We start from the raw sequence: 144,179 nt of genomic DNA, 5'->3' as shown, positions 1-144,179 counted from the left end.
AATAGTATCAGATCTACAATAACAGCTACAATATTGGATGGGCAGCACAGTAACCCATTCAACAGTGGGAATGTCTAGAGAAATCAAGTGGGCACAACTAAGCCCTATCTTTCTTATATTCCTGCATTTCTTAGCTAAGTTCATACCCAAAGCCTTATAGTTTCCTATAACCAACCAAGGGGACAGATAACTGACCACAGCTCATAGGTAGGTGGCTTTGGCAGGATGCAAATAAAGGAGCTATGAGTGGGGTGGGGGTGGGGGTTACTGCCAGGCTATAGATATTCAGAGATATCCATAACGGCAGAAATGGCCACTCCTTCTAGTAAACAATTTGTTTGGGAGATTTTACCTGAGTTAAGGGTATACCTGGGGCCATTAGTGGTGGCAAATGACTTGCTGTCATTTGTGACATGGGTGAGAATCTCAAAGAAACAGAGCTAGTCATGTAGAGGTAGATGGGCCTGTGATACAGGACACATCTCACAGAATAGGTCTTTGTGTCAAATCAAGGTCCCTGGTGCAAGTCCAGCACTAAACAACCAGGTGACGGAATGTCCTCCTAGCTAGTCTGTCTTCCCAGATGCTTCAGGATGCACACGGCAGAGAGGAGATGCAGCAGGGAGAAAGAAAGGGCACGAGCGTGACACTATCTGCACAAATGCCATCTCATCTCACCAAGCCCAGCCTGGCAACTGCTGTGTTCAGTGGCTGGCTTTCTTGGCAGAGACTAACATGGAGTCCTCTGTAGAACACACAGCTCTTAAGATGGCCAAGCAGTGGTAGACTTTTTTACCTTGAGTGCCCTCTGTCCAGAGGAATCTGTGATCATTCTAACCTACTGACACTCTTGGGTATGAATTTGCCTTTCCAGCTGCAGTGCCTCTGTCAGCAGTGCCCCCAACTTAAATGTCCCAACAAGTTTTCACAGGCTGTTTGAGGACAATTAGCGCCAAGAGTTGGGATCCAGATGGCAGGACAGGTTCCACTCTCCCACTTGGGGAGGCCAATCCTGAAATACTCTTATGTTTCTTCAGTTGGCCAAGCAATGTGATGTTCTGTTTAAATTCTGTACCGAGCAGCTCAATAAAGTACCGTGATCATCTTTTTCTCCTTTAGAGTCTCTCACTCTTCCACCTGTAGCGCTTGCATTTCCTAAAATGAAGCCCTGCCTCATACTCCTTTCTTGGGTTTTGTCTTTTGAGCAAATTGTGACTAAGATACTGTCCCACCTATGCATATTTTTTTAAAAAAACAAACAAACATGGTGTTCTTCTGTGAATTGAAAAGTCCATATGTTATAATGGGCATTATCTACTCACACTGGCCCTGACATACAGTAGATACTGTGTGGACTTTGGAAGGATTCTAATTATGACTGTCATGCCCACCACACTGGTCTTGGGAAGGGCTGTACAGGCAGTACCCTCCACAGTAGTGAGAGCTTTTCCCTCACCAAACAGGCCATGCTGGCAACAACTGCTTCTCCACATGGGAAAGGGTGCTTGTTCTCACTGGAAAAAAGGAGACCCTCAGTTCACTATGCCCTAGAGACACTTGTGCTCAAGGAAGGCACTTTTGTTTTCTTCTCTAGGAAATCATCCTTCTAGCTTACAAAAGATTCCACACCCATCCACATGCATGCCTCTGCTACCCTGTTCTCAATGTCCCCATATTTTGTTCAAAGAGTTTTCCCAGTTTAGAACCAGAGCACAGCTCAGTATATAGTTCAGTCTATGGTTCATAGCTGGTAAGAAAAGCATACACTTTTAAGTTGAGACAAGTCTTGGAAATTATTTACAGCTAGGAAAACCTTCCCATGTGACAGATAAGGAAACCGAGTCTAGAACCTCTTCCAGATCTCTTCCTCTTTTATGAAGCTAGGATCTATCTATGAACTATCTGGCAAGGCCTATGAACTGTTGTCATTGCCTAAATCAGGGTTTTTTTAAAACTTCTCTACTCAAAACGCCTTTTTCTTTGAGAAAGTTTTACAAGACTCCAAGTACCCAGGTACATAAGATAGGTACACAAACCAAACATTACTGACAAAAGCATAATGAAATTTTATAACAGTTCATTGCTGTGCATATAAATTTACTGGTAGGAAACAAGAAAATTCGCATAATAATGAGATGGTTTTGATCATTTATTTTCTACAAAAGAATTAAATCTTGGCTGAACGTTTGAAACTGAAGGACATAGAGTCTCTTTGATGACTTTAAAAGTCGATCAACATTTCGACTTTGTAATTGTCAACACTGAGAACACCACTTTGCATAAATACATTAGCTACAAAATGGCAGAATTATATTTGGAACAACTCCAGGAGTTTTTGAAAATTCTGTCACAATCCCAAGTCAAAATTCAGTTAACACCTTTCTGTGAAACCCTGGTCAACAACTCAGTTAGTCTTGAAATCAAGCATGCAATACATTCTAGTGCAATACATTCTAAAGATACATTAATTTTATCTTTACATAAAAAATGAGATCAGGAAGATATTAAAAGTCTATGTGTTCTATAATTAAACAATCATGCTTCTAGAGGAACAGAAAACTTTGTATATACAGGAATAAAACAGAGTTCATAGGACATCTCTAATCTGTGGTGTGGGAGGTCCTTCTATCTCTTTGTTGCTTTTATTGGTTAATGAATAAAGAACTGCTTTGAGCCTATAGCAGGACAGAACTTAGCTAGGCTGGGAAAACTCAGCTGTATGCTGGGAGAAAAAAAGGGCAGAGTCAGAGAGACACCATGGAGCTACCACCAGAGTCAGATATGTCAAAACTTTGCCCGTAAGCCACTGCCATGTGGTGATACACAGATTCATAGAAATGGGTTAAATTAATATGTAAATGTTAACACTAATAAGAAGCTAGAGCTAATGTGCCAAACAGTGATTTAATTAATACAGTTTTTGTGTGATTATTTCGGGTCTAAGCTAGCAAGGTGGCTGGGAACCAACAAGCTCTCTTTTTCAACAAATTGGCGCCAACATGGTGGACTAAATCCATGTAAAACCTAAGGGTTGAAAAGGAAATCTAGACATTAAAAAACAAGTTTAGTCACTTTTTTTTTTTTCCAAATGGGATTTGCTTGGCGCGGCATGCTGTGGCTCCTTTAAGAGAGGTCTTACTGATTCAGTGGTAGCAGCTATGCCGTTTTGAGACTGCAGTTTTCTGGCTCTGGGCTGTGCTACTATCATGAACTCTGACTCTTTTGGAAAATGGAGAATTTGGATGGGGTTTGTAATCAGCATGATGTGGCTTGCTTGGTAGCAATGTGGGCCTGGAAGTGGGGTGGTATGTGTGGCTCAGAGGTGCAAGCAGCTCCACCATGCTGGACTGGGTGGGCAAGCAGAAAGTACCATATATACCATAGTAATGGTGCAGCTTAAGTTTTAGACTGGGCAGGCAAGCAGGAAGTACCGTATATACCACAGTAATGCCACAGCCTAAGTTTTAAGAAGTGCTTACCATTTTAAAAAGTGTTCCTGGACACTAAAAAGTTACAGATATGCAATAAAGACAATTCCAGATGAATCATAATGTTGACTAAATCTATGTAGGCTTGGAAGAGAGAAGAAAAAGAATATAGAGAGTCATAAAATAAAGTTAATGCTTTAAAAAAGGATAAAGTCTTTAAAGAGACAGAGTACAGATAGTCATAGATTAAAGGAAGTAAAGAAAAATAAACCAACAATCAGCTCTCTTCATGGTGGGCATGACATTGTGTGTGACATCATGTGCAGTACAGAATGCACGTGTTGCATGCACAGAATTAAGGCTGCAGTGAAGCCATGCTGTGCAATGCAAGGTCATGGTGCACTTAATTTTGCACTAATCTTTTTCATTGCATGTCAGAAATATTTTACTCTTGCCAATTTTTTTTTTGTTGTTGTTGTTGCTCACAAGGTAAGAATCTGGGCCCTTTACTAAAAGCAGCTGTAGGAGATGAAAAAGTGAGAAGTGGAAGCACCAACCAACGCTGCGCAAATTAAAAACACACACTTTGTACAATGCATGATGTTTCTGGCGGGATTTCATAGAAATATTGGGCAACATCCTTTGAGCGATTGCTAGGCACCTGCACAATTAGGGAAGGTGGTTGTATTCTTATTGCTTCAATGTGCATTGAGTATTGGGTCAGAAAACAAAGGGAGAATGAAAAGGAGTAAAATAAAAGGAGATTTGTTGAATGGGCATTCGATTGTTGTGTTTTCAACAAGCTTGTGGACATTACTCTGGGGCCTTTGACTCATTGGCGACATATCTTTCTGCGTGTTCTGTTGTTTGTGATAGCTGATCATATTTCACTCGAAGATGAAAGGCAAAACTAACAAAAACACTCCAGTTATCAAGCCTCTGGCTATAAGGAAGCTAAGCAGAGATGTAGGTAAGCTAGTTTCCAAGAAATGGTATAAAGAGCACAAGGGATTGGTTGCAGCTCAAGCTCTAGAGTATTCTTGGGCTCCCATCTGTTCTCTCTCACTGGTCTCTACATGGTCTGATGGCTTCTCTCCTTATCCCGACCAGATGACTGCCCCTGATGCTACACAGATTAGCTAAGAAACGTGATGTGCCTGCCACCTACACTTAAGGAGGGAGCCTGCCCCCGTGCTTTCCTCCGGTTCACAGTAGGTAACTGAGCTGAGCCATGTTTCTCCCATGACTCTTCACATTTTGTAAGCACAGCTAACCTGTGTCCCCAATGTCCTATAACATATGTCTTCATTCTATTAGTTTCATTCCACATAAGACAGGGAAGATCCAATACATTGGCTCCTATATGCAGGTATGGTCCCCAGGATGAACACTTCTGGCTGGAAATGGCAGGAAGGTGGCTCTGAAGGAAGTGAGCTTTGCAATAGGGATGACATTTCCACATCACCTGGGCTGTGGGAAGGGTGTTTTGTGAGGGACTGGCTTTATACCTTAATCAATTTGAGGCCATGATTCGATCCCTCATCTTCAAAGGAACATGGGAATGAGGGAATTCCTTCATGCAATACTAGATAGTGACTAACAACATGTTAGTGTCTGCATTCTTTGATTAGAATCCCAAAAGCTGCTTATCAGCTCTGAGATTGATGCAAATGTTTTAATGTCTCTGGGCCTCTGTTGTGTCGTGTAGGACTGGGGACAAGAATAACTAACCTTTTTTTCTTCGTGATTGCCACCCACCAAGCTCAGATCAAAACCACAGAACCCTCACCAGGATTCTGTGAGGGGGACATTGTTATTGGCCCCACTTTGCAGATGAGAAAACAAAGTGGCACAGTTGGGTATGGCAGACACAGCATCAAATCTAATCAGCTCGTCCCATTATCTGTGTCCTTAGTTTTGTTGGAGAGTAGGCAGCGCCAACTTCTTCACAGGGTTACTTCATTTAGTTGCAAATGAGTCAGTCGCCCAGAGCTAAAAGTGAGCAGTGCTACCACCCCCAGGTCATTACCTGCTGTCATTATTACTGCAATGAGGACACTGAAGGGGCAGAGGACTTGGGGTACAGAAGAAACAGCGGGAAATGGCAAGGGAGGTGGGGTTGAATCTCTTTCCCCCTCTTCCTCATGAACAGTGGGGATGATGTTATTGGTGCCCAAAGGTACACAGTTTTGCCTCCGATAAAATTTCACAAAGAAGTTGTGTGCTCAGTCCAAAGACCAGGAGAGCTATGATCTCCAGGCTCTGGAGCTGAGAATGCAGCAGGAAAGCCTCATCACTCAGCTCAGGTCCCTCTGACAGGCGCTTCCTTCTTGTTTCAGTTTCCTGACGGATAGACACCCCCTTTCTCTCTGGGGGAATGACCCAGTGTTCTGCTCCCCTCGTTGGCTGCTCAGCCTCCTATCCGGCCCATGTCCTATCATTCTCCATCCCTGACTTTGACTGTTCACCCACATTGCCTTGCCAGCTGGCTTCCAAAGGAGTGGGGGCTGACAGGAAGCACCAGCAGGAAATGAGAAGATAAGAAGGAAAGGTCAAGGTACTTCTTCCTGCTTTACTGGTGTCTGACCATGGCTATGACCCTTCATTGCTGAGGAAGCCATCTGGGTTGCTCAACAGTCCCTCTAGTGCTGGAACTGTGTTTTCTAGGTTTGTCCCCTTAGTCTGGGGACTATGTCTAGCATCTAAGTGCCTTATCCCCTCTTTTGGCTCCCTGTCCCTTCTCATAGCATGACACCCATGTTTTTCACTGTCCTCGAGAGTGAACCCAGAGCCTGAGTGTAGTGTATTCAGGAATCAGTCACTTACCAGATCTCATTAAGTTGCTCAGGCTGGCCTTGAACTCACTCTGTAGCAAATTTTTGGACTTGTAATCCTTCTCCTTCAGCTCCTGAATAGTTGACATTACAGCCCTGTGCCACGGAGCAAGGATATACGCCTTGTCTCAATTCGCACATTTCATTTCCACCATCTGAACAATTCAGATCCCTGCCAGGGCCTTGGCTGATGTCTATGCATGGGGGAGTCCCTTTACCCATGAGGCCCAGATGCAGATCTGCATTTTCCCCACTATTTATCGTGACAAAAGTAATGTGCTTGAAAATGCTGAGTAACATAGTATCAACGTCTATTAACATTAAGATCAGTAGGGATCAATACATAATATTTGACTATGTGATAGCTCCTTATTTTAAAGGGATCACATTGCATTCCCTGTTGTTTCTTTCAGTGTGTGTGTGTGTGTGTGTGTGTGTGTGTGTGTGTGTGTGTTTGTAGGAGAGGATGGACATATATATGTTTGTGTACACATACCTATACATACATAGAACCCAGAGGAGGGTATTGAGAATTCTCTCCATTACTCTCTGCCTTGTTCCTCTGAGGCAGTCTTTTCCTGAACCACACATGTTTTTGGCTTTTTGTTTTTGTTTGTCTTTTTTTGTTTTTCTGTTTTTGCTAGACTGGCAGCCAGCAAGTCCCTGTGGTCTACCTGTCTCCTCACGTCAATGCTGGGGTTGCCGACATGCTTAGGAGCACACCTGGCTTCCAGTTCTCATGCTTGCTCAACAAGCACTCTTAATCGCTGAGCCATTTCTCCAACACCAGTGTCTCCTATTGTTTGTAGCCTTAAATATATTGAGAATAATATTCTTCATTGATATATTTCTAAATCAATGAATTAATCTCTAGCAACTCTAAAAAGGGATTTTTTAATGACTGCATTGCTCTCCAGCAGGGCCTGCACTACTCCTCTACTAAGGAACATTTACATAGGCTCCTTCTTCTTGTTCAAAACACTTCTTCATTTAACATCATTACACAATATGAAGTACTTGAAAATGTGGCATAAGGGACTCAGGATGATGTCATCCATATGCTTCTGGAGCAGAGTCACTCCTCTTAAGAAATGGTCATCTTTGCTTCCCACCAAAGCGGTGAGGCTCAAGTGAAACCCCATGAGTTCTTTATAAACAGCAAAGGTAGGGCATATCTTTATTAGAAATTGCTGACTCTTCCACAAGTGTCCAACGCGAGGAGTTGGAGTCTTCCTTTGAGATGTTTATATAAGTATTTCTCTTTGGAAGAACCAAACTTTGTAAGTGAGGAAAGCAGAGTAAACCACCAGCTAGCTATCCGTTACATCTCCCCATCCCTTCTAAAGGACAATGGCCAATGCTCAAGAGATATGAGTCCTCGAAGGATGGTTACCCCAACTCCTGGAGCTGATTAGTCATAATGACGGCTCTCTCTTCCTTTCTTGATAGTCTTCTAGAAAGAGCACTTTAGATAACTCTGCTTGATTTAAAAAAAAAAAAGGAGCAGTCGTTTAGGTTTGTTTTTTTTTTTTTTAATGGGAACTTTTATGTCAAGCACAGAGTGCCACGCTGACATCCCAAATGAAAACCATCCCATCACCCAGGAGGCGCTCCATTTTGGATGAATTCTTGATTCACCTTCTATGAGTCTGAGTTCATGGATTTTTTTTTTCTCTGCTATTGCTAAAGCAATACTATTAACATGTCAGAAGAGCTTCCTGGAGCAAGAGTCTTAAGAGTGTTTTCAGTTCTTAATGAAAGGCACCAGACGTGATTCCAAACTCTGACTTGAATCACACTTAATGCTATCTGTTAACTTGTGTGAAAAGAAACAGCAGCTCCGGTGTGCTAAAGTGGCTGTACTCTACAAGGAAAAGAATGTTCCAGGGCATGATATTCTATCAGGTTGATTATTTTCTGTTGCAGTTCAGGTTTTACACACACACACACACACACACACACACACACACACACACACACAAAATCAATCAAGGGGACAAAACCCCTACTTTAAAATGTCAAGATAGAGTTTGACTTTAAATCCCCATGAATGAAGAAAAATGCACAGAGCTTCCTCTTGGACTCTTTTCAGCTACTCGATCATTTCTCCCTTCTCAGTGAAGACAGAAAGGGGAAGCAGGGCATGCATGACGTCTCAGTGCCAGATGTAGCTGGCTTTCCTATTACAGGACTTGCTTTCTGTCCGAGGCAAGCAGGCACCTGCTACCTAGCAGGACAAGCCTGACCAGTGGTGCTGGCCAGGGAACGAGTTGGGGGCCTTGCAGAGAGATACCGAGATTGCACTTGTTTCTTCCCTGCCTAATTTTGTCCCTATAGATGTTTCACTGTTTCCGTGCACTTATTCATTTCTATCAGCACCACTACCTCATTTTTTTTTCAGTTGTGTATTCAACCAAAGAAAATGAATAGGAAAAACAATTATGATAGTGAAGAAAAAATAGATTCAAAACTGCCCTATGTGAGACCCTTGGGAGTCCCTGATTCATTTTCATTTTCATCATTTGGTTCTGAGCTTGGCCTGTTTCAGTGAATGTGTGAATAAGCCTGGTCATGGGCTGGGTTTGCTTACAGCTCCAGAAAAAAAAAAAAATGAACCAGCCTAAGTGTCATTGGTACTGTGATGGGTTCAAAGAAGCGCAACTCCATGAGCAAGTGTTCTCAGCACATAGTTGTGGCCTTTTATCACACAGAAATTCCTGAAACAGTAGGTTCTGGTAGATTTTTAAGAACAATCAGTTAACCCGATTCTTCAGGCCCAATTATCCATGTCACTCTTGGGCTTTCTTGGATTCGTATTTGTCTACACATCCCACATGTTTGAAATTCCAGCTCCTAAAAATATAATCAACTAACAAATAATCACACACATACAAAAAAAATAGGATCCTCAAGGGGTTCAGTTGAAAAAAATAGGTGCCAACAAAACTGTGGTAAAACTAGTTGTAAAAATTCAAAATTAGGGGAATTGTAATACTTTGGGGAAGACTAGCAAAGGCTACATATAGGAGCAGAGATGTAAGCTGAGCCTTAGGTTAGAAGACTGGATGGACAAGAGGATGGAAGGCATGACATTTGCAGAATACAAGTTGTCAGAGGTGAGGCAATAAGTCTGAACAGGTAGATGGAGGTGACAGAGTCTAACCGCAAAGGGATGTTCACGGGAGAGCAGTGGCAAACGCTGGATCTGGGGGTTAGACAATAGTTAGTCCAATGAAGAAAAGCATCAGGACCGAGGCTATGCTCACCCTGTGGGTCCTAGAAAGTCACTGGATATCTGGGAGCAAGAGTAGCATTGTGCAAGATGTCTTTGAAGATGATTAATGTGACACCAAGAGCCCACACGGGCACAAGGAGGTTTTTTCTAGTCCTGCCACAAGGTCTTACAGAGGCCACAGCATCTTGAAGAAGGCTGTGATGATGAGGGGGGAGGAGTGGGTGACCACTGCCAGGCAGACTTGATTAAATTCTGGTCATTTCCTAGGGACCCTTTAAGAAATGCTTAGTGGGTAAAGCATTTTCTCTTCCTCCAAGGACTGCCCCCATTGCCCTTGACAGCTGGATAATCTGTGCTTCCCTGGGAAGTCATGGGTATCCCACAACTTAATGTTGATGAAAATTCCTGAAGAGCAATATGGAACAGTGGGCACTGTTTGAGAAAGTAACCCCTCAGGCCACTGCCAAAGACACATGGCCTTCAATATGAAGAAACAACAAAGAGTGCTTGGAGCTTTGAAGGGAGCCTTGGACAAGAAACTACCATCTCTATTTCTTTGTCTTTAAGAAGATGTAGCCATTTGGACTGCGGTTGATTGCTCTGACACCAAGAAAAGGAAGTTTGTTTGGATTAAGTATCGTTTTTCTGCTCCCCTAATTACCTAGATTGTTCAGGGTCGTTGTCCCGTCCACATCTGGACTGGAGGAATGACTCATCTGAGAGACAGCCCCAAACAGAAGTTTCTGTTCTCTGCAGGAGCTCTCTCCTCAGACTGCCTGTTAAACAGGGATTGAGCAAAGCAGCTGAACCGTTGTGCAAATTTCCACCATCTGAGAGTCTCAGAGTCACTGGGCCAGACCACAAGGACCTCAGGTGTCCTCCAAGAGGAACCCTGTTTCTAAGAATGTTCTTTTTTTGACTTCCCCATTGCCTTCCATGACAGGCATCAGCGGGGTGACAATTAGGTGTGGTGGGTGGGCATTTCTGTGGGCTGACAGCCTATTTTAACTTCCAACTGTGGGAGTGAGCTTTAACTCTGTGCTAAAATTAGGGGAATCCAGCAACTCCTGTGGTTATTCCAATCAGCTCCCACTTATTGAGTAGCAGCAGCAGAGTTAAGTAATAATACGGTAACCTTGCCAAGACACAAATGAAATGCAGAGTGATGCCCAGTTGGATCTGAAGTGACTTCCATGATCTAAGTGGAGAGCCAAACCAACAAAAGGGCTGCCGGCCCTCTGGGGGCAGGGGAACCAGGGGCATGGAACGGAGTCCCTGGCAGCCCCTCTAATGCCAGGGAATAAACGAAGGGGGCAGAGACTGATTGGTCTGGAAATTTAGACTTCACTAAAGAAATGCCAATAGCCCCGGTGGTGTGGAAGGCTTGTTTTAATCTGCCAGAGCAGCCCACCCCAGAGCCGGGGCATCCAATACAAACTTGGCCCCTTCTGCTGGAGCCTGCAGGGTCATAATGGATGTAATAACCACCCAGGTGTGCAGCTTCCATGGCCGCACTGTGAAGGATGCTGTTCTGACTGACTCCACTGTGAGAGGAAGATTTTCTCAACTGGGAGAGCCAGCAGGTGGGATGCCAGCTACCAGTTCAGACGAGGCCATCCTCGTCAGCAGATGACAAAAAGAAGGAAGCTGTTCTAGACGCTGCGAAAGGAGGTTCCATGAGGGATGCACAGAAGGCCAGTGGGTCAGCAACCCCTCCGTCTTCCCTGATGGGTGGGAGTTAGAGTCAGGAAGAATGAGGCGCCCGGAGACTGAGACGGCAAAGGCTGTGGGTAACGATGGGTGCATCACACAAGCTTTTGGATTGTGCAGGGTTTTTCTTCTCGCCTCCTTTCTTCTACCTATTGGCTGTTTCCCTCTAGATGATTACGCCGAGCTGAGTTCAAATCTAGCCTATACTAAAGGGGCACGGTTGACATACAGAGAATCAGCATAGGCTCCCAGGCAGCTCTCATAGAGGTCTACCCAACTCATGCTCCATCCTCGAGTCTATCTGTGAACTGGAAAAGGAGCAAGGGAGAAAGAAAAATAAAATCTATCCCTGGCACTAATATGTCTCATGGTGTCAACTCTGGCTGCCCTTACACGGGAGCTTTTTAAAAACCCAGTGCTAGACCCTGCCCTCGAGAGTTAAATGTAACTGGTGTCGTGAGGAGCTGAGGCATCTGGGCCTTCAAATCTGTGCCATGTGATGCCAGTAAGCATCAGGGCTGGCACGTGCTGGCACAGCCTCTCCTGCTAAGCTCAGGTAAGGGGCCGCCACTAAAGGTCTGAGCAGAGCAGCTCGGGCAAGAAGCCAGCATGCCTAAGGTCACCTGACTGGTGCATTCTCCTTTTCCAGGAGCTCATGAGCTCACCAACTGGAAATCTACCTTGACCTTGGAAACTCAGGTCCAGTGCACTGTGTAGTCAAGCAGCTCACAGCAAGACACAGCCTGCAGCTCCAAATTTACCCGATTTTGAACTGATTTTGCTGCTCTCTTCTTACTTGGTGTTTTAGAAAAAAGGCAGAAAGAGAATTTCTGTTGTTCAAAAATTTAAAAACGTGAGCAGCAGCTGTATTATTAGGTAGTAGATTGACCCTGTGACGCTGCTGACAGTCAGTATGGCCCTAAAGCCCAAAGGTGGGGTCCAGCAATTCAGGGTTATCTCCTCTGCCCCTCCAAACTCCCCTCCTAGTTGCCACTCTCTATAGACTACCAACAGCGTTTGTTCTCTCTACGAAGGAGCTAGGCCTTAATATGTTACTGTGGGACTTGTTTAAACAGTCACCTTCACCACTTCATCCTGAAACTGAGACTATACAGAAAAAAATAAGCAGCTTTTGTGCCGTGAATGCACATCCCCATTTGATAAATGTTTATTGAAAGCCTGTTGCATGCTATGTACTCACAGGTTCCAGATTTGATGATGGGCAATGGGGACCGTAGTTCTTTTCTCTCAGAAGCACTGAGGAAATAGTAAATGAAGCAAATGCATTCTAGTCAGAGTGTTTTAGGGGTGTGTGTGTGTCAGAGTGCTTTAGGTGTGTGTGTGTGTGTGTGTGTGTGTGTCTGTGTGTGTCTGTGTGTGTATTACGGTTGTTAGCATGACAGGAGAGAGGATCATCCAACAACAGCTATCTGCAAATTGGAGAATCTGAGAACCCAGAAGCTCTTCAGTCCAAGAAACTGGAAGCTTCAGAACATGGGGACCAGTGATGCAGTCTCAGTCTTAGACCTGAGGGCCTGAAACTCCCTGCAGAGATGTTTAGATGTATCTGCATCGAAAGGCTGAAAAAGTGAGAGCTGGATGTCCGTGCATGATGGTCGCAGTGATTGATGGATTCACTTGAGAGGAATGGAGCTTGCACACACTTCCCGGCTTCCCCTTATTCTGCTTTCTTCCACCCAGCCCCAGCCTATTTGATGACACTGCTCCCCTCCAGCATAGGACTTCCCCTCCATTGCTGTCCTGTTCTATGTGTCGATTGTCTCTGGAATTACCTTAGTAGATGCACCCAGAAACGTGCACTGCTATTCTTGAAGGAATCTCTCAAGCCAATCAAGTTGGAAATCAGAATCATCCAGCATACATGCCAAGTCACAACTGTCTGTCTGTGGCACTCAGGGGAGGTGTGCAGTGGCTTGAAAGTCTGATATAGGACTTGGCCTTCTCTGAATGTCATAGAGGTGTGGTAATAGGAGCGGCGGAGCTGTGTCCTGCCACTTGGCTAGCTTTACCCAAAATAATTACACAGAAACTGTATTCTTTTAAACACTGCTTGGCCCATTAGCTCTAGCCCTTACTGGCTAATTCTGATATCCTGATCAACCCATTTCTAATAAACTGTGTAGCACCGGTCTTACCAGGAAAGATTCAGCATGTCTGACCTGGCAGCTTGCTTCATTGCGTGCGTCTGCCCGGGAGAGGGAAGCATGGCCTCTCTCTGAGGCGTCTGCCCCCGAGAGGAGAGCTGTCGAGTCTGAGCTCACTTCCTCTTCCTCCCAGCATTCTGTTCTGTTTACTCCACCCACCTATGTTTTAACCTATGAGAGCCAAGCAGTTTCTCTATTATAATTAACCAATGACCTTCCTCCATCAAGGAAGCAAGGTTTAATGGGAGATGGGAAGGGCAAGAAAGCATCACCAAAATTGTTTGGATCAGGAGAGTCATACAAATGGGCAAAGCCCTTGGCATAGATACCATGAAGAAACAGGGAGCACTATGCAGGAGGAACTGAAGGAAGAACTCTTAGGCGGGACCAAGAGCTAGTAGAGTGGACAGAGGAAACAGTAGAGGCCTTGTGAAAATGCATTATGGCCCTTAGCATAGGAGAGAGCCATCAAGCGCTGTGTTTTTAACTGAGTGGGAATTTTAAATGTCAGGAATAGATTCCAGCAGAGGTTCCCTGCTGTGAACAATGAACACCACTATTCTACTTTTTGGGCTATGAAACTCAGAAAGCCCAAGTTGAAGATGGAAAAGCCCCTTGAACTATCCCAAGGCCTCTAATGTTTCATTCATTTTATCTGCCCATCCTACAACTATTCCTGGGAGCCCACTATATTCTGGGTGCTGGACTAGACGAAGCTTGTACCCGGGCAAAGAGGGCAGAGGAAGGCCAGCAAACACGCTGCAGATAGCCTGCAGAGCTACTGATACCCACAGTGCCTCCCGGCACCCACCCCTTGTCAAGCTCACATCAGTTGGAGGGAAGTTGAGGAGCACAGAAAGAGACAGTGATGCGTAAAACAAAGACCTTGTTCTTGTGGCTGCCAGCCTGAAAAGAAGAGCTAGGTGACCCATAACAAATAAACATAGATACACAAGTCACATTATTACAAATGATGTAGGGGAAAAAAGGAAATACGTAGTGAGAAGGAGCCTGGTATTTTATAGACAGGAACGTGTCTGAATAAGTGACATTTGAGCAGAAAGCACAGCAGGAAGCTATATGGAAGAACAGCTTCCAAGAAGCAGGTATGGCAAGTGGAAAGTGTCGGGGTGGAAACACGCTTGGCATGTTGTGGAACACAGGCAGGGTAGCTGCAGGGGGAGTCGTCAGGGGTTAGGCAGTCAGGTGAGCTTACCTCGTGAGAGTGGAGCGCGTGATGCCTGAAAATGAGGTCACAGTGTAGGTCACGGTGAAGAGCTAGGATTTCATGCTGCGCTAGGAAAGCCAGCTTCAGCACCAAAGCCTCGTCATACAGGATGGCTCCAGCTCCGTGCCGAGAGAGAAGAGACTGCGCCGAGAGAACTCTTCCGTGCGGAGAAGAGAGAGGAGACTGTGCAAGAACAGGACTCTGGAGGGGTCGTGCAGAGCACTCTTTATGAGGAGTGACCTCAGTGAGGCCTTAAATGGTTAGAAATAGCAACCAGACAGATTCGTGCAAGAGGTCACCTCCTGGCAGAGAAAATCATGCTGAAGTAGTGCTAAGCAAAACATACTTCCAGAAAAGAGGGGGTGGAACACGGTGTGAGAGGGAGGAAGGAATGGGTGGGGGACCAACCGGGAAAGAGGAAGTGAATAGGGGCCAGTCTATAGGCTGCTGGAGGCCAGAGGCAAGCATCTTGGAGATTCTTGTAGCTGCACCGGGTAGATTGGGTGGGGTTGCATTATGGAGCCGTGGCACGACACTTGCTTTGGTGAGTTTTACTCTGGTTGCAGTGTTGGGGACAGTGATAGAGCATGAGGACAGTGAGGCCATAGGAAGCCCCTGCAGTGGCTGAAATCCAAGAGGACAGTAGCCTGGCTGGAATAGATCCAGGACCTATTTGATGACAACTGGCTAATCTGCATGTAGGGGTGAGAAAAACAAGAGTAAGGGATCAAGGATCTTCCTACCTCTATTTCTGTTGTTAATTCATTAGTTGAGGGGGTTGGTTGAAAACTGGGCGTAACTGGGCAGCTGTCTTGCTGGAGAAGTGTGGAGGAATGCCTTAGCTCAGCCCTGAGTGATGGGCCACAGGTGGGGGAAATCATGCAGCTCTGGGGGCAAAGAAAGAAAGAGAAGCCTCGGGCCTCCCTGAGAAACAACATCACAGCCACCCTCCTTAGACGACTTCTTTTCAAAAGGTATTGTTTGTTTGTTGTTTGTTTCAAGACAGGGTCTCACTGTTATAGCTCTGGCTGTCCTGGAACTCTCTGTAGACCAGGCTTGCCTTGAACTCACAGGCATCGGCCTGCCTCTGCCTTCTAAGTGCTGGGATTAAAGGCCATGCGTCCCCATGTCCAGCTTTCAAACGACTTCTTTATTTTTTTAATGTTTATTTTAATTTACTTATATGTCTGTGTGTGAGTAAGTGCACATGCATGCAGCTGCCTGGGAGGCCAGAAGAGGGCCTTAGAGCCCCTGGAGCTGGAGTTACCGATGGCTGTGAGCTGCATGTTACAGGTTCTGGGATCCAAACTCAGGCCTTCTGGAAGAGCAGTAAATGACCCTTAGCCACGAAGCCATGTCTCCAGTCCCTACTTCTCAATCATTACACACTTAAATCTACCCATGTATCTACAATCACATACCTATGATTTCAGAGTTCATTTAATGCCCACAGCCTCCACAACAATCAGGGTGCAGGTCAGCTCCATTGGCTAACACCCCCATGTGACATTGGTGGGACCTCCTCGCAGTTACTCCAACTTTATCTTCATGAGACATCAACATAAATCCAATCACATAGCTACAGAATCCTTTGAGACAGGATTCTTTCACTGGGGATGCATTTCCAATGCCTCTGAGAGTCATCCAAATTGTTGCTTTTAATCACCGAGTAAATATTCCACTGAACGAATGTTCCACAGTTTGTTAATTCATTCACCCATTGAAGGACACCTGGGTTGTTTCTAGGTCTGAGCAATTATGAAGTGAGCCACTAAAAATATTTGTGTAGAGGCTTTTGTAAACAGCATCAATTTTCATTTCTCTGGAATATAATCTGGTGACTGGCATTACTGAATTATGTGATCGGAAATGTTTCACTTCATCAGTGACTGCCAGGCTTTTCCAGAGTGGCTGTTCTATGCTGCATCCCCACCTGCAATGGATAAGAGTTCCCTTTGTCCTGCGTCTCTGCCAGCGTTTAGTTTTGTTGACATTTTCCTTATGTTTAAGCCAGTTTTTAAAATGTGGACAATCAACCATAATTTTATAATTTAATTAAAAAAGTTCTTGGGTTCTCTGCCCTGGGCAGCAAGCAGAAAACAGGACATGACCAACAGGAGAAGACCCTGCATGTCTGCCTGGGGTTCTCCATCCTAGGTGGCAAGGGGGAAAACAAGGGTTTGCTGGAAACATTAACGCACTTGGTAGTCAAGCCCTCTTATGCTGAGCAAATACATGGTGGGAGGGAGGGAGGGGGAGAGAAAGAGAGAGAGAGAGAGAGAGAGAGAGAGAGAGAGAGAGAGAGTCATATCCTGTGGAGATAGGCAGATCTGAAGAGATGAGGAGCAGGATGAAGCTTGTCACCGGGACCATAGCGATGTTCAAACCTGGGCTGCTGCCAAGGGCCATGTCTGGGCCCATGGCCCTCTGCAGCTGTGATCTGTATTGATGTCCATGGCTCCTGTTACTACCAAAGGCTGAGAGAACAGGGCTTCACTGAATTGAAGCAGCCCCTCACTGACTGCAGCACTAGGGAGAACTGGCCCTACTCCTTATTGGCTGCCACACTCTAGAGAACAGGTCAGAGCTGACCCTTTTGGCAGGGGCACTAGCTAGCTGGTCTGGTCCCACCTTCCTTGTCTGCCACACGGAGGCATGGGCAAGAGAAAATGCCCTCCCCCTCCCCACCATTTGGCGCCTGCAGCAGGTTGATCGAACTGAGCCAGCCCCACCCCACCCCCACCAACTGCAGCATTTGGGAGAGTGAGTGGGTCCTGCACCTCACCTAGACAGCACCATAGAGATGTCCCTTTGACAGGGAGATGGGAGGGGTGGGAGAGTGAGGGGGACACAGATGAGCAGGCACCCCCAGATCGTGAGCATGTGAGATCTGGCCCAGCCGCTTATCTGTCATATGGCTGCATGGGTGAGGGAAAGAGATCCCTGCCCCTCACCCCCAACCCCTTCCTGCCTGTGGCGGGTTGGAGAGCTGGCCCTGAGGTCATGAGAGCAAGAGAGCCGGCCTTGCCTCTCACCAGCAGCAGTCCTGGTGGTGTAGATGTGTGTGAGCCAGCCCCACGGGCCTGAGAGCAGAAGAACTGGCCACCTCTTGCTGCTTACTGTATAGGGTGAGCTAGTCAGGGGCAGTGCTGGAGAGCTCACCCTGGGGGTGAGGATGAGGGAGAGTTGGCAGGATGAGCAACCCATCAACCACCCAGGCTCAGAGCCAGGGCTATGAGATGGCCCCCTCCTAGCCTCCACCTCACCTAGGATCTGCTGAGGCCTGTGAAGGGGCCAGTCCTGTAGACCCAAAGCTGCAAGATCTCTATGACACAGGACAGCAGAATATCCAAGAGACGTCCCAGGGAGGGACTTCTACACTATTGATAGTGTAGAAACCAGAGACATCAAACCGGACCAAAGGCCCTTTGCAAAGAACACCTGAGAGCAAAGATGTGTGGACTAAAGGGTAAAATGTGCGATTCTCTGCGTCGCACTACGGCTTCCACGATGACATTTTTCTCTTTTTTAATTTTTGTATGGGCAGGAGGCATTGCAAGGGCAGAGCAATGTGATGTGAAGGGAAGGGGAGATGAGTGGGCTCAAGATGCATGGTATGAAATCCACAAAGAATCAATTTTAAAAAGTTAAATTAGAAAAAAGTTCCTATAAGTGGAATCACACAGGATTTGGTTTTCTGGGATTGACTGAGTCGCTCAGTATGATGTCCTCCAGGTTCAGATATGGTATCAGCAAGGCAGAATTTTCTCTTTTTTCGGGGATAAGTAGAACTTTCTTCTTTTTCAGGGATAAGTAATACTCCAGTGTGTGTGTGTGTGTGTGTGTGTGTGTGTGTGTTTTACATTTAGCCATCTAAAGGACATTTGGGTTGTTTCTGTGCCTCGGTCACTGGGAATGCGCTGCAGTATAGCTTTAAGTTTCTAGTTTCAATTGTTTTGAAGATCCAGAACTGGAATTGCTATCATAGGCTAGTTCTATGTTTAAGTTTTGAAAATCTCTACATTGCTTTCCATAGTAGACACCCTATTTTACAATCGTTTCTCCATATTCTCTCCAACGTGAGTTACCTTCTGTGTGGTAAACACTATCTCAACAGATGTGGTGCTATCTCATTGTGGGCTTTAAAAATATATCTTTTAAAAAATCTTTTATTTGTACTGTACATCAGTAGAAATTTTGTGGAAATAAAGTGTTAAATAGTAGCAATTACATGTCTTCTGATTTCTTTCTAAAATATATTTTTAATTGAAGTAGAATTAAATCAGTTTCTCCCCTCCCATTCCTCCCCCAGGCCCTCCCATGTCCCCTCTCAAGTTGACAGCCCCTTTTTGCTTTGATTGTTATCGTCATATACACATATATGCCTATATATGTATGTGTATGTACAAATATGTGAATACAACCCACTGAGTCTATTTTCTTGTTTGTGTGTATTGATTTCATGGTGGTTTTGAATTGCATTTTCATAATGGTTATAATCTTGAGTATCTTTTCATAGCTAGGGGTCATTTGTGTGTCTTATTTTGAGAAATGTCTACTCTAGCTCATTGAGCATTTTAAAAATAAGCTATTTGATTGTTGCTTATGTTTGTTTAGCTGCTGGATTGTGGGGATTCCTTATCATATAGGCAGGTAGAAAATATTTTCTCCCACTCTGTAGGTTGTTTTTTAGCTCTCTTATTATATAGAAGGCCTTTAATATGATGTAATCATACATGTCTGTATTTGTTTTCGTTGCTTGTTCCATTGTTGTAACTAATGTTATAACTTTTCTCTCTTTTATTTCAAAAATTTTATCCTTTCAGGTCTTGCATTTAAGAATTTTGATCCGATGTGCATTGGTTTTGGGGGGGGGGGGAATATAATATGATAGTCCTCGTTTTGTATGTAGAAACCCAGGATCATACACCATGACCAAGTGGGACTCACCTTTTGGGTGCAAGGATGAGTCAACAAAGATAAAGCGACATGAGAAATATGTTAACAGAATAAGGACGAAATCACACTACCATTTCAGTAGATGTCAAAAGGCAACTGACAAAAATTCAACACCATTTTGTGTCTAAAAATAGTAACATGGTAGATATAAAAGAAATTTACCTCTTAAAACAAAGGCCAAATATGGAAATTCATAACTAACATCCTACTCACCGGTGACAAACCAGAGCTTTTCTTCCATGCTGAAGACCTAAGCCAGTATACCCAGGCTTTCTACTGCTTTTATTCCACCTAAAACTGGAAGTCCTACAAAAAGCAGTTAGTCAGAAGAAAGAAACAAAGGACATCCACAGAGTAATGGAAAAACTAAAATTACCTCTCCAGATGATACAATCTTATGTGTAGAATCCCCTAACGATGCTACTAAGATAACAAATAGTTATTTCAGGGAAGCTGAGGGATATAAAAACAACATACAAAATTCAGTTCTATTTCTGTACACTAACTATCCAGAAAGAAGCACAATAAGCTACCCTCTTACAGTAACACCAAAAGAAATAAAATACTTAGAAATAAACGTAACCAAGGAAATAGAAGTCCTGTGCACTAGAAGCCACACATGCTGATGACAGAGAGCAAAGGGCACACAAGCAAAAGAAGAGCATTTCCCACTCATTAGTAGAAGCCTAATGTTAAAGTGCCCACGCCACACAAAGCTGTCTATAGGCCAGGCACAGTGACCTTTTCCTATAGTCCTGGACTTAGCAGGCTGAAGCAAGAGAATCACTGCTGTGGGATAATGCTCCTGTACACTGTAAAGATTTGTCACTCCTATTAGTTTAATAAAATGCTGATTGACCAGTAGCCAGGCAGGAAGTATAAACAGAGCAACCAGACTAAGAATTCTGGGAAGAAAAAAAGGGCAGAGAGATGTAAAGGAGTCAAGATGAGAATGCCTTACTGTGAAAAGGTACCAAGCCACATGGCTAAACATAGACAAGCATTATGGGTTGAATTGTAAGAGCTAGTTAAAAATAAGCCTGAGCTAATGGGCCAACCAGTTTATAATTAATATAAGCCTCTGTGTGTTTCCTTGGTACTGAATCCCTGTGGGAACAGGCAAGACAAAAAGTTCCATCTACAGATCACTGCAAATCTGAGGCCAGTTTTGGCTACAGAATGATTTTCAACCATCCTGGGCTATAGTATTACTTTTTTAATTATTTGTTTTTTTTTAAACCGTCTTTTCTCATTTTACATACTAATCCCAGTTTCCACTTCCTCCCCTCCTCCTGCTCCCTCCACCTTCTACCCCCTACTACACTCCATCCATTCCTCAGAGAGGATAAGGCTTCCCATGGGAAGTCACCAAAGTCTAGCACATTGCTTTGAAGCAGGACCAAGGCCCTCCCAACTATATCTAGGCTGAGCAAGGTATCCCTTCAAAGAGAATGGGTTTAAGAAACTCAGTACAAGCAGTAGGAGTAAATCCTGGTCTCACTGCCAGTGGCCCCAAAGACTGCCCCAGCCATACAACTGTCACCCACATTCAGAGGGATTTGTTTGGTCCTATGCTGGTTCCCCTGTCAGGCCAATTAGCTCAGGTCAGCTGTTTCAGTGGGTAGCCCCATCATGGTCTTGACCCATTTGCTTATATTATCACTCCTCTCTCTCTGACTGGACTTTGGGAGTTCAGCCCAGTTCTCCGCTGTGGGTCTCTGTATCTGCTTCCATCAGTTGCTGATGAAGGTTCTATGATGACATTTAAGATAGTTGTCAATCTGACTACAGGGCAAGGCCAGTTGAGGCACCCTCTCCAATATTGCTTAGGGTCTCAGCTGGGTTCATCTTTATGGATTCCTGGGAATTTCTCTAGTGCCAGGTTTCTTGCTAGTCCCATAATGGCTCCCTCAATCAAGATATCTCTTTTCTTGTTTTTCCACTCTGTCCTTCCCCCATCTCAGCCATCCCGCTAGACCAACTACCGACTCCTGATGAATGAGATTAGGTACTTTTTCATTCTGCGGGGGAAACTTGCTGAACTTAGTCTTGGAGCATCAGGTGCAAATGTGGTGGTGAAGGTCTACAGAGGGCGTCACAAGCCCTCCTCCTCCAGGCTAGACTGAGAAACCCGGTTTTGGGTAGCAAGAAAGCAAGCTTTCCCAGTCTCTACGACCCTGCACGCACACCATGTTTCCTCCCACCTGGCTAACTGGTTCCAAGTTTCTGGCACTTTGCAGAGACTTCAAGGTCAGCTGAAGCTGAGCATCCTCCGCAATCGGCGTGGAGTGCAGTACCGATTCTGCTGTGAGTCAGAGGGAAAGCACCAGCAGATGGCTTCCTGCAGGCTCTGTGGAGACACAAATGAGAGGCAAAACCCGACAACACTAAATGAGAACACCATCTTTCTCCCACACGCCTGAACCGGAGAAGCCTTGTGCTACTACATGGGCTGTGCTCTTAAAATCTATTTCAGAATTAAAGTCAACATGGAAATGGAGAGGGTGGGTGGCTCCCACTGAATGGCCTTTGTGCAGGAGGCTGGTTATCTCACCCGCTGTGTTACACAATAAAAGGGGATCAGATAAACACAGGCATACCCTCTGCCTCCATTGATAATGTAAATCATTCCTTGTTTCATTTGTCTTTCCTTCAGGCTGGATACAAAAGGCATAGAAATGAACAATTCATGCCTAAACACAGGAGAGGTTGAGAGCTGCTGAATGTCAGGTGTTTATTCTGGGTCATCATTAAGCTCTTGAGTGGTTTTGCTTATAAACAGCCTCTATTCTGTTGGTGGGAGCGGGAGAGACAGTGGTTTTACCATGTGGAGACAGCTCTTTTAAAGACACATTGCAACTTTTCTGCCGTGCACACTGAGTTAGATGGATAATTCTTTGTACAAGCTATGAAGAGTTGTCTCCTGAGCAGCGTGGAGCATAATGCACTAGAGAAACAATGCGTTTTCTCTCCACTTTGTGGAAATGCCATTTTTCATTATCCCCTGAATGGGACCCTTCTGGAGATTGAGATGAGAACAGAGATGCCCCCTCCTGCAGATGGCCAGGCATGTCCTGACAAACACACAGCAAAGACCTCCATGGGAGCCTAGGGAGACCTCCCCCGGCAGCTTCCCCACAAGGAAGCTGGCAGCATCTTTTCAACCCATCCATTTCTGCCGCCCTCTGTTCTCTGCTGAGGGTTTTGTGGGCTGTTGCTGTTTCTCCCTCTGAGTCCGACCATGGCCCCGCTAAAGAAAAAGTGCCAAAGCAAACAGAACGAGAGCCTTGGGGACCCAGTAATGGGTACAGAGCGTGAGTGTGGTAATCATTCTTCCGATTGTGCTCAGATATGTTTTCTATTTGCTTTCGCAGAGAATGCACATTTTCCCCCTGGATCGCAAATAATCGGAACCAGGGTGAAATCGTTACAAAGTGGCCTTCAAACACCATGTCTCCCCTGGAACTGAATGACTGATCAGACATTTAAATATGGAAACCGGGAATTCGGGGTGAATTTCAGTGTTTCAATTGTTGTTGCTTTAATGCTCAGAGCTGTTTAATCTTTGCTTTCTTAGTCTCTCCCTCTCTCTCTGTCTCTGTCTCTCTCTCTCTCTCATGGTAAAACCACTGTGTCTTTCTGTCTATCTCTCTCTCATCTTTCCTCCCTCTTTTTTTTCCTCTCTTTCAAAAATAATTCTTCAGTGCTTCCCCCACCCCCGATTTTCTTTCCATTTCAATGAACCGGTTCTAGGATTTGGTACTTTGGACCGAATCTGGGGCTTTGAGTAACACCCCTAGCTCCATAATTTAGTATGGTCCACAAAGCCAAATATAAAGAAATCATTTCTACTTAATTTCTGACAGATGGGGCAAGGAAAGGAAAGACGGTCTTAATTGCCAAGGTCCCAAGTGTCTGTCTCTATCCTCTCTTTGGATCATGAGTCTTGAGGTAACCAACACCTCACATGTCCCCAATATTGATTAGCTGAGCATCATCTCTGAAGTCAATCACAAGGAAAAGAAAGCTCTATGTTAGATGTGGGATGATTGCTTCCGCTTTTCATCGCCATCCCATCCAAAAGATGGGTGGAAAGACCAACTGGGACATAAAGCTGGACGTCCTCCACCATAGCGGCAAGGCCCTCATCTGGCAATGCCCCTGTCTCAGCAATCAAGCAAATCAAGCAAAGGAATCCTACCATTGGGCTCCAGGTCCCAGGCTAATGGCAAGTGCTGGGTTTTCGTTTAGTTACTTAGGGATCAAAGGGAAATTATTCAATCAAAAAGAACTTAAAGGGGACTTCTGTGCTCACATGTACGTTAATCAAAAACACGTGTTCAACTACAGCTCACTTGACCGGCCTCTTCATCCAGCCCTTCCACTTTTCACACACATTTGTGATTAAATCAGGATTTTCCCCATCCCAACACACTCTCTCTCCTTTAAGCTGACTGCGACTTTGCAAGGGTGACATGACAGGTGGTTGCTAAGGAACTGAAGACAGTGTCACTGTTCAGCATCGTGATGAGGAACAGGAAATACTTCTCAACACATTGAGTAGGGGTCTATATAAGTGTGCTGGAACAACGGGCATCATGGAAGAAGGCAGCCCAGCGTGTTTCTCTCTGAAATGTGGGTTAGCAGTCACGACTTCTGCAAAAGCTGCTCCGGAGAAGCCTTCAGCTGCCTCTTCCTCCCCAGCACGCCTAGCCTGCATTTGAACTTTTTCACTCCAGGGCTGTGTGCCTTCACACTGTCCTGTCAGAGAGCTGTGACACTCTGGCCTGAGTCACATCCTCCCGTGAAGAATCAAGTACAAACTTTGCAAAGTCTCTAACAGTCTAGGTGTTCAGCAGAGGAGACTGGAACATGAAATTCCTCCCACTGGGAGCACACCCACACCGCGGCTTCTCTGAAATCTATTTATCTTAGTCACGACCTCTGAGCATGAATAGAAGAAGGTGGTGAATGTTCCCTGTAGCCCATGTGCCTGGGAACAGTTGGAATTTATACAGTTACAATTGCCAGGGAGAGGTGAGGTGGTTTTACAGGATGTATGTGTGTATATGTAGATATACATATATATAATGTGTGTATATATGTATAAATACACATATACATATTAATTGTCTGAGAATCTGAACATTTAAAATATGTCCTATTTTGCTCTGTTACAGAAGACCTCCGCTTCTCAGTTTAGCGCCCCTGTTATTCATATTGCTGATTTTGTGATTGCGAGACTAGGGAAATGGGAAAATCTACCAGCAGATGATCCCACAAATGAATGGTACACACACAATGATAGATAAGTGTATGCCATGAATGAAGAGGAAATGGATACGAACAGAAGAGAGAGCGGTGAGCCTTTGAAAACTGAAGATAAGAGTTTAATTACTTATATAGAAAGATACAGGAGGATGTGAGCTGAATTTGATGGAAAGGAAATAAACTTCTTGTCAAATCCCTAGGTGCCAGGCCAACACTTTGCCTGAACTCGGTCTGTTTCTGCTGTGGTGTGTTCAGAGTAATGCGTGTTTATTCTGCCTAATTGAGGAGGCCAGACTCTAATGAGCTTTCTGAGCACTCCGAGGAAGAATGCTGCATAAAAAAAGGAAAGCCAAAGGGTCCGTGGAAATGAGAGAGAGAGAGAGAGAGAGAGAGAGAGAGAGAGAGAGAGAGAGAGAGGGAATATGTTCCGGGAACATGGGGTTTTAGAGGGTCGGCAGAAATCCAAACGATACAGGTTTTATAAAGAGGAGATGCAGCTAAAAGACACTCCTCATCTAAGTTAGAACTAACCTACAAACCTAGAGTCCACCTCTCAGTTGCCCACAAATGATAAAGGCTTGTACGGACAAGCAAACATGCCTCTTTGTGTATGCCGTGTGGAATTCCCTTTATGGTTGGTTCTTAATTTTTGCTTTTGTTTTGATACGAGGTCTCGCTGCGATCTTGAACCCTTGATACTCCTGCCTCAGTATGCCAGGTGCTATGATTACAGATGTACACCACTACAGACAGCTACCTCAGATTTCTCTGTGAGCTCCTTGCGATCATTTTCCTCAACCATCCTGAAAATGTAAAGCCTATACTCGAACCCAGTCTAAAAATGAGACTCTTGAAAATCAGAAATACCCAATCAAAACTGTGTAACCAAGGTCAAAGGTTTTTACTAATGCCAGTATCTTTTTGGTTTAAAGTAATGAGGTTTAGGAGCATCAACTCACACCGGGCCCACTCAACCCAGGGCTCTGCCAAGATGCCCAGAGACTGAAAGGGGAAATAAGGAACAGGATCTGTCCTGGGGCTTTTGGGCATGAGAGTAAACAGATGGTATAACAATGGTCATCAGAGCAGCTTCGGCCAAACCTGAGACAGAAGAAGAACCCGAGTGGTCAGAGGAGGAGGAGAAGGATGGGGACATCCATGGGCAGGAGGAGGAAAGGCGAGGCGGCTGAGTCCCGTGGATGACTAGGAATATTCTGGTTGCCTGATTTCTACAAGTTATCATCTGGAGCTGGAGACGTCATTTGCAAGATGTCTTCTATACGTGGTTGCCTCTACCTGATCGCTCTTTCTTTTCTTCTCTTCCTCCCTGCCTTCTTCCCTCCTTCTCTTTTATCCTCACCTCTCTCTCTCCCCCTCTCCCTTTTCTCTCTTCTCCTCTCTGCTCTTTCTCATCCAGTCCGCCATGTCTCAGGTTTCTCATAGCATGACAACTTGGTGGGACCCTACAAATTTTTATTTTTACAAGACAGCTTAGTTTTTCAGGACAGTGTTCCCAGAGGCACAAGCAAAAGGTGCAAGGTTTCCTATGACCTTAGCAAAGCCAAATGTCACTTCATCTGCATCCAAACATTCCAACAGGTCACAAGGGTCAGCCCGTGTTCCAGGGAACCGGAGTTAGACTTATTTCCTCAATGCAAACAACAGCAAATTGTGTGTGCTTTCAGGTGTAATCTACCACAGTAAAAAAGAACACAGTAGAAGGACTCAGTGAGATGTCAGAGGAGAGAGAAAAGGTGATCATAAGAAGAAGCATGGCCTTTGACGGGAAGACAGAAAGACTGAACTCATCGGGGTTTTGCTCTAAGGCTGTGAAACAGTCTTATTAGGAAAAGGCAAGTGTCATAATCTTGCAGAGTTCCCAGGCAGTGGACTATGCAGAGGAGGGACACTGTCATTCCCATCAGAAGCTCCCTGACAGGACACTCTGCTGTCAAGGCAAACTGGTTGTAAAGGATATAAGCTCATTCAGGCCATTGTCATTAAAAAAAAAAAAAAAAAAGACTACAATAGGCAGGCATGAGAGTATCCTTAGCCATAATGAGCTGGCTTCATGGGAGTCTGACATGCTTGGCACTGCAAACCCAGAGCCAGGGCTGCCCTCAGATCCTGACCGGCGTCTTCCATCACTTTTCCCACTTTGATCTCGTGCCTGCCCTTTTGCACAAGTGAACTATCTTCACTGACTCATCAGAACACACACGTCTGAGAACTTCAGGCCAGTATGGCCTCGGATTACTACATAGCTGATACGCTTTCCATTCCAAGAGGACTGGGTGCTGGGAGGGGACATCTAACTGGATTAGACCTATCTCTGGACTGGTTTCCTCGGAGTCAAGTGCCCGTTCTTGGCGTAGTCGAGGATGTCCAAGAGGCGGGCTTAGATGTTCAGAGAAAAGTAACCTAGAAGCGTCACCTGGCTCCTCCCGCCATCACTGAGAGAATGTAGGTGGGAATTCATTGGCTAGAAAAGGCATGGGCTGGATAAGGAGAGAGCATGTGGAAAACATGCCAGCCTGGCTCTGGAGACTCAGATAAGCAGAACAGTTTGCTTCCCAAGCTATCCTTCACTCAGATCCCAAACGCTTCCCTGATCCAGCCAGGTCCATTTCCCATTGAATTTGTCCTGGCAGCTTTGATGTATGAAGCAGTAAAGTAAGGCCCAGGAATGGACAGTATCGGAGAAGACCCTTTCTTATCTGGCTCCCACAGAGCCTTATAATGCTTATAATAGTATTGGAGCCTCCTGGCCCTCTCTTTCTACACTGTCCTCCAGCATGGAGTTCTAGGACCGTGTCATAAGGGAAAGACAGATGGCGTGAGTGTAAGTGCTTTCATATTTCCAATGAAAATTACTAATCCCAAAAGTGAGCAAGAAAACAAATCCTCGTCAGAGAAAAGTATTGATACTGTTAATTAGCGGTTCCTACTGTCACAGGGAAAAAAATGTAAATCAGACTTTTCCTTGTTCCTAATTAGCACACACAAAGCAGGGTAAATTTTGAAATTAATGAGAGCTCTTTCAGCGCCAGAGAAAGGCGCTGCCTTTTTTGATGGAGTATATTAAAAATTATCATTTTCCTGATCGTCAAGCTTAGCTCCACAATAACTTTGGATTATAGCATTCCTTCAGAAATGCTGTCTGCTCAAAATGCTTCAAAGAGCAGCAGGGAATGGAATTCTGCTTGGGTAGGAGAAACGTAGCCCAACAGTCAAAATCAATTTGTTCCTGTGATTGACACCAGGGACTGTGTGTCAGGCAGGCTCTTTTATACCATCTGGGCTCTGATTGTGATCAATAGGTATTTGTGATATGCCCAGGAAATGTGCTGTTTGATGACTTTTACATGGGAGGGGAGACGCAAATGTCTCAACCCAGAGGCCCCTGATGTGGCTCTAGAAGCCGGTTGATGAATTATTAGAATATAGAGTTTGCACTGATAAACTTTTGAACTTTCATTGAACTTGTAGATTAAGAATAGGCAGTTTTTCCAAGAGGAGAATTCATCAGACAACCAACAATTTTTCTTTCACATATTTAAGCGAGATGTTCGATCTGGTAAGGAAATAATAGTAATTTATGTCTTTGATAATTGAGAAGGATTATAGTTCTATATGCAGAAAAAGCAACCATCATCCAGGCCCTGTGAGTCACAAACCCATTAAAGAAGAAGCCTCCAGCTTAAAAGCAGATGAAACCTCTGGATCTGTAGGGCGGGTGTTTTCCAAGAGGGAGTTAAGAGAAGGGAAAGAAATCCCCAGGCTCTTGTAATATTAGGGCTCTATGTCTGCCTTCCTTCCAAACCAGCATAATGACAGTTATCAGATTCAGCTTGATTCCCTACACAGAAAGAAAAGCATGCATGATCAGGCTCACTTCTCTACAAGCGTGTTTCTCTTGCAGATCTCTCCAAGTCCACACACACATAGGACGACACCGACCCTTGTGGAGAGGCAGCTTTCCCAACGGCAGCAATGAAGCTGCCTCCACACAATCTGCAGCGATCCATCATTCCATGAACATCCCTTGTCCTTTAATATTTAAAAGCGGCCTAGAGGAGATTAAATGTTAAGCAGGAAGATTGCTGACCACCTGGAAACACGTTGGGTACAATCAACTTGCTACAAGAAATCATTGTACTGCTGAAACAATGTTGACCGAGATCAGGTTCCTGAGAGAGAGGAATTACTAATTTCGCGGCCCTGACACTGAATAGGTTGTATTAAAAATATATGCTGGCCTGTGGTTCTTTGACTTAGTTGGCACAATACACCAGAGACATCTACTAGGTGCTGGGCACTCTACCACTCTGTTGCCCTTATTAGCAATAATAAAGCCTTCTTTATTATCAAGGTCTCCTCACTGGAATGCTTTGCTTCCTTGGAATTCGATTTCAACCCATTCCACTACTGTTCTAAAGCACACACTGTAGATATTCAGAGATGAGGACACCGTCTTACCATTCGTTAATAGCTGGGATTATAGTAGCCCAAATGTTACCAGCTAAGGCAGGTTTAGAATCATGTTATGCTCTGTGCCTCTACTTCCTACAGCTTCTCTGCTGGCCACACCAGTATGTTGTCTGTCTTCCTGTCTTCCCTGACTTGGATCCCTCAAGATTTCTGTTTCTGAATCACATGGCTTCCACAACCGCTCATGACATTGGCCATCCCCTAGTGTCCAGTTTTAGCAATCAGTGATAATCACCCTTTCTGATTTTATAAAAATGAAGAGAGAGAAGTTAGCTGGCCAGCTACTGGATGGATTACTCCTAGGGTTGCTTTCCCAGCCATGGAGCAATCCTCTACAGCCAAAAGGACAAAGTCAAAGGGTTATAATAAAGTTGCCATCTAGAATGGGAAATTTGGTCATAAGGGATTAGTGGTCAGTCTGAGGGTTCCCTGGTCCGTGGGATGACTGGGAAAGGTCCCATGGAAATGAACATAAGATGATCACATGAATGGATGGGCAGCCGTGAAGGATACAGGAAAAGGATGGAGGATGTTTGCACTTTGGATAGTGGAGCAGTACTTCTCAAACACTGAACACATGGGAATCATCTAGGGCCCTTGTTAAAGTATAGACTCTAACAAATATGGTCCAGGGGGACCCTGAGGTTCTGCACTGCAGACGCTGCAGGTGTGTCAGAACATACTTTGAGTCGTAGGGCTCTACCCAAGAGTATGACAAAGCCCTGAGTGCCTAGCTAAGAAGGCAACACTTACTCCACCTCAGTGAGCAATGTTAGGTTTGGAGATGGTAGGCCAGCAGCGGTGATAAAAGACAGCTGAGCTGGAGATGTTTCATGGGGTAAATCCGAGGAGAACTGCAAGACCACCTACTTAGCAATTATACAGGCCAGGAGGCTGGTTAGGACTTCTTCAGGAAAGACGCCATGAAAGGGGAAATGAAAGGACACATGAGACAGGTAGCCAGTGAATGCACCCTTCCCTCATCCGTGCCCAGTTTTGCTGTAGTTGACAACAAGAAAATTCTTCCTTGGGCATCATCTGGTGACATCTTTGTATGTCCTTCTGAGGGTGTCTGCTTTTCATTTCAAATCACATCTAAAGATATATCCTCTCTTTTACCTCTAACCCTTAATTTCATTCTCTCTGCCTAACTGCATTTACTATTGTGTGCAACTTGCCGCGTGAGTTAACTATATTATAACCATGTAACTGTGTTATTTCACTATTATTTCATTGTGTACCAGTAACCAAATTCAGTAACTATATTTGTTCTGCCGAGGAGTTTTGTAGGAAGCGTATCTGAAGGGCACTAGGCAATGAAGTAAAGTCTATTACTGCCTTCCCACCATCAGGAAAATGATCTGTTTGTTTGCAGTTCACTGGAGTACACAGCAAAGAAATTGAAAGAGGGCTTAGGGAGCGTCTGAGTGAAGTCCAGATATGGAGATGGATGGGTACTCTAAATACTATGCTGTGGTTCAAGACCTAAAAAATATATATATGGCAACGACAATATGCGGCAGAGAGGTTTCCAGATAATCTATGGGCAATGGGAAATAGATAATGCAGACAGACCTTATATTAGAATGCAGAAGCCCTATTATTAACCAGTTTACACAGTCCCGACTAGCCATTTAAGCTAAACCCAAGACAAGCTTGGTGTTAAATAAAAATCCCCACTGAAATTTTCTTAAGACTAAAGGCTTCATAATATCCTGAGATTGTAGTATAAATGTAGAATTCTATGCTTACCTATCGGATTGTTCGTGCCATTTTCAGATCAGACTCTTGAGGGCCCCTGCACAGCAAATCACTTTTATACCAAGCAGGACTCTAAGTCCAACCCTTTTCTATGTAATTGGATGAGATTCTGTGCACACAAGTGTTTCTACAGGTCAAAACTGAATCGTTGTTGCTGAGGAAAGCAAACTAACAAACCAAGCAAAATACAGTAACAGTTTGCTTGTAAATAAGAAAAGGGAGAAAGGAGGAAAGAAAAGGGAACTGTCCAGCCCTAGGGAGTAGAGCTGGTTTGATTATGGGAAAACATAATCAGAATTGGAACACAATGGGGGAAACATTCCCGGAGGGAATTTAGATTAAGATGCACATTTTGGCCTCTTCCTAGAAGTGCCAACCTCCCAAGCCCACAGGTCATTTTGCTTGACAATGTCACATTGATTCACATTCCACAATGGGCTCAACTTTAGAATCTTAATGGGCTGGCTGGAATTAGCTGTATCTATGAAGACGAGGCCATCTTAAGCGAACTTCCCTTTGGAGAGACTTCCTGATTGGTTGAAGCTAACTGCAAGGCGCCTTCTTATTCTGGTGAACGAAACATAGCAATAACTTAGCATTTTATGCAAATACACAGATATATAATTTACACATAAACACGTTTAGTTATATCCTAGAACGTATATAGATAAATACACACACACACACACACACACACACACACACACGTGTGCAGTTTACAAGTGAGTGTGAAAGTAAGCATGCAGCAAACGCATCTTTGTGAGACACTGGGAAGCTGATTTAGAACACGGATCCCAGGAAAGGGTGCAACGGGGAGATGAGAGATGCTGTGTTCAGCACATGTGATTATAATGGGTCAATCGCATTGCTCCCAGAAGTAAAGAGACAACCAGGTCACTAAGCAGCTCCAAGGGAGAAAGAGAGGACTTCAGAGCAATTATGGAAACTCGTGTGACAGGGACAGACACGGAGATACTACCACCAAACTGCTGCGGATCCTCTTCCTACTCTGTGTTGAAGCTCAGGATCCTGGACCCTTTCCTGGAAGTCTTAACAACGGCAGTATGTGAGTAGAACAAAACAGGATAGCGGGGCACGCAGGCCACCTCTGCTTATTTCAGGGTTTTTCTTTCAATGCAGTCTACAAGGAACTCCCTAAGGCCCCCTGCTGTCCATGCCTCTTTTCCCAGACCTATCACACCAAAGAACCATTTCCAACCTAAGTGGCACTGTTCTCCCAAGAGTTGACGTAAGCTAGGTACGTGGTCACTCAGCTATGAAGAGGCTACCTTGGGAAGAACCCCAGTTTAGGCAGGAAGGTCCGGGCTGCGAGAAGTTAGGGACACCATGAACATGGCTGTGACAGAAAGGTGTAACTGCAAGGGCAGCCAGCTCACCCAAAGCCGGCACAGACCAGAGCCTGACCATCAAGCAGAGCGCTCCCCCGCAAAGAGACAATGCTGTCCAGATGCGGAGGAAGCTGCGGACTGCTTTGCTTGCCCTCCATCCTAGGCGCTTTCAGGAGTTCACCCCAACCATGCTTCAGACTCTGAGAGATGAGATGCAAAGCCCCTCTTCCCTTGTTGTAGACGGAGTCATCAGAGTCAGGTAAGCTGGCACAAGCCTTCCCTATGGGGTCCAGGTGAGTGGGGTAAGAGGCAAAAGGTCTTTACTGTCTAGCCTAGAGTGGCTAGGTGCTAATCTCTGCAGTGAACAGCTGGGGACAGTGTTCTCAGTCCCATCAGAGACTGGAACCTGGAAATGTCTGAGTCGTCCAGCCTTCCCCAGATGTGTGTCAACCAGCACACATCTGGTCCTTCATCCCCTCTTGCTTCGAGGAGCTGTCATCTGCTTGGTAGAGGAGCAGCCTACCACTGAGAACTGGACAGTTTTTTTTTTTTAAAAAAACACTCTTCCATTAAGTGACAAAACTATTTTCAGTGATGATCTCGTAACAATCAGTAATTGTTCTTCTCGTGACTCTCTCGTTAGTTTTAAAAGAATAAATTTCAATTTTAAAACATTAATCAGATTTGATCACTTTTGTGTATGAATGACTAAACTTAAACACCAATTGAGATTCCCAGCGGTTGTGTTGAAAGCCAAGATCAAGTCAGGCTGCCTAGGTTTTCCTTTGCCATCTTGATGCCATCACCCAGTGTCAGTTGTCCAAACCCAGGCTAAGCTGATACTGCAGTGACTGGCGACACAACCTGAGCCTGAAGCCGGCCCAAACCATCTCATGCTGCTCTTCTTTAGTGGTACTTCTCTTAATTAACATCCATGCAGATACAGTATTCATTAAAAGATAAGTAATAAAATAAAACATGCTAAATATATATATATATATATAAACATCCACATATGTATGTATGAATATATAATTAAAATTCAACAGTCACCCCCAGCAATTGTTTAGCACATGGACCAACAAAAGATTTGAGGAGAGGATTATTTTATCACTGTTGTTATTTAGAATTGCTGGCCTGGGGATAATAAAAAGTCAACTGACTTACAGTCAATTTTATTATTGGTTTTAAATCCCTTACAGATGACACTGGCCCACACAATGTGCACCAGCAGGGACAGTTCCCACTGCCCAGTCCCTTAGGTCACAGGGCCTAGGTGAGCATGTAGGGCAGCTCCAGAGAGAGGGCTCTCTGGGGGAAGAAGGGCCCTGAGACATCAGGAGTTATGGCCAGGCACCCCTAGCATATGATAGGCACAGCCTGTATCCTAGTGATGCTCTAGATTTCAAAATGCTGCTGAAACACAAAGAGCCCCTCAACCATGCCCTGAACTTCTGAAGCCTGGTGTCAAAGTCTCATACTGGGGAGACTCATGTGCCCCGTGAAAAAGAAATGTGCCTTTCAGAGCAATCCCAAATCGTTTCATGTCATGAGAGCACCCACAAATAACTGACTCCAATGCTGCTTTCCATCCTCTGCCTGCTCGGCCCCCACCTGAAGGAGAACTTGCCTCTCTCATACCCAGTGCTGACCACCCTGAGGGATGGTCATTCCTCTTTAAGGGCAGAGGCTAGGATTGTGTCCTGCCTGCTTCAAGGTCCCAGAGAGAGGGGTCTGAGGAAGGTTATTTCCCTAGGTCTGAGGAGAGTCCATGTTGTCCTTTTTCCTGCTGATGAGGGTCTTCTAACATAAAGGTCCAGAGTCACATGGGGGAGCTAAAAACACAAGGCACTTTGAACACTGGATCCCACAACCTCATGGGAATCCTGCAGAGGATACCACCCTGTTAAAGGAGAAAGTGGGCTGCATGGCAGTCCTCTTGTCTGGCACTGTCTAGGAGGATGCCCCAGTATCTCAGCCCACAGGGACAGGGGATTGTCCGGCCCTCACACAGGACCAAAAATGTCTAACACAAGGCTTGGGACTAGGAATCTAGGAGTAGAGCACCGCCCCTCAATTCAGTTCTTTACTGTCAAGTGGCCTTAAATCAAAAGACTGAGGTCCTCCATGGCTGCAGGGCACAGCCTAGTATCCAAAGAAATGTAACAATGACCCTTTGTTAAATGGGTCCTTGTCCCAGAAAAGGGAATGACTTCTGACATTCTTCTTTAGACAGCAGCCCAGTGTGGAGATGTCACTTGGGTGTTTTCAGTAGAGAAATCTTCCAGACCCAGTTGGCTCAGTTTTGCTACTGGTGGGACCCAGGGTGACGTCACACTGCAATGATACGTATGAGCATTGCCCTCTCTTCCCATCAGCAGGCTCATACGCCAGGGCTGTGAGGTGCCAAGCGTGCCTGGCTCCCTTGGATCCTGACACAGCTAACCGTATTCATACCCAAGCCTGAGAGGTATAATTAACTTTTCTTTAATTGTCCCCACCCTCGGCTGTCCCATATACAGGGAACAAATATATTACATGAAATGGAATGTGTGTGTTGGGGGCTGTAAGAAGTTTCTTCTCTCTCTTACCCAGGATCCAGGTAAGACTCAGAAGTTCTCTTCCCACCAGAAAGGCTGAGGACATCACTCCATCTAGACACAAAAGCAGATTGATGTCCCATGGTCAGGCAAGATGGCGCTAGCAGCTGAAACTTGGGTCATGAGATACTGGCTCATGGAGAACCGGACTTCCTCATCAAACTATCAGAGACCAGACCCCCAGACAGTGAGGAGGGTACTCAAGCAGGTCCTCAAAGACTTTCCAGAGACAGACACAGGCTAGACTTTGGATCTCCATCCCCTAATTCCTGCTACTTTCCTGATCTTGATTCTGGAACTTTCTGTCAATTTGGCAAGCTCCTGCTAGCCCCTAGTACACTCCCTTCTGGCTGAATCAACTGAATCTTTTGTTTGACACCAAGAGGTTTCACCTGGTGCTAGAAAGGATCCATCCAGGAAATAAAGTACCCAAAATCCACAGAAAAAAATTAATATATCAACACATTATCACAGGATTAATTAAAATCATGAACACAGAACCAGAGGGGTGGCACACGCCTGGCATCTCAATGCCTGGGAGATGGAGGCAGGGGGATTGGGAGTTCAATGTCTAGGCCACACAGCAAGTTCGGGGCTAGCCTTGGTTTTTTGAGACCCTGTCTAAAAAAGAAAGAAAACATTAAAAAAAAAAAAAAAACACCAGGGGGTGGAAGGCATGAGGAATGAGAAACAGAACTCATGTCAAAAAATAGTATAGCTAATTGGACTCTGATTCATTTGCTTGGAAAAGTGAGCAACTCTTCAGAATAAAGGGCGCAAAGGTAGTAGGAGCGGCTTGCACAGGAGATAGAGTGAAAACAAGACCCAAAAGTGCGTGTGCAAGACAGAAAGACGAGTTCTCAGGAGCTAGAGCTGCTTTTGCTCAGGGTTCCGTTGCCAGCCCCTGCAACAGTAGGCATTGAGCTAACTTTTCAAGAATGAATGAATGAAATATTTGTACAGGAGTGGGGGAAATGCCATCAACTGCTATTAGCAACTATGATAGATCTGTTAGATCTTTTTTTTTTTTTTTAGAAGTTGCTTTCTTTTCCCTGTTTCCAGATTTTTTTTTCCATCATGTGCTTTCGTTTTCCTGAAAAGGGGGTGGGGGTGGGGGAAGAGGAATAATGTTTTCCTTAGCTCACACCACTGAGAGGTGACCCAGCTTCCCCTAATATTTATGTGCCCTCTCTAGATACCTGAGATGCAACGGAGCAGGGTGATAAGGCCAAAAGTAACAAATGTTCCCTTTGCCAAGTGGAAATGCTTGAGGAGGCAATCCATTAAGAAGCCTGGCTCTGCCTCCAGCAAACATCGTCTTCCTGTGGGCAGTGAGAGCGAGTGACCTTCATAGCCCACAGCCGGACCCTGGAAAGAGAGAGGCAGTCTGGAGAGCGATAAGGTGTCACCAGGTGCCCAAGCCAAGCTAAAGTCCTCTCTGCCCTCCTCCTTTCCCCTCTGGCTGTCATCACCCTGCCCCCTCACCTGTCACCAGTCAGTGCATAAAGAGGAATCTAAACAATGGCAGATTTACTAACCAGAGGGAGTTCAAAGGGGTTGCCTGCCATCAGATTGGCATGCGGCAGAGGCTGCTACCAACTCAGCCAGTGGGATCCAGTTCCATTCCAGAATGACTAAGCAGGGAAGAGGAAGAGTCAGCAGGCTGTGGAAGCCAGGAGGTAGGCCTCAGGCAGTCCTGAGCTCTCTCAGCAGAGGAGAGGGGAGGATCGAATCAGCCAGGTGATCTGAGAGGAATTGCAGAACGCAACAAAAATCACCAAGGAGAACCAGCTGCACACCTGCCAGGGCCATCTCCAGACCATCACTGCACTCTAGACTGACTGATATTCTCAACCTCTCTCCCTCCCCTCTCCTTCTCTCTCCCCTCCCCCGACACACACACACACACACACACACACACACACACACGCACGCACGCACGCACACACACACACACGTCTTTTATGATGTGGGAATTTTACAAAGGAAAATGTTGTGCACACACAGGGCACCATCCTGAAGGCCCCAATTCACTAATTCTGTCCCTTTGCTTCTGTGCAGCTTCCACCTCCCCTTATCCTGCCAAAACATGCCCTGTCCACCAGCCCCTGAAGGGCACATCCTGTGACATGTTTTCTTCCGTGTGATGACAGACCATCATGCTTAGCATTTATACACCGTGATCCGTCAGCTCAGCGCAGTCCCTCTAAGCGCTGTCCTCGTCTCCAAGCTCAGAAGGCGCTCCTTCTCCTGAGTTCTAGCTCCCCGCTCTGGAGGCTTCCTCCTCCAAGATGCTGCAGTGTAGGCACCAGATGTCTATGTCTGATTCTATGGCCCCTCCTCTGAGCAGCCAGGACCCTAGGCCTTCGTCAGCACTTAGTATGTAGCTGCTTCTTGAAGCTACTGCTTGGAGGTACCAAAGGCTTTTTGTCTAATAATATAAATTAAATTAATTCCCTTTATTAAATTCTCTTAAAACAATAACTACGATCAGCCACTTATCTAAATAATGTTTACACAACCAAATGACCTTCTCTTGTAGCATTAGTTGGTTGGGTTTTTTTTAATTTTGGTTAGTTGTATTGTATTCAATTTAAATCAAATTCACTTTTATGCTTTAATTTTATCATCATTAAATATATGGATACTTATGTGATGGTTGTATAATATATGCTATAATTATATAAATGTATATGTGTGTATTATAGAGTTTTCTTCATTGGACTCCTACTGATACAGGAGAAACACTCATGAAAAAAATGTGTCAAGTTGAACTTTTTAACAGAGACAAGTCTCTGGAGGCTTTGATGGAAGTCCACCTCTTCCTTGCCTGAGGTGGGAGGAGAGCTTTTCATTGGTCATGTTCAAATGATCTTTCTCAAGAAACTGTGGTCAAGACCTAATTAGAAGTTACCACCCACTAAGTTACTACAGTTGATGTGGGATGTCCTTCTGTATATGTGTTGTTTTTATTGGTTAATGAATGAAGCTGCCTTGGCCTATGGCAGGGCACAATATAGTCAGGCTGGAAGAGATATAGAGAGAGTAGGCAGAGTCAAAGAGACTTCATGTAGCTGCCAAAGGAGACAGATGCTGCTGGAACCTTTCCGGTAAGCCACAGCCTCCTGGTGATACAGATTAATAAAAATGGGTTCATTCAAGGTGTAAGAGCTAGCTAGAAATATGACTGAGTCACTGGCCAAACAGTGTTACAATTTAAAAAAAAACTGGATGGCTGGGAAGTAAATGAGCAGTCTCTGTTTATAACCAGTCATTGTCATTTTTCAATTAGATCGGAGAGATTTCTGTAAGGTACAGTTGAGCAGTACAAGAACTCTTGCCAAAATGGCGAGAGTTTCCCGAAGAAAGGATAAGGAGAAAGTTCTGAAGAAGGAGGTCTGCTCAAGGAAAACAAGGCCCAATTGGAGAAGGGATTGCCATAGAGCAACACACAGAAGGAGCAAGCAATCTAACTGTTCATAAAGACCAAAGCGAGGCCATTGCACTTGAAGCCGGGAGGGGAAGCCTATTAAAATCACAGGTGGTTGCAATAACCACATATACATTTGGTGCTGAATTTCTAATCCCCATCTCCTTACTTTGGGAGCAATTAGTCTCGGGTGAAAAATTGCACTTGCAGCTAATTGCACCTGCAATTACCTACTTCCGGGTGCAATTAGCCACTTGAACCTAATTCTGAGTGTGCAAGTGTTTAATTGCCTATGTGAGGAGGTGATTCCAGACACAGTTAGTTGTGCCCCCAGTCTTTGCACCTGCAACTAATTGTGACGAATAAAACAAGGCCTCATGCAAGTCAGGTTGGAGGCACATATGGTGACCCCATTTGAGAATCCAAGAGTTGGATTGGCTGGGATGATAGAGGAACAAGTGTGGTAAGAGAAACAAAGGGGCAGATGATTAGAAACAGCCATTGTTCTTCAGATGTGTGGTGGTGTTATACTATTTCCTTCCTACAGTCGTGTTCCTCCCAGACTGTGGAGCATCAGGTCAGCTGATCATAGGCGGTACCCCGCTTTGACCAACACAAACATTTGCAAAGATAGTGGTAACTCTTTTGCTAACCTTGAAAAACATTTATAAGCACTGGTAAGAACTACATTCCAGCCACTTCCCAATGGGGGGTGGGGGTAACCCCAGTGAGGTTGTTGAAAACACTTAGGTGACAGGTATGTATGCGTGGCACACTCCTGCTGCTTACTAACCCATAACTTGAAAACGGAAATTATTAGACAAGGTTCCTGCCTTAAGTTCCATATCAATTCTATAAAGAATTGTTGAATATCTACAATCTGCTTGGTACGGCAAAGTGTTCATGGGCTCATTGGGAAAATCTGTTTATTCTGTCTTTCTACAAATATCTATTTATCAAGCCCTCTTGGAACTCACATTCAAGTGAGGAACACAGATGTTAGATAACTATTTACACAATTAATGTCCTCATTACAGGGATTGTGAGAGCGCATGATTAAGGTCTACCCTGGGCTGAGAGTTTGGGTTAGGATTCTCCAAAGAATTGGTGCTTGAACTCTTACTTAAAATATGACTAGAAAGAGGGATAGGGGAAGAGGTCTCCAGACAGAGGGTATGAAGACACAGAGGCTCTGGGGTAGGAAGAAACACACCAGCCTTGAAAATGGAAAAACAAGTCAAGATAGTTGGAGTACATACAGTAAGGGGGAAAGGGAATGAAGCTTTTTCCATGAGTAGGAAGAGGTTTTCTTCCCTTCTTTGTTCCTTCCTCCCTTCTTTCCTTCTTTCCTTTCTTCATTCCTTCATGTCTTTTTTCATCCTTCTCTCATCCAATACATCTTGACTGTAGCTTCCCCTCCCTCCACTCCTCCAAGACCCTCACCTCCTCCTCCCTCAGATCCACTCCCCTATCTCCCCACGCCAGAAAAGAACAGGCCTCCCAGGCACAGCAGCCAAACACAAAACCACAATATAAAATAAGATCAGGCACAAAAGCTCTTGTAAAGGCTGAGCGAGAGAGAACCCAGTAGAAAGAAAGGGTCCCAAGAGCAAATGAAAGAATCAGAGACACCCCTACTCCCACTGGCAGGTAAATCATCAAACCAACAATAAATATGCAGAAGACCTAGTGAGGACCCATGCAGGCTCTGGCTTCTTGACTGCCACTTCAGTCTCTGTGAGCACTCATGAAACCCGCTTAATTGATTCTACAGGCTGAGATCTCCCAGGATCCTCTAGCCCCCTGGCTCCCCCAGTTCCTCCTCCTCTTCTGTGGGGCTCCCTTTGCTCCAAGAGAGAGACTTGATGGAGACCTCCTAACTGAGTTCTTTCTTCCCCTAATGTTTGGCTGTGGGTCTCTGCATTCACTCCCATCAATTATAGAAGGAAGCCTCTCGGATGATGACTGGGCTAGGCACCAATCTGTGAGTATAGCAGAAGATCATTAGTAATCATTTCATTGATTTTGGGTTTTTTCTTTTTTGATGAATCATGTTTGGTTCTGCCCTAGGTATCTCCAGCCTCCCATTCCTGGTCATCCAGGCAGTGTAGGGCACAGATTCACTTTCCTGGTGTGGGCCTCAAATTAGATCAGTTGTTCATTGGCCACTCCCACAAGCCCTGAGCCACCATTGCCCCCAGCACATCTCACAGGTAGGACAGACTGTAGGTTGAAGGTTTTGTGGCTGAGTTGGTAGACAAGTCTCACCACTAGAAGCTTTGCCTTATGACAGAAAATGGCTGACTCAGGCTCCATACCCTCCATTACTAGAAGTCCTCACTAGGGTCACCCTCATGTATGCCAAGGAATTTCCAAACACTATGTTCCCATATGACTCCCTAAATGTCCACAGTTATAGTCACCTCTCCCTGTATTCTCTCCCTCCATCCTTTTCCACCCCACCCGTTCCCTCCTAGTCCCATCCCCTCCTCTCTCCCAGTCCACATACAAAGTCTGTTTTATTTCCCCTCCCAGGGAGATTCATGCTCCCCGCTTGAGCCCTCCTTATTTCTTAGCCTCTCTGGGTCTGTGTATTATAGCATGATCATCCTTTACTTAAAGCTAATACCCACTAATAAGGGAGTACATACCATATTTGTCTTTCTGGGTCTGAGTTACCTTACCCATGACTTTTTCCTAGTTCCATCCATTTTGTCTGCAAGTTTCATAGTGTCATTTTCTTAAACATCTGGGTAATACTCCACATTTTCTTTACACAGTCTTTGGTTGAGGTTTTCAAAAGTTCACAAAACTCAGTGAAGGACCAACGGCAGTCCACTCAAATGAAGTGTATTGTGTGGTCCATCAGCCACAGCTAAATAGAAATCTCAGCGGGAGGTATTGTTTCTCTTTTCCTCTAATCTTACTAAACACCCCCAGCATCCTGAAACAGCCAGAAAAATGAGGCGGAGAACCAAGTTGCAAATCAAACTCTGCCCTAAAGTAAACAACTGTGAACTTCAGCTTAGGTTCTTTCTATACATTTAGTTTGGGCAAAACTTTTAATACTTGAAAATAAATATTGTCATCAAATTGATACTGTCACAACTGTTACAAGTAACCCAGAAAGCTCTTGGATCTTCATGATATAACTGTTGAGGATGGAAGTAGGAATCCACCTAAGTGTATGCACTAAATTGGAGAAACACCATCTCTCCTTGGCTGCACACCCCTGAGCTGGCCCATGAAGGCAGCCATGGGCATAGAGTACTGATGTTCATGACCCTTCCGGAACTAAGGGTGGACAAGTCAGGAAATGGTCCATGAAGATAAGAAGGAACATGAAGATTAGGTGGGACCAGGTATTGCTGAGGAAGAATGGTGGGGACACTCAGGATGAAGTCTCCAGGAGACAGGTCTGGCTAGGGTGGATGGTGTGAAGTGAAAGTAGCAGGGCTGGGTGGACCATGATCGAAAGTCAGATGGAAGGGGACTCAAATGTTAGGTCATCAGGGTTAGGAATCTCATGCATCAAATCCTTGGACTCTAAACAAAAGGCACAGTGACGTGGTTTCAACCAAAACTGAAAGGTCTTCACAAATGAACTCTGGGGGTGAGTTTATGACCCTCCCATGTGTTTCTACTATGCACATTGTCTTGGGAACATGAAACGCCCCTTTCTAATGTAAGGACATTCCCTTCCCTTCCCAGCTCCATCACCAGTTTCTGGTCAGGAACATAGTTCAGCAAGTTATCAAGGTTTGGGGACAGGCATTGGCCCCTCTCTAAGCTGGCCTTTCTCCTAGAAGATTCTTCTACTTGCTCTCATAGCTGGCTTCTCCTCAGTATCAATGACACTTTCTCAGGCAAGGTTGCTGCTGCCACTGAGCCCACAAGTTACCATCTCCACGTGCTCCTTGACTGACTGTCAAGGGTCTTCTCATCCACGAAAGAATGCTTCCGTTCCCTGTCTTTATCTTCATAGGATGTCTTCGTCAAGAAAACAAAGAGCGAGTTACACATGTTGTCGCTTTCATGTCACAGCATGACCTTGTCTGCTCAATAAGTAAGTGGCAAATGCTAAATGAATGAGGGAATGAATGAATGAATGCAACTGTCCCACGCTCCATCTTATCTTGTCTCACTCTGTTATAGATGAGGAAGTGAGGAAACAGGAAAGTAACAGCGGCACCTCCACCATGCCGGCTGTCCTGGAACGCTGCATTTGAACCCTAGGTATTCAAATGAGAACTCTGAGGGAACCATTTCAGTGGAATCCACTTTAAAAAGAAAAAAAAATGTCTTGTCCACCCAGAGAATTCACCCAACCGTTGAGCCAGTTTCAAAATCCAGTTCTTTAATGAATATTTGACAAATTTGAAATCTCTTACACAAAACCATTTTTCTGGCCTATACCATAGTTCCAGTCAGAGCTTTTTAATGGGGTAAAACACTTCATCACCAATATGCCCTAAACCAAAACTGCCTCTCACAACTGATGAGTTTCAAGCATTGATTCTGTCCCTGAAAACGCCAACCTTGCCATTGGCACCATGGGCACTTCTAATAAAAAAGCATCTAAGGAGCTATAGTGAATAGCTAATGAACCATTTTGTAGGTCTATGTGGCTTCTCCCACTGTAAATAAACAATGAGCCTTACCAAAAACGCAAATTTTAGTGGCAAGTTCATAAACAATAACCTTGTTTTCCCATCATGGCTTGAGTGTCATTCTTTTTATAACACAACTGAAAATTTTATAATATATATATATATCCCAGAACTTTAAGCAAGCAGGCCACCTATCCCACGTATAAGTTTTACAATGTCCTTGGGGTATGGAGCATGCAGGAAAACCAATGCACTCATCTTCTAGTAACAAACAGTAGGGGATGAGACAAATCAGTAATAAATAGCACTATGGAAACTCACACAACCGCAAGGCCAGGAGAAGACTTAATCAAGCACTCTGGGCTAAGTGAGTAACAGCGGTCTGATGGCTTCTGTCCCGTGCGTGCTATAGCTAGGTCATGCTCAGTGGGCCGTGACCCTGGTCCCAGGCTAGGTCAGCCGAAGGCAGTCTGTCTCAGTCACTGGAAAATCTCCTCTGTCAGCGTAGCGTGTTCACCTGATCCCTGCCAAAGGTTTTCGCTATGTCGTTCCACCCGCTTCCTCAGCTGGAAATGGGATGGGATAACTGCTTCCCCTCCTATTGGCTCGGACTCTGTGACCCAAAGCTGCTGCCTGTCTATCTTGCTGACTTCCCTTTCAGAAGCCAAATATAACCAGCCCTTTCCCGGATCACAAAAATTCCAGTCAGACTGCTGTGCACGGTGACGGTGACCAATGGATCAAGAACCTCTGGCCAACCCTGCCCACAGCCAAAAATAGCAGGCCACTAGTTAGTACAGGCTGGGAATTTTGTTCTTCCTGTTGTTGAGACTTCATTGGAAGTTCATTTCATATTTTTGTTTTGGATTTTGTTTGGTTTTGAAAAGTAAATGGGGTAATTATGTCTTTTTTTTTTTTTTTTTTTTTTTTTTTTTTTTTTTTTTGCTATGTCAAATCCCCACACGAGGCTTGTCGGTTTAGTCACAGCGAGTCATAACTGAAAAGTTTACCACTTGTCCATAAAAAGAGAACATTGCTTCCTGTCTGGTCAGGGTTGTGGTGAAACCCCTGCTCCATGACTGTCTCATCCACAGTCCACCTGAAGACAGGCTGTGAACTTAAATGGGGCCCTTTCCGTGACTATACCCATAATGCAATGCACCTGGACGTTAGACAGGTTTTGTGCTGCCTAAGCAGTCAGTGCCCTTCACAAGTACCAAAGTAACTCCAATTATTCATTTAATTTTTATAAAAAATATGCAGTGTTCCGCAGCCAAGCCCACTTCTGATCTGCCTGGTGACGTCCAAGGCTCTTATCAAGCAGAATTTTCTGCAGGCCAACAGACACATCTTATTAAGTCTTACCTAGGGGCTGCAGTTAAATTGAAGCATGCTAAAGAGACCTAGGCTGGAGAAGATGATTATCTTCCCAGCGCCCTGTTTTCAAATGCGATGAATAACAAACAATTTTGCAAAACTATAACCTCCAATTGTTGGAACATCTTTGTACTTTTGCTCTTCAAAGACAGACTGTATCCTGGCGTTATGTTTCCACCTAAGAAAATAAAAACACTCCCTCAATTTCTCCATGCGCGAGCTTATTGCAGAAATATATTTCATTTCTTGTCATGTTGTATGCTGTCCCAGAATCAATAAATAATTTATGTGCTTAATGCACTTATCAGCTCTTCTGCTTCACAATAACACCTTCTTGAATAAAGGTGTTCAGTCTTGTGGTTTGCACTGCGCTGCACACACACACATACACACACACACACACTATTTCCTATATGGTCATGTCAAAATGTCTTCTATATTAACCGAAAACAAGCATCCTCTCGGGTGTTTCTCCACCATGAAATTAACTTTGTATCTTATCCATCAAAGGAGTGAAAAGTGGTAACAGGTCCCCACTCCTCCAGAAGCTAAGAGCTAACCTACACCAAAGGAAAGCTTAAGCTAAGAATTTCACATTACGTATTTTCTGAAGTTACTTCCCTTCTTTGTTTTTCTGTTTTGTTCTGTTATTTTGTTTTAATTTTTTTTTCCCAAGAAAGGTTTCTATTACTCCAGGGCCACGCAGACTGTAGAATGTGCACAGTGTCTAAGTTTCCACTTGTTCTGTCTGAGTTGTGTTTCCTTTGCAAAATATTGTGTTTGTCATTAAGATCAGTTTCTGAGCACCTAGCGGTGCCAAGCGTGGTACCAGGTGCATGCGTTTGGCACACCTTACCTCTACTGCCGTCCACAGGCTCCAACTTGGATGTAAGCACCTCATCACTCACACCCTTGTGGCAGCAGCGTCTAGGGGTGCCACCATTATGACGACAAGCAGCAGGCAGGAACACAAGGACAGCAGCTGCTTCGGGGAAAGCCAGGTGACTGCACCTGGCTAGTGCCTATCTTTCTGTTCCACCACCTCCCCCCACCCCTTCCCGTTTGGAAGGCTCGAGTGTTTAATTATACCATGAAATAATCACCAGCATGGTCGATGCTTAGAAAAAGGAATCTCAAAATTAGTCTAGTCTAACCTATTCATTTTAAAGATAAAGAAACAGAACCCCATGTGAGGTAGAGGGGAGTGGACGAGCAAGGGTTAAGTCCTTGGCCAAGATCACACAGGTGGCTGTTTTGCAGAACAGAGGCTGAAATTAAGTATTTGCAGTTGGACTGCAACACTTTTCCCACTGCCTTGGTGGCTTCCCAACTCTTGGCTTTGCTAGCTCAGTCCACACTGCAAACTCCCTTCATGTCATGACCCCCACAGGTATGCATACAGGTAACTACCAGGTTTCCCAGAACAGTACTTGCCTTTGCTATGTGATGAACTTTACCGTTTTCTATTGCAATATCTTCAGTTTAGATTACGTTTGGGCTTGCTTAATGGCATGTATGCTAAATTTGGAATGGAACAGAGAAGGTTGGCGTGACATCTACACAAAGACAACCTACAAATCTTTTCTGTTTTTTGTGTATTTGCCAAGTGGTGTTTTTCTTTGCAGGGGTACTGTTTCTAGGTGTTCAGTCTTGTGTTTTGCACCACCCATTGGCTGTTTCTATGGGACGTCTAAGAAGGAGGGTGTTGGATTAGATGTGTCACTGGGCCCCTTCCGGCTCTAGTTTATCATGTATCAAATCGGGAACAATCTTACTGTCCAATCTCTCCTCTGTGCTGAATGGCAGAATAATCTGAAGAGAAAACTGGACTCAGAGCCAGGACCTTGGCTGTAGTCCTGGCTGCACTAATAACTAAATGTGCACATTTCAATGAATTTTCTCTGGTTTCCTTTAGCGTAATCTGCAAACTACGCTGTTGCTAATTGACCAAGTTCTAAGAAGTAAATGAGGTAATGCAAATTAAAGCAATAAAAAGCTCTCTACACAAGACCTGTCCTAGAATAGCAATGGCGTTCAGTTCTCACATCTCAAAGGAGTATAGTATCTCAAGGTGTTTCTGGGTTCTCATCAAAACACCTGCATGATGCATCTGAATGCATTTGCTCGAATAAAGAAAAACCATACCCTGAAACGGGCTCATTTTTAAATGCTTTTTGCAGGTGTTTGGAGAGGAGGGATGACCCTAAATTTTGAAGATGTTGAACACCCCCTTCAAAAAAAAAAAAAAAGAAAAGGTCCTGTTAGCCAAGAGATAGTGCTAGTCTTGAAAGAGAATAGGGATGGATCTTAACTTGAAGAACATTTACAAAAAGCTGTCAGCGGTAAGTAGAGAGAAGAAGAAGTGGCAGTTTGGGGTAGCACAGACGTGCAGGAGGAGGCCGGGGGAAAAGTGAGGCCGAGCAAATAAAGAGAAGTGGTTCCAGAAGCAGGCAGTGTGTGTCCAGCTGCATATAAAAAGAAAATGCATCTTCCTCGGAAGTGGCTGGCCTTGGTCAGGGCACACCAACTTCACACTCTCTTGGTCTAAGTAACAACAGCAACAACCAATCGTTTTGCAACAAATCCAAAGTGCTTGAGGTCGCCTCATCTGGAGGGAGAATTAGAAAAACAGGGGATGGCTGAGCACACCGCAGTGTGAATGAAGAACAGGGGATGGCTGAGCACACCGCAGTGTGAATGAAGAACAGGGGATGGCTGAGCACACCTCAGTGTGAATGAAGAACAGGGGATGGCTGAGCACACCGCAGTGTGAATGAAGAACAGGGGATGGCTGAGCACACCGCAGTGTGAATGAAGAACAGGGGATGGCTGAGCACACCGCAGTGTGAATGAAGAACAGGGGATGACTGAGCACACCCCAGTGTGAATGAAGAACAGGGGATGGCTGAGCACACCGCAGTGTGAATGAAGTGGCATCCTTGGGGCCAGGTGGGAAAGGCATGAGTTCTGCTACGGTAGGAGAGGTCACGGCCACCATTGCCACCACTGCTGTGATAGACAGAATCCAGGTTGTTATGCAGTTTCTTAAAGAGAAGGAACCTGGCATGGGTGGAGTAGGAGAAGGTGGCATGGGAGGTGGCATGTTCTATTTCCCAAAATAGTACGCTATCATTATTCATGAACAGCTACAGGAAACATCAGAGAAATCACTTGGGAAAAGAAGCTTAAGAAAAGGTCGTGTGTTTTCCAATGGATAGCCTATGACGATTTCTGGCTGCCATTGTCCATGTCAACAGGTTCTGTGTTTTTGAATGACACATTCACTTTAATGACGTTGCTTAGTTCACAAAGGCCTCCTGAGTAGAGCATTTGACAGCAGAATACCCAGAGTGGTGGAAGATGGCTCAGGTCTGAGTACCCCTTCGCTGTTCCCTTTCCTCCCAGAGCCAAGACTGCCTTTATCTTCTGTTCCCTGGAGACCTACTACAAAGACTTTTCAGCTCCTTCATAAACCTCATTAGATAGCAAGCAACTCCCTCTGCCTTGGTGGGACAGCAATTCCCTTTCTATTCCTGCTTCTCCTGGGATGGGGTTCTAACCAGGATACAGCCTGTTCCATCCCCATTCTCCACATAGGGTGTGCCTCGCCCTCCCATGCCCTTCAAAGACATGATCTGTATTCGACTTGTCCCTCACGAGACCCATTATCTTCTACTTGTCTCCTTCATAGCGTCTTCTTGCCCGCCAGCATGTCACATCTCTGTCCCTGTGGTAAAGGATTAGTCTCCTCTGCCTCTCGGCTCGTGCCATCACATCAGAGACTTCAATACTCATGTGGACAGCACTCCCAATACATCTGCCCTCCCCTCCCTTATTCCTGCTCTCCTGACTCCATGCCAACCTTGGAAATCACCCAAGATCCTTGCACCTGGGACAATCTCTGTGTTTTGTTTTTCTTTTTCCCATCAGAGCCGTCTACTCACTCAATCCCACCAAACCTCATTTCAGCAACCTCGAGCCCTTCTTCTTCGCCCTATATCCACTTCCATTTTCCCCCATTTTCTCAGCTCCCTTGGGGTTTGCTTCCTTCCTCAGTCTACCTAGCCATGAGTGCCCAGCACTTCAACCCTGCTTTTCATGGTACTCTAAGCCAATAGTCCATGGCTCTGTTTCATAACACACATGCAACAGGGAAGCAAGGGAATACTGAGCTCATATTCCCATCACTTTATTTATTTTTAGATATTACTAATAGAACGGCATTTTCTTCACTTCAAATACTCTACCAAAATGGAAATGTATAAAACACAGACTTTAAAAGACAAAAGAAAGTTCCTCAGTGTTCTCTGTCATTCTCATTGGATAATTTTATAAAACCTAGTTGGTATAGAGTCGGCTTCCAAGCCCCGTCTCTCCCTTCTGCCTGTGTCCACAGCTGTATTTCAAAGCCATTCATGTAAACATATGGACATGAGTGTTCTGGGCACTGCCAAGTGATTGAATGGATTGCCAAGTAGACAAAATTGCCGGGCAAAAAATGGGGATCTTGGGGGTGGGGTGGGGGTAAGGGGAGATGGGGAGAGAAAAGTGAGAAGAGGAGGATGGGGGGAACTTGGGGAAACAGGATGATTGGGATAAAGGAAGGTTGGATAGGAGAGCACGGAAGCACATATCTTAATTAAGGGAGCCACCCACCTTAGGGTTGGCAAGAGACTTGAACCTAGAGTGGCTCCCAGGAGCCCAAGGTGATGTCCCCAGTTAGTTCCTTGGGCAGCTGAGGATAGGGAACCTGAAATGACCTTATCCTATAGCAACACTGACGAATATCTTGCATATCACCATAGAACCTTCATCTGGTGATGGATGGAGATAGAGACAGAGACCCACACTGGAGCACCGGACTGAGCTCCCAATGTCCCAATGAGGAGCAGAAGGAGGGAGAACATGAGCAAGGAAGTCAGGACCACGAGGGGTGCACCCACCCATTGAGATAGTGGGGCTGATCTATTGGGAGCTCACCAAGGCCAGCTGGACTGTGACTGAAAAAACATGGGATAAAACCAGACTCTCTGAACATGGCGAACAATGAGGGCTGATGAGAAGCCAAGGACAATGGCACTGGGTTTTGATCCTACTTCATGTTCTGGCTTTGTGGGAGCCTAGCCAGTTTGGATGTTTACATGGACAGAGTGGGGAGGACCTTGGACTTTCCACAGGGCAGGCAACCCTGACTGCTCTTTGAACTGGAGAGGGGGGGGGAGAGGAGTGGGGGAAGGGGGAGAAGGGCGGGAGGAGGGGGAGGGAAATGGGAGGCTGGGAGGAGGCTGAAACTTTTTTTTCTTTTTCTCAAAAATTTTTTTTACAAAAAAGAAAGGATTCCCAAAGGTCAACACTGTCTCAGGTGACCTCACAACATACTCTTTTAGTTCAGAGCTAGGGAACTGTTGTCCCTCACAGGGCCACAATCAAACCAATCTGCAAGAAAACTTTTTTCTTCTCCACTTGCCACCAGTACCCAGCACTGTGCCTGATACTGTCTGTGACTATAAATGTTTGTTGCATTGAATTGTGTTCTCTTATGGTGACTCCATCCCAGAATTGCATGACCACAGGAGAAATTCTAATGGGTCAGGAACTTCTTGCTGGATGCTGGAGAAGTTCTGAAGCTGTGGAGGGGAGGGAGGGAGAGGATACTTAGCCTCTGCATCCCTTTGCCTTCCCATGTTATTTATTATTATAGTATTTAAAAATAAACCTCACTAAACCTGACCGTTAGAGGGTAGGACAGGAGAATCATGGTGGACTCCCACTGAAATTATGCTGGCGTGCTTCTGCTAATTTAGTTAAGGCCATTTTCATGCCTTGATTATTATTCTAGGGAGTTGTTTTGGATGTGGGGAGTAGGATTTATTCTAGGTAATCTTTTTACCCAAGTGCTTACGGCAGCCCTGGCTTCGGGACACAACTTCACCCCCGTCTCCTTCAGATTTAGCTTTAAAGAAGGATATTTCTATCAGAACGAAGAGATGGGCACACAAAGGCAAATTTGAATGTCACAACCTCGGGTAGACACAGTGTGGAAGAGCATTTACGTCCACCCCCAGAGTAAGTGCTTGGAGGCGTTGATGGGAGCCTAAAGGATGTGCATGTGACCAAACTTCTCTCTGTAGCTGTACATGGCACCTTTTGCACACAGAAGTGTGTCTGTGTGTGTGCACCCCTGATGACGCAGGCCTAGGTCAACAGGGTCTACAGAAGACCTCAAGACTGCTACAGTATTGTCTTGGAGGGTAAAGTAAAACTTCCTCACTGTCTATTGGTCCTTCCGTGTTCTCTTTCTTCCCTTCTTCACCCGGCACTTTACAACTGGTCCACGGACTGTTCCTTCGCCTCTGTGTGCCTGCAAGTCTGTTATAAATGCCTGATCTTGAGTCTCATCCCAGAGAGACTGAATCAGCAACTGAGGAACTGGAGGCAGAGAATCTGCATTCGGACTTCTTTTTGACGTTACAATTTGAGAACCACTGAAAAGTATTTTCATATCTCTTCTTCCAACTTTGCATCCCAAGTCTATGGTCCCAGTCCATCTGAAGATGTGTTACATTTGCTTATGCTGTGGAGCATTTGTTTAATGATGCAAAGATGTGATGCATTTCTTTATGTTGTGTTTGCTTAACTCTGTAAAGCTGTGTTCATTTGCCTGTCTAAAACACCTGACTGTTGGAATAAGAGCGGTGGGGCTGCGTCCCCAGCACCCCAGCCACCCACATGGCTTATGCCCCGAAATAATTACACGGAAACTGTATTGTTTTAAACACTGCTTGGCCCATTTCTATCTAGCCTCTTCTAGGCTAGCTCTCGCACCTGGACTAGCCCATTTCTAATAATCTATGTAGCCCAAGAGCTGGCTTACCAGGAATGATCTTAGCCTGTGTCTGCCTGGACTGGGAGAATCATGGCGACTCCCTGACTCAGTTTCTTTCTCCCAGCATTCCGTTCTGTTTACTCCACCCACCTAAGGGTGGGCCTATCAAATGGGCCTAGCAGTTTCTTTATTGCTTAACCAATGAAATCAACAGATTGATATATGACACTCCCCCATCACTTCCCCTTTTTCTGTTTAAACAAAAAAGAAAGGCTTTAACTTTAACATAGTAAAATTACATATAGCAAAACAGTTATCAAGCAAGAATTACAGTTACAATATTTATATCTATTTTATCTTTTATCATAACTAAGGAAAACTATAACTATCTATTCATTCTTCAACTCCATCAAAGACTCCAGAAGGATATAATACTACCTAAGTAAACAAGAAATAAAAAAACTCTAGAAATGACAGAAACATCTCGCTGCCTGGACAGTCACCCAAAGTTCTTTTGTACCGTTGGGGCATCCATCTTCAGCCTTCAGGCCCATAGTATCCAGCAGACATTTTCATCAAGCAGGAAATTCCAAAGACAGTTCAGTCATTTTCTGCTAAATCCTGCAGAATGTCTCGCAGACTCTTTCATGAGTCATGAACCCCAAAAGACCGTCTTACCTTTAGGCAAGTTCAGCCGTCCTCTCTCTGTGGGTTCTCTGTGTCCATTTTATGCAACAGTCCAGGCAAGAGCAGTTTCTTGCCCAAATGGCTATCAAACTCCATAAGGATCCTCTTCAATGCCCATCTTCCTCTCGAAGTAGATTGGTGCCGCCAGGAGCAGATATGTCTCATTGTCATGAAAAGTCCTAAGTTATTAAAATATTTTAAATGCCATATTCTGCAGCCTTTGAGAGATATGAAGAATGCCTATCTGAAATATATCTCTATATATCTAGAAAATCTAAGTAACATGACTACAAACTTGACTATTATTTATGATTATCCATCAACAACCTATATTTCCTAATTATACATTATATTTTAAATGAACTACACAATCACAATACCTTAATCAAGAGCAGAATTACATATACATATAACAAAATTGACCTTAAATCTCTATCAATAAAGTAAAATCTATACTAATGCAAATTATTCATATCTATATCATATCCCCCTTTAAATGTAAAAGAACATTTATAAACAATATTTTGGGAACATGGGCGCAGTTTTTTCTCTCCAAACTGTTTCCTGCTGAATGGAGTATCCTTAATTAGGTCTTTCATGGTATAACCTGTGTGCTAGTTTCATCTCAGTTGGCAGTTGAGCGAAGCAATTTTCTGAAGATGTTCACAACAACCTTTCAGGAGGGTGTGGTCTACCATACCAAATTGGAATAGAAGAAATCCATAGGGTCTGGTCCTCTGTGAAAACAAAAGAAGATCCTCTCCAAAGCATCATATCCTTAGACCCAAATTTTGAAATCGTAATACCCTTATATCCATTCTGGTTTAGCTTGGCAGCCCATCTAATGAAATGTCTCTCTGTACTTAGCTCCTTCACAGTCAAAAATTTTAAAGAAAACACAATGTACATAATCCAGACTCTCTGTGAATTTTCCATTTTTACGTGGCTTATTTTTCTTTATTTCTTTTAATCTATAACTATCTGTATTCTGTCTCTTTAAAGACTTTACCTTTTTTTAAAAAAACCATTAAGTTTATTCTCTATATTCTTTTTCTTCTCTCTCTCAAGCCTACGTACATTCATCCAACAGTGTGACTCATTTAGTGGTCTGAATCTGTCCTATTGTGAATCTGCAATTTTTTATTATCCAGGAGCATTTCTTAAAATGTTAAGCAGTTCTAAAAACTGAAGTTGCACCATGTACAAGTAATACGGTAATAAGGTACAGCCTGTTTCCTGCCCAGTCTAAACCTTAACTGCACTGTTTTATGGTAATTACGGTAGTTCCTGCCGATCAGCACAGTTCAGCATGGAGGAGTTGCTCCTGCCTCAGATCCATTTGGTGCCCCTGAGCTGCGCACAGTTCCAGGCACACAGCAAGCCCATATTGGAACCACATTCAACAGTTTAATTCTGAGACTGAGCATGCAGCACAGAAACTCTTTTTATCCAAGTTACAACCAAATCTGACACGCAGAGCATTGCACAGTCTGAAAACACGTCTCTGTCGGCAGGAATCCGCCATGCTCTCCCGCCTGCCTAAGCCTGATTATGCCATCTGCCTGGCAGGGATTGCTGAGCCATCGGCAGTGTCTCAGAGCACTCTCCTTCTCCTTCCGATCCCAAGTGGGAACACAAACATCCAGTCCCATAAAATCCATTGAAATGCTTTAAAGCCAGAGTTCACCCTGGCAGCATAGCCCCAGGAAGCCGTGCTTTAAAATGACGCAGCGTTTTTTTTTTTTTTTGCTGCTGATGCCAAATCAGAAAATCTCTCTATGGCACGCCACCAACAAACAGCAAAAATCTGTGTTAAACTCTCTCTCCCTTATTTTTAAGATTTCTCAGGTTTTTTAAGTGGATTTAGCCCATCACGTCTGGGCGCCATCTGTTGAAATAAGAGCGGTGGGGCTGTGTCTCCAGCACCCCAGCCACCCACATGGCTTATGCCCCGAAATAATTACACGGAAACTGTATTGTTTTAAACACTGCTTGGCCCATTTCTATCTAGCCTTTTCTAGGCTAGCTCTCGCACCTGGACTAGCCCATTTCTAATAATCTATGTAGTCCAAGAGCTGGCTTACCAGGAATGATCTTAGCCTGTGTCTGCCTGGACTGGGAGAATCGTGGCGACTCTCTGACTCAGTTTCTTTCTCCCAGCATTCCGTTTTGTTTACTCCACCCACCTAAGGGTGGGCCTATCAAATGGGCCTAGCAGTTTCTTTATTGCTTAACCAATGAAATCAACAGATTGATATATGACACTCCCCCATCACCTGACTGGCCTAACGAAGAGCTGAACAGCCAATGGCAAGGCAGAAGAAAGTACAGATGGGACTGGCAGGCAGAGAGAATAAACAGGAGAAATCTGGGAGGAGAGAGAAGGAGCAAGGGAAGGAGGAGGACTCAAGGCGCCGGCCACCCGGCTACACAGCCAGCCCCAGAATATGAGTGAAAGTAAGACATACAGAAACACAGAAAGATAAAATCCCGGAGGCAAAAGGGAGATGGAATAATTTAAGATAAGCTGGCTAGAAACAAGCCAAGCTAAGGCCAGGCATTTTATAACCAAGAAAAATATTCCACATATTTATTTGGGAGCTGGGTGGTGAGCCCCTAAAGAGTCAAAAGAGTAAATGAGGCAAAAGAATTTTTAAAAAGCCATGTTCACTCCACCCTACAGCCTCAAGGCCAAAATTATAAAGCCGATGGATGCTCAGAAGAAGGACCTGGACAAGAACAGAAATACCAGAAATTTCACCTTGTTGGGCTGACCAAGAACTCTTCCCTCATGGTACCTTTACTTCAGTCTGTGAAAACTCACTTCTTCCTTCTAGAAATGTCTTGCTTAAGTGAATTTGGTCTGTATACCCAAGAAGAATACTGGGCATGTCTGGGAATGTAATACACAGAATTCAAATAAAGTTGCCTGTAAGAGGCCTAGAAAAACATATAGTCAACACTGCATCTACTATTGATCTGTCTTTGGCCGAAGCCACCACGTACTAATAGATCTCTGCTAAAAGACTTGCAAAAATGGAGATCTTAGTGCTAAACAAGGGAAATACATGGTAAAGACATTTTGCCATCTGTTCACTGCCCAGGGATGGGGTGTGGTTAGGAGATTCTACCATCCAAAGCCCTCTAACCTCCGACAAAACTCTCTGAGCCATTCTTCCATACGCGGAATCCCTGCCCAAATAGCCTTTGCTGGTTTGACTAGTGAGCTAGTATCAGAACAAAGTAGAGTTCTTGCTCTCTCTGCTCTGAATCAAGGAAAAAGACGTGACAAGGAAAAGAAGAAGGCATGGGGAGAGACGCAGAAGTGCATGGCAGCAGAGAAGACCGCAGATGCAAAAAGAAAGCGTGCCAGGCACTCCTGCGTGTGTGAGAGCTCAAATCACTGCAGGACTTCTCAGCAGCTAGGTGACCTCTCCCTCCTTAGGAATTTCACAGGAGCCTAGAGGGACAGAGACAGCAGTGTACATCAAAGGGTTTTGTAAAAGGCAAAGCGGCAAAGCGTCAGCCTTACCTGTTGTGGACAAAGAGCAAATGCTTCTTTCCAACAGTCCTACCCAGAGACTAGAACGCTAGAACCTTAAAGAAAGCATAGTCATAAACTCATTTCCATCAGGGGATACCAAGGGGCTCGGAGAGTAAAGAATGGGACCTTCTCCCAGGGCTTAGATATCTCATCAGGAGCTCGAAAAGATGCTGTTTCAGCAAGAAATCAAAACCAAGGACAGAATATGCCCTTGAACAGCTTATACACCGGCTTTACACAGTAGCCCAACCAGAGTCAGCGCTCCATACTCCATGCGTGTTCGCTTGTTCACGCATATTTACTTAGCAGGCCAGCAGGGTCTCTAAGCCACAACCTCTTCCCTGTGTTGCCGTTCATTAGTATGGGGGCCCATTCAGCTCTTTCTCTTGCAAATCTAAGGCTTGAATTTTACCTCACCACTGAGAGAAGACATTTCTTCAGCCCCCATTTCACCTTGTTCAGCTGCCCAACTAGTCCACAACCAAACAGACCTTGCCAGATTGGACTTGGCACCAGGACCTGGCCACTTGAGGGAGCCAGGGATTGACCAGGGCTGAACATTAAGCCAGGATGACCAATTGCCACACACCTCTCCCTGCTCCAGCACAGACAGCCCAATCTCTGAGAGTTTGCCAACCCAGAGACAAGCCCCGTAACCTTCATTGCCCAGTGTCTTGGTAAACCCTTATTTTCTTTATCAAATTTGGATAGAAAACAAAACAATTAATTTAGAAAGCAACCCACAAGAATATAAACATTATTTATGTCTCTAATTATCTCATTCTAGTGGGTATTTTAGTCCCTGTCTGGTCAGGACATTAATTATCTTCATAACTACAGCAAAAGTTAAATAATAAGCACCCACGGCTACAGCGCTACTGTAATATGCAAGCTTAAATGAACTTATAAATTTTATTAATGGATGCTTTATACAACTCCATATATTATAAATCAAACAAGAACCCTATTCCTATCTTTTAAGGGTACGGCGAAAAGGCTTTAACATTATTGAGGATAATTTTTATTAAGTTTAAAACTCTCTCTTTTTTTTCGGTAATGAGACTGTTATGAGGATAATTTAATCTAGTTTGTCACGAGGCACCCTGGCTTGTTAAATAAGTTAATAAATGACTGCGCATTAATCAAAGTGACAGAGCTATGAAGAGCTGGGGATGGGAGACAATTCTGGTGATAGTATTAATTAGTATTTAATTAGAAACTTAGGTCCCATAAATAAAAAAAATCATGGTAGAGACATTTATGCAAATTGCTTGGAGCCTGCAGTGGAGTTCTCTGCTTTCAAGAAACATGATTTTTTTTTCAGTAACATACTGTACACAGCAGCCCTGTGGCCACGTCACGTGGCTTGAATGAGCTCTTCTTTTGTTTCCAATTTGTTCCAATTACAGGCCTGTAAATCCAAATCATTCTTTTGACTGTCCCGATTGAAATGTGGACTTCGCATAGTTTCTGTTGGGAGTTCTTTCTTTCTTTTTCAATAAAAAAGAAGGAGAAATTTAAAAGAAAAAAAAAAGAGAGTTTCTGGTTCTTCTTTCACTCTATTAATTAAGACGTGTGCCACCATTTCTCAAAGAACAATTGTGGATTGCATTTGGTGTTCACACGACGCCTCTGTTTTGAATCCTGGCGCGCTGTACCTGGGTCTGTTCTATGATATTATACTGCATGCTGCACAGACTCGCTTGCCATCATTTTTATGATAATCACAGTACTTCTACCTTTTCTCTCAATAACACGTTTTTGGTAAATGGGCAATTTTTGATGGCCCAAAAGGATAATAACCATTTGGTTCTGAATGTCCCTGCTCCTCTACAGCGCGCTTTACCCCTCCCCTTCAGGTTTTATTATTTGTTACATTTATTCAAGAAAGGTTAGCCACAGTAAAACTGCTTCTTCTATTCAACAGTCTATCTCTGTCATGGTTCATTTACGTGAAAGCATGACAGACTGAACCCCGCATTATCCACAGCTGACAAGTGTCAGGGCGACAGTTCAATCAGCCCTTCCTTGAGAGGATGCCCAGGGCCCTGTGTTTGAAGTAGGACAATAAAGCAGGCGACACAATCGGGGCCAAACTGATCCAGACCCTGTATGTAAAAGGATTCTGCCTAATAACACAGTGTGGGGATTTTTGTTTTTTTTTTCTCCTCTCCAAACCCATTAGTCCTTAAACAGTAACTTGGCCCTTAAGAAAATCTGTGAGTGACATGAAAATGCTAAGTTTTAACGTGGTTGGTTTATCCATAACCTCATGGGGCTGCTGCTTTGTGCAGACTGGTTTTGTCAAAGTCAGAAAAAAATAATGTATTCTGTGTCTGATCATTTTTAGGGAGCTGTTTGGATGGGATTTGAAGTCAGACATCCTGATGTTGACACGGGGATCATCTTCTTGTCCCTTTGTTTTACGTTTGTGGAACAGATCATTTGCATCAGCTAATAAAATTAAAGCACACACACAAAAAAAGCGTACAAAAGCCAGCTCCCTTCTGCAGCAATCCTTAATCTCCTCCAGCAGCCCCATAAACAGAGTTGCTGGGCCTGTTTCTTTATGTGAGGTTTCTCTAGAACACAGCCAGTAACGCAAATAGATATGCAAACTTAACACCTCTGCAGCCTCGGTAACACGTAGTCACAGGCATCTATTGAAGCATTTTTGCACAAATCCTGACAATTAGCAGCATGACCAAAGTCGACAAATGCTAATAATGCAGAGGCTGCTCTTTCAGGGACCGGGGCACAGTTGGTATCGCTCTCAGTGCAGCCTCCGTGCCAATGCAATCACCACGGACAGGAAAAGGTTGCTCACCTCCTTAGAAGGAGTCCAAACACTGGAAGGCTTTAATAGGGAAAGAGCCCAAGACCCGCTTCAAGCATCATAAACTGTTAAAGCCAGAAGGTACCACAGAGAACCATCAAATTCAGCTCCTGTGCTTTATGGATGAGGCCCAGGCACATTTTGTGACTTCCAAGGTCATAGAGCTTGTGAGCCGCGATGGAGAAGGGAAGTTAACAACAGAGTAGTCTGTGTTGTTTTTGCTTCCCTTGATCTGACTCTGGGAGGCAGAGCCGAGTTAGTGGGAAAAGATCTAATCAGAAGCAAAATCCAGATCAGATGGTGAGTAACCATGCCTGGAGCTACCAAACATGACAGGCCAGTTCCCTCTGGGGCAGTCGAGGCAGTGTGCTCCGTGTGTGCTGGTTACCCTCCACCGCACTGCTCTGTCCCACGTCCTCTGTTTACCCACATTCTCTGCCACTCTCTGCCCTGCCCACCATGCCACACAGCCTCACGGTGCTGCTGGCTGCCAGGGCAAGGCAATAATGAACAGCCAGGCCTTCCTTTGTCCTTCTCTGGAGTCCCCTAGAACTCTGCATCTACTGAGTGACAGTAGCCATGGCAGGCCCCGGTGTCCTCCTGCAGCCCTACAGTCTTAGGGTGAAATAGTTTTACATAGCTCCTAACCTGGAGAGGCTGCTGCCTCCTGTTTGTTCTCATCGCTCTGCCCAGACTTCTGAAGGTGGTCCCCTCTTTAAAGTCTCCATCTGAACACTCTCAGGTCAGTTCCATTTTCTGCTAGGACCCACACAGAACCTTGACCCACTGGACTCTTACTTGGTCTTCCTACAAAACTAGCCCAGTGGTTCTTAACATATTTTGGATTCCCTTGGAGAATCTGATGAAAGCTATGGGCCCTCATCCCAGAACAAAAGTGATTACACACGTACATAAAATGCTGCATGTAGTGACAGAGAGTTCTCAGATTCCTCAAGGCTCTCTCCAAATTCTTTAGGCTTCCCCCAAACTGCCAATATGTCTGCTAACTGCATGTTCTTGGAGGCACCTAGGAAAGCTTCATTACCCCACGGCATGCTCCTCCCAAGGTACTTTGAGTGGCATGTGCCACAGAGAACAGAACATGAGGACAAGCCCCACACCACAGCAAGTCAGGTTTCATCAGAGAGTCCTACTAACAAAAGGGCTGGAGAGAGGGCACCCAATGCAGGGGAGATGCTACAGAGGGAGGTGAAAGGGCAAAGGGAGAGGAAAGGCAACCCAGAGATTAGCACCAGCAGGAAGCCAGTACTCAGTATTATGGGGACAAAGGGGAGAGGTGAGGTCACCAGAGCCCAGGAGCCAGAACTTCCAAGAGAACCACAGGAAGACCACCTAACCCCTGCAAGAAATGGCCAAAGCAGAAAGATGGCCCCTCGTTTTTCCTCCCCCTGATCACCAATCCCTCAGAGATCACACTCTTCAGAAGTCTGCTGGCATTGGGAAGGAGGGAGCACAACCTGAGCTTGAGCAGATAAATAATTCCCAGAATCCTCCACGACCTGAGTGTCCCTTCCCATGGACCCCTGGCCCCTGGAAACTGGGTACTCCTGGAAGATTCATTCTTCTCGTATCTCGAGTGTACCAGCTAGATGCCAGGCACTAGCTCCCAGAGAGAGGAAAGGTGGTGAAGGCTACCCAAGAGTTACAAATAAATATTTTAGACTAAAGCTGGCAGACTGTTCAGCCATAAAAGCAGCGAGGGTGGTTAATTAGAACAGAGGGCCAGGGAGGCTTTTGCTGGGCTTGCAGAGCAGTGATAACTCAGGCAATGCACGGTTAGAAGCTGATGAGTGGGATAAGAAGAGAGAAACTTGAATGGCATCATCAGAGACTACTGATAATGGAACCCACAGGTTTTGAAACTCAGGCAACCATGCACAGGGCCAGATGCACTGATAACTGAGGCTGTACCCAGGAATCCCCTAGGAAACTCTGAAGAAAAATAAAGATACAGGGTCCTACCCAGTGACACACTAGAATCTGTTCTCAGTTTACAAAAGATGGCGGTGGCTTTGTTTTTGGAATGGTTCGGGGTTGATGGTTAAACACAGCCATTATTAAAAATTGGGTTGCGTGTGATAAAGATTAAGGCGCTTACTAAAAATACAATGAGCAAACAGTTTAAACACTTCCTCATAGTAATCACACGAGCCTTATGCCTTTGAGCGGTTGGCTGCCTGGAATTTGTGGAGACACTACATCGTGGCATGCTGTTTTTTCTGACTCCATGTACAATGTCACTACGGGGAGAGCTCATAGAACACTCCTGTCACAGGAATTAGGCAGCACAGGGCTCTAGTTTGTGTGTGGAAGTGTCCACCTCAGAGGTCAGCCAACTACAACACATGCACCAAATCTAGGCAAACATCAGTTTTGTGTGACCTATACATGTTTACATTTTTTAAGAGATGAGGGGAGAAACGGAGGGAAGAAAAAAAGGAGAAAAAGAAGAGGGAGGAAGTAGATGAGAGGAGAAAGGAAGGAGGCGGGGGAGGAGAGAAGAGGGAAGAACAGAAGGGAAGGGAAAGGAAGGGAAGGGAAGGGAAGGGAAGGGAAAAGGACAGAGGTGGAGAATGAGACCTCTGTCAACCACAAACATAAAGATGCATAAAGATTTACAATATAGTGCTTGATTAACTTTGTCATCCTCTGGTCTAGACTTACAAAAATGTTAATAATGCAAATTAAATGTGTCACATTTGTGATGATTACCTTGTGAATATCACAGAAAATTGGGAAAGTTTCTTCTGCTGCCAACAACTCTCTCTTACCCAATTGGCGAAGAAGGCTGACCTTCACTAATGAAGGAGTGAAGAGCCAGCTTCCTTGCTTCATTCATGATTTTTGTTGATGTTGACGAGAACTATCAGCCACCATCCATGTTAGGACTATTTCTGCAGATGAGCATTGAAGTTGGAATGCAGCCAAGCATTTAATTGTAGCTGGATTTTGTCAAGTCATGATGGAACTACAGCCTCGGGTAAACTCCAGACTCAAATGTCCTACAGAACCCAAGGATAACATTGTCTGGGAATCATCTAGCTGAGGTGTGTCAGTGGCAGAACATTACCCTGAGTATCTTATGAGTCTCTGTAAGTAGGATGCTATACTCATGCCTTCTATCAGTAAATTATATACATATACACAAGAGCAGAAATCCAACTACTTATACTAGAATCTGATTTCACTGGTCTAGTGTTTGTCATTTAGATTAAAAAAAAAAACCTTTTAAGTTATTCAAATGGGTAGCAATATTGAGACTCCTTCATTACCAAACAGTCAAAGAGCAGGGAGAGAATGCCTTTAGGAACGGTCATCTTTACAGCGGATGTAACTCAGCGAGTACAATGCATCCCAAGCAAGCACCAAGCCCTGGGTTTGATCCCCAGCACCACATAAATGGATGTGGTGGCATCCAGAACTCCAGGATCAAAGGCTCAAGGCCATTCTCTGATTGGCGGACACACTGAAGACTGACCACAGTGCATTGCGAATGCAAACATGGAGAGGATGTGAGACATACCTCCTTGAGATGTCCCTCCTCTCCCCTGAACACATTTCTCCTAGGGTAGCATTTTTACACCTCCTAGATTTCTGTTATTGCTTTCTCTCCTAAAGTGACTCCCACGGCAATTCCACTCAGAGTACCTCTTCTTTTTTGCCTGCCTAAATCATACCCACTGGAGTTCCACATTAGACAGTGCCTCTTCTAACAGACCTCCCTGTCGGTGGCATTTCCCACTCCAGAATCTACCTAGCCCTTTCTAACAAAACGTTCCTTATTTGGCACATCTACTTAGCTTACTTGGTCCTGGGTCCCGCTAAGTCCTCTTTTCAGGGCTCTCTGGTAGGCAGTTGTAGCAAAGGTGACTGTTTGGGTTACAGAATCCTAAACTGAAGCTGGCTGAGGACATGGACCAAAGCTGCTCTCCCCTGATGGGCCTCTCAGATGTGACCCAGGCACAGAAGTCCCACTGATGGACATTCTGCGGTCATCAATTCAAGAGCGAGAGGTACCCAGCCAGCATGCAGAAGACGGAAGGCTAATAAAAAAGGAAAAGGAGCTGGGCTTCAGGGCCATCAGATTCACAGTACCAAGTCCCTTTCTTTCTGCTTTTGAAAGTGTTGTTTTGTGTGGAAGATAATTCCCTGATTGTTCAAGCCACTCCTCGGGCTTGAATATTCATGGTGGCAACCAGATGCAATCTTAACAGGCACGCCAGTGCAGAAGTCCCACCAAAAATGTCCTCCATTAACTCTGCACTCCTTCATATCTGTTCCGAAGCCCCTGAAACTACTACGTGAATGGGTTGTTTTGCAGTTTTTTGAAATTTGGATGTACTTCTCTATAAGACTGGACGATTTCAGAGAATCGTGAGCAAAAGTTTGCAGGAGTATAGACTTCTGTTAACTGTAGCTTCATATGGAAGTTAAGTCTCCAACATGATTTGTGAGCACGTGATGTATAGTAAAGGACAATTCCCAGGGGCTCGGCTTTTACCAGCAACTTACTTTTGGAGCAGGGGGAATATGTGTAGATAGGGCATATGCTATATGGGTGCATGCACTTGTATTGGAATATAAAGGGCCCTGGGCACCCAAAGACCATATTTGAGTGTGCATGAGAAAGGAGCGTGTGGCAGCTGTGCACGGTGCTTGATAGACCACATTAGCAATAACTATTCCATACACGGTTGCATTCTATTTTTGTATCACATTAACGGATATATTATTGGTAATTGTTCTTAATAGAATCACAGAAATGAGAGATGGAAATGCTATACCGTATGATGGAATGCTGTTCCTTCACCGTTGATCATTATAATAAGCCTGCTCGGTCATTACTTACAACCCATACTACAACTTTGCCAATGAGGCAGACCGAAATGAGGAGATAAACAAAATTTGTTTCCCTGATAAATGTGAAGCCCAAGTTTTAAGATATTTTGCTGAAGTTTTAAACTGATTGTCAATTAGTCAATGAGCTATGGCAGGCAGTGTATTTCTGGGTAATTAGTGTGTGTCTTAGGGGGGTTATTTGGCATGAGGCTGAGGGCAAAGTAATTTGTATCTCCCAGGAAGTGCAATAATTGCCTCAAGCTGAACTGCTTGGAAAGTGTATTAATTCTATTAGGAATCATTTATGTTATTTTATATGGCATCCTGTATATTCATGAAGTATACCCATAAACCATGAATTATTCATTTTGGGGGGGGGTCTTAGCATATGAGGATGGCACTGATAATAACCCAGAAAACAGGATGGGTTGTGTGTACCACTGAGGAACTCGGGCATTGTCAGGAAGATGCACATTGGCTTATGAAATCCACCGTAGTAGGATATCACTGGATCCTAGCCATACTAGGATGCCACGGGATCCCAGTGGGAGGAAGAATAAGGTCTTGGGAAGGTAAGGTCAAAGGTCAGAGGTATGTCCGGTTGCTTAAAACTAGCTTCTCAGTAGGCCAAAAGGCATTCTAACCAGGGTCTGCTGTGTTGGCTCTGAGAGCAGACAGCTACATGGAGATGGGTTTGATCTTGGTATTTGAGGGATTTTCTTCCCCATCCTTATTTTGGAGATTGAGGAGGGCATGAAAAAAATTAACCACTCACTGATTTATACAATGCTTACAAGTGAATGTCCAGACTGCTAGTTCTCCACTGGTGTGTAACAAATCTTCCAACCGAGCACCCTACGACCGCACTCATTCATCGCTCCCCAGCTTCGGTGTCAGAGTCTCATTCCTGGTCCTCCATCTCAGTCTCCACAAGGCTACAGCAGGGAGACAGTACAGGGTCTGTGAGCCGTTCAGAATTCTCTGCTTCCAACTCAGTTCTGTGCCCTCAGATTCCTGTGGGTGATTGTGCTGAGGACCTAAATTCCTTGATGGATGGCGTCCAGAGGCCACCTTCAGTCTCTTGCCACATGGCTATCTTCAATATGGAAGCTAATTTCATCCAAGTAGGCAAGCTAATAAAGCAATAGTCTACTGGCAATAAAAAAAAAGTCACCCTCTTTGGAAACTACATTGCAAAAGTAGTATCCCTTCACCTTTGCCATAACCTATTGACTCAAAGAAAATCACTTGATTTGAATGCCATTGAAAAGAGGGAAACACAGACACACAGGATCTCCAGGTCTGTCATGAAGCCTCCTACCATACACAGACTCAGCCCTCAAACTCTCTCATTTACTAACAACTCCGGAGCCTAAAATAATGAATTGGAAAACTCTAATCACACAGGAAGACTAGAAGGAGGAAGTGGCGTTAAATTTGAAGTCTATAATGAACAAAAGCACATTAGGTACAAAGCAGGCACAAAGCATGACCTGTTGAAGGGGCTGGAGAAAAAAAAAAGACCTGAATGACTGAGACAGCACATGCAGGGGGAAAGGTGGGACAAGGTGAGGTTAGAAAGATGGGCAGAACCCAGATCATGCTGGGTTGGAGGTCAGGATAGGAAGTTAAATTTTATTCTGAAGCCACTGGAGGTTTTGAGCACAGAGAGATGTGGACCAATTTGCATTTGTAAAACATCAGATGCCCAGCCAGTGCAAAGAGAATGAGCTGGAAGCATACAGATCAGTTAGAAGCCAGAGGTTGTGATATCTGCAGCAGGAAGGCGGCTGAGGAGATGCAGAAGATGGATGCATGTGAGATAGTCTTTAGAGTTTAGAAGGAGCATCCTTGTGGAAACACACGTATCAGCTTAACTACTCTCCTCTTCATCCGAGTTTGAAGGGAAAGCTAAGAGAAGGATCCAGTTTATGGCAGGAAAAGAAGGTGGAGAAAATAAGATGGTTGAGCATTTGGAGTGAGGAGGCAGCTGAGGGCAGGATGCGCAGACTCTCTGTAGGATCCAGACATGCCTGTATTCCTCTGTCACATCACGTCGGACAGTGTTTCTTTCCCATGCGTCTTCCTCTGATATAAAATCATCTGCCTTTCAGGATTATTGAAAAGATCAAATTAAACAGCGTCATACAGATTCCAGTAATTTTTTTCATGAGTCATTTGACTTACTGTCCAGACAGCGATCTACTCAACTGCTAAACCTTACTGACCACCTCAAGGAAAATGGGACAATCCAGAAATCCCCTTCTTGTTTACCCATTTTAGTTGGTTTCAGAGCATTTACTACAACCTGCATGGCTCTGGGAATCCTTTGTTCTGGGGGCCCAGGAGAGCCCTTGCATGCAGTGGGAAGTCAAAGGTCCACTGAGTGTTGCAGGGTGTGACTGCCGGACAAAGGCACCCTGTGTAGTTGTCTCCAGTGTTGCCTAGTATGTTAGACACAGTGTGGGCCAACCTGCATTGGCCTCAGAGTAGAGTCACACCCATACATACATCTTTAGGATAACTTACAGGGCTTTTACAATGGATAGGGGCCTTCACTTGACCACATCTTTGAGTCATGCTGTAAGCTGGCCTTTGAGATAGATTTTATTCCCATGAACAGATGAGATGATAGAAAGTGGATGGAATTTTAAAAAAAAAAAATCTCCCCAAAGGCCAGAAACTGAAGATGCTGAAAATAAGTCAGGGCTCTGCTTTAATATGAACTCACCAGCTAGATGTAGTGGCATCTCAGCACATGGGAGGCAGAGGCTGACAGATCGTTGTAAGTTTGAGGTCAGACTGGTCTACATAGTGAGTTCCCGGTAAAACCCTGTCTCAAACAATAAAAAATAATTTAAAATACAAATAAAATATAAACTTACTTCGCCGTGAAGCAAAAGTCAAAATGTTTCTCCAACTCCCTAATAGATGTGCTGACTTGCATCACATAGAATCCTGGATCTCTGTCTCTGTCTCCTTTCATCGCCTGATGAAGGTTAATATTCATGAGGATGCCTATGTGTTTGTCTTTGGATTCACCTTCTTATTTAGCTTCTCTAGGAGCATGAATTATAAGCTCAATGTCCTTTATTTATGGCTAGAAACCAAATATGAGTGAGTACATCCCATGATCCTCTTTTTGGGTCTGGCTTACCTCACTCAGGATAGTGTTTTCTATTTCCATCCATTTGTATGCAAAATTCAAGAAGTCCTTGTTTTTTACTGCTGAGTAATACTCTAATATGTATATATTCCATACTTTCTTCATCCATTGGCTTTGTGGGAGCCTAGGCAGTTTGGATGCTCACCTTATGAGACCTGGATAGAGGTGGGCAGTCCTTGGGCTTCCCACAGGTCAGGGAACCCTGATTGCTCTTCGAGCAGATGAGGGAGGGGGACTTGATCGGGGGAGGGGGAGGGAAATGGGAAGTGGTTGCGGGGACGAGGCAGAAATCCTTAATAAATAAATAAATTTTTTAAAAATTAAAAAAATAATAAAAAAAAAGAATCCTGGATCTCGTGTCTGGAGTCACCTTTCTCTGCACATCCCTGACTCCTGCTGTTGCCAGTAGCTAATGCACAACCACCAACTGGACCTGAAGGAATTGCTGGAAGTCAGACAATGGGTATCCAGCCAACTCCTCCACATTTCAACTCCCTCCTTGTGGAGGAACTTGCTCCGGTACTAGATTTCCAGCTGTGTTTAATCTGACCGTGGTCTGTTGGCTTGGACCTTGTCTCGCATTTGCTCGTTATACAACTGCTAAGCATCTGTGTGGTGCCAAGACTTTGTGCTAGGCAACCAGATGGACATAGTCTCTGCCCCCTGGGAGTAATGAGAATCCAGGAGCAAAGGCAGACTTTAAGAACTACATCAACTTTAAGTTGACGTAGAACACTGTGGTTGGTACAATATAGGGCATAAAGAGGCACCTGTGACTGATTCTTGGGCATCCAGGAAAGTTTTCCTGAGTAAGAATCATTCAGCTGTATCTAAAAAGCTAAAAAGCAACTAGACCCACCCAAACAAGAATGGAGACCAGCCCAGGCACAGAGAGCAGTAAAAGAGATCCTGAGACCTAAAAGAGCTTCTAAAAGACACAAAGGCCAAAATAGAAGTATAAGAAGAGGATGCAACTGATCAAAGAAAATAGCAAGTCCAACAAACTCTCATCACAAAATATTCAGAAAATATGGGACACAATAAAACGACCAAACCTAAGAATAATAGGAGTAGAAGAAGGAGAAGAAGTGCAGCTCAATGGTCCAGAAAATATATTTAATAAAATTATAGAAGAAAACTTTCCCAACCTAAAGAAAGATATACCTATGAAGGTGCAAGAAGCATACAGAACATCGAATAGGCTGGATCAAAACAAAACATCCCCTCGCCATATAATTATCAAAACACAAAGCATACAGAATAAGGAAAGAAAATTAAGAGCTGCAAAGGAAAAAGGCCAAATTACTTATAAAGGTAAACCTATCAGACTTACACCTGACTTCTCCATGGAAACCATGAAAGCCAGAAGGCCCTGGATAGACGTACTGCAGAAACTAAGAGACCATGGGTGCAAGCCCAGATTACTATACCCAGCCAAGCTTTCGTTCACTATAAATGGAGAAAATAAAATTTTCCACGATAAAAACAAATTTAAACAATACGCAGCCACAAATCCAGCCTTACAGAAAGTAATAGAAGGAAAATCACTAACCAAGGAGTCCAACAATGACCACAATAACTCAGACGTCTAGAGACCCTTCACAAACACAAATCAAAGAAGGGAAACACACAAACTCTACTACTAAAAAAATGACCGGCGTTAACAACCACTGGTCATTAATATCACTTAATGTCAATGGACTCAACTCACCTATTAAAAGGCACAGGCTAAGAGATTGGATACGAAAACAGGATCCAACATTCTGCTGTTTACAAGAAACACACCTCAACCACAAAGACAGGCACCTACTCAGAGTAAAGGGATGAGAAAAGGCTTATCAAGCAAATGGACCTAAGAAACAAGCAGGTGTGGCCATACTAATCTCTAACAAAGTAGACTTCAAACTTAAATCAATCAGAAGAGATAGAGAGGGGCATTTTATACTCATAACAGGAACAGTTCATCAGGATGAAGTCTCAATCCTGAACATCTATGCCCCTAATATAAAAGCACCCACGTACATAAAAGAAACATTGCTAAAACTCAAGGCAGCCATCAAACCGCACACACTAATAGTAGGAGACTTCAACACTCCTCTCTCACCAATGGACAGGTCAATCAGACAGAAACCTAACAGAGAAATAAGAGAATTAATGGAGGTAATGAATCAAATGGACTTAACAGACATCTATAGAACTTTCCACCCAAATAGGAAAGAATATACCTTCTTCTCTGCTGCTCATGGAACCTTCTCAAAAATCGACCACATAGTCGGTAACAAAGCAAACATTAACAGTTACAAAAAAATATTAGTAACCACCTGTGTCTTATCAGATCACCATGGATTAAAGTTAGAATCCAACAACAATGCTACCCCCAGAAAGCCTACAAACTCATGGAAACTGAACAGTCAACTACTGAACCATACCTGGATTAAGGAAGAAATTAAGAAAGAAATTAAAGTCTTCCTGGAATTCAATGAAAATAAAGAAACAACATACTTAAACTTATGGGACACTATGAAAGCAGTCCTAAGAGGAAAGTTCATAGCACTAAGTGCCCACTTAAAGAAAACAGAGAAAGCTCACATTGGAGACTTAACAGCCCACCTGAAAGCTCTAGAAAAAAAAAGAAGCAGACTCACCTAGGAGGAGTAGAAGACTGGAAATAATCAAACTGAGGGCTGAAATCAACAAAATAGAAACACAGAAAACAATCCAAAGAATCAATGAAACAAAAAGCTGGTTCCTGGAGAAAATCAACAAGATTGACAAACCCCTATCCAAACTAATCAAATGGCAGAGAGAGAATTTGCAAATTAATAAGATCAGAAATGAAAAGGGGGACATAACCACAGACACAGAGGAAATTCAGAGAATCATTAGATCTTACTACAAAAGCCTATATGCCACAAAACTGGAAAATGTAAAGGAAATGGACACTTTTTTAGATAAATACCATATACCAAAGTTAAACCAGGACCAGGTGAACAATCTAAACAGACCGGTTAGTCGCAAAGAATTAGAAGAGGTTATCAAAAACCTCCCTACCAAAAAAAGCCCAGGACCAGATGGTTTCAATGCGGAATTCTACCAGAACTTCCAAGAAGAACTAATACCTATACTCCTTAATGTATTTCACAATATAGAAACAGAAGAGTCATTGCCAAATTCCTTTTATGAAGCTACAGTCACTCTGATACCAAAACCACACAAAGACTCAACCAAGAAAGAGAATTACAGGCCAATCTCACTCATGAACATCGACGCAAAAATCCTCAACAAAATACTGGCAAACCGTATCCAAGAACACATTAGAAAAATTATCCATTATGATCAAGTAGGCTTCATCCCAGAGATGCAGGGCTGGTTCAACATACGAAAATCTATCAATGTAATCCAGCATATAAATAAACTGAAAGAAAAAAACCATATGATCATTTCATTAGATGCTGAAAAAGCATCTGACAAAATTCAACATCCCTTTATGATAAAAGTATTGGAGAGATTAGGGATACAAGGGTCATACCTAAATATAATAAAAGCTATATACAGCAAGCCGACAGCTAACATCAAATTAAATGAAGAGAAACTTAAAGCCATCCCACTAAACTCAGGAACACGACAAGGCTGTCCACTCTCGCCATACCTCTTCAATATAGTGCTCGAAGTTCTAGCAATAGCAATAAGACAACATAATGGGATCAAGGGGATTCGAATTGGAAAGGAAGAAGTTAAACTTTCGTTATTTGCAGATGATATGATAGTGTACACAAGCGACCCCCAAAACTCCACCAAAGAACTTTTACAGCTGATAAACAGCTTTAGTAATGTGGCAGGATACAAGATCAACTCCAAAAAATCAGTTGCCCTCTTATACACAAAGGATATGGAAGCAGAGAGGGAAATCAGAGAAGCTTCACCTTTCATGATCACCACAAACAGCATAAAATATCTTGGGGTAACTCTAACCAAGGAAGTGAAAGATCTATTTGACAAGAACTTTAAGGCATTGAAGAAAGAAACTGAGGAGTATACCAGAAAATGCAAGGACCTCCCTTGCTCTTGGATTGGGAGGATCAACATAGTAAAAATGGCAATTCTACCAAAGGCAATTTATAGATTCAATGCAATCCCCATCAGGGTCCCATCAAAATTCTTCACAGATCTTGAGAGGACAATAATCAACTTTATATGGAAAAACAAAAAACCCAGGATAGCCGAAACAATCCTATACAATAAAGGATTGTCTGGAGGCATTACCATCCCTGACTTCAAACTCTATTACAGAGCTACAGTGATGAAAACAGTGTGGTACTGGCATAAATCAGAGAAGTCGACCAATGGAATAGTATAGAAGACCCGAATTTTAACCCACAAACCTCTGAACACCTCATTTTTGATAAAGGAGCCAAAAGTATACAATGGAAGAAAGAAAGCATCTTTAACAAATGGTGCTGGCATAACTGGATGTCAACCTGTAGAAGAATGAAAATAGACCCATATCTATCACCATGCACAAAACTCAAGTCCAAATGGATTAAAGACCTCACTATCAGTCAGAACACATTGAACCTGATAGAAGAGAAAGTGGGAAGTACCCTACAGGAGATGGGCACAGGAGATCGCTTCATATGTGTAACCCCAACAGCACAGACTTTCAGGGCAACATTGAATAAATGGGACCTACTAAAACTGAGAAGCTTCTGTAAAGCAAAAGACACTGTCACCAAGACAAAAAGGCAACCTACTGACTGGGAGAAGATCTTCACCAACCCCGCAACAGACAAAGGTCTGATCTCCAAAATATATAGAGAACTCAGGAAACTAGACTTTAAAATGCTAATTAACCCAATTAAAAAATGGGGCACTGAACTGAACAGAGAATTCTTAGCAGAGGAAGTTCAAATGGCCAAAAGACACTTAAGGTCATGCTCAACCTCCTTAGCGATCAGGGAAATGCAAATCAAAACAACTTTGAGATATCATCTTACACCTGTCAGAATGGCTAAAATAAAAAACTCCAATGATAGCCTTTGCTGGAGAGGCTGTGGAGGAAGGGGTACACTCACCCATTGCTGGTGGGAATGCAATCTTGTGCAACCACTTTGGAAATCAGTGTTTCGGTTTCTCAGGAAATTCGGGATCAACCTACCCCTGGACCCAGCAATACCACTCCTGGGAATATACCCAAGAGATGCCCGATCATATGACAAGAGCATTTGTTCAACTATGTTCATAGCAGTATTATTTGTAATAGCCAGAACCTGGAAACAACCTAGATGCCCTTCAAAGGAAGAATGGATGAAGAAAGTATGGAATATATACACACTAGAGTACTACGCTGCGGTTAAAAACAATGACTTCTCAAATTTTGCATGCAAATGGATGGAAATAGAAAACACTATCCTGAGTGAGGTAACCCAGACCCAAAAAGATGAATATGGGATGTACTCACTCATAATTGGTTTCTAGCCATAAACAAGGGTCACGGAGTCTACAATTGGTGATCCCAAAGAAGCTAAGTAAGAAGGTAAACCAAAGGAAAAACATATAGTTGTCCTCTTGGCTATGGGAAGTAGACAAAATGGCCGGTGAGAAAATTGAGATCTTGGGGGTGGGGTGGGATGGTGGTAAGGGGAGATGGGGAGAGTAAAGGGAGAAGGGGAGAATGGGGGGAACTTGGGGAAAAAGGAGGATTGGGATAAAGGAAGGTTGGATAGGGGAGCACGGAAGCACAATTCTTAGTTAAGGTGGCTACCTTAGAGTTGGCAAGAGACTTGAACCTAGAGTGGCTCCCAGATGCCCAAGCCGAGGTCCCCAGTTAGTTCCTTGGGCAGCTGAGGATAGGGAACCTGAAATGACCCTATCCTATAGCAATACTGACGAATATCTTGCATATCATCATAGAACCTTCATCTGGTGATGGATGGAGATAGAGACAGAGACCCACACTGGAGCACCGGACTGAGCTCCCAAGGTCCCAATGAGGAGCAGAAGGAGGGAGAACATGAGCAAAGAAGTCGGGACCACGAGGGGTGCACCCACCCACTGAGACAGTGGAGCTGATCTATTGGGAGCTCACCAAAGCCAGCTGGACTGTGACTGAAAAAGCATGGGATAAAACTGGACTCTCTGAGCATGGTGAACAATGAGGGCTGATGAGAAGCCAAGGATAATGGCATGGGGTTTTGAACCTACGTAATGTGCTGGCTTTGTGGGAGCCTAGCCAGTTTGGATGTTCACCTTCCTAGAAATGGATGGAGAGGGGAGGACCTAGGACTTACCACAGGGCAGGGAACCCTGACTGCTCTTTGGACTGGAGAGGGATGGGGAGAGGAGTGGGGGGAGGGGGAGAAGGGTGGGAGGAGGGGGAGAAGGGTGGGAGGAGGGGGAGGGAAATGGGAGGCTGGGAGGAGGTGGAAACTTGTTTTTTTTTCTCCTTTTCTCAATAAAAAAATGGAAAAAAAAAGAAGAAGAAGAGGATGCAAAGAAACTTGGTGTCCGATGGAGCCAGAAGAGGAGGCAGCATCTGTATCCATCCTAGTACATCCACTCCCCACTCTTCTCTGGGTTGCTAATGAATAGCATGGCCATCACTTTATCCTCACTTAATAGTTTCAATGAAGCATTACTGATGTGTGCTTAGGAAGCTGTGCACTTCTATCTCAAGCCACATCTTCACCATTCTCAGTTCTTGGTGACTAGAATGGCTATGTGAGTCAAATCATTCTTGTCTTTCCACTGACTTGCAAATTCAACTTGGAGGACACAGCTCAGAATGGCTCCTTCACAGGGTTCCGGTGCAATGTGATTCTGGAAGCTTCTACTTGTACTTGTTCTTCCTTCTTGGTTTTTGTTAATGGTTGTCAGGTAAGCAGATGAGGGCATAACAGAAGCTTGAGAGGATATTTTGGTTGTTTCAAGGTTGCTTGTTTTGTTTTGTTTCTCTGCATAGCCCTGGCTGTCCTGGAACTCCCTCCATAGACCAGACTGGCCTTGAACTCAGAGAACTCCCTGCTTCTGCCTCCTGAAGCAGGGATTAAAAGTCACTGCCTGGCTATCATTGATCTTATTGGGTCCAGGGTGCCACATGACTTTGAAGTCCCACCAGATGTGGATGCAGGTTAAAACCTATTCATCATTTCTGAGCTCAGAGACTAATTGTGTTTTGCATAAAGTGCAGTATTTTTATTCAGTGTCAGTGTGCACTGAATTATCCAATAACAAAACTACAGTGGAAATTGATGAAGATATAACTGGTTTCTTTCAAATTTCCCCAGGGTTTATCATCATCACCAAAGTCAAGCCATGATGTATTTGGCTCACCGATAGACTAGCCCTATATAAATTTGTCTTTGAAACTGTCATAGTCCCCATGATTTCATGCATATACATGTATGTCATATAAATATACACATATATATGTCTTACTTCAAAATGTCAATTCTAAAGAAGGTATCATCGATATTCAGTTACAAGTACTTTACTCCTCTGAAATCTAAATGTATCTATGATATGAGGAAAGCATTGAATGTTTCCTCATGCACTGTTTCCTTGCTTGTTGGGCATGGTACACAGAACAAATACTGAATCATGATTGGAGAGCTGATTAGAAGGGATAATCATAAGCTCCACCAAGATCCACAGAGCTGAGTCATTATTGCATATGCTCTCCAGGAGAGATACAGATGGAGACAAACATTTGAGATGTTGTCTACTATGTTCCATAGAGCTGAGGGGTAAAAGAAAAAAAGCCGTCAGTCACTCAAAATTATTTTCATGTCTCATCTTTGTTACAGTTAAGACACTATACAAATATTTCAGACGATATGTAAAGATGGGTTATTCTATCAATGAATGTTACTTCAAGCAATGGGAATTAGAGAGTCCATTTTAAAGAAAGAGGCTGTTGGGTTTGACAGGTTGACTATGTTGCCCTGGGATCCCCAGAATAGTTAGTTATGAGGAACTTTGGAGTAGCTAAATGAAAATAGACAGCAGAGTCTGTTGACAGAGACTTCTGTCCTGCCCAGTACTGCAGCAGTTTAGTACCAAAGAAATACACAGAGGTCTACATTAATTATAAACTGGTTGGCCAATTAGATCAGGCTTCTTATTAACTCTTACATCCTACATTATTAGCCCATTATTCGTGTCTATGTTAGCCACGTGGCTTGGTACCTTTTCTTGCTTCCTCTGTGTCAACTGCAGATTGAATCTTTCCTCTTCCCAGCATTCTCCTGTTCTCATTGCCCCACCTCTACTTCCTGCCTTGTCACCCATTCTATACTTCCCGCCTGGCTACTGGCCAATCAGCATTTTATTAAATCAATACAACTGACAAATCATTACAGGGCACAAGACCATTGTCCCACAGCACTCCTCCCTCCCTTTTTCAAAACAAAAACTCTAAATCTAACCTCCTTTGTTTAGCTTTTCTGTGACCATTATTCATAACAACTTGTAACCAGCACTCTAAACCAAGACAAACATCCATAATCCATTTTTTGGGAATGTGGGCATAGTTTTCCAGTCTACTTCCTGCTGATTGGGGGTGCTGATAATCTTATGGGGACCTAAAGAAAATTTAAGATTATGGTCAAGCCCTGACTAGAATATTCTGTGAGGCTTGGTCATCTCAGCCAGAGGTCTTGAGGCTGTTCTGGATGTAGAACTCAGACATCTGGGTCATCCAGTCCTATTGGAGATTTCTCAGGGGGTCTTCCTTGAACAAATCTTATTTTTCTTAACCCAGAATGAATCCACAGCCTCTCATTTCCCGTGGAAACAAAAACAAAACCTCTTCTCCAAAGTAATATACCTTTTGACTTAAATTTTGAAGTCAAGGCATTTTCAAATATATAGGTTGGATTAATCCAGCAGCATTTATACTCAAATGTCTTTTAGCAGTTGTTGCTTCATCAGCCACTAAACAATTCAAAGACAACATAATAATATACAGTATCCAGATTCTGTGTATTTTCCATCTTTATATGGCTTTATTTTAAACTCTATTTCTTTTATTTTATTTTTAATTTTTGGGTTTTTGAGACTAGGTTTCTCTGTGTATCTTTGGCTGTCCTGGCACTCACTCTGTAGACGAGGTTGTCCTTGAACTCACAGAGATCTGCCTGCTTCTGCCTCTAAAGTATGGAATTAAAGGTGTAAGCCTCCATATCCAACTACTCTCTTTCTTTGTTTTTTATTTTAAGGACTTTATCCCTTTTCTTTTCTCTCCCAAGCCTACATATATTTTTAAACACACTGTAAACCATTTAGAGGCTTTCATCATCTGAATCTATCTTTACTGTATATCTCTCTTTTTCTGACCACATGATTCTTTAATTTGCTAAGTAATATGGCTAGGATTAAAGCCGTGGCTTTGATGTCTGGATCCACTCCATTCCTTAGCTTTCTCAGAGTCTAGGCTCATGGCAGAGGTACTGGCCAGAGCCATGTTTATTGCCACAACTCTATGGAGTTTCAAGGTCCCTGCCACCACCAAGAAGCATGCTGTTGGCTATTCATAAACACCTTTTAAGTGTTTTGTGGCGGGGTCCCTTAAAAGAACGTCATGGTTTTGCAGCTAAAGCTGAGTCAGGAAGCCTCTCTTAAATGAGACGAGCTTGCCTCTAGCAAACAGAGCCCACCTGAGAAAATGTTTCTACCAAGAAGCCGTGCTTAATTCTATTCTTTTTTTTCTAAAATTACTTCCCAAACTCTCTCAGGTCAAAGAGACAATAGACTATTTAAAGATAAAGAAATGTTGCCAAACATAAACACCTTATACAAATTCCAGAAAACTCATCTCTCCTTCCCAGAACTCCCTGGCCCCAAACCTAGTCAGTTAAGCCTTTTTATGTCACTCAGACTTGTCTTGCCATGTCATCAGTTGACCCTGTTAACTTCTCAAAGTATAGAATATCACCAGGTGGGACTCCCACCATCGCATCCTTGCACCCTGGCCAGTCCTTCTGTGGGAGGACTGCCTACTAAGATAGTTCCCTCCTGCAAGGGTCCCTCCTCCCATGCATTGCACACATTTCAGCAATCTCCCAACGTCATTTCCTAACTATTGTCCAAGTCCCTCTTCCACTCAACCTACGGGATTCCCTTCTTCACAGCCAAACTTCTTTTAAAAGAAAATGTTCTCTCTCTCTCTCTCTCTCTCTCTCTCTCTCTCTCTTTCTCTCTCTCTCTTCACCCCTCACTCTGCCTTTCTCTTTTCTTCTGTCTTTCCCTCTTTCTTTCTCCATCCTTTCCACCCTCTTTCTCCTTCTCTCCTTCCTACGTCTCTCATCTTGTTTATTCTCCAAACGCTGCAGCCAACTCCTAAGCTCACTGCTCACTGAAATCCCCCACACCCACGCCACCACCACTCAGCCCTTACTAAAGCCATTCAACTTTTTGGTTTCCTCTCACTGGAACTTTCAACAGGTCAGCTCTGGATGTACCTATCCCTTTTGTTTTGCTTTGTTTTTCATGGCACTACACAGCCTGCCTATCTTCCTGGCTCTCTGAGCTGCCTCTCCTTCTCAGCCCCTCCTTATGCATCTTTCAGACATGTTAGTGTTTCCTGAAGTTCAAGATTCTCTTCTCTACCAATCAACATTTCCTCTGATTTGACGGCATCCTTTAATAAATTGTCATCTTATTCAAAACAATGTTCTCAATTCTTTCACATCCATCGAAAAGTGGTCCACAACACTTCACTCGGGCAGGAAACTGGGCCCCATACCCCAATTAACACCTGGCTCCATTATCCAGTATCCTCAGAAACTGAGGCCTCACTGTGAACCTCCATCCTCTCCTTCTCATTCCTGTCATTCAGACTTCACATTCCAGGTCCAGCCCAGCTCGTGGTTTTTGTCTCAGGACCAGCAATGAGCAAGACAAGAAGAGACAATTCCTATTTACATCTTCCACCTACTACTCTCTCCAGGAACCTTTAAAGCCCTGCCCTAGTCTTGTTGTCCTTCAAACTTGCCTTCCCCCTCTACCCCTTCAAAATATGCACGTCCACAGGCCCCATTCTTCATGACGAGACAAGGATAAATTGAGCTGTGCTCTTGATTTGGAAACAAATGGCTCTACTTGTATACCGTGGTAGAGAAGAAAAGAAAATTGATCAAGCAGGGTTTGGGTGCTGACTTATCACTCACAAATTCTCTAGTCCCCTGGGAACTGCACTTATAAGAAGAGACAACCATACACTAGAAGTCAAATGGCAATACAGGTAACTGGATAAGGTGAGGGTCAAGTGTCTAGACAAACCCAGTGGTTCTTAAAACCCTAGTGTACCTAAAAATACTTGGAGTATAGAGTCACTAAAGATACAGGTTCCTACATTCTGTGCAGTAGATTAGACTAACTAGGGCTCTGATTAACTCCGGCAATCTGCATTTGGGATAAGCATCTACACAATTCTTCACACCAGTTGAGATATGATGAACATCAATCCGGCCAGCAGTTCTCTGCTGTCCAAGGTGGGAGGAGGGAACTCCATTAGGCAGACCAGAGGAGAGCTAGTTCAGAGTTTAGACATTCAAACGCTCACGAGGAATCCTTTTCATCTCCCTCCTGCACGGCTGGGTGTCTTGAAGGGGAGCCAGCACCTTGTCATTATGGGGAGGATGCGCAACTGGCAGCAGGGCTAGAAAGGGACGTGTCCAGCTGAGTCTCAAGCCAATGAGACGGGTTTATCTGCAGCTGATTCCAGGGTCCCTGGGTGCTGAAAGGTGGTGTTATGATTCATTGACGCTTTCACATCTATTGTGTTTCTTTTCCTGGGTGGCTTTGCCAAGGGCCCTGTAGATATCATTATTTTCAGATTACTGTTATTACATTCTTCTTGAATAAAATACTACCGTGTTCTTATCTCCATAGAGTGAGACCAAGTTTCAGTTGTCTTCTTATCTTTTCATGTAAAACAATCCCAGCAGTGAGGTCTCAGATGTGAAGAAAAAAATAAGTAAAAGCCTTGTGTGTGTGTGTGTGGGGGGGGGAAACGCCTGCCCGAATTGAAGGAGCAGGCGGACAGCGTGGAGCCACCTCCTTACATGCATGCCAGCAGCTGGGCTTAAACTGCACCATGAGCAAATGGCTCAATTTAAAGAAAAGGCGTTTCTGCAATTTAGCAGGAAGGAGTGATTGACGAGTAACTCTACCCAGAAACTGACAGATTGTCAAATCTGCCTGCTACCTCTGGGTCATTTGAGCCATAGAATTTCTGGCCCAGTGAGAGCAAAGTCATTACTTTCTCCCTCGGTGCGTCTCTCTCTCCGTAGAGAGCTCAGAGTAGAAGAAATATCCTCGAGCCGTTTGAAAGTCACGGGCAGACTATGAGATTTTGTCCTTCGTGTCTGGACCGGGCTCCAGCCGTCTCCACGGCAGCTCTTGCTGGCTATAGTTATGAGCTTATTTGAGGCTCATTGGTGAGTAGCACTTTAAGGAGAGTGAATTACAAACTACGATTCAATGACTGCTTGATGGCAAGTGTCCTGCTGACTTGAGGTCTGGCTTTTAAAATAGACCCTTGGCTGAGGTTGCATAGCAGAGAGACACCTGCTTGATTTGTTCTGGCTCGTGCCTTAGCAGCCAGTTTTATATGGGCTATGTGCTAGGGTAGCTATGCAAATTACAGGATGTCCTGGTAAATTTAAATTTCATTTAGAAAGAACAATGCAAGTACATCGCATGTAGTATTTGGAAAGTACGCATATGAAATTTTGTTCATATTTCTTTTTCCTGAGATTCAAATTTAACAAAATGTTTTGTGATTTTATTTGCTAAATTTGGCAGCTCTGCTCTGTAACTGTTTGAGCATTGTTGTGGTTTGAAGAGGAAGTGTTCCCCCTACAGAAGACTCGTGCGTTGGGGACTTGTGTTACTACTGAGATACACTTGGATCCTGAAGACGCTAACATCATCAATGGGCTCTGCAGAGATGGGCTCGGTTGAAGGAAGAAAGTCATTGGGGATGTGTCATACATATGTGTATGTGCTCACACGCACACACACACACACACACACACACACACTTTTCTTTGAGACAGGATCACTCTATGTATCCCTGGTCTAGAACTCACTAAGGACACCAGGCTGGCCTTGAACTCACAGAGACCTCTTTGCCTCTTACTCCTGCATTCCAAGGTTAAAGAGATGTGCTACCATGCCTACAGAAGGGTGTATCTTACTGGACTGCTTCTTATCTTTCTCTTTGATTCTTCCGCAGGACAAGCAGCTCCGCTTGCCACATCGTCCCCATTGTGATGCTACTGCTCAGCCATAGGCCCAGAAACACAGAGCAAAGTGACCCTAAACTGAAAATCACAAAGCTGGGAGCTGAAATACAAAATTTCCCTGCGAAGATGCTCTGCCAGGCCTTTTCTCATGACCCTGGAAAGAGGACCAACTGAAGTACCATGTCCTCTTGGTTCTTACTCAGTCGAGGCCCTCTGCAAGGCTTCTTAGAGTGGGAATTTTAGAACATGGGACATCCTAAAAGGTGACATTAGTGGTAGAGAAATGGGTGGTGCAAGTTGGAGACCTCAAGGCCAGTTGTCTGTGCTTCTCCCCTTTTGGGATGAATAGAGATGGAGACATGGTGATTCCCTACTCTTCCACAGGGGTATATCTTTCAGGGACCCCCGTGGACACCTGAAACTGGGTCATTCCAAATCATGTATGAACCATTCTTTGTCCTGTACATACAGGCTATAACAAAGTCCACTCTATAAACCAGACATATTATGGCTATGTCTGTTATAGTTACAGCTAACAATAACTAATAATAAAATAGAACCATTATAATGTACCTTGACAAAAAGCTACTGAATGTGCTCTCTCTATAAACATATCTTATAGTCCTTTTCTATAAGCACTTCTGGGAAGCACTTCACAGCGTCCCTTCAGTGTGTCCTAGCTACCAGCATCACCGCTCTTGTGCTCAGGGGCCGTTATTAAACAAGAATTTCTCAAAATAAGTACCGCTATCCCGTGACAACCTGACAACTGAGCAGGCTACTAAGTGACCAATGAGCAGGTGGTATGGGCAGCGCAGATGTGCTGGGCAAAGGGAAGGTGATTCATGTTCCAAGTGGGACCCTGGCAGCATGGTCTGAGATTCCATTGTGTTGCTTGGAACCGTGTATCATTTAAACACGGGTGAGTCGTTTATTTTTAGAAATTTCCATTTAACATCTCTTGACCACAAATGATATAAAATGTTGGAAAACAAAACCGCGGATAGGGAGGTTAGTGTGTACTTTAAAGGCGTTCTGTCCAGCGAGGCTGGCCTGGCCCAGGGCTTGAAACACAAGGCTGGTCTCTAAGACTGTGCTCTGTTCACAACCCATCACTTAGTGTGCCTGTATTTCTTATGTTTGTCTTAAAGACTGAGTCTGCCCAGTTACCTGACGAGATATGGTGAGGGTATTTTTTGAGCTTCCGTTTCTGAGCTGTGACCTTAATTCCTAGAAGTCTATAACTCCCCAAAGTGGCTCTTTGGGCCACCCCTTACGCCATCAGTTCTGAGATTCTCTTATTCTTAGCCACCGTAGTCCTGATCCCATGGAAGATTTGCCTACTCACCTTTCCTCTCTTTCCTTATACAATCAGGTAACCTGACCCAGATCCAGGCTGCTTGCCCCAGGCACCAGTTGGCTATATTTCTGGGTCTTACTCTGGGATTATCCCTGGACTCTAGAACATGCCACCTCAGACAGCATGGCTCCCAGATCCTGCCAGACACCCTGCTCTGAGAACAAGTGGAACAGCAGGACTATTCAGTATCTGTCCATCCATATAGCTCCTGGGACCATGGATTTTATATTATGGCCACATAGTGTATGAATAATGCTTCCCTATATCCCCCTAAAAGTTCCTTAGTGAAATTCAACCCCTGTTGCTAGCAGTTCAGAACTTTCTGAGTGCCCTAGTTTATGTGGCCTCCCCAGGGGCTTGGCCAGCCTCCTCATGCTAGAGCAGAAGCTCAAGAAGACACCTCAGAGACAGAAACTTCAGGCCCCTCAATCCCTCTAACATAAAAGGCATCCCCCTCTAGTGGGACCATCTTTCTGGCATGACCCCCTCTCACAATTCTGGGGTCTGATCTGTGGGGCTCCCTCACCCCATTCTCTGAACGCATCACCCAGGATTCCGTGAGTGATTAGTCAGGCTGCTGCCTTGTGGCTCAGTGGAAGAATAAAGCAAGCCTGTTGTCTACTTTTGTTATTCTGAAAAAAACATAAACCTGCCAAGTCTGGGGACCCAGAAGCCCCTTCCAAGCAGACAGTGCCTCCTCCCTGACCCAGTTCCCTCGCCTAATCATGGGAACCCAGCTCTCAACAGAAACAGACAGACAGGCAAGTGAGTCTCAGGGTTATTTTCTCGGGCTGAAACCATGGTTTTCCTGATTGGACCCTTGCTTATTATTTAATTGTTTATCTTGACATGCAGGCTTGTACCAGAGAGGAATACTTAAAGAGTGGTGGGGCACTGGAGAATATGGAAAGAAACGGATCCTTTAGTATCTCAGACTCCCCTGCCAGGCTCCTCCCAATTATTCTGCAGGCTTCTTTGCCCTGAGGGCAGTTTGCAGCTCCGGGGGACTGAAATTGGCTTAAAAAAAAAATTCTTTCCTCCCTCTGCCCCATGTGAGGGGGCATTGTGTACTCTCTCAATAATAAGCCTGGCTTTGTGTGACCTAATGGACAGGGCCTTCGGAGAGATTTTTCAGCTGAGAGCAGTCAGCTGCACCCTAGGAAACCAACAAGTTTCTAGACCAAGGAGGAAATTTGGGGCAGTGCGATTTGTTTTCCAGAATCTGTGTTATGAACTAATTCTCCTCTAGCTAGTGTTTAGGGTAACTAGGTAAAAGGGAAAAAAGAATATTCCAAGTGATCTAATAAATAATAGCATTTAATCACATATCTCACACCCCACTCATTACCACCAAAATAACAAATAATCCACAAATCATTTTGGAGCAATTATGGTGTGCTAGCCATTGCCATCGATCAAGGTAATTATTTATTACATTTATTGATTTCCTACTTGGAGCTCAGCAATAGTTAGAAGCTCAAGGGGTCAGAATGGAGAAGCCACAGTTCTTGGTTTCTGACTTACAAGTTACTGATCAGAATAAAATACCTTCACTGTACCAGGCACAGACTAGGGAATTTACATATATAAATCAACCACACTGAATCCTTCAGGAGCCACTCAGGGAAGACAGTCATTCTCTCTCTCTCTCTCTCTTTTTTTTTATTGGTACATACAACAAATCCAAGGAGTCACAATAGATACGAAGATGCTTCTTCCACTCTCAAGGTCCCAATTCTTGATCTCAAATGGCAGAGGGGGCTTCTCAGAGATGATTAAAGATAGGGAAGTTGAGGGGTGATCTTAGCTATCTTGGGGGGCCCAATAGAAAGACAGAGATTCTTATGAGTTATGAAGGAATGTCAGAATCAGAGTGGCAGAGATATGACAATGAGAACAGACATTGGAGAGACACAGAAAAACAAAGGCAAGAAACAAATGCTCCCATGGGGCCTCCAGAATGCCTTGCCCCCTTGCCCAGTGTGGGCATGTGACCTTTAGAATTTTTTTTTTTTTTTTTTTTTTTTTTTTGGCTATCGAATTTGTTGCATCAGTCACCAAAAACAAATCCGGTGCACTGTCTGTTCACACACCTGCCCCTACTGCACTCTGCAGCAAATGTAAGCTACCCAGAGAAGCTTATGTCCAAGTGGTAAATCCAGGCAGGGCCGCCAAACCACCTAGCTTGATGCTGCAGCGTTACAATATAGAGGTCCTTAAATTCCATGTCTCCCCCGCTCCATGTAACATAACATGTTCAGTGCACAGAGGGAGATGAACTCTAAGTAAGAGTTACCAGAATATTCTAAGGTGACCAGAGATGCTTTGGGTGGACCAAGTACAGGTTGGCTTGTGTTGGGCAGCTTAGGGTGGGCCGAAAGTAATCCTGGGGGCAAAGAAAAAGCAGGTGGAGGATGGCCTGGTACAAGAAATGCCATTGGGTTGAAGATGGATAAACCCCCTCCAGCTCTGTACTCCTGCTTCTGCCTTCAGCCATACTTTCCTGTGGATCCCACTAAGTCTTCTTACTGCAGGCCCCTGGGCCATGTCCTGTGGTCCCCCTTAGCTTACAGACAGCAAGACTTGACCAAGTGAAAAATGAGTTGTTTTCTCCTTCACCATTACCTAAAATATTGAGTCTCCCGGTGTACTGTTCTCTGGCAATGGGGGGAGGGGTTTTCCGTTCTTCAAAGTCTAGAAGCTATACTCTTTGTGAATGAGGCCGGTTTGATTTAGCACATCCAAAGGAAGAAGGCTTGTATTTGAATCCCAGACTTCCGCACAACAAGGAAGCATTTTTAAATGCATAGACAGTGAGTTCCGAGATTGCTTTTAAAACACCTTTAATTTATCATTCATTAAATTGTGAGAGAGGAGGAGCGGTGGTGGCGCACGCCTTTAATCCCAGCACTTGGGAGGCAGAGGCAGGTGGATCTCTGTGAGTTCGAGACCAGCCTGGTCTACAAGAGCTAGTTCCAGGACAGGCTCCAAAACCACAGAGAAACCCTGTCTCGAAAAACCAAAAAAAAAAAAAAAAAAATTGTGAGAGAGGCGGAATACAATAAAAAAAAAAAAATGACCCTGGAGAAAAAGGTGTGATTGCTATTGCTGAGTTCTGTTATCACTTGAGCAAATACTGTGGCCATCTTCTATAAGATGAGAACTTCCTAAGCAGACAAATTGCTTCTGGATATTCTGACTTCTAGACCTTCAAAGTTCCCTTCAAGCTTTAAAAATTCCGTAAGTTAAAAAAAATCAAGTGAGGGCTAGAGATATGGTTTGGTGAGTAACGAGTTTGCATGAGAACCTGAACTTGAATTCACAGCACCTCTGTAAAAAGCCAGGCATGGAATCCCACATCTGTAGTTCTGGAACTGGGAAAACAGTAATTAGCATATTCTTGGAACTTATTAGCCAGCCAGAAGAGCCAAATCAATGAGTTCCAGGGTTAGTAAAGGACACTCTGTCAAAAAGAAGAAGAAGGGGAAGCCGGACAGTGGTAGCACATGCCCTTAATCCCAGCACTTTGGAGGCAGAGGCAGGCTGATTTCTGTGAGCTCAAAACCAGCTTAGTCTACAGAGCTAATTCCAGGACAGCCAAGCAGGGTTATACAGAGAACTTCTGCCTTGGAAAACTAATAAAATAAAATAAAATAGCAAAAGGAGGAGGTAGGGAGGATGAAGGAAGCAGCACACAAGACAGAAAATAATTGAGAAAGATATTTGTCTTTGACCTCCAGCTGCCACATATCTGCTCATATAAGTGCATAGACTGTGCCATCCACACACACCCACAAAGAACATGTACACATAACACACACACACACCATTTTGGGTCTCTGGTGCTCTTTAAACCCAGAACTACGTCAACATAGGGCCCTGCCCTGGACTATGCCCAGAAATGCTATGAACAGAACAAGTTTCAAAGCCTTCTTGGGGCCCTGGCCACCACACACTCATGACAATCCATCCCATTGCTTCAACACTCTCAGCTGTTGTCCCTGGAGGTGAGAAAACTGTTGCTAATTTATTCAGTTGGAAATGCTGGCCAAACACCATCCCTCCCCTCTCCTCTCAGACTCTCCAAAAAGAAGAAAAGAGAAAAACCTGGTGATATCACACACACTGAAAGAAAGGGTGATAGGTTGGAGGTTTTATATTTCCTTTCAAGAAAATTCAAATCGGCTGTGGGAGTTATTGACCCCACACTGACCATTGACGGATTGTATCTGTTTAAACTCAGTTTTGAAATACTTGTCCAAGGAATGACATTTTCCCCCGGTGTCAACCGGGTCCCTAGAGTCGCTTCCTACAGGCACGAGGACTATTCTAAGGAGAAAATGAAGACGGATAGCTGTCTGATGGGAAAGATTTGTTGGTCTTTTCTTGGTGCGGCTCAGGGTGTTTGCTCAGTTCCAATTACCTGTGGCTTTCTTCTCTGGTTGGACCAGCAACTATTCAGCTCAGCCAAGGCATAGAGCAACATCACTGAGATGATTGCTCTCCTTAGATTACTTAGATTTTGACTGAGTCATCAAAGTCAGTACAAAATTTCACCAAGACATCTATTACATCAAGCAATGGGAATAGGAGGTAGGTGTTGTTGTATAATGTGTTGAAACTGGCTAGAGGAAACAGCCTAAACACCTTTCTTAAGCTTGAAAGTCGCATTGCCCATCTTCCTTAGCATGTGTGATGATCAACTGATATTCCCTCTCTCGTGACAGTTATACTGTGACCATGAGAAGAAGAAATACAAAATAATAAACATGAGTAAGTAAAATAATAAGGTGTGTTTCACGTTCTAAGTTTTTCTCACTATCAGCTGTTGAGGTGGGGGTGGGGACATTCTGTATCCTTCCAAGGTTTGGATTTGCTATACAAAGGTGGGCCTAGACATCACACTGAAACAGCACCCACAAAGCCTACAGGAATAATGCTAGTCCCTTTCCTCCCACCAGGCCTCTGAGCAGATCCCCGGCTGATGTCACATTGAGCATTAGTTACTCTCTCCCTGGCTGCGACAAAATATCTGGCCGAAAACGACTTGAGAATGAAAAAATTTCTTTCAGCTCAACGGGTACACCCGTCAAGGTTAGGAAGTCAGTGGGGCAGGAGCCTGGTCATATTGCATCTGCAGTCACATGGCAACTATGGTGGTCACATTGCACCTGTGGCCACACTGCACCTGCCGTCACAGTGCACCTGCGGCCACACTGCATCTGCGGTCACGCTGCATCTATGGTCACACTGCATCTGTAATCACATTGCACCTGTGGTTACATTGCCCCTGCAGTGGTCACACTGCATCTGCAGTGACATTGTACCTGCAGTGGTCACACTACATCTGCGGTCACACTGCTTCTGCGGTGGTCATACTGCATCTGCGGTCACACTGCACCTGCGGTGGTCACATTGTACCTGCAGTCACACTGCATCTGCAGTCACAAAGCAGAGAGGAACAAATGTGGATGCTCGGCTTGCTTTCTTCCTCAGTCCAGTCATGCGCACTAGCCCGTGAAACACTACCACATACTTAACGGTATGCATTCCTTCCACCTCAATTAGCCCAATCCAAAAGCTCCTTCAAGACCTACCCAGAGTTTTCTCACATCGGTGGCTCTAGAGCCTGTCAAGATAACGAACAATATGAACCATAGCAGAGCCTGTAAGATCACAGAGCAGGGTGCACTGGCCTCTGTCGCCTGCTTGCCTTTTATGCTCGGGTCCTCCTCAAGTGGAAAGCCGCTAGCATCCTTTGCTTTTCACTCTCCCAGTATCTGAGCTCTTACTCTTGCCACTCTAGTCAAGCTCCATTGGGGACAACGGACACATAAGCCCAAACTAATGGCTCCTTGACTCCAAGAAGAGGCAAGGTCTCCTTCAAGGTGATGATGAGATTTCGCCTGATGCAAAGGGCTGTCATCAGTGTGCTGGACCCAAGGAACAAGCATCATAGCTTGGCTCTCTACTTAATTTCAACTCCAGGACAATTGTCCAGTTAAGGATTGCTCTAGTGTTTGCTTTAAAGAGAAAAAAAATGATCAATACCTAAGAAAACTATGGTCTTAAGCTAACCCACCCATCAGGTCACAAGTACAGCAGCAACCCCTACGAGCTTCTCTGGAGAGTAGAATTCCAAGCCTACCCAGTCCTGGAATCTGAAAGTACATTTTAAACAAAATTTTCAGATAATTCTTTAAGATTTGAGAAATGTTTGGCTAGGATAAAACTTCTTAGCAATACTAACATATAGGCCCCACTATGGGCCAATTTAATCCGTCTTTCTGAAAGTAGGGTCTGGCATCTATATTTCAGAGCCTGACAGCTCATTCCAGTGAGCAGTCAAAAGAGAGAGCCACTCTTTAACTGAAGCGAAAACTCAGAATCAAAGCGGAAAGCCCTAAAAACTGTGCATGGAGCCGAGTTCCACTCCCTAAACAGCAATCAGGCATTTGCCTTGTAACAAAGGATTCCTAAAATATTTGCCCTTTTCTAAGCAGAGGCAGCACCAGCCGTTTGAATGGCTACTCATTGTCCATGCCTCATAAAAATATGCTGGGCCTCCACAGCCTGGAGCTCAAGAGCAGAGCTCCCATCCCCTTGCTCACAGAGGTCTAGCCCCAGGCCTGTCCGACATGGGAAATAGACCCTCCAGAGGCAGCTTTGCTTCTTGCTTTCGCTGGCCCTGGCATTTGCAATTCTGGACAAGGCATATGCCTTCTTACCATGTCATTTTCCTCATTTGCAGAGGGAAAACACAGTGTCCATTGATTCCTTTGGTTAAGCTGACTGGTGTCCCTGGCTCATGTCCAGTGACTGTTTTCTGCAGCAATGCTCAGCTGGGGTTGAGCCAGGAAGGGATGGCTGCTCACTTTGAGCACAAGCTCCGAGTGCTCTCTGTCCTGTGAGGCTCTCCAAGTGCCAGCTTGTTCCCCTGATTCTCCTCAACAGGGACAGGTCCAGCGGAAAGCCTTGGGAGTGGTTTGTGAACAGAAATACTGCAAGGATCCCGTGAAATCTGTGTTTAGTGCAAGTCCAGGATCCAGCAGAGCCAGGCTTTAGGGATATGAGCCAGTTTTCAGAGAACCCTCCTCCAAGTGACTAGGGTAAGCTCTCTGGAGCTATATAGCAACACATTTACTACCATTGTATCTACAGTTGCTGGTGATGTCTGTATTTCTTTTGAACATTACCCTATCACACATTGCTACAGTCATTCTTCACGGCCTATGTCTGCTCAGTACCATTCCCATTTCCACTGGTCCAGGCGTTTAATGTGCACATTCCTGTTTGTTCTTCACCATCATTTGGGAAGATAGTTAGTTAATGTTATTATTTTTGTTGTCGTTTGTTTTGTTTCTCGAGACAGTGTTTCTCTGTAGCTTTGGAGCTTATCCTGGAACACACTCTGTAGACCAGGCCAGCCTCGAACTCACAGAAATCCTCCTGTTTCTGCCTCCTGAGTGCTGGAATTAAAGGTGTGTGCCACCACCACCCGATGATAGTTGATATCATGCTCTTTACACAGATGTGAAACCAAGATTCAAATAACAAGTCACGTGGGCCAGGTTCCATTCAGAGAAAGTGGCAGAGGCTAGACACTACCAAGATCTATGTGATTGCAATGTATGTAGCTCCAAACTTGGGTCTAATTCCTCATTTCCAGTCTCTAGTGCTTCTTGGGGACGAGGTATTCTGAATTAGGTCTTCCCTTCTAGCTATACTTGTTTGGGAACTGACTATAATATATGTCAGGATCAAAATTATTCAGGACCAATGACAAAGACTGGAAAATAAACTTATATTCCATTTTCAAAAAAATACCAAAGTAAGTTTAATATGAAATATTTTTTAAATAAAACAGAAGCACTACGAGGAAATATAGTTGGATAGTTGGAAAATCCTGAAGTAGAGAAGGACTTTATGAAATAATATCAAAAGCAGTAGCTGTGAGTTAAAATCCTAAGGATCTTGGCTGCACCAAATAGTAAAATGCCGATCTAAATGTAAAGCAATCAACAGATGGAGACGGAGCACGAGGCCCTGGGTTCAGTCCCCAGTATGGGGTGGGTGGACAACTGGCAAGTTGCAGGAAATTGTAGAGTAAGGGGAAAAATTAGATTGAGCACGTAAAAATGTTCTTCCAAACCAGTAAGAAAAAGATGAATATTCCAAATTAAAAGTAAAGTAAGCAAAAAATGTATATACATAAAGACTAATATTTGTAGCTTATGAGGCTAGAACTTGGCCACACACTTTTGTTTTCTCTGCAGGTGGGAGTGTAAATTGACATAACCTTTCCAAAGGTTGATTTGATAAAATGTAGTGAAACTTTTAAAAAATGCAGAACAGTTGACCCAGCCATTTCGAGGACTACATCTTAAGGAAATAATTAAGGGCCTGCATGGTAACACAGCAGGAAGGTGACCCCGAAATGTTGTGGACAGAGGTTTTAAGAATTAAAAAGTGAGCCGGGCGATGGTGGCGCACGCCTTTAATCCCAGCACTCGGGAGGCAGAGGTAGGCGGATCTCTGTGAGTTCGAGACCAGCCTGGTCTAGAGAGCTAGTTCCAGGACAGGCTCCAAAGCCACAGAGAAACCCTGTCTCGAAAAAACAAAAAACAAAAAACAAAAAAAAAAAAAAAGAATTAAAAAGTGTCACCATCCTAAACACCCAATAAAGGAACGGCTAAAAATATCACACTACATCCTGGCAACAAAACTACTGCTTAACCATTAAGGAAGCAGTACATCCATTGAACCGTAATCATTGAAAGGATGCTCGTGTGGAAAGATGTTCCCAGTGCATTGTTTAGAAAAAGAAGGAAAAAAAAAAACAGTTATCCTACAAAATAGCTGTGTTTTACCACGACTTACAAGGAAGGCTAGGTAATGAGTATGTTTACTTTCTTTTGTGTGTTTGTGGGTTTTTTTTTTCATTAATTCTATGATAAAAACGTACTGGTTTTGTAATAAAAAAAAATTACAGTCGAAGCCTTTGGTATCACGGAGGCCCAGTTCAGCTCCAGAGAGGTGGCCTAGAATAGGATGGTGGGGTTGGTTAGTCATAACCTTGACCCACACCTCAGGAGAAGCTCCTCCCAGCAGCTTGTGGTGAGCATCCATAAACCCTAAGAAGATTCTCTCTTCCTGGCCGTCAATTCATCCCTAACTCTTCTCCCTCTCTCCACTCATTTACAGGAACCTGTGATTACTCCACGGATTTCTGTAAACTCGTTTGCAATTAACGACTCTCTGATAGGGGTCTGGAGTCTCTGCCAAAAACCGGGCTGTGTGTCGCACCGGGACCATAGGTTCTCAGAGATCCGGAGACCTGCGCCCCGAACCCCACCCCAGAGCATCAGGTGTCTTCTAGATCAAACGCCCTTCCGGAGGGAGTCCCCGCCCCACCCGGGGTCCTTGACTCCGGGGGGGCCCCTGCGTTGCCTTCCCCTCTTGCAAGGCTTTCCCCACAGCCCTGTGTCCCCTCTTGACCAGCCTAGGGTCGGTCCTCGGATCCCACCACCTCCTGGGACTGGGGTCAGGCACCGGAGCGGGTTTCAGGGACTGGGTCCGGCAGGGCGGGGCCTGAGGCTGTGGCCGGCGGCCCGAGTTTCCACTGTCCCCCACTGTAGGCGAGAGGGAGGTGCACCGAACCCAGTGTGGCCGCACACCGCAGGACAGCAGGACCGCCTGGCACTGGACGGGGAGGAGGCAGGGGCCCCAGCGCCGCCATTAGGGAGGTGCGCAGCGAGGTGAGCCGGGGAAACTGACTCCGGACTCGGGGAACGGAGGTGAAGGTCCCGCGATCAAACCACTGCAGCTGCCGAGCCCACGAAAGACCAGAACACATTCAAGGGAGGATGAGCTTTTAGAAAGAAAATGGAAATAGCAATAGCAGCAAGAGCGGCGGGGGAAAGGGAGCGGAGGGGTGGGGGGAGTTGGTAAATCAGGCTTTCGCGCAGGGACTCAGATTTTAGAATAAGCACTTAATTAAAAATAAAATACATTGATGCAGTAGGCAAGTCGCGTTCTCTGAGAAGGTAAAAATACAGTGGACTGACTCCCCCACACCCCAGATGCTCCACCTGCCTGCTGTAATTACAGGGCTTCAGAGAGGAGGGGAAAAAACACGACACAGAAATCTGCTTGCATATTTTCCTCTATTGTGCTCGGCTCATTTGAATTATAATGTGTTGCAGGCCAGAGTAGAAAATTTTGTGCCTTGAATAATGAATCCCCCTGGAGCCCCCGGTACCTGTACTTCTTTTTAGTGTCCACTGAGAATAACGTGTTCGACATTCAAGTGACAACACAGAAAAGGATTTCAAAGCCCCGGAGCCCCAGCACGCTGTACGCCCCAACGGCTCTTCTGCCTGCCCCCTCTCTGCTTTCCAAACGCGGCAGGCTCTTTCTTTACTTAGAATGGGTTCTTCCTTTTCGCCTATCCTGGCTGTACCACAAAAATGCGGCCAAGACAGAAGGGCGCGCGGTTCTAGAATCCGAACTGGTTCTGCCCTGCCTAAAGCTTCCTGCTAGCTGACTATCCCGACAATTCTAAACGAAAACATTGCCATCCCAAGCCCAGGCGGACTTTTCTGCTGTCAAAATCATTCTACTGTGCTTAAGCGGGCTTTCTATTAAAATAATAATAATAATAATAAAAGGATAACAAACCAGCAGTAATTTAATATAGCAGAGAGAGCTTGAGTCACAGCAGTATCCCAGCCTTTGGCTACTCACGGGATGGCTCCGTGACAGAAGTTTTCAGGGGCAAATGCTGGGGGTGGGGCCGGGCTATGAAAATGTCAGTAAGACGAGAAAATGGAGGATTTGCAAGTAATAAAAGCAAAGGGGCCTTAAAGCAGAACTTTGCAGCAAGCTTTTGTTTGTTTTGGCTTTTGTTGTTTTGCTTTAGACTCCTTGCTGGCTTGATACAGTCCTTTTTAAAGTGAGTCACTTTTAGCTACCAAGATTAAGGTTCAGGCTATATGCTGTGACAGATCTATTTACCATAAAAGAAAAATGTACTAATGTGGAGGGATTTCCAATATACATTAGTAAAGAAATGTATGCATGTATTATGTATGTATAGACAGTATACCTGTGCACCTTACCTAGTGTGAGAAAATTATCTATACTTTGTTATGTGTTATATTTGATACTTTATTGTATGTTTGTATTTATTTTACTATATTTAAACTTATAGTAAATAAATACTTGGATTCAGTGTCTATGATTATCTGACCATGGGGCCATCTCTGCATGGGTACTGGCTTTTGGGAGGGAGGATTATGGATGCATAGAGTTTCGCTTTAACAAAACTCTAATCTCATTTTGTTTTTAGACAATATAAATGAATTAATTGTTGGTTTAAAAAAAAAACCGAATGAGATGGAGTGATAAATATTACAGCCGTCCCCTGTCCTCCCGCCAGATGAAGACTTGGTGCTGCTGCGAGCAGTCATGTGGTAGCTGTCGCTGCCCTTTGGGTTTGTAGTTGTTGTTATTATAGGGACTTGGGACTTGGGACTTGGGGCCATGACTTCACCTTTTTCATCGTGACTGTTAAATGCTTCCTAAAGACAGCTGCTAGGGAGCTTTTGCTTCTGCCTGCACGCTGCTCTAACAGGGGCATCGACAGTGAGGGAAATGACTCGGATATGTGATACAGGGAGGAACAGGAAAAGAAACAAAGACTGGGTTTAATCAGTCTTTAACAAAGGACACCTGACTACACTCATTTACCTTCTGAGTCGGGACAGTTCCTTTGTGTTGGAGGATCACTTCGGGACTTGTTAAGTCTCTACTTATTAATATTCTCAGCGCTTTGAGCTCGGAAGCAGAGGACCCTGAAGACTGGGAATGGCGAAAATCCACCAGAGCTGTTGAGTCTGGCTGAATCATCCAAAGCAGTTCTGCAGAGCTTGCTGTGGCAGTCCCGGCAGCCAGTGTTCGCTGAATTCTCTGAGTTGCTCCATCAGAGAGCTCTGCTTCCTGCCGCTCCAGAGCTCAGTCGTCCAATCCTGTCTGTGTCCAGGGCGCCCAGACAGTAACCCCAAAGAGCCCAGAATCCTGCAGTCCTGTTGATACCCAGAATGCCCAGAGAAGGAGCCTAAAGAGTCCAGCAGGGAACCATGCTGCCTAAAGACAATATAGACATCTCCATAACAGGTTCCTTCTGCACAAACCACACAACAAACCTTCTCCTTTCCCTGCTCTGCCACTGCTATTAACAAAACCAAACCTCACCACGTACAGCAATTTTCTTCACGACATCAGCACTCCTGGCCTGGCCTCTGTGCACCGGCAGCATCCCTTCAGAGCGGTGCCAACCCAACGGTGTCTCAGGACCAGGCTAGAAGCTCCCCGGGAAGTGGCCAGATCATTCCCAGCTAAGAATATTTGATTTAGGGCTAAAATCCAAAACTTAGGAGAGATATGATAACTTTTCTTTCTGTGGTTTGAAAAGTGGTAATATATAAATAGTATGTTAAAATTTTCTAAATTGGGCCGGGCGGTGGTGGCGCACACCTTTAATCCCAGCACTTGGGAGGCAGAGGCAGGCGGATCTCTGTAAGTTCGAGACCAGCCTGACCTACAAGAGCTAGTTCCAGGATAGGCTCCAAAGTTACAGAGAAACCCTCTCTTGAAAAACCAAAAAAAAAATATAAATTATATATATAATTTATTGTATAATATATATGGGGAGTATTTCAAGACAGGGTTTCTCTGTGTAGCCCCGACTATCCTAGAACTTGCTCTGTAGACCAGGCTGGTCGCAAAGTCAGAGATCTGCCCGCCTCTGCCTCCCAAGTGCTAGGATTAAAAAAAGGACCACTATCACCAGCTGGTACACATCTCTAATCCCAGATCCCTGTCAACGAGTTCTAGGACAGGCAGAACTACATAGTGAGACCCTGCCTCAAAGACAAACAGACAAACAGAACCCACGGAGAGAGAAGAGATGGCACAAGACACAGTAATGCCACAAGTCTGAGAGATGGTCAGGTTGAGGTGACACAAAGATGTCGTTCCAGGTGTGTTCTTTGCTCTACATATCAGCCCAAACCTGCTCTTCCCTACTCTTGTCTCAAGGGCTGCAGCATCTTTAGGTGGTGTCGACACATGTGTTCAGACCCTCCCATCCAGCCAGTAGGAGAACTGGACATGGGGTTACAGGAAAAGAACACAATTGAGTACTCCGCACTCCTCTTGGCCACTTGTTCTTATTGTGGCAAGTTGGCTGACTGCGTCCCTCCTCCACTGTTGCTGTGGGATGCACTGCTAGGCTCTCTTCAACATGAAAGTGGATTTATTGTCTTCGACACTTCAAACCTACCTATTAATCGTTCTCTGCTGCTGTTGTTATAGGATACTGTACTGTCCCTCACTAATATCCCTGCTCTATCTATATTCCATCCCTTCCTCTTGTCCTAGGATCTATGCATGCTGGGCAAGTGCTCTACCACTGAGCTATATTCCTAGCACTTGGTTTTTTGAGACAGGGTCTCTTGCAATATAGACCAGGCTGGCCTTGAACTTGTGACTCTCCTACTTCTGACTCTTGAGAGCTGTGGTTTAAGCTTGAATCATGCTCTGTCCACGCTTTCATACGTCATCCCTTGTTGAAAGTTTCTCTAGTTTCTCTTCAAGGTTGCCCTCTATTTCCCTTTGGAGTCTGATACAGACGATGTGAGAAAGCATTTAGAGGAAAGGAAAGTCTACAGGAGGATTTGGGGATTCTTGGGGCATTTGACCAAACACTAAGCAGGTTGATGTGCCCTGAACCAGAACGGGACTTTGCTCAGAACTTCTCTCTCAGGAACCAAATCTAGGCTGTGTTCGCCCACATTGGTTACTTGTAGCAGGCAAAAGCACATGCTCCCAGACCAAGAGAGGAGGTGGTTGTCCCAGTCATGTCTTCTCCTCTCAAACAGAGTCACGGTCAGCGACTGAAGAGCCACAAGAGAGAAAGGAGAGCCTAGGAGACCAAGCTGTGTCCCCTTTATCACTTGGGCCACAAGAATGAGTGGCACCTTGTCCTTGGGAAATGTACTACCTGAAAAACAAGGGGAACGTGTTTTCCAAGTCAGCACTGAAATTATTTTTAGGGATAAAAATGCCTCCATTTTCATGCTGGCATATTCAGGATGAAGGGTTAAAGCATGTGGCACGTGAGAGGCAGGGGAACCCACTCTCTCAGTCCCTGGGTTGTCTGGATTAAGCAAGGCAAGACCTACTGACCCAGGCCTAGCATCCAGAACAGAGGAATTAGAGGGCAGGTGCAGCAGAGAGCTCAGACAGCCAGCTTGTCATCTGGCAGCAGCGTCTCTGTTCTGGGTCAGGACAACAGCCTAGATTGTCCCTCCTCACAGTGACTATGCTGCTCCCAGAGAAAAGAAAGCCAGGAGGCCTCCTGGACCGAGCCTCTGAATGAAGAATGCTGTTCTTTCTCTGCAGCTCCGGAGCCCAGCATCGGGGAATCAACTGCTCCAAACTGGCAGCTTCCTCAGAGGCCTGGACAGCCTCTCCTGTGGTCACATGGTCCAAGACACTCCGTTCTTTGTGACAGGCACTTGGCCAGGTGGGCAACAAAGGTCCTTCAGGTGCCCTGGATCTGGAGAAAGTGATGAAATACTGGTTCTCATCTGTGCACTCAGCACTTGTACCTCCCCTGGCCTCATGCTCACCCCATGACCCCAGGCTTGACTGTCATTCACAGTAGAAACAAAGACCCTATCCAATTCAGGGCACAGGGGACTCAGAAAACTCCTTCAGGGTTTTGCCTCATGCGGCTAACGTCAGAGATGTTTTATAAAAACAAGATTGGAGGTCACATTGCTCCTTGGATAAAAGGAATTTTACTTCAAAGAAATTTACATAGTAAACAAAACTAGGGAAATTGCCAGGACATCACCAGGCAGAGGGCAAGCCACAGTAATATTGCCTAGTGCTTCCCGACCCGGCCAGCCACGTCTTTTACACTGTTAGGAATCCTGAGACCTGGCCACTGGGCCTGTAGTTGTCCTGCTGAGAAAAGATGGTGATTGACTCTAGTTCAAGCCGAGCCTAAGCTTTTGCCAGCTCTGCTTTCTGTGACATTAAGAATCCCCTGGCTCTTGGCACTTATGCCGGAGCAGTTAGCTGGGAAAGAAGAGATGGGAATCCAAGTCTGGAGTCAGGCTGCAGGTTTGATTCCCTGTTCCACTACTCACCTGCTGTACAACACTAGGAAAGCAGTTTCATCTCTGTGCCTCCATTTTTTCATCTGAGAAACGGGTGTAGCTTGGTTCCCATTTCGGAGCATTCTCATGCAGGTCAAATACAGGCCCATGGGGAGTGGGGGGTAGGCACTTAGAGCACACAGTGTCCTAAGTAGGAGCACCACCAGCACTTACGGTCTTTAGTATCCTTATTCACCTTCCCAGAAGGTCATTCCAGTGAGTCCTCCCCATCACCCATTTGGTCCTCATGAAAGGAGGTTGGCAAATTGGTTCTTAAGGGGCAGAAGGTGGTACTTTCCTGGAGCGATTGAAATACCCAGCCCTTTCCTTCTTGGCTAACATTCTCCTAGGATATACAGCAGAGATGGGGATAGGGGTCAAGCAGAATCAAGCAGGGTACCACTTCTCCCCAACTGGAGGTTGGAGTGATGGAGAGGCTCCAACAAGCCATGGACAAGCTCCTGTCTAGACCCAGAGCTGTCTAAGGCACCTCACCACCCACCACATTTTCCATCAAGAACTTAAACCATCTATTCCTGCCCCTCCCCCAGCCCCAGGTCTGTGCTCAAGTGTTGTCACTGCCAAGGAGTCATCTGGGACCATTTCTGGTCATCCAGAAGTCACAGTTACAGCCACCCAAGTGCTGAGTAGCAACAGAAGCCAAGTAGAAGGTGAGGAATCTCCATTCTGTCAACCAGAAAAACAACCACAGAAGGCAGAGCACATCTGAAATCCACCGGGCTTGTTCACTCCCTAATAGGGAGCAGAGGGCAAGAAAGGGGCAGTAGTCTTACAGTGTCCATGAAGTAGATCTAAGAGTCCCTATCAACTGTCTGTAAAGGTCACAATATCCCATTAGCAAACTCCTAGGAGCCAATTACTAACGATGTCCCTTTTCTTCCTCACATCCTCCTCACCTCCCCATCTAACCCCACCCTTTGTAGAATGTGCTTACAGGCTCCAGTGTCCTCTGGTTTCTCATTGGTTTAAACCCACAAGAGGTAGGAACAGGAAGAAGGATGAGGGTCACAGTGAAGTGAAGTGTCTGGGTACGGTCTCCTTGGTCCCCAGCCCCTACACCCTGCTCTGTCCTTTCCCCCGAAGCCAAAGCTGAAAGCAAAGCTCTTGTCAGAAAACTCTTTTTCTTGGGGGCCCAGAAGTGAGTGGGCCTCTTCTTGCCACTGACCCTACGATTTCCCCCTTGGCTCTGCCCATGTCTCCATCAGCAGCTTCCAGTTCTCCTCATCAACCTCCTGGAGAAAACCATGCCATCTGTTTCTTGAGAGAGGCCAAAGGTTGCCTAAGGGCTCATCACTCCCCTGGCATTGCCTCACCTTTTCCTGTTTTCATCTCTGTACCACAGAAGCCTACATGCAGCATTATATAACCTAGGAAGCCACCGTTCCTGACTTCATTGAAATGTATGCCTCCCTCCGCAAGGTTCTCTGTTTTACGGCCCACTCCCCATCACCAGAGGCACCCACTCATTGCTTCGCATACGTATACAATTCACCAGAGCAGAAGCCTCCAGGAGAATGATGGCCTGCCTTCCCTGCTCATCAGCTAAGAGCTGAGACTTTACATACCAGCTGGCCCAAGAGACCTCCTCCCAGGGATGGCGTGGAGGCTGACAGCCACACAGTCACAGTGGGTAGAGCACTCAGTGGAGGAGAGAAAGAGAGAGAGCATGTGCACACGGAAGTCATTTTGGTCATTGCTTCTACTTCTCCACGGGAAATGAGGGCAGAGTGCCACACACACAGGATTTTGGGGGTGCTTTCTTTCCTTCCTGCTGTGATAACCATTACTGTATGTAGTCCAGCAATTTGGCTTCTCAGTAACAGACTCCTGTTAGGTGCCTGGGCTTGACCACTCTAGGTGATATTATGGCCGTGATTACAGGATGACTGATTCGTCCGGCAAAGTGACCAGTAATTTGCAATCTAATGGCCATTCAGTGGTGGTAATATAATGGATCTTACCCTGCAATTGCAAAACAACCAGCCCTCTCTAATGTAGCAGTTTTCCCATCAAAAGCTCAGCCTCTGCTTTTGATTTCTGCTAATCAGTCACTGTGCCAGCTTTGGCTTTCGAGTTGGAAAAGCTAAACAAGAGCTCATGAATGATACACTCCTCTTTACAGCTCCAGAATGGGTGGTGTGGGAAGTTCTGTCAAGTGGAAGAGGGGGGAACAAGTACAAGAAGCATCTGGAAGGCAATTTCATTTCTTTTTTTTTTTCAGGTTTGTCAACCCTCAGAGTGGAATGGGGCTTTATTTTTATTTATTTTTTTTAAATTTATTTATTTATTAAAGATTTCTGTCTCTTTCCCACCACCGCCTCCCATTTCCCTCCCTCTCCCCCTCCCCCAATCAAGTCCCCCTCCCTGGTCAGCCCAAAGAGCAATCAGGGTTCCCTGCCCTATGGGAAGTCCAAGGAACCCCCACTTCCATCCAGGTCTAGTAAGGTGAGTATCCAAACTGCCTAGGCTCCCACAAAACCAGTACATGCAGTAGGATCAGAAACCCATTGCCATTGTTCTTGAGTTCTCAGTAGTCCTCATTGTCTGCTATGTTCAGTGAGTCCGGTTTTATACCAGGCTTTTTCAGACCCAGGCCAGCTGGCCTTGGTGAGTTCCCGATAGAACATCCCCATTGTCTCAGTGTGTGGGTGCACCCCTCGCAGTCCTGAGTTCCTTGCTTGTGCTCTCTCTCCTTCTGCTCTTGATTTGGACCTTGAGATTTCTGTCCGGTGCTCCAATGTGGGTCTCTGTCTCTGTCTCCTTTCATCGCCTATATGCTTTACTATGTTCATAGCAGCATTGTTTGTAATAGCCAGAACCTGGAAACAACCTAGATGCCCTTCAATGGAAGAATGGATGAAGAAAGTATGGAATATATACATATTAGAGTACTACTCAGCAGTAAAAAACAAGGACTTCTTGAATTTTGCATGCAAATGGATGGAAATAGAAAACACTATCCTGAGTGAGGTAAGCCAGACCCAAAAAGAGGAACATGGAATGTACTCACTAATATTTGGTTTCTAGCCATAAACAAAGGACATTGAGCCTATAATTAGTGATCCTAGAGAAGCTAAATAAGGAGAACCCAAAGAAAAACATATAGGCATCCTCCTGAATATTAACCTTCATCAGGCGATGAAAGGAGACAGAGGCAATGTCATTTCTTAAAAGAGCAACAGAGGCTGGCCCCAGAGAACTGCAGAACACAGCAAGTGTTGCCTGGGAATCTGGGAAACCAAGAGAGCCAGGCATGACACACACAAACAGGCTCTACATATATATGGGTGTACATACAGGTCCAATTGGGTGCATAGCACAGCCCATGTGTGCCCATGCACACAAACATATTCATGTGCATGCCTGCATGCATGCACACACTGAGGGGAAACAGTTCCTTTAACACACAAAGTTACATGTTGACAGACTCTAAGGTTAGGTGCTGAAGGTCCCTACTAAATGTTATCCACAAGTTATTCTTGGGAAAACAGACCAAGGCTATTGGCCCTGGGGTCAGTAGGGTTTTGTCTGCAAAGAAAACAGGTGACATTTGGGTCAGAGTCCATGGGACATCTTCTCAGAACTATATAACACAGCCAATAGAAACTACTGGGCACCCATGAGTTCAAATTCATCACCAATGACCAGCTTGACCTTGAGTGGTCAATTTAAGGGAATCAATTTGGTACAGAGCAGGGCAAAGAACTTGTGACTAACCTCCTGTATCGCTAATGGCTAGATTTTTCTGAATCTTAGATTTCACCATCGTCAAACAGGGATGATAATATCATCCTATTTTATCTATCAGCAGGTATCTGTGAACCAAATGAACTTTTATCTGTGTGTTTCCAAAAAAATAAAACAGTATTTACAGAGACCAGATATCACTGTGCATTGGCCTGATGGAGGTTCAATGTCATTCTGCCTAGCTAATCTACTATCCTTCCCTGGCGGGTGCTCATGGAGAATGCCCTCCTCTTAGTGGTTTGGGAAATATAACCTGTGTTGTAGGGTGGCAGATGTCTGTGACTTCAACCCTCTTTAGACACTGCCTCTACAGTGTACATTTCACTAACAACAGGGGGGGGGGGGGGCGGAGAGGGAGGGCAGAAGCCAAGAGTAGCTGTGAAAAAGTAATAGGACTAATTTTAGGCATTTTTTGTTGAAGAGTAGTGGCTCCTCTACACGTGAGGAGATCTTGGTTTGTCTTCTTCTTCTTCTTCTTCTTCTTCTTCTTCTTCTTCCTCTTCTTCGTCTTCTTCCTCCTCCTCTTCCTCCTCCTCCTCCTCCTTTTTTTTTCTCCTCCGCCTCCTCCTCCTTATCCTCCTTCTCCTCCTCTTTTTGGATTTTCAAGACCAGGCTTCTCTGTAGCTTTGAAGCCTGTCCTAACATTCACTTTGTAGACCAGGCTGGCCTCTGCCTCCCAAGTGCTGAGATTAAAGGCATGTGCCCTCACCGCCTGGCAGATCTTGGCTTTCTAGCTGTTAGATTCTTTCATGGATAAAAGAGACAACTTGCCATGTTCCCCACCACTGCAGCGCATGCTGAAATAGAGCAGCATTTCATGAGCAGGGAGTTCATACCTTCCCTTCTAAGCCCTACAGCTGCTCACTCCCAGAGCACAAAGTCAGTGTGGGCCATTTCCACTGGGACTTAGAGATGAAGTTACCTGCAGCTATTACCACAAGCTATCCACATGGAGGAGATGATCATAACCTGTGACATCACCCACTTCTTGAGTTCCAACCTGGTTCTATGCCTCCTTCTATGGCATGTCCCACTCAGAGGTACGAAACTATTGAACATTTGCCTCAGTGGAATGGGAGCAAAGCCCAGAAGATAGGAGGGTCAGGCCAAGAGAAATGCTGAACAGCAGACGATTACTGCTACTCCTGCCTGGCTTCAGTAGGATCTAGATGTGGAGTATCCAGCAATGACAATTTTGGTGAGGTTTCCAATGAAGCTGGAAAAAGAAAGGAAGGACCGTGATGAATTGCTAAAGAAAAGGTGGGGAGTCAAACAAGAACTCAGAAAGTTCAAACTACTCCTGCATTGCTGGTGGGAGTGCAAGCTGGTACAGCCCCTTATCAGTATGGCCATTCCTCAGAAAACTAGGAAACAACCTTCTTCAAGACCCAGCAATACCACTTTTGGGTATATAGCCAAAGGATGCTCAACTGTGCCACAAAGACATGTACTCAACTATGTTCATAGCAGCATTGTTTGTCATAACCAGAACCTGGAAACAGCCTAAATGACCCTTGACTGAAGAATGGATAAGGAAAATGTGATACATTTATACAATGGAGTACTATGCAGCAGAAAAATAACAACATCTTGAATTTTGCAGGTAGATGGAAGGAGCTAGAAAACATCATTTTGAGTGAGGTAACTCAAACCCAGAAAGACAATTATCATGTGTACTCACTCATAAATGGTTTTTAAACATAAAACAAAGACAACCAACATACAAATCACAATCCCAGAGAACCTAGACAACAATGATGACCCTAAGAGAAACATACATGGATCTAATCTATAGGAGAAGTAGAAAAAGACAAGATCTCTTGAGTAAATTGGGAGCATGGGGACCTTGGGAGAGGGTTGAAGGGGAGGGGAGAGGCAGGGAGGGGAGCAGAGAAAAATGTTGAGCTCAATAAAAATCAATAAAAACAATGTTTTTAAAAAAGCTCTGTCAACTCAGTTACTGTTAGAAACCATTCAGGGCTTTGGTCACCCAAATCTATTCTAGCATAGAAGATTACTCTAGACAAATTCAGTAAACCCAGAGATGCTTGGGAGGAAACTTCTCCATCTTAAGGGGAAGTCACAGACAGAGACGCCCCTCTTTCTCTGGATGTCATCACATCCATATGTGATACCCGAGACAGCTGCAAACACCTTGCTAGCAGCCAGCTGATGAAGCAACTATCAAAGAGGATGGAGGGGTCCCTCGTGAGGTCATTAATCTAAGAAACACCCAAGCATGGCATCTCTCCAGCTAAAATCTTCCAAGCATATGAGATAGTGGTACATCCTTTATTTAAGTCCCTGTCCATCAGGTTTTCTGTTAATTGCAGCATAAAGTGCCTTAGTTGACAAAACACAAGCCAAAGGGAACGGGAACATTAAAGCCAGCATGAACCTATAGCCAAACTCAATATTTATCTACTAAGGGCTATTTTCAACTCACTCATGCAAGCCCTGGAGCAGCCCCCGGCAGCCTCCAGCCAGCTGAGCCTACAGGTGTGCTCTTCCCAGCTACAGCTGTCAGAGTTGAGGAACTGCAGAGCCAGACAGTCCATTACAAGAATCCATTCAAGAGCTTCCGAGAACACAAGTGTCCAGGCCAGTTGGACACTTCCCATTCCCTCTGGGGACCCTCCCCTGGCCTCATTAGCCAAACTCCACAGCTGCCAGGCATAGAGCCTGACTCCAAATGCAGAGGAGTGCTCTATGGAGCTCCCTCTCAAATGTTATAGCCCCTGAACAGCTGGGGTTCTGGGGCCCTAGTCCCCTGGGGGAAACTCATTCCAAAACAGTAGGAAGGCACATTTCCAGGCATTGCAACTCAGAATCCCTGCTTGCCATGCCAAGGGTTCTAGCAGAGGTCAGCGGGCTTTCTGACCTGCAATTTCAAGGCCTTCTGGGTTCTTAGACTATTTGTGGCTTTATATCTTCCAGCGACATTGGCAGTTCAAAGGACATCGTGGTTGAATTCCTTACCCTTCACAGTTACACAGGATACCAAGAGTGGGACAGCTCACCAGATACAATTCTTGGATAAATGGAGGTATAAGCAGGTGAGGGGTGCTTTTGTGCCCATCACTGGCAACTGAATCAGGCTGCAGCTCAGGTCCTCCCAGTCATGGCCAGTGTGGTTTCTTTCCTTCGCTGGATCACAAGGTCAACACGGGAGCGCTGGGAACAAGAGGCTAATGCTTAGCAACGAATAGTGCTGTTTCACAGCCATCTCCTGGAGATGCAGCTCCCTTTTCGCCTAACTTTTTAAACTATAAGTCATGAGCCAGTGCTTCTGCAGCATGCTTCTCAATGGCCAGCAGGAACTGATACAAGTCATGGGATGTCCTGATTTCAGAAAGAGGAAGAAGGGTAATTGCCTGTGGATATAGAACCAAGGCTGTATGTAATCCCGAAACACAGATGATGTGGGGCACAGAACAAGCCAAGGGGCGTCCTGGTCTCAGCAGTCACACCTCTTCCAAGGACAGGTTCTGATGTCTAGATTCCTGGGAGCCAAGATCACATCCTTGGTAGTTTGGAACTGTATGCACCTGGAACTTACATGCACCTGGAAATTGTAACCATCTCACCCCAATTGAGAGGACACAAACCAAGCACAAACATAGCACTTTCCAGCAGGCTGCAGGCTAGACTCTCTGCAGGGCGAGCATCACCATACACTTCCATCAGAATCTCACGGTAGCAGTCTGGACATCAGGATTGTCCTAGTTACGTTTCTCTGTTGTTGTGATAAACACCATGACCAAACCACCAACTTATTATAAACCAAGGGCTTATTTGGCTTACACTTCCACATCACAGTCCATCACTAAGGGAAGTCAGAAAAGGAACTCAAAGCAGGAACCCAGACTCGGGAACTGATGCAGAGACCATGGAGGAGCACTGTTCGCTCTCCATGACTTGCTGAATCTGATTTCTAAGGCACCTCTGGGTCAGCTGCCTACGAATGGTATTGTCCACAGTGGACTGGACCTTCCTGCATCCAGAAATCAAGAAAACACCCGAGAGACGTGTTCATAGGCCAATCTAATAGAGGCATTTCCCCCATTGAGATCCTCTATTCCCAGATGACTCTAGCTTGTGTTAGGTTGACTAAAAACTAACCAGCACCAAGACATCATGCAGCATCTCAGGGGCAGCTGATTGACAGAGGCAGATCTAGGCAATGTGGAATTCTGGATCAGATTGGGATACAGTATAAGGCCCTGTCTCAAAAGAGTCAAAAGAAGGGAGGGGCAGGGAAAGGAGGGAGGAGAAGGATTATAGGATAGGAAAGAAGGAGAAAGGGGAAAAACATTGATGTGAGCTTCATATGGCACACAGTAGGTCTGCTGATAATGGCAGGTAAGAATCTGGCCCAGGCATGAACAAACAACCTTTCTGATATGGGGGAGAGTGGCACAAAGAAGGCTGTCAGCCCATTACGCAGTAGCACACTCAAGTCCTGACTCGGCGGACAGGGTGATTTTGGCAATGGAATGTCTGTCACCCAGTGTGGAACCATAGAATCCTACAGGAGAGAGGACAGGAGAGTCATCCCTCCCTGTTGTCCCCTCTCTCTACTCCCTGATTGCTGAGAGGAGCAGGAGCATTACAGGGGAGCAGCACTCTCTGTGGGATGTGCTGGAGCCTGCTGATGCAAGGTTGGAGAAGGGGCCCCTCTTCCAAGAACATAGCATCATGGCAGTGGAGGGACTCAACCCACTTGACTCTCCAGGGCCCAGCACTACCAAGGGGCAGATGCTGAAAACATATTGTCTAATGAATAAATATTAGTACTCACCGCAATTCTGCATATAAATCTATTATACTTTGAACCTAGAAGGTCCCTCTGAAACTTAGGTGTCGAAGGGTTTATTTCTTAGCCAATGGTAGAGTAGAGCCTTTAGGGGAAGACTCTAGAGGAAGGAAGCTGGGCCACAGGGCTCATGCTCTAGAAAGAGATAATGTACCTCTGGTGTCTTCTGGTCTCCTCCCAACTACCAGGCACTAAACAATTTCCTCTGCCATGTAATCGTGCCATGATACGTTGCCTCATGACAGGCCCGAAAACAATGTGCCTACATTATGTGGACATAAACCTGCAACCTTCCCTCACTTTAAGCTGAATTATCTCAGGTATTTTGTGATAGAAAGCTGACTAAAATATTCTCTACACTCATCAGCAGTAAGTAAACTATGTGGCAGGTGCTTAGACTAGAAAGATGAATGGCGGGGCATCTGGAAAGAAGGGGAAACTGAAAGGGGGAAAGCCAAATAACCCCCAAATTGCTCTCTTCTTTCTGACATACATTAAATTACATCAGAATCTAACCAGATTTGGGGACACAGTGCTTCACCATTCAACAGTAACTCAGTGCACAGGAAAGAGGAGAGAGATGAGATCCTGACACCAGGCAACAGACGTCACTGATACCTAAGTTCTTCTGAGAAAAAAAATACAAAAAATTTTTAAAAAGTCAAAAAAAAAAAATTCAAGATATAAAATCATCCAGGGGCTGGAGAGATCGCTTATTGGTTAGTATATCCCAGGTCCCATTTCCTGTCTTGAGCGTGGATGGCTCACAACCACCTGTAACTCTAGCTCCCGACAATCTGCTCGGTGGGCACCTCTACCCACAGCCACACACATACATATGCCCTCCCACACGTAATTAAAAATAAAAGAAAGCATCCAAGAAGGGTCTCCTAGGACAAATGTCATTTGGAGAAGAATGTGAGAGATGTGGAATCTTCACGGGTGTGGAGAATGAGGTCCCTCTACACATACTTAGATGCTATGCATTATGGTTTAGAGTGCAAAACAGTGGTTGAATATCTAACGCTGGCAAGAGCCTTTAACATTATAGGAAAAGGAAGGATCGTGCTGACTTTCTATGCCCAGCCCAGTCCTAGCACTTAGTAGGCATCTAGTAAATACTTGTTGACTGACAAAGCCCATTCATTCATCATTGGAACAACCTTGAGCATTGAATAGGCAGTACCATCATGAATGCCTGTGAGAGACAAGGACAGGGAAACAGGAGTCAGGAGAAATCAAGTCAGGAATGAATCCCATTAAGGAGAAGTGGGTCGGGAGCAAAACAGTGGAACCAGGAAATTCTATAAGACACCACGGACTGGTAAATTCAGAGCACTGAATATCACTGAGCTGCGAATGAAATTCTGCTTTACCTAGACCACGCTAGCAAGTTTATGTATGTTTGCGCTTTGCTTAGCTGTCAGCACCATGGCTGCCCATGCCAGTCCTCCATGCGCAATTGTCCCAATCAACTGCCGGCTGTAATTAGTACTGAGAAGAGGTTGTTGGAGAGGAATCAGCCTGCATATTTTTCCTCGCATTGTCGCTGGCTCATTTGAATGATAATGGATTGCAGTGTGGGGTGTACCGCTGACTGCCTTAAATAATGAGGCACTCTTAGACGCCCAGTACCTGAGCTGCCGGGTAGTGGCCAGTGATAAAATAGGAGCGACATCTTTGGGCAGCAAAGGGTGAGCTCCAAGTGGCTGGAGACAGATGCTGGGAAGCACCCCACTGCAGGCACCATCAGGAGTTCCCAGCGCTGAAAGCTTCGTTTCTTTTATTCATGGTCATTTTTCCAGCTGAGAGACCTTAAAGGCATCTGGTCAGCGCATCCTGAGGTGGTAAAAACACTGGGATAAGCCACCAAAAGAGGTGCTGAGTTCCCATCCCCAGGGGACCCTTAACACCCTCAGAGACAGCTTCCATTTTCTAGAATGCAGAGTGAACTTGGCCCAAATTAGGGGACTGAAGCAGATGACAACTCAAGGCTCTGTCATTTGAGGGCTTTTCAACTATCGTTTTACTTATGTTAATATGATGTCCCTTGTCAGGAGTGTGTGTATGTGTGTGTGTATGCATGTGTGTGTGTCTGCGTTTGCGTGTGTGGTGCAGGCACGTGTGCGTGTGTGCATGTGTGCACATGTGTGTGCGTGCATGTATGTGTGTGCACATGTGTGGTGCGCGATGCGCATGTGTGTGCATGTATGCGTGTGTGTGTGCGCACGTGTGTGTGTGGTGTGTGTGTGTTTATGAACACTTAAAGCAAGCACTAGAGCTGGCATGGTGGGTGGGGAGAGCACAGACGTTTATAAATCCAGGGGCCCAGGTCTGAAGTTTAATGTGTCATATACCAGCTATGGGACAGTGTGGCTCATTTTGTCTGCTTGTAAAATGGAAAGATAGTAATAACCTCATTTATCTCATATGCAAAGCTGCTATGAGGTTGGATTGTATGTATCAGCAGAAAGCATACACAGAGAGCCAATGCCCGGTCAGTACTTGCTGCTCTCAGTATGTCTCTACGCAAGTGCGAGCATATACTCAAAATCAGGTTTCAATTTGTTGACAACAGTGTTTGCTCTGAAATTTGAGTGCTCTAGGCATGACTGAGAGATAAAGTAGCTTGGTGACTTTGGCCGAGTCACTTCATTGGGCCTCTGTCTCATCACTTGTTAAATGGGAATGCCTAAGAGTAACTGCTGCATAGCGTTGCTCTGAGAAATTAATTAAATATTGTGCATCAAAAACAGTACCTGGGGGGCTGGAGAGATGACTCAGCGGTTTAAAACATGGCTGCTCTTCCAAAGGACCTAGATTCAATTTCCAGTCCACATGGCAAACAGCTCATAACTGTAACTCCAGTTCCAGGGAATCTGATACCTTCACACCAATGCACATAAAAAGAAAGTTAAATAAATTATTTTTTTTAAAAAAAAATAAGTAAATGAAACAGTACCTGTCATGTAGTATGCATTCAACTCTTGGATGATTGCACGTTACAAAGGCACCATCATCGTCATCATCATAACCTTCCATACAGAGTTTGGCCTTAAAGATGCAAGAGATGGGATGTCAGGCTGTATTCGATCGAGCCACTATCTGGTCACGTCTGCACACTGGGATTCTCCCACTGGCAGCGAGTTGAAAGGCAAGCTGGGAAAGCAGACTCTACAGCTATCAGAATGAACAAGATGGAGCATGGCAATCCCCACGCCATTATTAGAACTCCTAAGAGCCTGCACGGGACTTATTTCTGGGTTTCTCTTCTCTGTCATCTCTGGCCTTGAGCTCCAGGGTCAACGCTTAACTTGGGAAAAGCGATCATCCATCGATCCTCCCACAGCTTTCAATCCAAACTCAAGTGCAGACTGCTTAACTTTAAACATGCATCCCACTATATGTACTTCTACCAACACGTCATGCCAAGATTTTGCACAGCCTTTCTGAATAAGACATATTACACACAGATAAATTATGACAGTCATATGAGGGTGCAGGGAGGAAGTGGCAAGGTCAAGAGGCTCTGAGTCTGCATCCACCCCCATAAAGGTACCTTGGGTACCACTCCCATCTGAGCAACCTCACAGGAAGGAAGCATCCTGTGGCAGCCTCTCCCTGCCCCTACCTCAGTGCCCACCCCTTCCCTGCTTTCTCTCTCCCTTTATTTCTAAGTGCTCTTTCTTGTAGAAGGTTTGGGTCCAGCCCACTCATTCCCCACCGGGCAGCCGAAACCCACACCCCAGGGAAAGGACACACCTTCTAAACCATCCTCGGGCTTGTCAGGGATTCATGAGTGGCAAAGAGCGCAGAACTGGAGCCCAGACAGTGCTCATCATCCTGTCATCAGGACAAAGGGAAGGAATCCCATTATGTCACCTTCCAAGGCAGGAGACAGCGACAATTTCCCCCTATAAATACTGTACTGACGCTGTTATGATGTGTCTCAAGCACTTCTAATCAGGATGAAAGTGGGGAGACAGGGAAGCTCTCCAGCCTGAGAGCTGCCATTCATCTGGAACCGTGGTCTCCTGTTGTTATTGAAATGACCTGGCTGGGAGCAGCTGCTGCAGCCAGCCCACCAAGTATAAACACGTAGCCAGTGGCAGTGCTCTCTGCCCAAAGCCCCTGCAGCTGAACACGGCCACTCAGGAGCATCCGAAGCCGGTTTTCACACTGCCACCTGTCCCTTCTCAGGGCCCTCTCTGCATGTCCGCCTCCAAACCATAAAAAGGGCAAAGGGTTTCATTTCTCCAGAAGGTACTCTTTTTTTTTTCTAGTGTGAAAAAAACACAAGCTTCTCTTTCTTTACTTCCTTGCTGACAGCAGTGACGGGGTACGGTTTCCAAAGAGTGCTCCACGCTGTTTGCTCAGAAACATACTTTAGATTCAACTCTGCTCTCTCTCGCTGCAAATTATTGAATCATCACAGAGGGCAAGCAAGCACTTTGTAGTGAAGAAATCTGGGAGGTCCACTGAAGCCATATGAGCAAATTGACCTAGGAACAGGATAAACTGGCCTCGTGAGCTTCCTTCTGAGGACTAAAGTCTTCTACATACCCATTGTGGGGTGGGGAGTAGGAAGCCGTGTGAATATGTTGCCAGAGGCGTGAGTACCCTTCCTTGGTAGGTGACAGACGAGCAGGAATGAGGCCCATGTGCTCTTACAGGGGTCCCTGGCAGAGCCAGGGAAAGGTCACTAAAGATTACTACCCCTGGGTGGTGTGGTCTTGTCATGACTGACTGTGTTTGGTTTTCCTTATGGAGATAGTACTGAGTGTGGGAGGCACAGGGACGACAGACTCTCTAGTCTTTCAGAGCAGACCCTTGACAGGATTTTGCAGATCTTTCTCATGTCATTCAAATAAGCCATGGCCCCTTCCCCTCAGGCACTGGCATTGATTTTCTAATCTGATCACACGTGTTCAGTAAGGGCCACGGGGCTGATGGCTGCTCCTCTTTGAACATATTATAGCTGAGGCTTCTGAGGATACAGTCTTTGCTCAAGTGATGGACAGAGAGGAGGGATAAGGGAGGCGGGGAGGGAGGACAGCAGGAAGGCATAGATGGAAGGAGAGAGAAAGGGAGGAAGGGAGGGAAGGAGGGAGGCAGCAATGGAGGGAGAAAGAGAAGGAGAGGAAGGGAAGGAGGCAGGGATGGAGGGGGAGAGAGAGGGAGGGAGGAAGGGGGCAGGCAGGCAGAGAGAGATGGAGGAAGGGAAAGAGGGAGAAAGGAAGGAAAGAAGGGAGGCAGGGATGGGGGGAGAGAGGGAAGGAGGGAGGGGGCAGGCAGGAGAGAGAGAGAGAGAGAGAGAGAAAGAGAGAGAGAGAGAGAGAGAGAGAGAGAATTAGGGTCCTGGTTGTGCCTCTAAGTCCAGATTAGGTCCACCCCTGTCAAAGTCAGCACCAGGTTAGGAAGTTGCCAGCTTCCCAACACTAAGCAAGCCTCCTTCTTAGCACACCCTGTTCTGGGAAGCTGAAACTGAGCCTGAGTCCCTGTGGTGCTGTCCAGCCTCCCTGCTAGAGCTGCTGGCATGTCCTTATGGTGACCCACTTTTCCTCTATGTCACAAGGGGCTCCGACTGTACTCACTCTCACGGGTCTCTTGGGAATAAGCTGATCATAATATTCATGAATTCCTCACCATAACATGTGGGCATTAAACAGTATCAGCCACTGTTAGTGGCACTGCTCTTAAGCAGGAAACACCCAACTTTTAAGCATATGGTTAAGAAGCCATGTTTGAATTTCCTCATCCCCAGGGCTTTTTCTTTGTCCCATCTTCCACCCTCCTTTTAGCCACAGTTCTCTAATATTAAAGTTATCAAACATCAAGGCAAGCCTAGACATTAGGGCCAGAGGGCCTGGGTTCAAATCCTAAATCTACCCCTTACCAGTAGGTCACCTGGGGACAGGAGCTGCTGATTCCTCAGCTTTCTCATCTGTAAGAAGAGGGTGACACTGATCCACATCTCTTAGGAATGGCCCAGGAGGAACTGAGAGAATACATGAAAAATACTAAGACATTTAGACTAGTGCTCAGTGCCCAGTGCCTCAGCGGCTCAGCAAGTCATACACATTATGACCCTCTAGGGATACTCGTTGTTAAACACAGGTCCTCAAGGAACTAGTCTAGTCAGTACTGCCAAATGGGTGAGTTCCAGGTTCAGTGAGAGATGCTGTCTCAAAAAATTAGGGGAGCACAAAAGAAGAAGACATCACTAAATGTCAACTTCTGACCACCATATGCACATGTATCCATGTGTAAGTGCACACACTCAGCAATGCATACATGTGTAAATGTGCATACACAGACTATGTATCCACGTGCAAGTGCACACACTCAGCAATGCATACATGTGTAAATGTGCACACACAGAACATGTATACATGTGCAAGTGCACACACTCAGCAATGCATACATGTGTAAATGCGCACACACTCAGCAATGCATACATGTGTAAATGTGCACACACAGAACATGTATACATGTGCAAGTGCACACACAGAGAGAATATGTACGCACGTGTAAGTGCACACACACACAGCACATGCACACATGTATAAATGCATATACACCCACACACAGCATATGTATAAGTGCACACACATACACAGCACATGCGTATATGTGTAACTACTATACACACACAGCACGTGCATACATGTGTAAGTGCATATACACACACACAGCATATGTATAAGTGCACACACATACACAGCACATGCATATATGTGTAACTATTATACACACACACAGCACGTGCATACATGTATAAGTGCATATACACGCACACACAGCATATGTATAAGTGCACACACATGCACAGCACATGCATATATGTGTAACTACTATACACACACAGCACGTGCATACATGTGTAAGTGTACATACACACACACTAAAATACTGATTTCTTTTTTTCAGTGGGGGCCAGTTTTCAAGAAAGGTTTCTCTGTGCATCCTTGGCTGTTCTGGAACTCACTTTGTAGACCAAGCTATCTTCAAACCCACAGAGATTGACCTGCCTCTGTCTTCTTAATTGATGGGATTAAATCATGCCCAGCCTGATTTCCCTTTTAGTTGTTTTTCTTTTTTTTTAATTTCTTCTTTATTTATTTATTTATTAAAGATTTCTGTCTCTTCCCCACCACCGCCTCCCATATCCCTCCCCCTCCCCCAATCAACTCCCCCCTCTCATCAGCCCGGTGCACCCATGCACTGAGACAATGGGGATGTTCTTTCGGGAACTCACCAAGGCCAGCTGGACTGGGTCTGAAAAAGCCTGGGATAAAACCGGACTCACTGAACATAGCGGACAATGAGGACTGCTGAGAAGTCAAGGACAATGGCACTGGGTTTTGATCCTACTGCATGTACTGGCTTTGTGGGAGCCTAGGCAGTTTGGATGCTCACCTTACTAGTTGTTTTTCTTGAATGGAAAAAAAAAATCTTAGAGAGATCCCTTATCTCATGTCCAAGGAAGTATCTGGTACATTTTTTAAAGTAAGATTTTTGTTTCCAGTAATGTTAGTGATCTGTTATTCCCCTACCTATAAACTAATCTAAAAACATATGGTCCATAAAGCTAAGACTAAACCACTCTACCTGTACTGTTAAACTTCTCCATGTCGGAAAGTCCATCTGGTATGTCTGTCTGTCTGCCTGTTTGTCTGTCATCTATTTATTGGGAGATTAGTTTTAAGGAATTGACTCATGTGTTTCTGTAGGCTAGAGGTCCTGCAGTTAGAGACCCAGGCTAGACACCTAGGGAAGAGCCATGTTTATGTCCTAACCTGAAGGCCCTCTGTTGCCAGAGCTCCCTCCTTTGAGGGGAAGTCAATCCTTTTCTTCGAGCTTTCAACTTGTTAGATGAGAATCTTCTGCATCATGGAGAGTGACCAATCTACTCGCAGTCCTACTGACTCAAATGTTGTTCTTGTAAAAACTACCCAAGAACCACCTCGAATAGAGTTTAGTCAAATACCTGGGTACTATGGCCAAACTGACACAAAATTGACCACTACCGCATTCAAGACTAAACTACTCTTCATACAGGATATCCAGACCTGGAAGTAGGGGCTGAGGTTCTGGCTACCTATGTCCTGTCCACTCTGCCTCCAAGGCTGAAGGCGGGCTGACATCCCAGGCCCTGCAGACTGCCAAGCAAGGACTGTCCAAGTACAGGTTGTACTCTTGTCACTTTGTTTACGATTGGGCTGCAGGCTCCACCCATGTCAATTCACAGGGTTTCTTTCACTTCTTACATATGTTAGTAAATAATCATCAACTTGAAGATGAACAGTACCATTGCTAAGGCGATTGTTCTTTAAGGCCTCATTCCCATGCTGGTGTGTAACAAGCTACTGATGTTCGCTCCCAGGATCCTCCTTGAGGAGGACAAGAGAGGCCAGCAGAGCCCCAAATGGAGAGGTTTATGCTAAAGGTCAGAGGTGAGGGGAAGAATTCTGGTGAAGAAGAGGAGGTGAGTGGATTCAGGTTACAAACATCCAGGACAGAGGAGCATAGTAGACTCTACAGGGGCCTGATGTCACCAGCAGACCAATCGGGGATGGCCAGTGAGATACTGGCTCCTTCTGCTCCAAGAATGTTCTAGCCATTTCAGCACTAACGGATGAGGAAAGAAGGGGCTGGGATCTGGGCGACCAAAACCGTGGGGAGAAAAGCTGGGGATGAAGTTCATCTCTTACCTAGGAACCACAAGACCTTAGATGTGACCCCACTGTTTAGATAGCAAGAGATTCAGGTAACCACAGAGGAACACGGACAGAATCTCATAATGCAAGTGGAAGACAGAGATATGGAAAAGTCGAGAGAAAGCTGGTACCTCTAAACAGATGTTCACACAAACTCATCTCAAGAAATGAAAGTCAGGAGTCTCTAATCTTTTCTCTTCACTCATAGACATTCGGAGAGCAAAGCTCATGACCATGAGAGACATCCTTGGGAAGAAGAGCCTTCCCTACAACACAGGGGTCTCCATTCTGCAAGGACCTTGCTATAATTCTGAACTTCATCAGGCAGCCTTCTGAGCCAAGCACAAGAAGGGCAAGGTCCGCAGCTCTGGGCTCTTGGCCAAAAGCTCTCCATTTAGGGTTTTCTTCTTCTTTTATTGTTTTCCCACAGAGGATTATAGACAGCTGAAGTTTGTGAGTTAAATTACTTCCATCCATAAAATACAGGCTATAAAATCCTTTCACCCTAATCAGGAAAAAAACATCCTTTTGTCCCACTATATCCATCAATATGTCATATTTAACAGCTACAATTATTGACAGGTATATAAAATGTTTGGTGACAGAGAAAATGGCTTCCCATTTTGTGTTTATTCTTTTTTATTGATAATAAGTTGGCTCCTCGAGCCCCACCAAGACAATAAGGACCACTAACAAGAGATCAAATCCATTTATATGGTTTCCCGCAACCGCTCCCGGGGCTCTGGGGCTCTGGCCCAGTCCCCATCTTTTACAGTTCAGCTGCAGTGGGAGTGTGGAAGCCAGAGCAGGGTCACAGTACCCCTGTAATGAGGAAAGTCTAATTCTCAGAGCGTTGTTCACGGCACCCTTTCATTTTTCTTCTTCAAGACAGACGGTGCTGCTGTGTGCCTATGACTTGAATCTTTAAAATAGAAAGTTTCCAACTGTAGAAGAATATTAATCAAAGGATCTGTCTGCCTGTAGTGCCAGGTGGGCACCGTGCATAATAATGATGATGTGTTAATAATAATCATAACTATAATTGCTACTTCCATCTCATGCCTACCGTGTGCCAGGCATTTGACCAAGGCCACAATTTACAGCTGTACCCTACACAAAAGTATTTAGGTAAGTATGCAGGCGGGGGGGGGGGACTCAAATCCACTTGCCAAGTCCTTTGTCCTTGTGGGGTCTCCTTGTGGAGACTATGCTGACTCAGAGCAAAGGGCGCTTTTGTGTGATGACTTCTTGGATGAGCTAGTGGCTATAATGATTATTCACACTTATTTCTGATCCTCAGGGTAGCTAGCAGTGCTTCTCACCAATAAAGAGAACCCAAGTTTCTCTGGCTTGACACCTGCTCCGCCTTCTTTCGGGACATACTGCCTCTCCACAAAGCGACTACACACAGAAATATTGTTATTAGTTTAATTCGAAGGCTACAGCAATCAGAAGTAGGACGATTCTAGCAGGATTGATTATTCTAGTTCACAAATGCTTGATCCATTTGCCTGTTTATTTCTCTAAGACAACAGATCATTCATTTCACAAATACCGGCTCCCAAGTACCTCACAAGAAAGACTTGAGTGGAGTCTGCAGAGGCCGTGAAGCTGAAACCTACCCTGGTCTGCAGGTCTCACCCTCTCATGAGCAAGACAAGTTGTCTAGGCAAAATAATTACAGCTCTAAAGTAGGCAGGAGCTCAACAGAAGGCATGTCAGCTCAGAGATGTTCAAATAGTACTTGAGAGCTGCCTTGGAAGATGAGAAAACTCAGTAACTATTGGGGAAGAAAATTCAGGTTCAGGCCAAGAAGCCCACCCTTAGAGCACAAAGGGCCTCCCTTATCCAGTCCTGGCCTCAGCCTTCTGCCTCCATTGCTCTTGGAGTCATTTACCCTCCCTCCACTTCCCTCCACACCTCAGCCATGATCCAAGAAGCCCACCCACTGCTTTGCCCCACCCAGAAGCACTCTGTGAATTCATGAGCTTCCTGCCTTTCCTCTGCACCCACACCTCTCAGGTGAGGCCACAGTGATGCTGAAGGTGTCCCTGCTCCAAAGTCTGCCCTGTGCCTGACCCAGACCTGTCCCTAGCACCTCAGCCCTAGAAGCTCTCTCCCCAGCCTTTACCACTGCAGCTGTCCCCTCAGAAGGCTTCCTCCTCCTTCCCCAGCAAAGGCCTGGCAACAACCCCCAGCTCACCCAGGCAAAAGCAGCACCTCCTGTCTTCTTCCTCCAGACTACCCACCCACAGGCCACTTTACCAGCTGAGCCTGAGGAAAGACTGGGCCATGCCTTGCCTCCCCTGGCTCCCTCAGAGGTGAGTATGACCTCTCACCTTGCTCCATTCTCAACCTCTTGCTTCAATTGTCTTTAGTCAGTCAGTAATTTGTTATCAATGATATTGCTAGTCACGAGCCCACATGCGAGAGGCTCAGGATACAGGAAACAATCAGCAAAGCACAGAAATGCTTTCCTGAGGGGGCTGGTAGCTCCTCGTCCTTCCACCCCAATTCCTCAGCACTGAACAACCTCCAGTCTCCCCAGCTACATATGCCCGCAGCCGCCAAAGCCCCCAGCCCACCTACTCACTACAGCTTCCAGACTTTACTTTCCTCTCCCCGTCATCCTAGCCCTTTCTTCCCGTTCTACCCCTGTAGTTGGTTTTCTTTGTTCGTTTGTTTGTTTTGTTGTTTGTTTTCTCTTTGCTCTTTGGGGGCCCACCATCTGGGCTTTTACCTTTTCCTATGTCTGTATATCTTTTCCGTCCTTCTTATTCCGTGGCTGGCTGTGTGCCTGGGTGAGCGGCACTTAGTATCCTCCTTCCCACTTCTTTTCTTGCTCCTCCCTCTTCTCTTCTCCTATTTATACTCTCTGCCTGTTAGCTCCACCTTTCCCTCCCCAGCCTCACTATTGGCTATTCAGTTTTTTTTTTTTTAAGATCAATCAGGTGTTTTAGACAGGCAAAGTAACACAGCTTCACAGAGTTAAACAAACGCAACATAAAAGAATGCAACACATCTTTGCACCATTAAACCAATGTTCCACAGCGTAAACAAATGTAGCACACCCTAAATATTCCACAGCACATCCCTCAGGCACATCCCTCTCACTATGACTCTGTTGTGAGTTCTGACCTGTCCCCCTATGGGACAGCCCTGCAGAGCTCCCTAAATGGGTTCTTTTTGTTATTGTTGCTGCTACTGCTGTAACAAAACACCTAATAAAAGCAGCTTACGGAAGGAATGGTCGACTCTGGCTCATAATCAAGGGCACTCCTCAAGGTGGGGAAGACATGGAGGCATGAGACAGCTGGCCACACTGCATCTGCAATCAGGAAGCGGAAAGATGAACAGAGAACTGTATTCACTTGATCCTCTTAATTCAGTCCAAACCTCAGCCCTTTGGAGACTGCCACCCACTTTCAGGATGGGTTTTCCTATCTCAGTTAAAGTAATGGAAATTTCCTCATAGACATGCCCAGAAGTTTGCCTTCTAAGTAACCTTACGTTATGTTACCAACCGTCACATTCTGTTACTAAATGGTAAAATCCCTGCAGCCCCAAACTGCCATGCCTTGGTCTTCCTGAGACTGCATCCAACACAAACGCCACCCAAAGGGCAGCTGCTGGCTGCATACTGACCACAGTGTCACATATTTTAAAAAGGACCATGGTATTGGCAGTGCTGTGCAAGCTATATACTATGCATTGTTCAAAGTAGAGTTCTGAACATGTTAGCATGGCTCTCCCTCTCAGTCACTCAAGGTGAGCACTCGGGCATCTCTTCCACTCCCACAAAGGACGAAGCTATGCAACTCACCCCAGTGCTCACTGCTGACAGAAAGGAAAGTCTGATTCTCCTATTTAATTTTCACACTCCTGTCGCGTAGAGCTGCTTATTTGACTATACAGAGAGTTGACTAATTAGCATGATAGCATCAGAGAAATGAAGATGGTCACCTAATGTCACACAGCAAGTGAATGCTGGTCCTGATCCAATCTGGAGCTCTCTAATAACAAAGGCCTCTTTCCAGCAAAGAAGTCAGTGCTCCCGGCAGGTGGAGGTGTAGATTAGCCCAATACTTTAGGACCATACAATAATCTCTCACTTTTGGCTACACGATCAGCTCCTTTCAAAGTTTCTCTCACAGTAGTTAAATGGAAGAGAAAAGTGGATCAATTATTTTGATTCATTTTTTCTGTCTGTATTGCTTGGGTTTTGCATTTTGTGCTTTTAACTTTAATTGCTTTAAATACCAAAACTCACTCTAGACCTCACTGAATTTGAACACAGAATTATTGCATTCTATACTCAACCAGGGGACCCTCTGCTTCAGGAGGCATCAGCTCCCTGCAGAAGGCCTAAGTCATCCTTGTCAGAACCCCAGACTGATGGAAGACCACAGTGTCCCCCACTGCAGGCACCAGTCAGAAAGAAGGAGGCACCAGGAAGGAGCCCTCTCAGCAAGGGAGATGCACAGACAAAGGCAATTGAAAGTAAGCAAGGCCAAGAACCTGTGGACAGACAGCAAATCCTTTACCTACGCTGGTCAGGAAGGTGGGAAGCATGGCTGTGCAGGATACCAGCAGAAAAAGCTAGGAATCTGCTTGTTCTTGGGGCCGTGGAAAAGCTGAGCATCCCCCAGACCTCACCTTGGCTCAAGGTTAACCACAGTGGGATCAAGTTCCCTGTGTGGGACTTGCCTCCCATATCCCAGAGACTCTCGGGCTCCCATATCCTCTCAACCCCACTTGGAAGGGGCACTTAGCCAATGAGATCTTGAGCCCAAGTCCTGTCACTGGATTAACAGGGGCTCCTATGCTTCAGGAAGGAGACAGTCAGTACCTCTCTTTCTGCAGAGTGAAAATACTGGGAATTGCATGGTGTGCTGCTCCAGGCAAGCCCAGGGCTAGCCTCGATGGGAGCTCCCAGAGGCCTAACTCTGTGAACTCCACCGGCCACTGGGGAGGAAATGGAAGGCCCCCACATTCTGGGCAGCAGGTACAGAAGAGCTGGGACAGTTGCCTAGCACAGGATTTCTCTACTTTAGCAAGCAACACAGACTGGAAAAGCTGGTTAAATCCAGTTGCTTGATCCCACCCCTAGAGGCTTTGATCCACCAGGCCCTGGGTAGAGCGGCCTAAGATTTGCCCTTGTAGTAAGTCCCCAGAGCTGCTGCTGCCAGGGAACATTGTTGAGACCTTCAGAAACTGCTCTACTGTGCCCCTCAGCCCTTAATCGTGGAATTCCAGGAACTAATAGGGAGTTAAAACATTGCATAAGGCAGATCTCTGTGAGCGGGAGACCAGCCTGGTCTACACAATGAGTTCCATGATAGCCAGAGATACAAAGTGAAGACCCCATAATAAGAAAAAGAAAGAAAGAAAGAAAGAAAGAAAGAAAGAAAGAAAGAGGGAGAGAGAGAGAGAGAGAGAGAGAGAGAGAGAGAGAGAGGGCCTGCCATAAAGTTCACACTAAACAAGCCAGGTTGTGTGCTCTGCCAGAACAGGGGACCTGTGGGAGTTGAGAAGACTCCCTTAGAAAGCAATGGACTCCAAGGAAGGACTTTGTCTTATCAGACTAAAGCATATGTAGGCAGTGGTGGCTTTAAATCATTGCTCCTGTGCCCACCACTCCAAACAGAAAGACATCAAATATACATCTATTCTCAAAGCCTAGAAAGCCACAGGGTCCCAGGAGTTTGGGGTCTTCAGTAGGGAGGAGGAAAGGTTGATATCCCAAGACCCTGGCCCACACGGTGGCTCTGAACTAAAGACGGGGCCCTAGGAACAATCAGGAAGGCTCCTGTTGCTCCCTGTATAATTTCAGGTCACCAGGCAGGAAACTGTAGTACAGAAAGAACGATTCGCAGCTCATTTGTGTGCCAGCTGCCAGCCACACTCTCGGAAATGCCTTGCGCATTGGCACACAAAAACAAGTACTCTCGGGCCACTTCCCGTTAGCCAGTAGCCTGACCAGCAAATGCTTCCCTTCTCTCCAAAACCTTCCGTCTGCTGTCCGCAGCAGGATGACCCTTAGGGCTGGCAGATGGTCCCTCTAGGATGCCTATTCTGCCTTCTGCCAGCTAAACACTTGTCACTGGGAGGCAGACATAGGCATCCTGAAGCAGGTGGGGACCAAGCGTCAGCTATGCAGGCTCCAGAACCTCCCGCCCCCAGCTGTGCCCATCACGGGAACCTAACCATTTAATTAACTATACTGTAACCGGTTAAACACAAAACAAAAGGCAAGTTCTTATCTCTGTATAAGTTGGGTTGATTGCTTCAAAAAGTTTGGCGGAGGCTTACAGTAAAAGACCCCTATTGGATTAAGCAGGGAAGAGATGTGTGAGAAAGACCAAGAAGGAATGTGGGAAACCATCCCGACTCATAGGGCTGTCCACCGTCGGGCATTCACCCTTGAGAGATGCTGAGGATAGAAACGGGGGAAAAGATACTATGGGAGCGGTCTGTACCCAGATACAGCCAAACTTGTATCTAAAAACCGGGATGATAATTAGAACTGTACTTCAGTCAATGAATGCAGCAGAGAAAGCAAGTGAGTCAAGACTAAGTTGGGGTACCCAAGTTACTTGGCCCCTTTCCAGATGAGCAACCTGGAGGCTCCTCATCTTGGGGGAGAAAACTGCAGGTGCCAAACTTGCAGTGGAATATGGCGCAGGGGTGGGGTTACCTGCTGTTAGCAGGCAGTACTTACCAGCTTCTTCCGGTAATTTCTCCATTTCTTGACAACATCAACCTGGGGCTTTCCCAGTTTTGAACAGAGACCTCCGCATGGGCATCCCTTCATACCACCTGTTGGGTCTCAGCACTGTTTCAACAGCATTACTAGGTCCAAATATGGGCACCAGGGGTCCTGAGACCTCACCCCCCAGGACCATCAGTCTCCAGGGAATTCTTCTTCCCCTTGCACAAGCAGCTCGAAAAAACAGAGGCAGGAACAAACAGGGGAAGGACATCAAGAGTGGGCCTTGGGTGCAGGGCATGAAGGACATCATTTGAATCCTTGATCAAGCCAATCCTGAAACCAGACTTTTCTACCACAAGGGATAACCAGCTCCTTTTTAAGGCAGCCTCTTGAGGACAAAAGCATGGAATGATTTGAGAGCTGAGCCCAGGAAGGCGTGATCTGGGGAAGTAAAGAGGCATTCTCTTATGAGCGCCAAAGACCTGTGAAAGAGTTCTGGAAACTGCAAAAGACCCCACACTGTCCGAGCTGGGATGAAGGGCATGGGGTTTTAGCCGCCGGCTCCCACCTATCACTGGATGAAGGCTGTGTTTGTGTAGGGACAAAAGACATTTCCTTCTTGGCAGATGTGGCCTGACCCCAGCACAGGCAGAGGGGTCCTGAAAAAGTTGAAGCTGGAGACTGAGATGGCAGACACAAAATCAGGGGAACAAGCAGGCAGGGTAGGAACCTCTGTATCCAAAACATGTGTACTTGGGTCACCATCTGTCGCGGCACAAGGCTTCACTGGCTCTACCCTAAGACAGAGTCCAGAATCTGCAAATGATGATTCCTAAAACCCTGACGTCTCTAGCAACCACACACTCACCATTACTGCCGACCAGCGGTGGTCCACACGGAGGTACAGTAGGTTCTCAATGACCCGTGCTGCTTCTTTTAGCCTGAGGCCTCTTTACATGGAGGTGAAGGAGTATCTAGACAGCCCAATTCCTGCCCTGCTGGCAGGCTCCCATGGTTTTGGGTCTGCTACCTTAGCAGTGGTACCAATTACAGCTCAGAGAACTCCACACATCTGCTAGGCCTTCCCTGAAGCTGAGGCCCCTTCTAGAGTCACCTGTCTGTCACCAGACTCCCTCAGCAAAGACAGAGAAGAAGGCGGTGAAGCAGGCATCGGACTGGTTATGGAGGTGAAGACACTAAGGGACAAAGCAGAAACAAACCTTTTTTGTCTTTTTCTTTCCTTTTTCAATCTTACTTTCGTAAAGCTTGGGTGGAGAAAGTGGCAGAATATTAATAATCAACTGATTAGAATATGTTACACTTAAATTACTTCAAGGGTTTGACCTGAGAGCCTCACTCTGGTAGCACAAACCCATGTCAAGAAGGATGCTCTGAGATCACGTGCCATTGACCTGTTGGAGTCTTGCCACCGATCAGGAGTTGGGTCAGGGGAGGCGTATGGCTTTGACCTGGGCTGTTCCTGTCAGTCTGTCAAGACAGCTGCTTGCTGCCTGCATAGTGCCATACCTGACTCCAGGGTATGGGTATGCATCCTGCGTGCCTTTGTGAACACTTCCCTAAACAGCGACATAGTAACAACTGTTGGCCCCAGTTGAGTAGATGAAGAAACAGAGCGCCCAAAGTGCAGAAGCTAGCGAAGGGTAAAGCTGAGCACTGTGGCCCAGTGTTTTCCAACATGGCGTCAGCATCACTGTCCGGTCCTCTCCACCTAGTCAAGAGATTGCTCGTTTCTCTTCTAACCTGTCCTGCTGGTCCCCACGTTTTGCCTGAAGTAAGAAAGGAACATGATAGATCCCGTTGGCTTACTGTTTATGGTCTCTCTGCCACCATTCATGCCTGGGACATTCTTCAAGGATCATTCCCTATAGTTCTCTTCCATAAGCCCCCTCTGGGTCTGAGTTATGGGTGTCATCAGGCTGGGAATTGCATATACTACACACACACACGCACACACACACACACACACACACACACACACACCAGTGTCCAAGAGATAAAGGCAAACTGGTGTAAAGAAATTAGGGTGGAGAGAGGCATTTGCGGGGACTCTGCTGGAGAAAGGCCCCTTTAGCTCAGACCCTTGGCCTTCTTCACCTGCAAATGGAGTGCCTTTTTCACTGGGTTTGCTGGAAGAATAAAGCAAAACAGCCCTGCAGGAGGAGGATGCAAAGTGCAAGTCACGGCCTCTGAAGGGCAGGGCTTCCAATAAATGCTCCCTCCCTTTGTCTTCCCAGAGGAAAGTAGAGCACGCGGAAGGTTAATGATCTTCCACTTCCAGGAGTAACAGAAGCAGTTTTGCTGATGTCATGGGAAGGCTGTCCTCACTGGGAATGGATGCTGCCCGGAGCAGGAACTCAGCCCTACAGACAGTGTGGGGGTTGCTTAGCTCAGGCTTCCTGCAGCTGCTCACCACTATGAAATGGTGGCTTCTGCTGATTAGGCAGGGAAGTGGGAGGGGAAGAGACTCGGCTGGATCCCTAGCCCACACTAGCGCCTCCTGGGACTACAGCTTTGGACTGACCGTGAACCCTGTAGTTTGTGAGTTTGTTTGCTTTGGGCAAATAATCACTTCCTGTTTCTTAGAAGACACAGCAAGCTTCCCAAGGGAGGGCAGCGGCTCTTACCAAGCAGCAAGAATGTGTGGGGTAAACAAAACCAAGAGGAGTGAACCCCTCCCCCAGGGGGCGGAGGGGGGGCTTGGGAACCCTGGTGTTGCAATTTCCCCCACCTCTCAGGCTTTAAAGGAATCTCAAGAGCAGGTTTGAGGTCTCCATGGCCCCCACACAGGGTCTTCAGGAGCTGACGCAAAATTCCTTTGCCGCTTGGCAGAGCTTCCAACCGAACAGGAAGTCTGCCTTCTTCTCTGCCCAGTCGGCATGCTGGTGCTGCTCCATCTCCAAGGCTCTGTGTTGTCCCATTCGCCTGCCTTCCCATCCCTTTCATGCCCGGCTGGCTCACACCCCACTTCCTGCTGGAAATCCCCTGAACGGTGACTTTGAGCTTCCTGCTCACAGCCCTTCACCCTGCCTTACTGTTCACTACAGCCAGTCTCCTGTCTACAGCCCTACATTATAACTTGTTAGCAGCAGGGATTCAAAGCTTATGTGAGATGTTTACTGGCTTAGATTTATTTAAATCATCACAACCCATGTTAAGGTAGGCACTTTCATTACCCCCACTTTGCAAATAAGGAAATTTGGGGTCGGAAATGTATATGATCATAGGGTGGAGGTGAGGCCTGTAGCAGACTTGGGTAGTGGCCCAGCTTAAATGATTGCAAACACAGCGAAATGCTGTTAGATCAGTGCCTGCTAATGGGTTGGTGGACATTCAATGCAGATTCTTGGGACGCATCCCAGATTTCCTGAAATAGAGGCCCTAGGGACCCAGCAATTTGCGGAGGTTTTTCTGCTCGTGAGTGTGTGTGTGTGTGTGTGTGTGTGTGTGTGTGTGTGTGTACATCTGTGTGTACACAAGTATGGTGGCCAGATACTGGGTATCTTCCATTGTTCTCTCTCCACTTGGCTTGTTTGTTTGTTTTTTGAGGCACAGTCTCCCACTGATCCTGGACCTCACAAATTCAACCAGACTAGCTCAACAGTCAGCTGCTGGGGACCCTGTTGTACCGTCTCTAACAGGAGGGCCTGCTTGTTTGTCCCTCCTGCTAGTTTACACCTGAAATAACCACACAGAAACTGTATTAACTGAAACACTGCTTGGCCATTAGCTCTAACTTCTTATTGGCTAACTCTTACATATTAGTTTAACCCATCTCCATTAATCTATGTATCACCACGTGGCAGTGGCTTACTGGAGATTCTAGCTGGGTCCGTCTCCAGCAGATCCATAGCATCTCTCTCTCTCAGCCTTCCTTCTCTCAGCATTCCGCCTAGCTTTCCCCACCTCCCTAAGTTCTGCCCTATCAAGGCCAAGGCAGTTTCTTTATTCATCAACCAATGAAAGCAACATATAGACAGAAGGACCTCCTACACCACACCTCCCCACTGTGAGGATTGCAGGCACATGAGCCTGTGCCTGGGTTTTGCATGGGGTCTGAACTCAGATCCTCAGGCCTCAGAGGTGAGCACTCTAGCCACTGACCCATCTCCCCCAGCCCCTACTCTGTCTTCCTTGCACGTCTTAGAGACCCTGCAGGTTTTTCTTCTGTTTGTTGAGTGCTCTAGACTCCCTTGACTAGAACAGGAACTGGAAAACCCTTTAACAGGCTTGCTATGGTTTAGATGAAGTTTGGCTGCATCCACATTGACTGACATGCCAAGAGCTTCCTGCCCACTTGTGATGGATGGGAGCTGAAGACATATAACCTTCAACAGTTAGAGCATAGGACAAGGGATTTAGGTGACCAGCGTTGGCAGAGATCAATATTGGTCTCATAGAAGGAGACAATTCTCAAGAGAATGAGCTGTTAGGAAACTGAGCTCACCCAAAGTGTTTGTCTCTTCTGCAAATGTCTATTTTCCTTTCTCCCCTTGTATGGGCTCCATCCTCCTCCTCATGCTCGCCTTCTCTTATACACCCTGATATGCTCAGACGCCAACCATCAAACTGTCCCTGCAGTACTGCTCTTCCCGGAAGTCAAATAGATAAAGCCAATCAACCTTCAACTTTTCAGTATCCCGAACTGTTGATCCAAATAAACCCCTCATCTTTGGTTTTTATAAAAAGATTTATTTTTGTATGTGTATGCATGTTTTGCCTGTATGTACATATGTGTATCATATGTGTCTCTCATGCCCACTGAGGCCAGAAGAAGTCACTGGCTCCCCTGAGTTAAGGATGGTTTCCAGCTGCCTTGTGGATGTTGGGTACCCTGCAATAGCCAGTGCTTTTAACCACTGAGTCATTTCTCCATCTCCCAAATCTCTTTTCTCTAGATCCCCCAGGATCTTGCATCCAGCTATAGAAAAAGAAAATGGACTGAGGGATAAGATAGTGAAAATCTTGGACTTTGTTGCTCAAGAGAGAAAACTGAGCTCTAATGTAGGCAATTGCACACAAGGCAGAAAAGAAATTCTCACAAATTTTATCGATGAACTTCATAATACGACAATAATTAGGAGTATGATTAGCTGCACAGATTTAATGATGAAAAGGTTTAAACTTACCAGGGAAGATCATTTGAAATGTTTGGCTTAACTGGAGGTCAGAGTTAGGATTATCGAGTATTAAATCAACTACAGATGCATATTTGTTTTAAAAAAATCACACCTTTTTAAACACTTAGTACTAAGTGCACAGCAGCTCAGAGCTAACGGGTCTGCAATAAGCCAGCCCTAGGAGAGACCACTAGGATGGACACTGGGTACATTTGGGTCCATTCTTGTCTACATTAAGCAATCTTTGTAACCAACCAGGCTGGTGACTCCACCCCTCCAACACTATGTCCCCGACCCCCACCCCAAGCAGTTGCTCCCTGGAACTGACAGATTTGAGCAGGCATTTTGGCATCCTGTAACTTTCTCAAAGCTGTGGCAAGTCAGGCAGGTCTTGCTTTACACAGCTCCCTGAGAGGGAAAACAGCTGTCCAGCCAGGTGGCGGAACAGCTGCGGAAAGCCCTCAGCTCTGTTCCGCTGCCACCTGTGGCTTCTGTCCCTTCCTCATCTGGCCCCTCCTGGACCTCCCTGGTGCCAGCATCATCCTGCCAGCCTGCTCCCTGACTCCTATGGAGAGCTGAAAGGATTTAGACAGACCTCCCCTCCTCCCAGCTCATCCCTGTGACTGGGTTCTTCCAACACCTGTCCGAGCTTGTGGCTAGATAGACTGCAGTGAGTTGAAACAAAGAAGAAACTAGAAGCTTAAAACCAGTGCTGCTAAAACGGTGGGTAGACATAAGAAATAGCTAAGGTTGTTGGGTTGAATTGTGTTGCCCAAAGCAATGGGTTCAGTTCCTAACTCCCTGCACCTGTGAGTGACCGTATTGAAAACAGGGCTGTTGCAGACATAATCAAGAGAAGGGTCTTGCTGAATTAGGGTGGTTCCTCACTAAAGACCGATGTCCTTGTAAGAAGAGGGAATCTGGACACAGAGACAAGGGACCACAAAGAAAACATCATATGAAGACAGATAGATGGTGAGGGACCAGTAACTACCAAGCAGGTGGAATAGCATGGGGCCAGCTCTCCCTCGGAGCTTCCACCAACAGCCATACGTCTACAGCTACCACCAGGGCTTCCGGAGCAAATACTGTGTCGCTTTAAACCACTCAGTCAGTGGTAGCGTCCTGATCACTTGAGCACACTAACACAACAGAGAATTATAAGAAGCAGCAAAATGACACTTGACACAGTGCTCTGGACACAAGGGTAAGCAAAAGGAAACAAATTTTAGACTAACAGGAGGGCTTTAAATTTTTTACGCACATTGTAAACATAAAGGTTGGATAGAATATACTCTTTGTCATTATCTATATCTGGGTGGATATTAAAATTAACCGGTTTGGGGGAACTTCCTTTTTTTTAACCTCTGGTGTGTGTGTGTGTGTGTGTGTGTGTGTGTGTGTGTGTGTGTGTGTGAGGGTGGGGGAGAGGGAGAGAGAGGGGGAGAGAAAGAGGGAGAGAGAGAGAGAAAGAAAGAGAGAGAGAGAAAATAGGGACCCGAAGAGGACGTAGGATCCCTAAAGTTGGAACCACAGGAATTGTGAGCCACCTGATGTGGGTGTTGGGACCTGAACTCTTGTCCTCTGAAGAACAGAAAGTGCTCTGAACTGCTGAGACATCGCTCCAGTCCCCTAACAGGAGCTCTTAAACCGGGGGAGTGGGGGATCATCATGATCAGGGCAACTATAAAGCAGCTCTGAGAGACGCCTTGAAGGCCTTGGATACTAGATTGCTTAAGAGATTCTTGAGAATTTACTGTGGGGGCAGCTAAAATCAAACCAGACACCAAGCCCACCAGAATCTGGGAAGGGGGTTGTTCTTGTTGTTATTTAAGTAAAGATGTCGGCCACCTTCCCGAACCTCAGGCTAACTGAATAATCACGGAACGATCAACCACCCAGGACTGTACAAAATTTAAATTTCATTTTAGTTAGTTTGTGCCCTTTAGAAAATTTTATATTTTTCTAAATGGAGTTTGGCCTCCTTAGGAGAGTATAGTAATATAAGCGGCGGGGCTGCGTCCCCAGCACCCAGCCGCCCACATGGCTAGCTCTAGCTTATGCCCCGAAATAATTACACGGAAACTGTATTCTTTTAAACACTGCTTGGCCCATTATATCTAGCCTTTTCTCAGCTAACTCTTGCACCTGGACTAGCCCATTTCTAATAATCTGCTGTAGCCCACGAGCTGGCTTACCAGGAATGATCTTAACCTGCGTCTGCCTGGAGTGGGAGAATCATGGCGACTCCCTGACTCAGCTTCTTTCTCCCAGCATTCCGTTCTGTTTACTCCTCCCACCTATGTTTTAACCTATGAGGCCAAGCAGTTTCTTTATTACTTAACCAATGACCTTCCTCCATCATTTCCCCTTTTTCTGTTTAAACAAAAAGGAAAGGCTTTAACTTTAACATAGCGAAATTACATATAACAAAACAGTTATTAAGCAAGAATTACAGTTACAATATTTATATCTATTTTATCTTATATCATAACTAAGGAAAACTATAACTATCCATTCTTCAACTCCATCAAAGACTCCAGAAGGATATAATATTACTTAAGCAAATAAGAAATAAATGACAGAGATATCTCGCGGCCTGGACAGTCACCCAAAGTTCTTCTGTACCGTTGGGGCATCCATCTTCGGCCTACAGGCCCATAGTTTCCAGCAGACATTTCCATGAAGCAGGAAAATTCCAAAGATAGTTCAGTCACTTTCTGCTGTGTCCTGTAGAATGTCTCGCAGACTCTCATGAATCAGGAACCCCGAAAGACCATCTCACCTTTTGGCAAGTTCAGCAGTCCTCTCTCTGTGGGTTTTCTGTGTCCAGTTTATGCAACAGTCCAGGCAATAGCAGTTTCTTGCCCAAATGGCTATCAAGCTCCATAAGGATCCTCTTCGATGCCCATCTTCCTCTTTAAGTAGATTGGAACTGTCAGGAGCAGACGTGTCTCATTGTCATGAAAAACCCTGTTATTAAAGTATTTTAAATGCCATATTCTGCAGTCTTTGAAAGATATGAAGAATGTCTATCTAACTGAAATACATCTCTATATATCTAGAAAATCTAACTAACATGACTACAAGCTTTACTATTATTGATGATTATCCATTAACAACCTATATTTTCTAATTATACATTATACTTTTAAAATGAACTACACAATCACAATACCTTAATCAAGAGCAGAAATACATATACATATAGCAAAATTGACCTTAAAATCCACACCAATGCAGATTATTCATACCTATATCATTTCCCCCTTTAAATGTAAAAGAACATTTATAAACAATATTTTGGGAACATGGGCGTAGTTTTTTCTCTCCAAACTGCTTCCTGCTGAATGGGGGCGCTGTTAATCAGATCATTTAGGGTGTAACCTGTGTGCCAGGTTTATCTCAGTTGGCAGTTGAGTAAAGTAATTTTTTGAGGGTGTTCACAGAAACTTTTCGGGAGGTCGTGGTCTATCATACCATATCGGGATAGATGCAATCCACAGGGTCTGGTCCTCTGTGAAAACAAAAGAAGACCCTCTCCAAAGCATCATATCCTTAGACCCAAATTTTGAAATCGTAATACCCTTATATCCATTCTGGTTTAGCTTGGCAGCCCATCTAATGAAATGTCTCTCTGTACTTAGCTCCTTCACAGTCAAAAATTTTAAAGAAAACACAATGTACATAATCCAGACTCTCTGTGAATTTTCCATTTTTACATTGCTTATTTTTCTTTATTTCTTTTTATCTCTTAACTATCTGTACTCTGTCTCTTTAAAGACTTTACCTTTTTTTTTAAAACCATTAACTTGGGTATATTCCCAAGAGTGGTATTGCTGGATCCAGGGGTAGGTTGATCCCGAATTTCCTGAGAAACCGAAACACTGCTTTCCAGAGTGGTTGCACAAGTTTGCATTCCCACCAGCAATGGATGAGTGTACCCCTTTCTCCACAACCTCTCCAGCAAAGGCTATCATTGGTGTTTTTTATTTTAGCCATTCTGACAGGTGTAAGGTGGTAGCTTAAAGTTGTCTTGATTTGCATTTCCCTGATCGCTAAGGAAGTTGAGCATGACCTTAAGTGTCTTTTGGCCATTTGAAGTTCTTCTGTTGAGAATTCTCTGTTCAGATCAGTGCCCCATTTTATAATTGGGTTGATTAGCCTTTTACGGTCTAGTTTCTTGAGTTCTTTATATATTTTGGAGATCAAACCTTTGTCAGTAGCAGGGTTGGTGAAGATCTTCTCCCAGTCAGTGGGTTGTCTTTTTGTCTTAGTGACAGTGTCCTTTGCTTTACAGAAGCTTCTCAGCCTCAGGGAGTCCCATTTATTCAATGATGCCCTTAGTGTCTGTGCTGCTGGGGTTATACATAGGAAGTGGTCTCCTGTGCCCATGTGCTGTAGAGTACTTCCCACTTTCTCTTCTATCAGGTTCAGTGTGTTCGGACTGATATTGAGGTCTTTAATCCATTTGGATTTGAGTTTTGTGCATGGTGATAGATATGGATCTATTTTCATTCTTCTACAGATTGACATCCAGTTTTGCCAGCACCATTTGTTGAAGATGCTCTCTTTTTTCCATTGTATACTTTTAGCTCCTTTATCGAAGATCAGGTGTTCATAGGTTTGTGGGTTAATGTCAGGGTCTTCTATTCGATTCCATTGGTCGACTTCTCTGTTTTTATGCCAATACCAAGCTGTTTTCAATACTGTAGCTCTGTAATAGAGTTTGAAGTCAGGGATGGTAATGCCTCCAGACAATCCTTTATTGTATAAGATTGTTTTGGCTATCCTGGGTTTTTTGTTTTTCCATATAAAGTTGATTATTGTCTTCTCCAGATCTGTGAAGAATTTTGATGGGATTTTGATGGGGATTGCATTGAATCTATAGATTGCTTTTGGTAGAATTGCCATTTTTACTATGTTGATCCTCCCAATCCAAGAGCAAGGGAGGTCTTTCCATTTTCTGGTGTCTTCTTCAATTTCTTTCTTCAAAGACTTATAGTTCAGCAAAAAACAAGGACTTCTTGAATTTTGCATACAAATGGATGGAAATAGAAAACACTATCCTGAGTGAGGTAAGCCAGACCCAAAAAGAGGAACATGGGATGTACTCACTCATATTTGGTTTCTAGCCATAAATAAAGGACATTGAGCTTATAATTCATGTTCCTAGAGAAGCTAAATAAGGTGAATCCAAAGACAAACACATAGGCATCCTCAGGAATATTAACCTTCATCAGGCGATGAAAGGAGACAGAGACAGAGACCCACACGGGAGCACCGGACAGAAATCTCAAGGTCCAAATCAGGAGCAGAAGGAGACTGAGCACGAGCAAGGAACTCAGGACCACGAGGGGTGCACCCACACACTAAGACAATGGGGATGTTCTATTGGGATCTCACCAAGGCCAGCTGGCCTAGGTCTGAAAAAACATGGGATAAATCCGGACTAGCTGAACATAGCGGACAATGAGGAATACTGAGAATTCAAGAACAATTGCAGTGGGTTTTTGATCCTACTGCACGTACTGGCTTTGTGGGAGCCTAGGCAGTTTGGATGCTCACCTTACGAGACCTGGATAGAGGTGGGCAGTCCTTGGGCTTCCCACAGGTCAGGGAACCCTGATTGCTCTTCGAGCAGATGAGGGAGGGGGAATTGATCGGGGGAGGGGGAGGGAAATGGGAAGCGGTTGTGGGGACGAGGCAGAAATCCTTAATAAATAAATAAATTAAAAAAAAAAAAACAAAAAAAAAATAAAACCATTAACTTTATTCTCTATATTCTTTTTCTTCTCTCTCTCAAGCCTATGTACATTCATCCAACAGTGTGACTCATTTAGTGGTCTGAATCTGTCCTATTGTGAATCTGCAATTTTTTACTATCCAGGAGTACTTTTGATTTGCGCCTTTAAATCACTAGGCGCTTAACAATCTTAGCTGTGACATTCCTAGGTCAAAAACAGGTACTGCCTGCTGGCCCTGCCCAGTCCAACATGGCGGAGCTGCTCGTGCCTCTGATTCTTGCACGTTGCACCACTAGCATGGCGGAGCTGCTTGTGCCTCTGAGCTGCAGCATGCAATGTCCCCCTTTTAGGCACACAGCAGTCTAGTTGCCATCAAACAAATCGTAGCACTTTATTCCAAATGCTCCATTCAAAAGCTCTGTCTCCCGCAGGAGCCAGACAGAGATTGCAATGGCGGCACAGCCCTGAAAGCCAGCATTTTAAAACAGCCAGTTTTTTTCCTGCTGCTGAGTCAGGAAAATTTCAAAATGGAGGACGTACCATTTTGTGCTAGCTCTGGGGCCGCCAGGTAGGAGTGGCACTCAGCACTTTAATTCTGAGACTGAGCGTGCAGCACAGAAATTCTTTTCATCCAAGTTACAGCCAAATCTGACACGCAGAGCCACCTGCCTGAGCCTGATTCTCCCGTCTGCCCAGGTGCAGGCAGGGAGCGCTGAGCCATCGCATGGTCTCAGAGCACTCTCTTTCCTATCCCAAGCAGGAACACAAACATCCAGTCCCATAAAATCCATTAAAATGCTTTAAAGCCAGAGTTCACGCTGGCAGGACAGCCCCAAGAAGCTGCGCTTTAAAATGACACAGCGTTTTTTCTGCTACTGTTGCCGAATCAGAAAATCTCTCTACAGCACGCCACCAACAAACAGCAAAAATATGTGTCAAACTCTTTCTCCCTTATGTTTAAGTCTTCTCAGGTTTTTAAGTGGATTTAGTCCATCACGTCTGGGCACCCCTCTGTAGTAATATGAGCAGCGGGGCCGGGGCTGCGTCCCCAGGACCCAGCCGCCCACATGGCTAGCTCTAGCTTATGCCCCGAAATAATTACACGGAAACTGTATTCTTTTAAACACCGCTTGGCCCATTATATCTAGCCTTTTCTCAGCTAACTCTCGCACCTGGACTAGCCCATTTCTAATAATCTGTGTAGCCCACAAGCTGGCTTACCAGGAATGATCTTAACCTGCGTCTGCCTGGAGTGGGAGAATCATGGCAACTCCCTGACTCAGCTTCTTTCTCCCAGCATTCTGTTCTGTTTACTCCTCCCACCTATGTTTTAACCTATGAGGCCAAGCAGTTTCTTTATTACTTAACCAATGACCCTCCTCCATCAGGAGAGAAGCCTATTAATAGTAGCTCAAAATATTTGCCGCGTTTGCTAGTATGACATCAAATTCTTCACACTGACTATGCTAGCTCTTTCAATATCACAGTAGCATCACAATGGAAGTTATCATCAGCATGCATGATTCAGAGGGGAGAGAACTGAGATTCGGTAAAGTATTGTGGGCGGCGTCACATTAGAAGTGATGGATTTGGAACTCTAAACAGGAAAGCAACAGTCTTTGTCACCATGCCCTCTCTAGCTTTGCATTACTCAAGGCAAGAGCTGGGTGAAGGACCAGGCAGCATCTCCACTGCAGAGTGAGATCTGGAACTTTACTTTTCTCAATCTGCGCATGTGTCAAAATGCCTCCTGAATGAGTCCTATACGCACAATTGATTTAAAAACTGAACGCCAATTAATAACCCAAGGAAGTGCCCCACGTTTAGAGTTGAAGATGGTGAGCTGGCAGCCTAAAAGCTCCTGGCACGGAATACACAGAGGAATTTCTTGTCACCCTAGGACCTGGCATAAGGGACCCTTCTGATAAACTCACTCACATTCAAAACATGAACACAAAGCCCGATGGGACCACCTCATTCCCAACTGATGCTCCGTGGCTTGCCTGCATTTCCTTATTGTCTTAATATCCTCCTCATTTATTGCTAATTCTATTTCGCCTTTTTGTGCTCTATTTTTATACATCGTTAAACCCAGTGGTCTGGAAACTTGGCTGCCTTTCAGAGCCACCTGGGAATCTTGGGGAAACTACAGATGCTCAGGACACTTACCTGACCAGTGGTGATGTCATGGCCTCACTTCAATGGGGACCAAGCATCGTGCTCCCACAGTTGATGGGTCCCCGAACAGGTCCCAGAAGCCATCCTGGAAAAATATGTAGGGCAATAAATAAAATACAGCCCTAAACCGCACCAGACTTCTGCTTGCTTACAGCTTTGGCAACCATGGGGCATTGTTTTGTTTGTTTGTTATTTATGTTTCCCTGGTGGTCCTGGGGTGAAGAGCAGCTATAGGCGGCTGCTTCTCTGGCCTGCCCTTCTCTGTGGCTTCTTCCAGCTCCCCCTTCTAGCTAAGCCACCTGCTTGCTCTCAGTCAGAATTCTCCTTCCTCCCCTTTTCCTGGGGACCTCCTCATTCCCTGCCATTTTCCAGCAGCTGTGCCTCCACCAAAGACCCAAAGAACAAACCCCAAACCACAGCAAACCATTCTTCTGTAATTTGCTGGGCCTCCGGGCTAAAAAAGAGACTAAAAATTTCCCCCTTTTTTGTTGTTGTTTCAATGATCTGTGAAACAAACCAATGTTGCGGTTTTGTTTTTTCCGGAAAAAGTTCAGTGAAGTAGTTTGATACGGAAGCAGAGACAATACAATCATATAAGTACAGATTTTGAAAAGAAAGGAAAAAAAAAAATCACCAATGGAACCTAAGACTGCATTTGCCTTGAGTGAAGCCAGCCTCATGCACACATGATTAAAGCGGGCCAAAACTAAGCAGGCGCAAGTGTGCAAAGGGTTAATCTTAGAATAACTTGACAGCCGTAAAAACAGACACACAAATATTCTTTGTAGTCAGAGCAGCAGTATAGCAGTAACTACTGGGGACCTTGCAATCCCCCGTGTCCCCAGCCTTCACTTCTGTTCAGATCTGCCATGTTTTCCTCAAGAAGTGATGCTTAAGCCCAGTTTGCTATGGGCTAATCACAATCCACTCCGTGTTCAGTGTTTACTGGTCGACAGCTCTGGCCCCTTCTCTCTTCCTAATGCCATGAAGGAGCCAAACAAAACAAAATTTCCTCATGCTAAGGAATACCCATTATGTCTTAGTCTGGGATGGGAGCTGGTGATGTGGAGATGAAGAGATGGATGGGGTTCCCACCCCCAAGGAGACAGTAGTCTCAGGCTGAGTAAGTCTTTAGCAAACTTCCCAGGACGCCATTCAGGCACCAAGTCTACTCTACTTCTGAGGTAGAAATTCCAGCCTTCCTCAGGAAGCCTCCAGGCAAGCTAGGCTAGCACCACAGGAGGGCCAGAATTATGTGCACCCGGGGATGTTGGGGTAGCAGCTCCAAGCCTGGCTTTCCCCTCTGCCTGGTGCCTGCCTTGCTCCACGCAGCTCTCTCTAGCCCTCCTGCCTTCTTCCTTCTGCTCCTCACATGCCTCCAAGCTCTTTCTGGCCTTTGCTGGCCATTCACTCTCCCTGGAAGACCTGCCCCTGATCTTCATGGACCTGTTCTTTTCTTGTCATTGGTTTAGCCTCAACTAAATGTGTTCATCTGATCATCCTGAATTCCTGTCATCAGTCTAGCCTCAGCTAAGTGTGTTCATCTGATCATTCTGGATTCTCAACCACAGGAGGCCCACTCTGCTGTGTTCTGTGTTGGGTGCTATCTGCTCTTTCTAAGGTTGTCCCAGTTTTATCTTTTGTGTATTTATCTTTTACTCGGGTTTCTGTGTGTCTCCATACATATTCCACAGATCCAGTTTGTATAAAACACAGACATCTCACATCCTGTTTCCTGTCCCTCAGCCCCTGCTCCAGTGCTTGATGTCCTTAAGATATTCGCCAGCTGAAGGAATAGGTGAGTTGATACAAATCTGAATGCCACCACTGGTCATGTCAAACATTCCGGTAAGAATAGCAACAGGCGTAGTTCTCCATGTTTCTGAGTTATTAACTCACTTAAGAACATTTCAGCCGAGTCTTGAAAGACAAGTAGATATTTCCAGGCATAGGAATGGAGGTAGGGGTATCCCAGGCAGAGAGAACAGAATACACAAAAGCCCCGAGCTATGAACCCATAGGACAAAATCAGCCGTTCACCGCAGACAAGGAGTGAAGACCAGGACCAGGAGATGTGTTTACAAACAAGCTGGAGAGGAAAATATAAAATAAGGCAATGAGAGATTGGGAGTGAAGATAAAAGATTGAAGAGAAGGGTCCACGTCGCCTCACATCTCATGTCTCATCAACCAGTTCGGAGCACAGTTATCTCGCTGTGCCTCCTGGTAACTTGTCTACACCCAGTGGCCACCCCCAGCAGTGTGCAGTGTCTGTTGTGATATTTAGCTGTAAACTATGACTAGCCTGTAGTGTACCCTGTACTTGGTCATGTATTCTTTTGGTTGTGTCTGTGTAGATGTTTCTGTATAAGAGTAACATTGAATAAAGCTGATTGCTCCCCAGTGTGGTGGACAAGCTAATGGAGGGTCTAGGGAAGAGAGCACAAGGGCTGACTTTTTGTGAGTTCGGGTGAATCTTTCCTGCCATCCGACTGTAGCTGGAACAACAGCTGTCCTGGGTCTCCAGCATGTTGCCTCACTCGGCAGATCTTCGGACTCGGCAGATCTCCGGACCTAGCAGATCTCCGGACTCGCAAGCCTCCACCATGGCATAAAGTTATCCCTCTATCTATCTTTATGAAGAAACCACAGGCTCTGTCTCTTCAAAATTACAACCTGTCTTTCCCTGGCTGACACAACCAGATCTTGACATTGGGGTGAGAGGGGAAGAAGGGGAGGGAGAATCAACTTAAGGAACTCCAGGGGAAAGCAGGGGAGAGAGGTGAAATTGCTGAGGGCAGAGAGACAGCCCAACAGCCAGAAGTCTCCATCTTCCCCTCACCTCCAGGCTGCTTACAGGCTCCAGTACCCAACACTTGGGTGGCTGTGGTGTCCCTCCGGCCCCCACCACCCCCCGCCCCCCCCCCCCCCGCAGGAGGCGAGCTGAACAAAGCCCCGCCTCCGGATCTAAATGGTGGTGTGTCTTACTCCTTTAATGAGCTGTAATCAGGCCACTGATAGAGAGAAGCCTGGGCTGTTGATTAGGGGCATTAAAAGATAGGACCCAGACTGATCTCACTGATACTGATAGCACTTGGAAATGTTCATCCACTGCACGCCTTGCCCTTCCCGAAGAGAAGGCTCCTGACAACGGAGGGGTTTCCAGGGTTGGGTGGGATCATTAGTGTTTGCTTGCTTTATTCATATGTCGGTTTGTTTTTAAACCATCTTCTGCCACACTCTACTGCTTCGAGCAAGTGGGCAGTGGCTAGCGAGGGAGAGCAGAAAACATGGAGCGGACAGGATTTCTTCAAAGGGGCAGTTGGTTGTGTGTGGCTCGAGGAAGTCAGACCCAGATCTATCTCCATCTCTGACTTAGCTGTGGATCCTGAGGCAACCGCATGTCCCCATGTCCTGCTCACTGTGATAGGGCTCTAAGGTTCCCTTGGGGCTGATATTTAAGGTGACATGTAGGGATAAGTCCCGCCCCTTAGGGGGCGTGTTCGCCTCGGGCTAATGTCTGCCTATAAATTTATTTAGACAAAAAGAGGGATGATGGGATAATAGACAAATATATTGGTATAGATTCTTGTATATTGATACAAAGTTAAATTATATTGACTATTGTACGCATGCATGTTTCTACCTCTGTTTAAAACATTTTTATGTATTGACATATATTGTATTGATATATATATTGTATATATTTACCATATTGCAGTGTACATTTCTACCTCTGATTAAGATACTTATATAATATTTGTGTATTGATATATATTTACCTACTGCAATGTATATTTGTACATTGTTTATATTTGGAGGTCATTGTCCTCATTTCTTTCACAGTCGTTTATTGTCTTATTCTTTAAGTTAGATAGATATTGAGAATTATATAGACTAATTGTCATCTAAGTTTGTCATTTATAATTAGACTAATCAGGTTCTTTAGATATATAGAGATTATACTCAGTATAGATAGATAATCTTCAACCTCTTCAAAGAGCTGTAGAAAATGGCCTTTAATCTAACTCAGAGTTTCGTGATAGTGAGACACAATTGCTCCTGGCAACACCGCTCTATTCCCGAGAGAATGTTGAGCACCAAAAACACTCCATCTGGAGCCTTTCTATTTGGCAGAACTGGCCTTTGGGCAAAGAAATGCCCATACCTCAACCACTGACACAGATACAGAGCGTGCATCAATGGATAAAACAGGACTGTCATATCCTGCCAAGACAGGGTAAGATAGTTTTGAAAAGTTCCTTGCCTTTAATAATGGTATGTCAGTTATGTAGGCCTTAGCCAAAATTGGTTGACTCAACGTTGCAAACGAGACTTTGGGTGATTGCCCAGGTAGTCAGTTGTCTCTGTCAATTGTTGCACATTTTGGATATATCTCGTTTGTTGAGTAGTGTTTATTCCCTTCTCAGATCTTTGACTGAGTTGAAGATTATATAATTGTAGTTACTCTTTACATTATTTGGACTTCTTGAGATAGAATGTGTAGCAAAGCTTTTGTTCTCAATATTGTTTGTTATATTTATTATTTGTTGTTATTGTATGTAGTTGTATTTGGTTTAGTTCTGTCTTATTTAGACAAAAAGGGGAGATGTAGGGATAAGTCCCGCCCCTTAGGGGGCGTGTTCGCCTCGGGCTAATGTCTGCCTATAAATTTGGCGAGCAAGCTCCGAGCGCTCGCTTCTGCTTTCCTGGTCTCCGCGGGAACGGTGGTTCTGTAAGTCTATTTCTACATTAAAGCTATATATATATATATATTTATTTACACTCTGTCTGCATTCGTTTATGCCGCTACAGTGACAGACTCTTCATGCCAAGTAGGGCTCCAGAGCCTCCTGGAGCACTCAATGCTAAAAGCACATTTCAGGATTTGAGGGAGGGGGGGTCTACTCTTCTCTCCCCTCTGCCCCATTTTGTGGTCATAGACAAGAAAGGAAATGGCCCACCTTCTTTTCTGACATATACAAATTATATAAACTTTCCATCTCTGTCTCTCTCTCTCTCTCTCTCTCTCTCTCTGTCTCTGTCTCTCTCTCTCTCTCTCTCTCTCTCTCTCTCTCTCTCTCTCTCTCTTTCTCTCTCTCTCCCCCTCCTTCCTAGCTACCATGTTCTGAGAATCCCAAGCCACATGGGAAGTCCACCTGCACACATCAGGAGGAGCATCCCAGCAGAGTTCGCACCACCAGCCAGAATCCTCTGCCAGCTGTGGAAACATGCCAGTCTACATGGTCAAGCCTTGACCTTGGGCAAGCTTGCTACACAGTAGCTGGAGTGCGGGAGACTGAAGAGAACATACAAAAGTATCTCATAGGCCCGGAGCTGCTCCACAAATACAAAGGCTCATTGTTAATGTCACAAGTTACTGCTCTGCTCTTCCTGTTCTGTCCCCCAAACAACTCCTGACCCTTGTTTCAGCCAAATTTGGGCTCTTGTCTCAGGCAGCTTTCTGCTTTGTCTCTGAGCATGAGCTTTTAGATTTTCCAGGTGAGGTTTTAAGTGAGGCCAAGAGGCAGAGATATCTCCCAGGAGCCTCTGGGTTTGCCTACCTGAGATTCTTCATCTGCACACTGCTTCTCCATTTTAAATCTGCATGTAGGTGAAATCTCAAACCCCGGCTTTCTTTCTACACTCCTATACAGAAAAGGCATCCAGATGTGCCCTCCATGCCAGATGTTCTAAATGGTCCCAGGAGCTAAGGTTCCGCAGCCAAAATGTTTGCAAATGCCTCTTGTGGACAATTGCCCACTACCACAGTGTGCAGGGTCTTGCTCTAAAACTGGCAGGTCACCATGACCACAGAGAGCAAAATATGACCAGAGCAAGCTTGCTGTGGCTTCTTTTTAATGACCTAAATAAATCCACTGCTAAAAAACTGTGATGTTTCAGCTGCGCAGCTGGCTCGGCTGGTAAAGTGCTTGCCTTGCAAACACAAGGATCTGAGTCAGTCCTCAGATCCCACATTTAAAAGCCGAGCACAGTGGCATGTGTTTGTAATCCCAGCAGTAGGGAGGCAGAGACAGCTAGATCCTAGGATTTGCGGGCTGTCCAGCCTATCCTAACTAGCAAACACCACGGTATTGAGAGACCTTGTCTTAAAGAGATGGTAGACGGAGCCTTAGGGATGTATCAGTACCTGAGGATGTTCATGTCCTCCATACATTTGTGCTTACAAACCTCCCTACATGTGTGTATCTGCACACATATGAACACACATGGACACGTATATACACATACACCAAAAAAAAAAAAAGACTTGGAAGACTAACTCTCTACCAGAGTTAAATCACTGACAGGGAGACTCTGTTCTGAACCATCTTCAGTAGAAGTCTTTATCTTTTTCAATACTCTCAATATAATATCAAACCTGCAACTTGATATCACGTGCTTTTAAAAATATCTATCCAATTCTTCAAATTTCTTCATCTTCTAAAACACAGATAACTTGAAAGAAACTGCTCTAAAATCTAGTTATCTGGACATACAATTATAAGTATTTCTAGACTCCCCACAGGATTAGTGTGTGAGGTTGGCTTTCCCTTGTCACTTACCTTCCCATCTCCTTGACCATTGAGTGCAGAAAGAGGCAAAAGCATCACCCGGGCCATCTTACGAGCCCAGTGGAATCAAGCCCTACCCCTTCCGACCTTCTCAGGGAACCAAGCTTGGGCCATCATCTGTCTTGTACCACTCTGGCACTTCTGTGCTGTCTGGAGGATGGCTCATTCAGAGGCGGCAAGTCAGCAAACAGTTCCCAGATCCATCCCCATACTAGCCCAGCAAGCTGAGAGTTAGATTCCAGTAGTGGTGGGGACCAGAAGAAGAGGGGTCCAGTCTTCAGTTCCTTCTTCTGGCATCATGGTAGCTACAAAGAGCAGTTCTGGGCTTGTGGGTAACCTGGGCAGCTTGGTACTCACAATATTAGTTTTTATAGCAGTCACATCAGAGTATAAGTCTTCATCACTGACAGAGCAGGCTTCTGCCTCTAATCTTGGCAGCATATATATTAACTGACCAGGAATACAGCAATCCTGGATTGGGAGTTGCTATGTTTTCCCTCTATAATTGTAGCTCAGGAGTAGATCTCCTATAATCTCTAATATCTGAATAAATTCATCTTTCTTCCCTCCCCTCCCCTCCCCTCCCTCCCTTCCTCTTCCCTCTTTCCTACTCTCCCCTCCCTTCCTCTCCCTTCTTCCCTCTTTCCCTGCTTTCCTTCTCTTCCTCTCTCCTCTCCCCTTTTTTCTCTCCTTCCTTCTCTCTCCTCCTTTTCCCTGTCCCCTTCCTTTCCTCACTTCCTTCTTCCTTCTTTACTTCCCTTCCCTCTTCTCTCCTCTCCTCCCCTCCCTTCCCTCCCTCCCTTTTTCTTCCCTATCCCCCCTCCCTCTCTTCCTCTCCCTTCTTTCCTTCCTTCCTTACTCCTCCTTTGGCCTTTTTGACACCTCACAGCCTGATAACAAACTGCCAAATCCAATTTCTTCTGTTTGACTCACCTAGCATAGTGTTAGTTTTCTGTGCTAGTCTGCTAGCAGTCTGTGTAGTCCAGCGCACCTACAGGAGGCCCTACCTGATAGCTCTCTCAACTGCCTTTCCTATATGCATTAAAATAGCAAATTTCACAGCCCTTACACTCTTAGTCTCTTGGCACTTCCCGGGTAACTACATGACAATGTTGGTCAGGGAAATAAAGAGTTTTTTGGGATTTGAAGGGCAATGTTTGCTTTCCTGGGAAGATAAAACAGATATGAATGGAGCCACCATTTCCGTTCTCCCCTATTTGGAATAAATATGTGATGCTCGGACCTGCAGCAGCCTCTTTGCATCCATGAGGCAACAAATGTGAGAAGCTAAGGTGAATCCTCTAGAGAAGACACAGTGGGGACAGCATTGGTCCGTGAGGTACTGTTGAGCATGGACATGAGGGTCACTTCCCAGGACCAGTCTAGTCCTCCTACAGCCATATTCAGTACACCCCTGTGACAGACAAGAGTTCCAGAGCTTTCCTTGTAGCCACTTCTTTTTAGTAACTTTTGCATCATTTTGACCACACAGGAACACTGGGTACTGCTCTCCAGCTCCCAGTAGATATGTACACTCAAGGCTTCTTCTGAGAAGGGAAGGAACAGAATTTTAAAAAATGGATAGAAGGACATTCCCACACACGGGAGTCACAAGAGGTGCTTCTGGGCAGAAACTGACAGCCGCAGCCCGCGGTGTTCGGCCTCCCTGTTCTCATTTTGAATTGTCCTTTATCCAAAGCTCACCACACAGCTCTAATTAGAGCCAGGGAGAGAAGATGGAGTAGGTCAGAGGCAGATTATTCGGGTCATGGCCAATAACACAGTGTGTCACGGATCCTCTCCCCCTCCTCCTACCTTCTTTTCCACCAAAGTTGGCTGTGGCCCCCATGCTCTCTGGAGGTCACCGCAGCCACCGCTGCTGTTTCTCTTGACAAAAGCACAGGGGAGACTGTGAGACTGGTACCCCGCCTAGCCTTGCCAGCCTTCTTCCCCAGGAGTCGCTTACCCACGGCTTTCCCTTGTTTTAATTAAGTGGACATCCCATGCCCACAGAGGCAGACAGCTGCTGTGCTTGTCTAGTATCTTGAAGCCAAATCAGAATTTTAAAAAAATCCTTAGCATTCTCTTGCAGGAATCGCGTGCCTCTCCCCCATTCACCTCCTGGGACCTCGGTTCTTTAGGATGCCTGACCAGGGCTGACCCTTAAGGTCACATGCACAAGCCCTGTTAATGAGAGCCCTATTTGTGAAGAAAGGGAGGGAACGGGGAGAAACCTCATTTCTCTCCTTCGATTTGTTTTTTAATCAAATCAAATTCCTAATTACATTTGGCTGGGATGAAATTATGCCTCTGAAGAGCTTCCAGATGGAACGGGGAAGCGACTTTACTGAACTCTGCAGCCATTTTGGTCAGCATTCAGTGCTTCCTCCTGAAGGAGCAGCCAACATGGGCCTTTGCTCGGGGAACAAAGGGTACCCCCCCCCTTTCTATCTCTCTCCAAAGGGTAACTGAGAGACTGCTTTCCGGTACAAGTCAGGGGACTTCAGAAATGGCCAGAGAGCAGGATGCTAAAAGTTAATCTTGAAGGAGAGCTTAAGGAGTTATTGTCTCTTTAACACGCCAGGGTTCCCACCTGTCCTACCCTTCAGCAGTTGAGCAGCACTAGTCAAGAGGGCAACCTCTCTGCGCCTCATCTTCAGCAGGCCCTTCTCACCTCCTAGCACTATAAGGAACATTAAATCCTATGTCTTCTGCACAACATTGATTTCCTTTGCTTCCTCAGAGAGAGGCTGCCCCAGGACACGGCTGCGCTAAACTTTAAGCTGCTCACCCAACTAGAATTTTTTTTCGGTTTATTTGTTTATCTTCTTGGATCCATTAGTCTCAGGACTTTGGAAAACAGACAAACAAGGATGCCGGTTGTCTTAACGAGAGCTCTCCCTTCTCCCTAGCTCACCCCAGCGGGACACCAATCTTGATGTTTTGTTCTCTTGGCCCTTTTGAGTCTATCTCCTGGCCCTGACCAATGACTGCATCTGTCACGCCCCTCCTCCCCGTGTGTGTGTGTGTGTGTGTGTGTGTGTGTGTGTGTGTGTGTGTGTGTGAGTGAACTATCCCTGGAAGTCCTTTTTTAGTAAGGCAAACGTAAGACAATTGTGCAACTCTGAAAGCCCATTTTCAAGGGATGCTCGGAGCTCCTTCTGCCCCCAGACTCACAGTTGGAGGAGAGGAGAGGCAGGAGGATGGATCTGGCCATCGGTGGCAAAGAAAACTTGTTCTTTAATCGTCAGATTCCTGAAATGTGGTAAATTAACTCCCTAATCAAAAGTGGAGGGTGTGAAGGGCTGGGGAGGTGGTTCAATGAGAGAACTTCCCCTGAAACTATAAGAATCTAAATCTGAATTCAGAGACAGGCGGGGGCTCAATTTGCTGATTAGCAGCAATCGCCAGCATCTGGATCAGTGAGAGACCCTGTCTCAAGGCAGCGAGGTGGAAGGAAACGGAAGAAGCCAGCCAATGTCCTGCCGTAGCTTGCGCACGCATGTGTACACACAGCATGCTCACCACCACATATGCCCAGAGGAAGAAAGGGGAGAATGTGAAACTGTAGTTTCCATAGGCTCCTGCAGAGCCATCGCCAGAGCAGCGAAGCAGACTGGGAGGCAAGGGGGTACAGAACTGTTTGGAGCCGGGCAGCGTGTTGTCTTGGCAACCACGCTGGGCATTATAGTTTTATGACATGTGTCATCACGAACATCCAGACAGCTTCCAGCCAACTTTGAGGACAACTCTCCGTTAGTTTATAGCTCCCAAAGGGAGTGGCACTTCCGTGACAGTGTCTAGCACTTGGAGGCACTGAAGCTATTTCACATTCTCAGGAAAACAAGAGTTTCCACTCTTTCCCCTTCCCACCATCCTCTTCTCTCCTTCCCATTTCAGCTGGACAGATAGATCATGAAGACATATTATGCTGTTTTTATATTCCTTTGGGGCTGGGAGTCAGGCACGGGACTGCACACATTTTAGGCAAGCATTCTGACATTGAGTTATAGATACTCCCACCCCAGCACAATGTTTCCTCCTCTTCCTCCTCCTCCTCCTCCTCCTCCTCCTCCTCCTCCTCCTCCTCTTTCTTTCTTTCTTTCTTTCTTTTTCTTGTTTTTTTGAGACAAAGCTCTTACTTTCCTGGAACTTGCCCAGTAGACCAGGCTAGCCTTGAATTCACAGACATCCACCTGCCTCTGCCTTCCAAATGCTGGGATTAAAGGCATGCACCACCACCACCCAGCTAGCACCATGCCTCTTAATCAAGCATGAAAAGTCCTATTGACAAACCATTATATGCAGAACACAACTGTTGG

The sequence above is a fragment of the Microtus oregoni genome, unplaced genomic scaffold, assembly GCF_018167655.1.
Source record: "Microtus oregoni isolate MIOR12 unplaced genomic scaffold, Mior012 000014F_ref0000157, whole genome shotgun sequence".
In the NCBI taxonomy this organism is placed as follows: Eukaryota; Metazoa; Chordata; class Mammalia; order Rodentia; family Cricetidae; genus Microtus; species Microtus oregoni.
Note: the sequence above shows the minus strand (reverse complement) of the source record.